Source organism: Mytilus trossulus, chromosome 14, assembly GCF_036588685.1.
Source record: "Mytilus trossulus isolate FHL-02 chromosome 14, PNRI_Mtr1.1.1.hap1, whole genome shotgun sequence".
Taxonomy (NCBI): Eukaryota; Metazoa; Mollusca; class Bivalvia; order Mytilida; family Mytilidae; genus Mytilus; species Mytilus trossulus.
In genome coordinates this window covers 41,966,631-42,110,809 of record NC_086386.1, presented here as the reverse complement: position 1 = coordinate 42,110,809, position 144,179 = coordinate 41,966,631, and the positions used below count along the sequence as shown (strand labels likewise).

At 31.8% G+C, this 144,179-nt stretch overlaps 4 protein-coding genes and 1 long non-coding RNA gene across 5 annotated transcripts in view; 1 reads left to right on the top strand and 4 right to left on the bottom strand.

Moving 5' to 3' along the window:
* Positions 1-11,818: 11,818 nt before the first annotated feature.
* LOC134697378 (uncharacterized) lies at positions 11,819-24,332 on the top strand. The gene is made up of 4 exons (XM_063559635.1): positions 11,819-12,373; positions 15,699-15,950; positions 20,893-21,077; positions 23,072-24,332. Exons 1-4 carry the CDS (start codon positions 12,227-12,229, stop codon positions 23,622-23,624), a joined length of 1,137 nt encoding a protein of 378 aa, XP_063415705.1. The 5' UTR covers positions 11,819-12,226; the 3' UTR covers positions 23,625-24,332.
* Positions 24,333-62,081: 37,749 nt separating this feature from the next.
* Positions 62,082-73,693, bottom strand: LOC134696519 (complement factor B-like). Its single transcript, XM_063558357.1, has 4 exons — positions 73,584-73,693; positions 65,063-65,236; positions 64,189-64,368; positions 62,082-62,572 (listed from the first exon to the last, which is right to left on the bottom strand). Exons 2-4 carry the CDS (start codon positions 65,214-65,216, stop codon positions 62,349-62,351), a joined length of 558 nt encoding a protein of 185 aa, XP_063414427.1. The 5' UTR covers positions 65,217-65,236; positions 73,584-73,693; the 3' UTR covers positions 62,082-62,348.
* Positions 73,694-78,600: 4,907 nt separating this feature from the next.
* LOC134696518 (uncharacterized) lies at positions 78,601-86,868 on the bottom strand. Its single transcript, XR_010102965.1, has 3 exons — positions 86,752-86,868; positions 85,872-85,985; positions 78,601-78,708 (listed from the first exon to the last, which is right to left on the bottom strand). It is a non-coding gene; the product is annotated as an uncharacterized LOC134696518 (long non-coding RNA).
* Positions 86,869-87,151: 283 nt separating this feature from the next.
* On the bottom strand, positions 87,152-116,201 carry LOC134697776 (uncharacterized). The gene is made up of 7 exons (XM_063560063.1): positions 115,993-116,201; positions 113,466-113,682; positions 96,017-96,120; positions 92,406-92,543; positions 91,443-91,511; positions 87,535-87,747; positions 87,152-87,207 (listed from the first exon to the last, which is right to left on the bottom strand). Exons 1-7 carry the CDS (start codon positions 116,060-116,062, stop codon positions 87,152-87,154), a joined length of 867 nt encoding a protein of 288 aa, XP_063416133.1. The 5' UTR covers positions 116,063-116,201.
* A 23,725-nt stretch (positions 116,202-139,926) lies between these two features.
* LOC134696961 (membrane-associated progesterone receptor component 1-like) overlaps positions 139,927-144,179 on the bottom strand; it is a 10,211-nt gene continuing 5,958 nt past the window's right edge. Inside the window, exons 2-3 of the mRNA XM_063558930.1 lie at positions 142,009-142,164; positions 139,927-140,487 (exon numbers count right to left, since the gene is read on the bottom strand). Of these exons, the coding sequence (XP_063415000.1) occupies positions 140,372-140,487; positions 142,009-142,164 (272 nt within the window). The 3' untranslated portion in view covers positions 139,927-140,371. The remainder of the gene's footprint in view (positions 140,488-142,008; positions 142,165-144,179) is intronic.

Sequence of the window (144,179 nt, the reverse complement as noted above, 5' to 3'; positions counted from 1 at the left end):
TAAAACTTTCAAGTTGTTACCTATTTCGAAATAATGAACCATCGATATGTTTAAAAATTAGTAAATGATACTTTTGTTTTTATTAAGGTTTACATAAAAACACAAATTAGACCCTTTGAACAATCTTATCATGTTGAAATACTTGATGGTTGCACAATCAGCTTTTTTATTACATCTTAAAAGTAATTGTCATTACAATCCATTCACAAATAAGCAGATAAAGAACGGCGCATGAAACACTTATATAAAGCTGATTCATTTCAAGTATAACTAGTAGAATGTGTTTTTGCAGTGGTCAGGTATTGTATGTCAATTGTATATGATATCGATGAAAATTATCATAAGTTTAGTCAGCTGTTTGTAAAGTATGACAAATTAGTCATGTGTGTTATTGGTTGTCAAATTGGAGTCTTTAAAACCTTCAATTTCCTAACACAGCTCTAAAAGGTTTTAGGCATATGCATTGTATCTGAACAAAATCTAATATACTTTGATATAACACGAGATACTTGAATTGTATATTTGAGGAATTCATATGTTACCCAGAGAACAAACTTACTTGGGGTTCGCGATCGTGTTGTTTATTCTTTAGTTTTCTAAGTTTCGCATGTGTACTATTGTTTTTCTGGTTTTCTGTTTGTCTTTTTCATTTTTAGCCAGATCGTTGTCAGTTTGTTTTAGATTTATGAGTTTGAATATCGTTTTGGTATCTTTCGTCCCTCTTTTACGCTGTATTTTAATTTTTCGGTGCCTTCCACTACAAAATTCCAAAAGTCTGAAAAGACCAGTTTTTGTCTCGATTTGCATGAACTTTTACTCGACATTCTCGTTTTGTATGAAATTTTTGTAAAAATTCTCGACAAAGTCTTAATTTGTCTGAAATATGTATTTATATTCTCGACATTGTTCTCGACTATCTGTATTGTTTCTCGATTTTTCTCGACACTTTCTCGACAGTCTAAAATGTGTCTTGATTTGTCTTGACCTATTCTCGACTGTCTTGAATTTGTCTCGATAAGTCTTGACATATTCTCGACATTCTTAATGATGTCTGAATATGTCTCGACGCATTCTCGACATTCTTAATGATGTCTGAATATGTCTCGACACATTCTCGACATTCTTAATGATGTCTGATTATGTCTCGACACAATCTCGACATTCTTAATGATGGCTTAATATGTCTAGACTCATTCTCAACTATAAATTTCATCTGAATTGTGTATCGACGCAGTCTTACAGTCATAAACACTTTTTTGAGCTGATTTGTTTTCATTTCTATTATGGCTTAACTAGACTTAAAGAATTAGAATACAATATCACAATGCAATTTATAAAAACAACAATTTGGTCAATAATTGTTTATTAGCCATATAAACATTGAATATTATGCATGTAAAATGAAATATGTCTACAGTATGAGTGATTTCAATCATTAAGCACTTATTTATCATATGTATAAATTAACATTTGTAACCCATATTTAAATAGGTTTATATTTAACCATACTCACATTTGTATTTGTAACATTTTCATACCAATATTAATTTTTGTTCTTATCAAAATATTTACATATAAACATTTTAATACAAAATATTTAATTGCCAAAATTTTGTTTCAGTAGTAATAATTTAAGTGTAACTTGAAAAAGAACAGTAAATTCTAGAAAGAGAAATAAAGCAGAATAAATATCCTGTACAATGTTTGTAATTTGAAAGCTCGGAACTTTTTTTTTTTCAATTACAGAAAAAAGAAGGATGTGAAATGTGTGTTTTGGTTTCCACATTTTGACACTACGTTTCTGAATTTTTATAGAAGTCGTTATCCTCATTGCTTTTTAAATTGATAATACTGACCGAAACCAAATCAGGACATAAAATTGAGTGTCCAAAAAATAAATCAAACATATGCAAATTTATATAAAAGATATGAAAAAACTGAATTCATCAAATATGGGTCCACTTTCTACATGATAACTTTTAAAAAGTACTCACAATGTTAAGGCAGATCATATGTAAGTTTCCTGAGATTCATTTTTTTTATACTTTGCTAAATTGAAGATTTTTATATGCTCTTTTAAAAAATATAATAGAAAGAATCGGCCTCTGTGCTATTTTTAAAACTATGAGTCATTGAAAAATTGTAGGATCATGCAAAAACACATTTTTGTGCAAAAAAAAAATCTATGAGATAGAACTTTCATTGAAAGAAATTGTGAGAAGATAGGTTTTATAATATGTATAAAGAAAAAAAAAGAAAAAGTGGTGTCACTGAACTGCTTTCTTGATACAAGTAAAATTAAAAAAAAACTCTCAATCAGACCAGTAACTTTTTTTTTACTAAAGGAGTTATCTCCCCTTAAATGGCTCAGTTGAAAAAAAATGTCTCTAAAACACAAAATGTATGGTATTTGTTTAAATATTTTGGATAATGCAATAATTATCTACCTATTGAAGGAACTCATTAATTACAAATTACTAAGAAATACTATAATAATATTAAGTCTTATATATTATTATTACCATTTTTTACAGGTGAAATACAGGTAAATGCGTTAAGGTGCAATGATTATTTTGGAAAAGTAATGCAAAAAATGTTGGAAACGTAATACACCCTTTGAAAGGAATATCTCATAGAAAATAGCAAAGTTGACTTCCATTTAAAAAATCTCTTTTTATCCACTTATTTTTTTCTTTTGAACAACTCGTTCTATATACATCAAGAAAATACATAACAATGTACCTTTCCAAGTATATAAACTATTTATCTACTTCATACAAAATACATGTACATGTATAAATGCATATCTAAACATTTAAAAACCATATTTTATTGTCTTCTGAAGCAAATACAACTGGATTGCTTATTTTATCAAAGCTAAATATATGTGTGTCAATCTTTCTGTCATCGGTGACCAAGAATAGTCCAGATTGTTCGGGAATGGGAAACATCTCCAATTTTACCCACATGGTAGCTTTATCTAGATGGTTGTGTTTGAAAATCTTAGAAATTGTGCCAAAGCGACGGTTTGTCCTATGCGAAACACTAACACAATAGTCATGTGAGCGTGATGCTGTCGTCTGATGCTCTGTTGTTGAGAAGAAAATTTGTCTTTTTAACTCGGCATCCTGTCTTTGGCTGAACTTAAGATATGTGACCACTGGGTCTATGTCAAATAACTCATAATTTTGGTCATATATATTATTGTAATTGTCTTTTAGAATTGATAGATCCTCACTTTGCAATATGAATCTTTTCGTAGATGCTCTAGATATATCTTGATGGTGAATGGAGTTTACTTTTTCTGCCAAGCGACACAGACTTGTTTGTCTGCTGTAATTTATAATTTCACCACTCAAAATATTGTGAGAGCTCCAATCGTATATCTGAAATATGAATTAAGGAAATTAATTTATGCATACTAGAGTAAGTGAATGAGATGTGATAAATTGTATCTTAACAAGGCTGTATTCCTTAACTCTTGAAAGCCAAATCAGCAAATTGTATATAGATAATGTTAAATGCTGAAAACCATCACACATAGGGTGCTCATGTGAACCCTCATATGCAGTATCTCAAGAAAAATGCGACAACCATATAAATCATGTCTGTCTTGTGTTAGACTAAATACATATGTGTTGACTTTTAAACCTGAAGCATTTGTTTACAACTGTCTTAAATAAGGTACCTGGTGTTCAGTTGTTGTCGTTTGTTGATGTGGTTCATTTTTCTTTTCATTTCTCGTTTTTTTATAAAAATTAGACTGTTATTTTCCTATTTTAATGGTTTTACACTAGTCATTTTTTGGGGCCCTTAGTAGAAGTTGTTTGGTATGAGCTAAGGATTTTTGTGGAAAACCGTTCTTTGGTCTTTAATGGTTTAATTTTAGTGATAATTATGAAAATGCAACACACAATATATCTTGCTAATATGAACCTTGATTCAAATTTCACCAAGCATTTTTAGCGTATTGTAAGGCAAAACATAGATCCCTACTTATAAAATTTCATTACACTGCAACAAAATGCTTTGACTATCACTTGTCAAGGTGTAAAGTACAAACAAATATCAAGTCAAAATCTTAAAGAAGATAAAAAAAAAAGGTAGAAAGTAATGATTTGAGTGAATTTTCAAAGTCCAAGGACCATAACTCTGCACATATTGTTTTCATAGAATTATTCATCTTTCGCAGTACATTTTTAATCCCAAAATGAAAATTTGATGCAACTCAAAACGCCTTCATTTTATAACCTATCATCTTTATATAAGATGTTGTGGTCTGCTCGTTGTGGCTCATTATTGAAGGTCATACAGTGATTTATAGTTTTTAATGTTTTCGTCTCTGGTGGACAGTTGTCTCATTGGCAATCATACCACATCTTCTTTTTTATGTTATTCAATTCTGTTTTAACTTACCCGGTATGTCTGCATCACTGTTGATTCTTCATGTCCATGTTGTAAAATTTGTCTGGTCACCCAACTGTTTGCTCGTTCCAAAGGATAAAGCCATCTATCATACAATGGTCCATAGTCTTCATAACCCTCTGGGATATGATGTAGCAGGTGTGTTGTGATATTCTACAAATAAAAATATATTAAACAAATGAAAAATTATAAATTCATACAGTATTATATAGTACTACATCTGAAAAGAAAATTATATAAACCTTAATTCTGACTACAGTACTGACACTGGTTTAGTGTCTGTCTGTTATGATGTTACTGATGAAACTTAACACATCAGCTATACACAACTCCAGGATGTGTGTGAAGGAAATTATTGCAAGGGAAATAATTGAATGTGCTTATTTTAATTGATATTGCAACAAGCATCATGTTTAATTATTAACATCAAAGTCAAGTGTATCCCAAACTCTGTCTGAACGACAAAATGGCAGATAAAAAATCATTCGGACAGACAGAAATTTTGAAATATTTTGTTTGAATATATGTACAAAAACCCAGATTTCTCTTTCGGTCAGACAAACCCTAAAACAGTTTGGCACAGACTGAAAGTCCATTAATTGGTCACTGAGAGAGTTGGCTTTTTGAAATTATGTGACATCTTCTTACGTTGCATTTTTATATCATTCCGCAATTTATCTGCCCTTTAATCGTTTTTTTTAAAATAATGTATACATTTATAAGGGTGCTATAAACAGTTTCATATAAACAACAGGGGTTATTCCCTGACTAAAAATAACCATGGAGGGAAACCCCTGTTTATTTACTAAATTAATGCTAAAGTATCATGTTTTTGTATTAAAAAAAGATAATTAGCTTTCAATTAAAAAAGGTTGAATATTGAAATAATTTTAAAAATTATATTAAATATACATGTTTTGAAGGCAGGCAACACTGTAAACATCCTGTTTTTAGGCAGTGAAAAATTAAAACATATTTGCAGCCACTGTAGCTGTTTTCGGAGCAGGAGACCGTACTTTTCAAATGCCTGGTTAAAACCTATAAATTTCATACAGTTTTGATTATATAAAATGTGCACGTCTGTATGGGTATGAACATAACCTGATTTCAGGTTTTTTATGTTCAAATTAGGCTTTTTTTTAATATGATAAAAGTACACTTTATATCAAGGTTATAAGAAGCTAGAGAACATTCTGATTCCAGTGATATCTAGTTTTATACAGGTATCTTTATAAATCAGTCCACCACTAAGGGTCACTTATGCATGGCCCCTCAAAATATGACATCATAGAAAAAACTGTTGATAGCACCCCAAGTACTTAAAATAAATAGTGCCTGATATTATTTGTTTAATTCAGCTCTCTAAGCATACTTTTGGAAAATTAGATCATAAAAATATACTAATTCTTATGAGGCAAAAATCTACAATCTGATTGAACAATTACAATTAAGGCTGTAAATAAAACTCCATATACCTTAGCAGCTAGTACATGTAGTAGTAAGCAATCTTTAATTATGTGCAGAATTTTTTTTTAAACTGTTAAATTAATTTAAATGGTTAAAACAATCATGCGTTTTTTAATCAATAAACAAAATATCTTGTTTCAATTCGTTGTTTTTTTATCATTTACATTTCCTAGGAGAGGCATCAACAAAATGTTTTGAAATCTTATAAGAATTAACTTTATTTTGGTTGATCAGGGGTGTACGGATATTAACTGTAAGCCTCCTGCTGTAAATTGTGTGAGATAATTAAAATGATAAAGTAGATTATTATTGTTTACTTGATTCTTTCAATTGCAAATAGGATGAATATAGAACTCATACATATAAGTAGATAAACTAACCTGCAAGGTCAAAGGAAAATCCCTTTCAAGTAACACCACTGCTGTACTTGTGTCTTCAATAAGTCCTTGAAGCTGCTCAGTTGTGTAGGATGGTTGTGTAAGTCTTTTGATCACTTCAAATAAATTGAATAAGGTTTCTTCTTGTGGCTTTGCTAGGAGGCCTCTGATACACCATGCTGCAATATTCTTGGTTACGAACTGAAATAAAGTATTTTTCTATATGAATATGTATAAAAGGAGAATATTCACTATTATTTGAGTTTGAATTAACAAATGTTCTAAAAAAAAATACTTATATCATACAAGTATCTGTCATGACTGAATTAACTGTACTCTAATAAACCCAATACAATATTTACACATTTGACTTTTATCAAAAGTTCAAAATAATTTTTTATCTTTAATGACATTTATAATTGTCATAATTGATATTTTCAATAATTCTCAGTTTAGGGAACTTGACATATTTGTAATTGGTTTCCTTTAAATTCTATCTTCAAGTTAATCATTTTTTTTAGATCACTTTATTGAATATTTCATAGCATTTGTGCATGGTAACTGCATTTTGTTAAAATACAAAGATTCAAAGCATTTGGATGAAATGATATATATTACTAGATATATAGGGCATACTTTCAGTATATATATATATATATATATTGTTTGACATTCACACGTATAAAAATTGCGGTTTTTATCCAACGCAGTCATAGGTTTGAACGTAGTTTTCAATTTAGACTCGTTTATATATATATATAAATATATCAGAAATAAACAAAAGTTATACTTTTTTCCAGCTTTCAAATAATTATAATATTATCTAAAATTATCATTAATTATGAGTTATTATTCCCTCCCCTGAATGGTTGCTTTGACAAACACTAATTTTGATCATTGAGAAGCTCAATATTCCTTTAACAACACAACACTCTAAAATGTTCGTCGATTTAAAAGAGTTATCTCCCTGTAGTGTAAGGTACCACCTTAACCTTGCATTTTGGAAATTTTGTATATATATGAATTAAACAGGATTTTTCTAAATATTGCTAAAATCTAAATTGCATTTTAGTCCCCAAAAAAAGGTGCAATAATAATTGCAAGCAATAATTTCTGAACTTACAGTATTCATATCTAATTCATTAAATAAAATATTTTTATAATAAATACCTGTTGTTTGCCATGCATTGTACGCAGTGTCCATGCTCTGGTAAAATGGTCAGCAGGAGTATAATCAAAGCCTTTAGGGTATTTAACACTCTTTGCTCTGTTGTCAGCTAATTTAACATCCTGTTTTGTTAGTAACCAAGGAGCTGCTGGTAAAGGAGGCGCTTGGTTCAGGAACAGCTGTATTTACAGATGATTTCTTTGCCTGTTTGGATGGTCTCTCACATTCGGTTGTTGATGATGATGGTCTTTTTGGCCAGGTTTCTTTAAATCGATTATAATCTTTTTCGCACTGGCGAACTTTAGGTCCATCAGATTTGCCTGTTATCAGATCAAGAATGTTGCTGATGACATCTGCTAATGTGTGCATGCCATCTGGTTGCATCTGATGCACCCTGTCAAAATATGGTAGGCGATGAAGTGGATGTATCCCTTTAAATCCAGTTTCTTTTTGTAGTTTACATTTTTGGTTATTGTTTTTTTTTTTGTCATATTCTTTTCTTATTTCCATTTCTTCTTCCCTTGAATATGCTTGTGGTTTGGGAGCAACCTCTTCAGTTTTCTTGGCAAATAATGTCTTGTCTTTCCGAAATGGCGAATCTGTGGGTAAAAACTCTCTGTTCGATATGTGCAATACTTTATTCACGGAACTGCTATGGACACCTGTATCTTTGCAGAAAAAACAAGCACGAATAGCTGCTTGACCAGAACAGTGTAAAAGTTTAGAAAAAGCTGGTATATCACATAAATACTGTAATAAAGCAATCTTTACATTTACTGGTGCATCTGTGTAGGCGTCATACAAGTTACATTCAATGTTTGATAAAAGTTCATCAACTAAAACGTTAATATAAGGGTCCAGTGATTTTGGTTCTTTTCTACCATAGCCTGGAACAATACCTGCCAACATCATTGGTCCTAAAATATATCGCATTTCTTGTGGGAGTGTTATCCAGGTGATGATGAGAGGCCATATTGACTTCTGGACTGTTTGGTTCTTATTTGGATTCACACCATGAGCAAAAAGAGCCAATGGCACACAGTTCTGCTGTTGCTGATCTTTGAAGACTCCATCTGTCATCTGTTGTCGAAATATATTGCCATCTGTGTAGCTGCTTAGCCGGCCAGTTGTGTTAAGCTTGTTGGCATAAAGAATCTTTGCCAGGTTCCTAGTTCCATACCAACTAACTATGCGTGGTACTATAGGCATATATTGGAATGTTTTTTTGTTCCTGTTGTTTGAAAACACCAAACTTTCATTACAGTCTGGACAGGCAAGAATGGTACTGCTGATGGGAAAAATTTTACAGTCATTTGTACAGCATTTAAATTTTTCTATTGGCATCAGGTATGGTTGAATAATAGTGACAGCTTCACAATAAGTGGATGGCAGGTTGTTTGGTTGTGGTAGAACACACTTTTCGTGGTGAAGATACTGTGACAAAGCTGTCTTTGACATTCCGTTATTAGATGAAAATATGAATAAATGTTCGGCTATGGCATCTTTTACAGTTCTATTAGTTCCTTCATGAAGTAACTGATTTAAAATTAAAGTTTTTTTTAAAAGTTCCTTAGACTCTCTTACAATCTCAGGTTGTTCACTATGAGTGTCTGATATTTCAGCATGGGTGTTATGGATTTTCTTTGAATGAGCTCGGAAAGTCTTAATGTTGACAAATTTTCCATTACACTTTGAACATGTGCATTGTCTCTTCAAGTTATCCATTAAGGTGATGGTATGGCTGTATACTTCATATGACAAAGATGTTGATGATGTCATCCTGCAATAGAGAGAAAAAATGACTGTAACTACTGCAGTGGTATATGGATCATGCAAATGACTTGAGAATAAAATAGAGAATTTAAATGGAAAATGTGTCCAGGTGACAACAACCCGATCAAAAATAACAATTTAGTCCAGTAAATCTAGCATAAATTTGACCCAAACCTGAAAGTAATTGCAACAGAAGATTCTAAAGTTTTAATCTTTAGTATTATACCCCAAATATAAACAGAAAAATTCCCATAAATTTTACTCAAGGAAGACTTAAAAAACTCTTACAAAAATGGTAGAAATATCAATAAAAATTGATACAAAATGATAATTTTTCCGCTTCTATTCATCAGAATGTATTGATTCTAGATTTTTTAGCGGTCTTTAGAGTATAACAAACAACTCTAAAGGTGTTTTCATATCTTTTATCAAGCTATTACATAGATTTTTGTAATTCATTTTTTTACCATTTATTGAATTTTTCAACATGTCAAGTGGTCCGAGTACACAGTTATTTCGTAGTGCATTTCTTTTAGATAATAAATGAAAATGAAAAAATCCCACCTGCGCTTTCTCAATAATATTTTACAGTGTGCTGTTCTACTTTTGGGACAAATTATATCAAAATTATAGAAAACTTCATCAGCTCTTACTCAAAATATGGACAATTTTATGTTAAGGGGGTCTTGAAATGTTTTGACAGCTTCTGAAGTGCTGATTTTTCACCTTTTTCAGCTGAACCTTATCACTACTTAACATTAATATTTATGACCCAATTTTTTTTACAGTGTCATTTCATCCCCCAACTTGCTATATAAGGCATAAAGCATGGAGAAATAAATTTGGAAGGGGTATAACAAAAATTGACAAGTAACACACTGTCCACAACAAGGACTACATTCGTGGACAACGAAAAATCAAAGGACGATAACTGTGTACTCGGACCTAAGTTAAAGATTCTCAAATTTAATAATAAGAATTAAGTATGTTGTCTTCTTTTTGTGGTTTAAAGTTTCTTTAGACAAGTAAGATGCTGAAAAAATATAATGTACAGATGTAAATAATACCAAATTTTCACATTATTTTGTCAAAATGGTCAAAGCTTCAAATTTGCAATTTCTTCAATGAAAAATGCACCAAAAATATAAAACTACCCATACCACTTTGGTTTTGTACATTTCATGAGCAGAAGATTATATAATTAGTCAAATATCAACTTATAACCCCATCAAAGTATCATACTTTACATAAATTTCAAGAAAATCAACCAAAAACTGACAAAAAAAAACTCATTTTTGCAGAGTTAATCCCTTTCTAATAAAAATGCTGATTTTGAGTTTTCCTCAAATTAGATTTTATAGGACTTTTTTCTGTGTATATTTGGGACATATAAAGATTAGAATTAAAAAAAATCTGTTGCAATTAGTTTGAGGTTAAAATTTAGTTTGACTGGACTAATTGAACTAAAATTATAAACTGAACTTTAACCATTAATTCCAGTGGATAGGATTCACGTGTTTATACAAGTTATAAACAAAGTTTATAAATTAAAAACACATTTGGATCAAGACCACAGTGTATCAGTTTTTAAACAATCTTAATCTTCTTGTCAATTATTTTAATTGAAAAACAAAAATTATATCAAAAGATTTTTTTGTTGATGCATGCAAGGATTTGTATAGTTAGTCTAACTATCAAATCCTTGATGCATGAGATCTGAGTGTTTCTAGAGAAGACAACTAGCCCATATTTTCCTGTTTTTCATTAAAAATGTGGAAAAATTTGTAATATGGCCTTAATCTAAATTTTTTTCAAACATTTACATATTTTTTCTTTAGTGGCTGTTATGTATACATACGGTTACCAATTAATGAGCTTTTAAATTTTAAGTTTATAATTTAAAAAACATTTGTGAAAAAAAATTGGAACTTTTTTGTAAATTATTAATTATGAAGGATTGAAGTGTTATATTTAATAATACATGTACTGGTTTGTTTAATATAGAGTAGAAACATAAACAAAAAAAAGTCACAAAACCTCAAGGAAAAAAAGTCATTTTGATAAGATATAAAAAAAAAAATTATGAAACAAAATTAAAAAAATCAACCTACGAAATTGCTATACTAGTTCTGGTGCTCTTGTCATGGTTATGTGCCATATGAATATAACAAGGTAAAAATCATGGAAATATGCTTTCTAAAGGTTAAGCTTAAATTTGATACTTTTTTAATTTTGTGTAGAATTTGAAAGTAAAATTTAAGTTATAATCTAGCTTTTCTTGGACATAATGAAATTAAGTGAATCTCATCATCCACAGACTGACTGTGGATTTTCATAGATTACCAAGTCTTTTGATTCTGTTGAATTAATTTTTATTTGACAAATTTTGCAAATAAATTGTTTCACATAATCATATATTAAAGAATATTACTGGTTAGGACTATAAACTTTAAATTTAATAGTACTATTTAAAAATGTAAACACAAAACCGCTTTACATATAATGCACAAGGATGCAGGAAAATAAATAATTTACATTTATATATTTATTCAAAAACACTTTAATTATAAATATAAATGTATTATAAACATAAAACTTCTGATTGTTATTAATGCATATCATTAACATTGCAAATATATTTGTACACAACATTTCAAATGTATTATACATAGTAAAATAATTTAAATGTTGTTTTGATAGCAATTAGGAAAAACAATCCAAACATTTAATGAATTTGCAAAAAAACTTTCATCATTTGAAGTTTCCTATCAGGATATATTCGAATGGCTTCACAAACCCAATCATAATATTAAAAACACAATAGAAATGGCATTTTCAATTTACAAGAGCCATATACATGTCAGCTTGGCATTGAAGCCATGTTCATCGTTATTATAACACCTGTAAAACTTCAAATAGAAAACACAAGTAGATGTTTAACCAATCAATTATCATCTTTTTAACCTTATATAAAAAGTAAAACTGAACACTTGCACATTATTGTTTGCTTGTCAACATGGAATATCAACGTCACTACCAGCCAACCTTTACACATCTTAACAATGTGAGAAGTAACAACCAGATAATGCATCAATACCAGCCAACTTATTCTCTGCCAACTAGTAGTAGATCAACAAGTCAGATGTCATACCAGCAAAATACGGTGAGTTGCAAATACACTATAGTAATTAGTTTAAATAATTAACATGTGAACAATTAATATAAGGCATCAAAATCTGTCTAGTAAAGTTATTTCGGTTTTTTATTTGGGAGGACAGATAGAAAAAGAGGGGAGGAGTGTTAATTACTCTGTATAAAATAATAATATTCAAACACAACCATTATAGACCCAATAAACCATTTCAACTCATTTAAGTTTCATTATTTTCTCACCTGTTTATGAATATGAACATGAATATTGCATTTTTAGAAGTAAAGTTATTTTTTTTTATCATATTTTCTAATAATCAGATAATGTTGCTTTGCTTTATATATCATATTTTATTTTTCTGAGCATAAGCAAGGCCCTATTTTGCAATTTGATGTTGTTAAGTATTTAAAATCTTGATATTTAACATAATTGTATAATATTTGATTTAAACAATGATTTGTATAGTCTAACTATGATCCATGATTAACATAAACATTAGTATCAAATTTGAGATACAATTTTTTTTAACAAAATTGTCTTCAATTATATTTAAGGATGTATGCTTGTCATATATATATGTTTTGGAAATTTTGTCAGCTTTTGAAATTCTCTGGTTTTATCCATTTGAATGCCTTAAAAAAATTTGACCATGAACCCCCATTTTTTCTTTGTATAAATCTTATACATGTATAATTATAAGCCATTTGTGAAAGTCTTATAAATCTTAATTATATTAAATAGTTTTTGAGAACTTTTAACTGGTCAATGGTAAAGCTAGAAAAGTCAAGAGAGAACATTTCTGGCCAAAATTCCAATGGCTAATATCTCAAAAACAATCACATTGACCCCTATATTCTTTTTGATTTTTTTAATCCTCAACTTAACCCCTATCAATACATACTAGTTTTTGGAAAGTTATTTATTTTGAATCTGAGCAGCAAACATCATTAACTGATGATATTCTGATGGTAGGTCATGTCAAAATGTTTTTGATACTTATATCATGCTGATAGACCAACAGATATTTATTAAATGAACACTCTCTGTGTAATTATAATTAATTTTTCAACATGTTTCTTGCATTCCATGAATATAGGTTGTAAATTATAAAATATCCTTTTTGATGTTTATAAAAAAAAATTCATCTCAGTATAGGTGTTGCTCATTGTTGAAGGCCATACAGTGACCTATAGTTGTTCATTTCTGTTTCATTTTGGTAGCTTTTGGAGAGTTGTCTCATTGGCAATCATATCACATCTGCTTCTTTTGGAAACATCTGTGCAAAAAATTATGATCTGATCTTCTAATGGTTTAACTTTGGACCCTTTTGGCCCCTTTTTCCTAAACTGTTTGGACCAAAACTCCCTAAATCAATCCCAACCTTCCTTTTACGGTCATAAACCTTGTGTTTAAATTTCATAGATTTCTATAAACTTATACTAAAGTTATGGTGCTAAAACCAAGAAAAATGCTTATTTGGACCCCTTTTTGGTCCCCAATTCCTAAACTGTTGGAACCAAAACTTCCAAAAACAATCCCAACCTTTCTTTTGTGGTCACAAACCTTATGTCAAAATTTCATATATTTCTATTTACTTAAACTAAAGTTATAAAACATATCATATGTGTACTTAAGTTTTTTTAAGCAGGGCAAGGACTTTTTTCCCATTAATTAAAGCCAAGCGAGAACTTTTTTTAATAATAAATATTGACAGGCATAATTTTCTTTATATTTGCTCCCAGCAAAATCACACTAGTGTTTCAAAAAGTAGTATCTACATTGTATTATCATATGGTGAAATTAAGTCGACAATTAAACATGAAATTCAGAAGTGGCATTATAGTAGACAAATATAGTGTTGCAAAATCTAGTACTTTTTATATCTTTTTAACAGAGATTATCCCATCTGTACCATCTCCCTTTTTCCAAAGATCTTTCTCAAAAGTCATAATTATTTATTAGCTTTCTCTTTTAACAATACATACATGTAAACATGTTGTGCTACTTTTTTCTTTCACAAATAATTTTTTTACTCTTTGGTCGGGTTGTTTTTCTGTGACATTCCTTGTTTCCATCTGTAATTTTATTGTTATTGACCTCATCCTATTTCTTTATATAAATCTGATTTTTTTAAATTTTCAAACAATGTATTATGATAATTTGTGTTGATAATTACTTAATACAAACAACTAACAAGAATGAAATTAAAACTCTGAGATGGGGAAATATGAACTTTTTGTTTAAAGAGTATATTTATATATATATAGTTAATTACCTAAATAAACATGATAAATAAACTTAAAACTATTTTGTCCAGGGTAAAACAGTTAAGATGGTTACACTAAAGACTGGTGTCTGTGTAAAAGGTGAGAGATGAGGGTCTATAGATATAGGAAGATGTGGTGTAAATGCCAATGAGACAACTCTCCATCCAAATAACAATTTGAAAATTAAACCATTATTGTAAAGTACGACCTTCAACACGGAGCCTTGGCTCACACCAAACAACAAGCTATAAAGGGCCCCAAAATTACTAGTGTAAAACCATTCAAACGGGAAAACCAACGGTCTAATCTATCATTGATATTAACCATTTATATCTAAAATTAATAAGGCATTTTGCAATAATATGTCATTATAAAAACAACCATTTTTTTTCAAGAAACCAGTCATGGTTACTTCTAGTACAGGGGTACTTCTAGTACAAGTTATTTGTGTCTACTTATAAGTAAATTTTGTTAGATTTAAATTTCATTGTCGATGAAATTAAACATACATGTTGAATAATGACATCTGTTAACATATGGTAAAGGACAGACACTCATGTTTGATAAAAAAATCTTAAAGAAATTAAGATAGTTTGAATTTTTTTACTTGTATAAGTTAAAAAATTTAATGTCTATGGTACATACATGTAACTAAATTAGCCAATAAAATAATATATTAGAAAAATTAAATAAAATACACTTGTATCAAAGTTGTATGTATATTTTTAAAAGTACACGTATCTTACTAATTAACTTCTTTAAATAAATAAAATAAAAGTAACTTGTACATGTATGTAGTACTCTTGACTGTGATATTTCTGTACATTTCCACATCTTTGGCAAATAACAATTTCTTAGTTAATTATTATTGTTCTATTACAAAGGCAAAATACTCAAATAATTGCTATGACTAAGATAATAAAATAGTCTATCAAAAAGGATGTCTATGCTCAAGTCTTAATTTACTGAATCTTTTAAGAGTTCACTGAAATTATTATCATGTTTCCATATTTTATTATGCATACAAAAGTGATTTAATTTACATTGCAAATTTCTTATTTAATTTTCAGATGCTAAATCCTTCCTCTCAAGACATAACTATGGCCACACTACAGAACTTTAATACACAATCTGACAGAGGAGATCAGCCACCAAAATGTGATCTAAGATGCAAGTGCTGTGCTGTACAAATGGCTTTTGGACTAGTGTGTGCCTGTAATCTGACCAAAGAAAGTGTTGGTACACAGACTGATATTTTAGTTCTCAACATGACTACTGAAGACTACTTCAAACCAAAGACAACTGCCTTTAAGCTATTACAGGTAAGACAATTATGTATTTTATATTTTACTAGACCTTTATTGAAGAGTATCAGTTGAACATAATAAAAGTAATATTGCATTCTTGTATAGACATGATAGATGTAGTAATACTATCATACTTAGAAAAAATATAAAAAATTAAGGGTCTGTTCTAAAAAAAAAGTACTTTTCTTTTCTAAACTAAATTCTAACCAATATCTTAAAAAGGAAATTTGTATTAAAGACATTTATAATCAAAAGAATGTTGGATTAGATATTGTCAGATGTGATCTTAATATTATTTATTTCTATTAGAAAGTAAAACAAGTCTTATCATATCAGAAATATCCTCTCATACATTTAGAAGTGATATTTTCAAACTAATGAGTTATCAGTATGATTGATAATGGTCTATGCATTCGTTATAGAGAGTGTTCAATGAAAGAAAGTAACATATTATTATACTGTATTAGTCTGGTGCTAATTTAGCATGATCAAAACTACCATTCAGAAGCATACTACAATTTGTACATTGTATATCAACAGAAACAACACATTTAAAGTTGAAAAGATGATGATCAGCCTGAATTAACCATAATCAGAAAATCTTAACATTCAGCAATTATAAATATATCAATTTATTAATGTTTTCCCCCCATTTTCTAGCATTTAAAAAAGTATAATTTAAGTTTTAAAGTTATCCAATAAGTGTCAAATTATAGATTAGCTTTAAACATTCAGTGGTATTTCAGATACATATTCAGGACAAGCCATGGTAATGAGAAATTTATCAATTAGAATTATTCTTATAGGGAAGGTAAATGTGACTGACATTGCCTAGCCTTCAACAATAATCAAATACTTCAATTTAGCATTAAGCCCCATTTACACAAATTAATATCTAAAAATGTTTTATTTGCTTATGTGTCAATATTTATTTTAATGACCTGCTAATTTTAAATACTTTTTGAATTGTAATTGAAGAAATTATAAGTTATTTAGGTAAAACAGGCAGTATGTATGACCTTTAAATATATATATATTTTCAGTTCTGATAGCAGAAGTCTATACCATGCACTTAAAACTTTGAATATTTAAATATTTTAAATCCATGAAATAAAACTGAATTGTACATGCTGTAACTTACACTTGTCATTTCGGGGCCTTTTATAGCCGTCTATGCAATTTTGGCCTAAATTTGCTTATTGTAGTAGACTGTACAGTGATTATTTAGTTAAGTGTCATTTGGTCTCTTGTGGAGAATTGTCACATTGGCAATAATGAATCATACCACATCTGCTTTTTAATATGAAAGAACTTAATTATTTAGAAGAAAAATTGCCAAAGTTTTATATTCATATTTTTACAAGTTTCTAATGATCATTATAATATATATAGCACAATGTTTTTTGTTCGAAAATGCATTTTGAGGGGAAGCGACTCTGAAAGAGTGCATTTTCTGAAGGAATCTACTTGTGTATCTTGCTGTTTGTATTATAGCCTTAACTGTCCCTATTTATTCTTTAGATATTTTAAAAGCCTTTTCAAAGGTATCTCACTAATTGTTAAATTTTTTAACCATAAATAAACATCAAAATCTATTTAGTTTTGTCTCTGCTGCCAGTGAATATAATAATCAGTATAATTATATTCAAGTATGAGTTAAAAAAAAATAAAGTCTACTCACCATATTTGAAAGGAACTGCAACAACCATAGTTTAATACAAGAAACAAGATTAACAACATTTATGCACTGACAGGATAATGAGATATGGATTTCAATTAAATAATTGAGGTTATATTTATATGGCATTACTTATGTTTGTGTTTAAGACTTTTTGATTGGCCAATGAGTTTTTAAACATAGGTAAAAGTAAAATTATGCTGTTTCATGATTGGATAAAAAACATCAATCAAAGGATTAAAAAAATATTTACCTTTGATCAGGTTGATGAAGTAATAAAATTTATTTTGCAAAAAGTTTTAACTATAGGTAATACACGAAAGGTGTGAAAAAATTTAAAGATCTAATACATTGTGCAATAAAGATGTCAAGGTTGTGGATGTAAATTAAGATCAAAATGATAAGATTAAACTCTTACCTTCATCAATTGTACACTGATCATTTAAAGGTGTGAAAATTACTAACGAGTGAATTAAAATGTAATTAAAGTAAAATAAAATGAATTGGAAAAATTATGATGGAATTATGAAAAAATAATAAAGCCTTTCTTTTAATGCATATTACACTTCTGGGACTATCATTATTATTATACTGATCCGGGTTCACTATTTTAAATGTTTTAAACACTTAATGATAGGGTACTTTGATATTTTGTATTTAAGTAGAAATTTTTCTTAGTTTTAAATAAATCTGTTTATTCTTTACATGCCATTAAGGTTTCACTTAATTTTGAATTATAACTTAATGAATGATATTTGAAATAAAATTGTTTGGCCAATGAATAAATTTTATTTCTTGAAAACTTAAAACAATACTAAGTTTTTTTATAAAGAAAATGGTTCAAATGGATAATGTATGCTTACGGCATGAAGATATGAAACTACAAATGTATTGGGTCAGAGAAAATTAATACACCTGAAATTTTCTTACCACATACAAAAAATAAAGCTTTTTTTCAGCTGAATCTTATACGCTATTTGTTAAGTATTGCACTCATTGATAAAAATTTACTCCTAGCTTTTGTTAATAATGAAGAATATGAATACATTTCATTATGATTATGAATAAATAAGTGTAATATACTGAGTAAGTTCCAGATACCTATTAAATCTTCTTATATTAATGATTAATATTTTTCAACAGTTTTTTTGGTAAAATTGTATGAGTATCTCCTAATAGTTAATTTGAAATAAAATTAAAAAGATTCAAAATAAGATTCAAAATTTATCAAGGAAACTCAAATGTTACTATGTGACTTTTAGGTAAGCAGGAGGCTAATGCAACGGTACAAAAAAATCTGCAAAAATTGAAACATTTGTTTTTTTCATTAAACATTTTATTTATTACATCTAAAATTAGTTGTTACTTTAAAACAGTTGTTTTGGCCCCAGATGACTTTTAAATTTTTTAGATGATTAAAAAAGCTCCCTCGTTGGTAAAAAACGCCATTATTTTGCATAGAAATTAAAATAATTTTTTTAACTCATTAGTGACCTATATTTTCTTAAACTAAACATTGTAAAATTTAAACCATTTCTGTAGTTTGGTTCTTTTTTTGTTTCAATTTTACCTTTTTTCTCCTATAAGTTCAATAGAAAAGTACTGTAAATTCAGAAATTATTGCGTGTGTATTATTGTGATTTTGTCATTTTAAACTTAAATGCGATTTTAATTTTTACAATTTTGAGAAAAGTCCTGCTTTATTCAGTTAGAATATTACAAAATGTGAATTTTTAATTATTGCGTTTACAATTCTGTCGCAATAATTGCAATAATAAAAAACTCACAATAATTTCTGAATTTACATTACCTAAAAAAATGCATGCTTTTTACAAAGGTAGATTGTGAGCTGAAATAAACAGTGACCCATATTTTTATTTATTTATTTCCATTAAGGATAGGATAATTTATTTTTGGAAAAATAGTGAAATCCTATGTTTGAAAAAAAATAATTATTTAGACTTGCAAGCCCCCTTAATAGAAAAAAGAAGGTGTGTGTGATTGCCAATGAGACAACTCTCAAAAGGACCAAATGACACAGAAATTAACATCTACAGTTCACTGTATGGCCTTCAACAATGGGCAAAGCCCACACACATAGTCCGCTATAAAAGGCCCAGACATATTTCTTGGTTTTGACCCCCCTGGGAGCAAAAAATAGCTGGATCTGCACCTGAATAGAGAGGGGAAAGGTACCAAAGGGATATCCAAACTCATATATGAAAAATAAACTGACAGCACAATGACTATATATATAACAGAAATAGGGATCAGGTCAGTGAACCATGAAATTGGAGTAAAAACTTTCATAAGTCATAATTACTCATTATAAGATTTAAATCTCATATTATACAAAACTGTTGTCTGCTCTATGGTTAGGTTGTTGTCGCTTCGACACATTCCCTGTTTTCTTTCTTAATTTTTAAACTGATATAAGAGTTTAAGTAATAATTCATAGAAAGTCTCATGAAGTTTTTTCAATTTATTGCAAGAAAATGATAAGATTGTCGCATATTTTTAATATTACAACATCACTTCTGACAATTTATCACTTATGGTCACATCTAAGAAAAAAAAAAATTGGATACAAACACTGAAAATTGCAAGATGAACCTGGGCATGTAATTATGGCCTTAAATGGACCTTTAAGGGCAAAATTGATAATTCTTGTTGTTTTAAAATAAATGTCAATTTTAATGTCCCATCTGCTATTTCTATGTTCTCTATTTTCCATGTTCCTAGATCTTTCTGTCAGTAAAGATTGTTGCATCATTTCTTGTTAAAGTTTCCGGTCAAGGTAGATTTCAATGACGTTTAAGTCACAGCTACTTTAAACTTTTAGAACATATGAAAAAGAAGATGTGGTATGATTGCCAATGAGACAACTATCCACAAAAGACCAAAATGATACACACATTAATAACTATAGGTCACTGTATGTCAAAGCCCATACCGCTTAGTCAGCTATAAAATGCCCGGATGAGACAATGTAAAACAATTCAAACAAGAAAACTAACGGCCTTATTTATGTAAAAAAAGGAACGAAAAATAAATATGTAACACATGAACAAACCACAACCACTGAATTACAGGCTCCTGATCCTTATTAGTTGTAAGTCAAATTAGTGTTCTGACCAAGTTTCATGGTTTATTGGACATTGAAAATATAGTGTGTCACACTAAGTGAATGTCAGTACATCAAAACTGTATTAGAACTTATTCCTTAATTTCTTTCTGTAATATTATCATTCATTTTATCATATTTATTCATCATTGTAGAACCAGATAACCAGTGTCCTCCATACAACCAAACTGAGCAGCACATCTGACAAAACTTTTGAGGACAGTGTTTCGGAAGTTATCAACTTCATTAATGATCTACCAGATACACCTAGAACCAGAGAAAAAGTTAGAACAAGGTTCAGAAAAAGAATGTACAACCAAAAGGGATATGAAAAAACCAAGTGAGTATAATTTTGTTTTAAGAAGTGTATGCATAATTCATGCTCCTGCCACCAGGTCAAAAGGGTGTTAAGTTTACCTTTGACCTTAAGAATGTCAGTACATCTTTGTCTGTAATGTGTTTAAAATATAATGGGGCGTAGCATACAACATTCTTGAGTTATATAAAATAGAAGATGTGGTATGATTGCCAATGAGACAACTATTCACAAAAGACCAAAATGACACAAACATTAACAACTATAGGTCATAGTACAGCTTTAACAATGAGCAAAGCCCATACCGCATAGTCAGCTATAAAAGGCCCAATAAGACAATGTAAAACAATTTAAACAAGAAGACTAACCGCCTTAGTTATGTAAAAAAATGAACGAAAAACAAATATGTAACACTCAAACAAACGACAACCACTGAATTACAGGCTCCTGAATTGGGACAAGCACATGTATACATAAATTCTTTAATGAGGCTTGAGGGTGTAAGATTTTCAGAAAAAATTTAAAAATTTATTTTTCATTACAAATTTTATTAATTATCCTTAGTAATTGGTACTTTATCACATGGTACAAAAATCATTCCAAAAAATATTTCTGTGTTGGCCCCAGGTGACATTTAAAATGTAAATATCATTGAAAAAGCTCTAAATTATCTCCCTTTGATGCAAAAATGCCATTTTTTGGCATTAAAATTGAAATATTTTTTTAAATCATCGGTGAACTATATTTTTATTGTTTTTTTTCAAATAAGCTGTTCATAAATTAAATAATTGTATAAGTTTAATTGATTTCTGTAAATTTTTTTTCTATTTTGATATTACTGTTTCTCTCATTATAAGTTTGACAGAAAAAAAGGACATTTACAAAAAATGTATGCTTTTTTTTTTGAAGATTGTGAGCCGAAATGAATGGTGACCAAATTTTTTTATTTATCTATTAAGAATAAGATAAAGTTCATTTATAAATAGAAAAATATAGCGAAATCCTATATCATATAAATAAAAATGTTTTAGACCCACGAGCCCCCTTAATCAGGTTATATATAAGCCAGGCTACATAGCAAGTTATAAGAAGACCAAGAGTAACACCTGCTTAACAATCCAATAAATGGTCTGAATAAATCTTAAAATTGAAAACAAATAACATGTATATAAATCACAGAATTGCATGCTATCGATTACTTTAGACAATTGAATAAGTGACATAGTTTACTCAGAGAGTTGATATGGAAATGTTAATAAAATTAACAGTTGTTGATAGATATATCTTCAGTGAACCTTTGACACTTCTGTTCTATACAAACAATTAAAGAAACAGGAAACAAATACTGGCAAATAAACTTACCTTACAGAATGAGATGATGATATCAGTTTCTTTTTACTTCTTAGAGGTCTTCTGAGATTTTTGTTCAGTTGTTACATTCCATGTTTCCGGTACTGGCTTTTTAAACTATCATGCAAACCGTGAATTAAAGGTGTACGCAATATATATGAGATATGGAAGTAAAAAAAAATCTTCCAGTTAATCAAAATAAGAATTCTGTTTATGAAATGTCAGTTCCTGATCCTAATAATAGAATGAAGAAGTCTGGAAGACTCGTGAACTTGCTTATTATTCCCAAAAAAAAAGAGACCCTTTCACCCTCTGATGTTAATATTTCCCCATTGTGGTTAACATAGGACACCAACTAAAAAATGGAGATAATTGAATCTTTTATGCAATATGATAACAGTTATTATTATTGTTATTTTAAACACCTTTGTTGTTGTTAACAATTCAATATTTTAAGTTATATACTAGTGAAAGATGTGTGTTATAATGCAGCATATTCTGAAATGTTGATGCATTAGTCATAACAGCTAAAACAAATAATAACATTTCAGGTGACGAGTTAACTATATAAAAAACAAATTACTTATAAAGAGAAAATCTGTATAAATATTTACAAACTTAGGTTTATAGAAGTACAGAGATACTAATTATTTATTTTTTTATTTCAGAGAGTTAGCCATAGCAACTGGCGGTAGTGTTAGAAAATTGCAGTGGAAGAAAGCCAGAGAGGCAGTAATACCACCAAAACAACCCAGGGCATCCTTCAAACAAAGGAATATTTCAATTGTGAGTTCCGCAACAACATCACCCATATCTTCCCCTGCTGTGTCTCCGGTATCTACTCCAGCAAATTCTCCACAAACTTCACCCACTCAACCTCCAATGATTTCTCCTGCTTCATCAGTCTCTTCTCATACAACAGAACAGCTTCCACAGACAAACAGTTTAGGAGTTTATTTTAAAGTAGGAGACAATGTCTGCATTGCAAGTGGCGGCAAGACGTATGACTTTGCAACTGTGGAAAAGATATGGACCTCAAGAGTCGACATAACCTACCTAAAAAAAGCTGGGCCTAAGCTTTCAACATGGAAGTTGGGTAGTGGTAAACTTTACAAAGACAGTATTCATAAGAACACTGTCTTTCATTGCTTGGGCAAAGTAGATCAAGTAGAGGGTCAGCTAATGCAGACAATAAAGAAAAAACTAAATAGTCTTTTTTAGTAGACAATTTTGTAAAAACATGTAAAGTTTGACTTTTGAAGTATGTTATCTTATTGTCATTTAAATTTTATTTTCAGATTTTATCAAAATTTACTAGTAATTTAAGGGCCCTTTATGAACCGAGGCTTCGTGTTGATGGCTTTTCATTGACTAATAATTGTTTACTTTTTTAAATTGTTATTTGGATGGAGAGTTGTCTCATTGACACTCACACCACATCTTCCTATATCTATAAGTTAACAGTTTTGATTATAGGTTAAGCTAGCTGATTGTTTTTTTGTATATATTTATGTAAATATTTCAGGTTTCAATTAAGATATATAATATAAAGTACTCATTGAATAAAAATATATTTAATTCATTTAAGACTGTTCTCTCCTCTTCTATCTTAAAACTTGCCAGTAATTGGGAATCCTATAGCTTTGTTTTAAGTTTATCCATGAACTACCATTTAAAAATTTTGCACACTAACTACGACTTTTTTCCCTTAAATGTATCACATAGAGTTAAAAATGATATGTTTACAAAACTATAGAAATTCTTGTTATATTTTCATGGTTTTTGAAAGAAAAAATGTGCCAATGTTAAGTGTAGGAAAAGTTGAGAACAATGTTTATTTTTTGACAAATTTTCAATGTATTTATCTTGAAAAAACGCACACAGACCAATTATTTGTTTTCTGCTTTTTCAGTCCCTTTATTTATATTAAATCAATTTGAAATAGTATTGTAAAAAGCTGGTTATTTTTACACAGAGTAGAAAATACCCTTTAACAAGTTAAATTAAGGAGATAAGAAACACAAAGAATACTTTGTTTATTGTTTAACTTAGTTGTCTTGTATTTTTATTGTTAACTGGCAAATATGTTTTGAATGTTGAATTGTCACTTTACTGTTTGTCATCTTGCCGGAAAAAATTAAATTTCTTTTTGTCGAGACTTTGGGTTTTCCCTGTGTTATTGTTATAGTATTTATAAGTTCAAAAATGGTTAGTGAGAGAAGTTGTATAATAGGTTCTTGTTTTGGGGAAAAGATATATATAGGTAAAATATGCAAAGACATACTTTGGCTGTTCAAAAGGTGGGGTTCAGTTATGTTATATTATTTTTTCACAGAATGTATGATTTACAATATCAAATATGACTTCAGTCCATTTAAATAATGTATTGGACATTTTGTATTTTGTTTTGTTTGAATATTGTTGTTATAATATATTTGTTTATTCATAATGTTTTAACATGATTAAAATTGCTAGCTAGAAAAGAGAAATGTTATTGCTAGCAACTAAACCTATACCTAGAGTTTTGTTTTATTTATTATACGAAGGATTAACAAATGCAGAAAAAATGTTTATATAGATTTACATACTACTATCTACACTTACACTTCCAAAGAAAAAATAATCTGCTTTAATTCATTAAGGGGAATAACTCTAACTTAACAATTGGAAAACTAGTTTGACCTAGTGTTAAGTACATTCAAGACAGATTTTAGCATGTCAAGAATATATCAAGAAAAATTAAGACACAATTCAAAATGTTAAGAATGTGTCGAGACATAATGAGGAAAAAAAAGAATGTCGAGAATCCGTCGAGACATAATGAGAAAAAAAAAGAATATCGAGAATCCGTCGAGACATAATGAGGAAAAAAAAGAATGTCGAGAATCTGTCGAGAAATTTTAAGACATTATTCAGAATGTCGAGAATATGTCGAGTAAATTTCATACTTATTTAATACAAGTCAGAATTTGTCAAGAAAAATTAAGACATAATTCATTCTTTTTGAGATTGTCGAGTAAAAGTTCATGCAAATCGAGACAAAAACTGGTCTTTTCAGACTTTTGGACTTTTGTAGTGTTCCCTACATAAACTCCACTTATCTACTCATTACGGTATAATTAAATTCAAGAAAAGAACTTCGGACGCATGCAATTTAAACTTGAAAGTTTTTGTTTAAGTCACTATGATCAATGTCTAAAGACCAAAAAAACAAACATTTTCTGATGCTAAACATAATGTTGAATTTCTAATCATATATAGTCAATATAATTGCATCGAAGGAAAAAACAAATCGCTTACATGTGACTCTGTTAATATTTCAATATTTACAGATCACTGAAGCATAAACATTCAAAAGTTTGAAAAGTCTGAATTCTTTGTCTGAATTTGCATTGATTTTTACTTGACAGTCTATTTTTGTCTGTTATTTGTAGTAAAAAACTGAACAACATCTGAATATTTCGTATATGAATTCCTTGATTCTAGAAATTGATCTAGACGTTTGAATGGTTTTACACTAGTAATTTTGGGGCCCTTTATAGCTTGTTGTTCGGTGTGAGTCAAGGCTCCGTGTTGAAGGCCGTACTTTAACCTATAATGGTTTAATTTTTAAATTGTTATTTGGATGGAGAGTTGTCTCATTGGCACTCACACCACATCTTCCTATATCTACCTTTATCTTTACTTGACTTTACTTGACATATGTCTTGAAATTGTTAACATTGCCTAAAAGTTTCCCCGACACCTTATCGACAGTATAAAAAGCATCTTGTTGAACTCCGTCTACCGCAATGTTTTTTTTTTTCAATTGTCCATGGCCTTATGATGACATACAAATACTGATATCCACGATCTTTGAAATCCGATGAAAAACCTTTCAAAAGCAATGTAACCATGTATCATATTTATATAACTTTTAAACTTTCTTTTAAAGGTTATCGGCATATTGATCACAAAGAATTCAATGTCTATAGACACGCAATTAATTGTTTTCTTTGTTGTGTTTTTGTGTTAGTAATTTCAAAAACTTATAATAATACCAAGTCATGAATCGTAATACATTTCAACTTACATAATACTGTTTTTGCATCATGTCAGGTTCTTATACATCATGATCCAATACAATGATTCTTTATGTTCTGTTTAACATTTATTTCTCAAATGGATAGATGGTAAGGGATTTTCGGAAGCATTTGAACAACTTCAGTTGAGTACTGCTTTTCCTTTGTATATTTGTTGTATGTGTAATGTAAAAGTTAATGCATTGCATTTTTTGATTTTAATGTTTCAAAGAAAGGTATTGTGAATAACTATTCTTGTTGCAGATCATGGAATAAATTACCTTTATAAGATTCCTTAATCCTTTGGTTATTTCTACTTCGAATTTAATCCGGCTTTGGATACCTTTTCATTGATATATTATCATTGGTAATGATAAGATGTGCATTTTACAGATAACAAAATACATGACGATGATAGTGTTATTGATACTACTGAAAGGTAAGTCAAACATAAAATATATGCTGGCCTAAAATTTCAGGTAATGTACCAATTCATCATGCTTCTCACAGTTACAAATTTAGAAGATAATGTAAAAGGGAATTATTGTGTTAAACGTTGAAATTTTTTTTAGACTGTCAAAATGACAATGACTTTGCTTTTGAAAATTATGTTGTTTAACAAATGAAAATATATTACATTTGATTATCAAAATATTATGCAATTTGATGTAACCAAACACTTGATATTTCATCTTTCAAAATATTTTTTTTTTAAATCTTTAGACATGTATCTGGTGCATCGTTGATTGCTATATTAACGTCTATACGATCATCTTATCAATCCTATTATAGTTGTATTCAAGTTTTATAACATATCATTTATATTATTTGCTTATTATTTAAGATAAAATTGTACCCAAATAATAATTTGCTTGTTTTAATAACTTAAAATCAACAGAAAACGATTTACAATGTCATGTTTTTGTTTCTTGCTTTGATATTGTTTGTGTTGCCTTGCTGTCTAATATTATTGTATATTACGTATTTCGAAATCCACGTCATAATCAAGGTTATGTTAACTAATAATTAATCGGGCATTATTAGACACACCCTAATACCTAAACCAGAAAATTTTGCTTATATCTAGGCAAATGGCTCTGATTGGACTTTTATAGTAGGCCTTTAGGGATACTTGTTAGCTTAATAGCTTGATTTATGCAACCAGTCCCTAATAATATGATCCATTTCATGATGCATAGGGACTGGTAAATTTGATCAAGGTTGAAAACATTAATGCATTGCTTTTGATTGAAACTATTTTTTCCGCTTTGGCCAAGCATTTTCGAAATATTTTCGTGGGTCAGTCATTGTCTTCCATTACAGTTCCATATGAAATTCCATAAAAAAATGAAAGTAATCGAAAAGGGGGTCATAGTTTTATGAGACTGACTACTTTTTTTACAAAAACAAAATTGGTAATTCTTAAATATCAAACAGACACAAAGTCAATTCATTGTATTCAAAGACAAAGAAACTATACTCTAAATGTTGGCATTGAAACACAAGTTATAAGTTTTGATAAAATGTGAATTGTCGTTGTTTTCACGATGCTACTACGACCATTGCGCTTCTACAACAATTCTGATATGATTATATTACGTTCTCACTTCGCTTATCCTGCAACCTCACTACGGGTATCCCGAGTTTTATTGAATATAATCGCCCCCATTTTGCCAAGCTATAACATCAACTGCTAGTGGACCTAATATAATAAAATTTTACTAAGTCATGTTTCAACTTTTTTTTACTTGAAGAAAATGCTGATATAAAAAGCTAAAGACATTGATTTTTTTTCTACCTTTAAACGAAGATTCCTTCAGATTTTAACTATTTTGTTTAATGCTGTTATAATCCTATTGAACTGTTTTGTTTAATGCTGCTGTAATCATATTAAACCATTGTAAAACCTTTGGCAATTCAAGCTCAACGTTAATGGATGGCCTTTGATACGCACTAACAGTAACAACATGAACAATGGTTGCTTGAATCAAAAGAATTTTTTGATTTAATGGTAAAACCATTTAAACTAGAATGAAAAAAAAATAACACGACTTTGCTGTATTCATATTTCATATATCTACAAGAGGGTAGAAAGATACCAAAGGAACAGTCAAACTCATAGATCTAAAACATACACTGGCAATGCCATGGCTAACACCTAAAAAAACAAAAAGACAAATGATAGTACAGAAGACATAACATAGAAAAAACTAAAGACCCAACACGAACCCTACCAAAATTGGGGGGATATCCTGTTCTCCGGAATTTAAGTAAGCAGATCCTACTCCACATGCGACATTCGTCGTCTTGCTCATGTCATTACAAACCCGGTAAATAGTCCAACTTGGTAGGTCACACTCGTGGTAAAAGGAAAGTGGTCTATAGTTACGACATAAGGAACATATCCGATATCATTACATTTTACGAAGGGATGATTTCAACTTCACCATGTAGAAATCTTGATGTGAAAGCTTTCTTGTGAGCAGCAACACTAAAATCAAGGAAATCATGATAGGAAATACAAGCCAAGGAATATCGTATCTGTTTGGATTCATTCTCCTTCTGTTTATTAGTGCAATTCAGGGAGACAGTTTTTCAACTGGGTAGGGGGAGGCTAAGATAATGTTTTTAATCTTTTTGGTCCTACATATTTTTTTATTGAATTATCTTGACTTTTTCACATAAATTGTCATGCTGCCTTTTTATACTCAAGACTCATTTAATCTTGCCCTTCCCCAAAACAAATCAATTGGTAGCTCCTCGTATACTCTCCCTCTATGGAATGTTCCCTGGTTGTCAGGAATAACATGATTATGTATATTCAACCAGCAGTTTAATGCAGAATATATAAAAGAGGTCCCGCAATTTGTTTAAAGTGCAATTGATGTCAAAAAATGAATAAACAACTTTTGCAATGCAAGAATCGGTACATTGCTAACCAGCCATTGGCAGTCTGGAAATAACATGTTTCGACGATGTAGGAAATTATTGCTTATAAAACATGAATACCTAATCTGTTTAATCAAAATAAAATAGTCAAGCCACGACATCTTAATAATCCATCGATTGTTTTCATCTTTGGATGATTCCATGAGCGATAGCAGTTTATGGTCATGTCATTCAGCATCAAAAAGTGAAAAAGTGAAAAACGTAATATTTACGAAAAATGAAAAAAATATATACTTTTTGTAACTTTGTATAAAATTTAACACAGTGAATGCAAAACATAGTATTGCATGTTTTAATGAACACTGTCTGAAATACCCCAAACTCCGGAACAGTGGTGACTTTGCTTCTCTAAACTATCATCACTGAAAGCAGCACTTCGCATCTCTCGGGTGTCTGTAATAGAAGACTTATGCAGTCAACGTAGCGTAGTAAAGAGGACGGAACCGCTGGTTTGGAGTTCGGCAATAACCTTACAAAGATTATATAAAAGATTAAGTTATCTATCATTTGCAGGAATTTTTTTTTTAATTGTGTGTTCTTCAAGTCCAATATCTAACTACAGAATGTTTATAGTTTAAATTGAAATCCTGTATATCACTATCACATGTCCGGAACAAATTTGAGTACATGCTACGAGAAAGTACAGTTTAGACTCAGATATGTCACTGTTTGTTAAGATACTTTTCTTGAGTAATTTGCAGAAATTATTTCGACTAGGAATTTTTGGGTGTATTCGTTTTTCTGTTGTTGTCCTGTTGTATGCTTCTTATAGATTGGTTTTCAAAAATGTAATATAAGGAATTAATCGGCATGTTATGCCATCAACCAAATTGAAATTGAACCTGAGATCACCCCAAGTTTTTGATGGGGTTCGTGTTGCTCAGTCTTTAATTTTCTTTGTTTTTCTTGTGTCCTTTAATTGTTTGTTTGTGTTTTTCATTTTTATCCATGGCATTGTCAGTTTATTTTCGACTTATGAGTTTGATTTTTCCTCTTGTATCTTTCCTCTCACCTTCGAGACGTATTGATCATGTTATTTAAACTTATATTTTGTAGGATGTGTTGTGTGCGCATATCTTACTGCCTATGGTATGTACATTATATATAGATTCCACAACTGCAACAAACGCGATACTATATTTCTCCAATCGAGACAGTTGCATTTTAATATTTAAAGCGCGATGCTTTGCAGAGCTTTTTGAATAGTTATAATTTTAACTGTCGTGAGTGGAAAAATATCATAATAAACGAGTTAAAGTGCTGGAATCTGTTGCCCTTATAATTTTCATCCTTACTTTTTTTTTAGCTGTGTACTACTTTTATGAGTCGTCATCAGCTATTGTCGTCTTTTTTCATGACGTCACAATAGGAAAACTCAGAAGCAACAAAGGCATTTTAACCTCACAATAAAATTTCGACCAATCATTTGCTGAGAACAAATTTTTCACTAGAGATTAGAAAGGTTTTCCTCACAATGTGTAGGATATGTGAAAATAGCATGAAAATTAGAGACATATTGTTTTCATACATACTAATCCCCAAAGAAACTGTAAAGGACATTGTATTTTCCTTATGTTATAAAAAAAATGAACTGTACCAAGGAAAATAATTTTTGAATGTACCTAGTATATATTTACAGTATAAAACATGTATCAACTATTAAGTTATGAGTTCGATTCTGTCATGTGGTACGACTTCAATCTAAAATGATTCATTTTATGTGCTTTCATGTTATATAGGTGAGTAACTCCGGGCACTTCCACTTTACCCATCAATTGCAACTGATCGCAACGAAATGGTGCAGTAGTTAACACAAATCGATCAATTAATTGGTATTAAAAATGTAAAAAGCATAGGATCTCATTGTGTTTAGAATAATACGTTTTTATAATGTGTTTGTCTGACTGGTTCTATATTGATAGACCTATTACACACATTACATGTATAAATATAAACTATTTAGTGGGAAACAACTCATAGTGGAGCGGCGGAGAAGGTTATTTTAGAAAGGAGTAGATTCAGTAAGACCCATTTTTGGCCCCAAAATATAGCAGTTTTATAAAATTGTGAACATGTAATCTTTAAGCTATTTATTGGAAAGTAGACTGCTTCTTCTAAATAAATATGGGATGTTTTTGACAATACAATGCACATATATCGGGTGCTAGCATCATTTAGTTATGCTAAATTACTGGAATCTTTAGATTTTTAGTTAAATTTTAGACGGATCCGTTTTAAATGAAAGTGGCCGCATTCGTGTTAATTCATGATATTGAAATGTAAGTTGTATTCGATGATAATAGATAATATATATAAAGGTTGAAGATGAACACGGATGCGGCCACTTTGATTTTTGACAAAAACCATCGGAAAAGTGACGTTTTTTGGCATGTTTGATAGATTTTTCATATTTAAGCTTGAATCGGAGCATTTTTAATGACTAAGTCAGTCAAAATCTTTCACACAAACTATAACTAATCGAGTCAATTAAAATAGACACTTAAGTGTTGAAAAAGTGTCCAAAAGCTTTCGTAAGAGAAAATTGAAATTTGAGGCCAAAATCGGCCCTTACTGTACCTAAATTACCTAAGTACACCATGGAGTATGCATGTCTTAAATTGTCTATCGATTATTAAGCTTCAGAAAAATGTTTGTCGTAAATTTCAAATCTAGTACACATGACGTTAAAAACGGTTAACGTGCGATAAATATCCGGACTTGATAAAAAGCATATATTTAGTCAAATATATGTCTTCTTCCGCATTAACTTTAAAAGGTAAATCGGGTCGATTGAAGTATAATACGGTGGCTTTCCAGTTGTACCTTTAAAACACATCTATACTGCACATGCAAATAATAACTACTAAAAAACGATGATTTTGCATGTTATTTTTAACTATTTTCAGATGAATACTACTTCACGTATACATGTAGAACTTTTCAAAAAATGCCCTTATAGTTTTTGAAGTTCAGGTATAACTGCATTTACAAATTTCGTTCACAAATTCTTTTTAGAAAGGATAGGTTATGAGATTTGTCTTCCAAATCTCATGGGGTATTTTTTATAAGCTGGATAACGTCGGTGTAGGCTGTTTTCATCGTCCTTTCTATTAAGCTGAATAATTGATAGACAATTTAAGACATTTAAATTGCATGATATATTACTTTTTATTAAAACTCGGTAACTTAGCGCCTTTTTCAACATTCGCCGGTCCACTATAAATGGTTTAGTAAGAAGCAAATTCACAAGAACTATTTTAAAGGCTAACATATTAACATCATAGCTAATCAAGGTAGATCATATGTATACATTGTACGTATATTTCTTGAGAAATAGTTTTCTGGTACTTTTTCAAAAATATAATAAAAATATCACTGTTCGAATTACAAGCTGTAAGTCGTTTAAAATTGCTTTAACTGATTAGATTGTTCATGAAAAAAACATATTTGTGTCCATAAAGAAAAATCTATGAGAATTTAAGAATAAATTGTCAGGAGATTGGTTTAATAACATGTTTTAAAAAACGAAAAGAAAAACATGTTGTCACCAAACTTTTTTTAAGCAAATATCTAAAATTTCCTTATCAGTCCAGTATAATTTTTTACTAAAAGAGTTATATTCCCTTAAGGCGGCCCGCGGGTCTTAATCATCTTTTTTTCCTGATATAGGATTTTGCTATTTTTTCTATGATCAAACTTTATCTTATACCAAATAGAAATATAAAATTAAAAAAATGGGGTCACCGTTCACTTAAGCTCACAATCTGCCTCGGAAAGAAGCATTCATTTTTTAGTAAATAAAATGTCATTTTTTTTTGTTGAACAAATAGGAGAAATATTGGTAATATCGAAATAAAAAAAAAACTAAATTACAGAAATCGCTTAAATTTTATCATTATTTAGTTTATGTATAGCTTGTTTGAAAATAATAATAAAAGATATAGGTCACCGATGAGTTAAAAAGATATTTCAACATAAACGTCAAGAAATTCAAATTCTTTATTACCTTGAACTTTACAGTTCATCGGTGTAAATACAAATTTTCATAGTAAACAAGTAAACAGACAGAGAATGTTCATGTAATATTGTCTCTGATTTTAAATGCATTAAAAATGTATTTTCCTAAATTGGTTAACTGTTTGATATTCTTTAAACTTAAAAGTTCAATAAATTTAAACACATTTGGTCTAGACCAGTAGTATTTCTTTATGAATTTTACTCTAAGTTCCTTATATTTCGGACACACTAAGATGAAATGGAATTCGTCTTCAATACACTGACGGCAAATTGTACATATAGGAAGTGACAACTCAATGTTTTGGTATCGTCCAGTTTCCACTGCCAAAGAATGAGAAGAAAGTCTTATTTTTGAAAGAGCTCTTCGGTACACAATAGGAATATATTTTGTCAATTAAAAAACTGTTAATCGAAACTGTTTAATGTATTTATAGATACGGCACTTGCTACTGTTATCAAGTAGCGAATACATCTCCTGTTTTTTAATATCTAAAAGTCGTTGTTTAATAAGAGGGAAGTCAATCTCAAATACGAGGTCTGATTGTTTAATGCACATATCTCCATGTCCAATGTTGTTTAGTTCTTCTCTGATTAACTTTGCCCAATTTACAAATTTTGAACTTTTTCTGTCAATATCGATACACATTTCTTTGTATACGGAGCTTAAAATACAGTTATTTGTTGACATAATTTTGAACCAATATTTAAAAATTTGTAGTTTCCTTTTAACGATCATTGGAAGTCTTCCTAGTTCCATGTATATCATTGCAGAATTTGTAGACTGTTTAACACCAAGTTGTCTTTTGCAAAAATGCAAATGGACTTTTTCGACATCATCACCTTTATAAAATCCCCAGACTTCGCATGCATAAGAAATTACACTACCTACGTACACATCAAATAGAGACAGTATAGTTTGAGTATTTAAATGGTAATTCCTTAACGTAGATAACATGGCAAACATTGATTTTCGACCTTGTTCTGCCAGCTTCTTCTGTGTAAATAGAAATTTTCCATTGAATTTTAAATTAAATCCTAAGTAACAGAAGTCATTGACCGTCTCTAAACTCGAATTATTATAGAACCATCTCTCATCATCCTTAATAACTCCTCCATTTCGAAACACAACTACCTTAGTTTTGTCAATGTTAACTGTTAAATCGTTTTTCACGGTATATAGTTTTAAAGAATCCAGCATTGACTGCAGACATTGAACGGTTTCCGAAAATAGCACCATATCGTCAGCATACATTAGAAGAAAAAGACTTAAGTCTCGCATCTCAAGCGGAATACATCCATCGATTAAAAAGGACATTTCACAGTCATTCACATGTAGAGAGAAGAATATCGGCGACAAAACCTCGCCTTGTGGTAAACCGATTTGACATTCGAAGATTTCAGAGTACGAACCGTTGAAACGAACACAAGACTTTGTTACTTCGTACATAGAGCGCACTACTGCCAATAACTTCCCACGTATTCCTACACGTGAAAGCTTCATCCAGAGTATGTAAAACCATTTGCGTAGCCTTCGCTATGGCGTCCATTAACAATTCGAAATCCGGTTGATTTGCACAAAGAAAGTAATTTTAAACCCCATGTGTTAGTTTTCAAGTCAGGATTTACTCTTAGAGAAAGTTGTGAATCGGCTGAATATGAAGTAAGGTCAACAAGAGAATCCGGCAAGTTGTCTTCTTTAATGAAATCGTCAAACGTGCTTGTCCGACTATTAGTGTCCCCACAAATAAAACTAATTCCTTTTGTTGAGTAATTTTCTAAGACGGATTCCAGGTCTTCAAATAAATCATTTACATCGTATTGTTTGTAGAAACCCGATTTATACGGCGGAATATATATGTTCATGACCATATGAGTATTTGGACCATACGCGTATGGTCATGACCATATGCGTATACTCATATGGTCCGACCATACGCGTATGGTCCGACCGTACGCGTATGGTCGGACCATATGAGTATAATACTCGTTTGGTTATTAACGGGCCGGACCATATGAGTATTTGGACCATATAGGTATATATATTTTTTCAAATTACATTATAAACGTTTCAATAATACAAAAACTTTATCTAAAAACAGTAATGGTTTAAAACATGACATTTTTTTTTATTTCATTATCCAAAAAAACTACGTAAAATTTAATATTGATGCCATAGTAAGTTTTCATCGCTAGTTACATTCGTGCATATAGGTTTGGATGACACTTACTTCCACACGGTATCATAGCTTTTTTTCACGATCTTTTTCATTTACACATTTTGTTTGGGAGTGAAAAACAAGCCTTTTTTGCAGCTGCGTACAGTAATACCGAGTCCTTTGGCAATTCAGATGTCTACGGTGTTTTTAAGAAGCTGTAGATCTCATATATCGTAAAATGACTGCAAAAGACCAACTTCACAACACAACTTAAATAAACTAATAGTATACTACTTTCCAGTGACTTCTTATGAAACAGTTCATTAAGAAATTTTTGGAATTTAATTTTTAGTCGACATATTGCCATTTACTCGAAATAACAAATCGGTAATGACCATCGGTATTAAATGTGTTTACTTTAAATTTGACAATTAAGTATAAAAAACTTTGTTAAACTTATTTTTATTTAGCTCATCTTTTTATTATAATATAATGATAAAATTACCTATATTATAGCGTATTTTGAATGAACTGTCATACCATATGAAGAGTTTAGAAGTATTAAAAGTTAACTATTTAAACAGAGTGTTAATTACCCCGACCATACGCGTATGGTTGGACCATATGAATATATACCCATATGGTCATGACCATACGCGTATGGTCCAAATACTCATATGGTCCGGAACATATACAAATACTAGGTATCTATCTTCATCATCTTTCAAAAAAATTGATCTGTCGATTTTTATAACTATTATAGAGTCTTTTATAATTTCACACACAGAGATTTTCTGTTCTAAATGTTTTTTTACAGGAAAACCATTCCCCCACCTTGAGTACTTTTCGAACGCATACGCGGTACAATGACTGGACAACAGAATTGGTCCATGGTAAAATTGAATTGTTTCTTCGCCCAACATTCACTTAAAAACACTAAATCATATGTATTCAAGAAGTTAACAAATTGTTCGTTTTTAAGTTTTTCACCTAGTCCACCGTTTATGTTCCAAGATAAGATTTTGGTGGAGGAAACAGTTTTGTCATTCTCTAGTCGTTCCTAGTTCCACACGCCTTTGACTTCAGTGTCGCCACTGTTGTCATTCACTGTTTCTTCCACAAAAAACTCTTTCCCCGTCTACGTAAAGTTTGTCATTAATAAGAATGGCTTTTTTTTTTGTAATTTCGCTTCCTTATACAACGGTACAAGGCGTTTCCGGCGGTCGTTTACGTCTTTTGGGTACTGTTGGCTAATTCAAACATTAGTATTTTTTAACTTGTAACTATTCGATCGAACTTGACTTCGAGCATTTGAGTCCTTAAATCGAACAATGATAGGTCTTGCCTGTCCCACTTTCTTTTGTCCAAGACGATGTGCTTTTGTAATTGTATGTTTAATATCATTTAGTTCTAGTTTGTCATCACAAATACTCGCTACAGTATCAATACAATTTTCGGACGTATCATCCTCGGTCTCAGGAATTCCGGGAAACTATAAGTTGTCAATGTATCCTCGACATCGAAGATCTGTAAATTGTGTCAAAAAGTTTTTTTATTTTCTATCTTTATTGCATCGTTTTCACGTTTCAAATCTTCTACTTTTGAATTTACCGTTTTAACATTTTCTACCGTATCTTTGGAGTAATTATCCTTCGAGTTTTCGAGCTTAGCTACACGTACAGATAGGCTTTTCACCTCGGTTGACATACCACTTAAAGAATTCGAGATATTGTTTAACATCATGAGGATTTGGTATACCCAAGGTGGCACTGGTGCTGCTGTTGGAAACCCGAGCATTTATTGGTTTAGTGGAGGCGGCGTCATTGATTGGTTCAAGAAAAAGGGGGGAGGCGGCATCGGTGGAGGTGATGCATCTTGTTGCATTGCTGTATTTTGGTTTTGATTGACTGTATTAATTTGTGTTATCTGTAAACTACTAGTTAGATCTAGGGGATCACAATGTTTATCTACAGAGTCATTTTGTTCATGTTGTTCACTGTTTTCATTGTTACTTATGTTACTACTGTCCGCCATATTATCCGGGTCAAAATATAGGCTTTCGCACAAATTAAAACTTGTATGTTCTAGTTTCTTTGGTGTACTGCTTTTACGTTTTCGTTTCTTACGTCTAGTAGGCATTGGTTATTATATGGTCATAAATTTTCACTTTTTGATGACAAGACGTATTTTGAAAGTTAATTAATTGACATTTTTCTGCACTGTACTAACCTCCGCTGTTTACATACGTTCGAATCTCTGACATTTTTGCACAAAAGGGAGATACTTTTGAGCTTTTTCAATGATATAAACATTTTTAAAGTAATCTGTGGCCAAATCAAATCGATTTGTTTGTGTTCTAAATACACATATTTTGATATTTTTTTAAATATTTTGAACAATACAATAAATCATTAAGTATATAAAGATCTGTTTGTAGTTCTCCGTTTACTTTGTCTACCAACACATCCAGACATTTTATTTTCGTATTTGAGTAACGCATTCCCTTTTTAAATTCGCGGGTGTAAATTATTGGACAATTCGTTAATTTTCAGTAGTATTAAGCAAATTTAAAGCAAGTTAGTGGAGCAGGATCTGCTTACCCTTCCGGAGCACCTGAGATCACCCCTAGTTTTTGGTGGGGTTCGTGTTGTTTATTCTTTAGTTTTCTATGTTGTGTCATGTGTACTATTGTTTTTCTGTTTGTCTTTTTCATTTTTAGCCATGGCGTTGTCAGTTTGTTTTAGATTTACGAGTTCGACTGTCCCTTTGGTGTCTTTCGTCCCTCTTTTAATAATTATCATAAAGTATCAATATGTAATAAAAAACCAAGTAATAGAAGATACACACAGTATAGAAATTTACTACTATAACTTGCTCTTGGAACATGTTTTACTTATGTATTACTTACAACAAATAATTTGTTTACTCATTTTAATAAATACCAAGCAATTTATTTTCTTGAATGAGGAGTGAATTCAAATATAATTAAAGCGAAGAAATTTCATGTGTGCTGGTGACAGTTAAATAGATAGTAATTGACAGCATAAGTAATGACACTAATTAAAAGAAATATTCTGACTTAGGCCTAATTCTGTACATGGAAACTTTTTTTGGATTCGAGCGTCACTGATAAGTCTTTTGTAGACGAAACGCGCGTCTGGCGTGTATATAAAATTTAGTCCTGGGATCTATTATGAGTTTATGTGACTTTATAATCAATCCATGCCAATTAAGGCATTCACCTTTAATTCATTTAGAGTTTTGATTTCAGGGCATTATGGTTCATACAACTTGAAAAGGAACTATGCTGTTATGCATAATGTGTCTTGGGCTCAAGCCTTTGATTGGTGTACACAAAATATTAAATCAGCCCAACTATTTAACAAACTGTCTCAGTTGGATACACATTTACAACATGACAGAAGTGTTCTTAGACAAAATAGGTGGTAGGTAAATGTATATGTACGTATCTATTGAATTTGAAAACAAAAGAATGTTATCATGAACTTAAATGGTATACTTTTATATTCTACACGACCCAGTTTAGGATATGTAATTAAACATTAAAATACTAGTCTTGTAGATGACTTAGAATGAGTTCTTATAAATACTCTAACTCTGTTTGTATGGGTTTTTTTTTTTGGGATACCAATCTACAAACAATGTATGTGTATTTAGAAAGAATTTAAGTGGTATGTGCCATTATGTAAATGCTTTTGTGTACCCTATTATATGATAGATGCGGGTAAAACGCTTATTCACATGAGGTGTAAGATAAGAAAGTTCAGTATATCATTAAAGTAGTAATTAGTTTTTACAAGTACTAGATAAATTTATAAAAAAACAAGATTTCAATTAAAAAAAATCTTTATAACAACAAATAAACTATACCTTATCTTAACATGACGAAAATTCAAACACGCGTCCCGAGTGGTAAACATACAATTTTTAACCCTTATTCTTCTTTAATTGTGTTGTTACTATCAAATATAATCCAATATAAAAGCAATACAAGTATGCATTAAATTGAGTTGAAACGTTTAAAATAAACCCATAATAAAACCCCATCGAAATGTATTTTAACATTTATATCCGAAATGCAACAAATACCACTCGATCACCAATAATCTAGATTTTCAACGCCTAAACAAATTCCAAACCTGGACATAGGATTAAGCTTGCATTGAAACGTAAGGTATATAATTCAGCAAAACGAACACCACACAACACGCGAGTACATAACTGTTATTGTTTTTCTTTTTAGGCAAGACATTGACATTTGGTTTGGAATTATGTCAAGTGACAATAGCACATGGTTGAGTGCCAAGCAGAATGGATGTGTAGATGATCTTACCGGAAGAGTAAAGGACAAGTTACCTCCCATAACTCCAGGATTTTCTCAGTGCATGCTGTTAAATATGTCTGGTTTACATGAAACCGATATTTACTATGCAGCATCGTGCGATGAGCTTCACCCATTTATTTGTCAATCGCAGGTTTATATAGGTACAACATAAATACATAATACAACAATAATTCAGTGCAAGTCAATAATCGTCCAGTAGCAATATTCATGAATTCAAGATAACAAATTAACAAAACATACAATAAGTAGATCTGTTGACAGCGTGACACTCTCTTACTCGTTCTTAGTACACGAAAAATCATTTTAATTGGTAATCAACGGTACAAGCCTTATTATCATAAATTAAAATAATGCATACAGTTTTTTTAGAGGTACTTGAGTCAACAAATGTAAAAAAAAAAACATATGGCGATTATTTATTTCCGATGTCCCAATTTACGAAAAGAGAAATTATTTTCAATTTACTCTACTTAAATTAATATTAATTTAAGGTTGGAGAAAATCTTCTTTTTTTAGATCGTATTTCATCAATGAGTTCAAGTTATACATTTTTTTTTAGTGTAACGGCAATGAGAAAACATTGCATGAAAACAAACACAAACAAAAATGAATCATTCACATTATCCTTTTATCTGCTCAGTTGACAGTGAAAATGGAGAAAAATCCAATTTGGCATTAACATATTAATGATCATGTCATAGGTAATATGTGTACTACGTTTCAAGTTGATTAGACTTCAATTTTATCAAAAACTACCTCGACCAAAATGTTTAACGTGAAGCGGGACAACCTAACGGACAAATGGACGAGCGGACAAACGAATAAACGGACGGACGGACGATCGCAAGATCATACGAACGGACGCATAAACCACAAAATATAATGCACATAAATGGGATATAGATGGGACATAAAAGTCCTAATTTTTGACGATACACAATCTGAAGCCTTGTCTTAGATATATCCTTTAGATATATCAATTCTTTCCGTTGAATTTAAATAAATACAATCATTCAGTAAAGTTGCTATAACGACAGTTCTATTGCTTCCCAAAACATTAATAATAATAATATTAGTTCATTGTTCATTATTGTGCATTATAAAGATAACTTTGCACAAAAATCATATATGACTTAACTCCTACTTGTTTAATCTTACATGCATGTTTTAAATCTTCTGTGGTTTATTTACCATGTATAGCGAACTATGTTTAAAAACTAAAACTTCAAACAACACAAAAGTATATAAATTAAATTCACTTGATCAGTTTGATATTTCACCGAAGGTAAAAGCAATCGGGCCGCACAATCTGGATGAATGTCAAGATCAGATGAGCAGATATCCTCGTGCTTTCGCCGGGGTTTATTATCCTGCAACCGGTGATTGCGAATTATTTTTACATAATCCACCCTTAATGTATCCTGTGCGAATACAAATGGAAAACCAAACAAATGTAATAAGCATCGTGAAATCAAAAGGTCATGAAGGTAAGTAGACAATGCTATAATGTCATTCTGTTTATGCGGGTGTCATTAATGATTCTTTTATAGACAGAACGAGCGTCTGGCGTAAATACAAACTTCCAATCCTGGAATATATGATGAGTTCATATACTAATGGATAAACGCACAACTAGTTCTTTACTTTGTAAAACATATATTTCTTTAAGAAGGATATTTTACTATCGGAAGCAATTCATATGCACGTGGAACATATCTTTGAAACCCTCATCTTCGGCAATATGACATATAGGATATATATGTAGTCTCCATCAGTTCAAAATAGAATAAACACATTTATATGTCAGTTGGTGTCTTTGCTGATTCACGTTTATACAAGCCACGTGAACATATTTCGTTTCATTTGGTATCTTTTATTCGATTTGGATTGCTTTCGACTTGTTTGAAATCTTGTAGTAAAGAATTTCCATTTGGAGAACAAATATGTAATTGATTGATATCATTTATACCCCAAGCAAAGTGTACTGTTATAGAGAGATTTAATTGTATAGTATCGACATATGATTTACAACGTTCAAAGAAGAATGTAGTTGAGTGTAAATATTGAATGCTTTATTTGTTTTATTTCAACAAAACATGATGTTAAAACAAATCAGTCAATTAAATTTTTGAAAAGCAATATAGAAAAGGAGGACTAAGAATAGAGTCAATTAGGTAGATCCTATTCAACAAGACGTTAATCATCATTCCATCGTTAATAATACTAGTATAGCTTTTTATCTTAGATGCTCATAAAAAATAACAAGATTGGTATTGGCAGGAAATGGCCACAGCATTTATTAACAGATATGATATATGTACTGTTATATGAAATGCAATTTGTGATATGATATATGTACTATTATATGAAATGCAATTTGTGATACATGTAGATATATGAACTAAAATTAACTGATAAAAATGCATATGTGTCTTTGAAAATGTTATATGATGATCGCCGAATATGTTTGAGGTGGCAGACCATATATGAAAAAGGGGAAGTTCAAGATAAGCTATTAACCCTGGAAATCAGAGGCTAATGCTAGCATACGATTACAATAAGCAAATATGTTATCTAAGCGCAGCGAAATCTGCCATAAATCAAGCGACTAACCCTGGATATCAGAAGTTATCGCTACCAACACAAAGATTTATAAAAATCAGAAAGAAAAAAAAAACCAACAAACTAATCAATTTCTTTCCAAGTTATCCATTCAATTTCTATATGCATGCACGTCCACTCCTCGTCCAGGATTAATCTTTTTTCTTGAATGACCGTCTCGTCAGTAGAACCTTTGTACATCTTTCCACATAGAGTGATGATTTAATTGATGTAGTCTAGACAATACAATTCTGAAATAAACAAACAAAACCAAACAGCAGTATCTTCCGTAGGAATTGCATTCTACTAATAAATTTAAGGGAGGGTGGGCGGGTTTTAGAAGATAAATCTATGGCTAAAAAATGCGTCTGCTTTTCCTAAATGTCGACGTCAAAAAGGAGGATTATGGGTAAATCAATCACTTGCAAAGATCGATAATCCAACTAGAAACCAAATACTATTACTTGACGATGTAGTATAACGACGGACAGTGGTATGTGCACTACCGATAACTGATTTAAATTTTAGATTTTAAATCCTATTATCTTAGATGCTCATAAAAAATAAGAAGATTGGTATTGGCAGGAAATGGCCACAGCATTTATTAACAGATATGATATATGTACTGTTATATGAAATGCAATTTGTGATATGATATATGTACTATTATATGCAATGCAATTTGTGATACATGTAGATATATAAACTAAAATTAACTGACAAAAATGCATATGTGTCTTTGAAAATGTTATATGATGATCGCCGAATATGTTTGAGGTGTCAGACCATATATGAAAAAGGGGAAGTTCAAGATAAGCTATTAACCCTGGAAATCAGAGGCTAATGCTATCATACGATTACAATAAGTCTGTAAACTGCAAATATGTTATCTAAGCGCAGCGAAATCTGCCAAATTGGCGGTGCTGCGACAATTTTAGCCTATAGTTAAAATTTTCACAGAACCGTCAACCACCAATAAAATTGGGGGGAGCTGCGCATAGCTGTGCCATTTCAAGCAAAATTTGATTAAAATAATTTTCTAATAAATGAATATGCCATTATATGATATGAATTGTAAATTAACAAGCAACTATTTGAATTAATATAAAACAGCCCAATAATGTCGATGTTTCGTTTAACTGTTCACTAAGAACATATATAGGCAACTAAAAACTGTCAAATAGATATAGGAAGATGTGATGTGAGTGCCAATGTGACAACTCTCCATCCGAGTAACAATTTGAAAAACGTAAACCATTATAGGTCAATGTAGGCCTTCAACTCGGAGCCTTGGCTCACACCGAACAACAAGCTATAAATTGCCCCAAAATTACTAGTGCAAAACCATTCAAACGGGAAAACCAACGGTCTAATCTATATATATATAATGCAATGTTTGAAGACCGTCATTGCAGTCTTGGCAATAAAACTCGAGACCAAATCAAGTTGTAACAGTCAAATCAATACATAACCTTGATATAAATTGAACTAGCTAATGATGAAAGTAACCTAGTTTGATATTTTAAATATATCATTTCACAATGTGCACTGTAATATAGCTGTGAGGATCTTCCAATCTTCGCATTAGAATATTCTTCACCTTAGAGATAGTTAAGCCATCGGTAAAAACAAACCTACCATAAAATTTTCACTTCCGACCTTTTCAAAGCCAAATTACCTCCTCCCGGTCGTTGTCTTGCTTCTTAAATCACATTCTTAATAATTGACGACCTAACAATCCAAACCCTTATAGGAGAATCGGCAATAAACACACAATTAACTGGGAATTCGTATATGTAACGCAAATATGCACCCGCTTTCAAATGACCTAAATATTTTATTGGATAATTCATCACAACACAAGTTCTCTCCATATATAGATATATGAAGATTTGGTATGAGTGCCAATGAGACAAATATCCATCCAAGTCACAATTTATAGAAGTAACCATTATAGGTCCATACCTATGTTGAAAGAGTTCGACGAACAACGAGAATGTTTAATACCTAAAACATGTAGAGATCATATTTTGAGTATTGTAGAAAATTGGTATTTAGTCAAACTAGCTAACCATCAAAAGACAAAATAGCGGTCCACCTACTACAAGTCTATCTGGCAAATAGCAAAGCAATAAAAGCCACTGGACAAACACATTTGTCTAATTGCTCAGGAAGAATGTGTATAGTTGTATATTATTTTGAACTGTTTTACCATCAGACAATCTGCGATCAACTGATAACGTGCCTTGCTATAATTTGCGTGTAAATTTGAACTATATTTATTTATTTAACTTTCAATAATGACACACAATGTACAGTGCATCATAAGCCTAATTGGCTGGCTGAAAATTACTTGTATATATGAATGTAATTGTTTGTTATAATTCAGGTTGCACTTTAATATTAAAATACTCTATTATATAGTTAACCCTCTACCAAACTGATCGGTCTTAGATGAAACAAAATGAGTTTCTACATATTTCTTGTAAATTTTGACATAAGTCTTGTTTAAAGCATGATTTGTAGACCATGTATTGCTCATATTTTGAACTGTCAACTCCCCAACCATACATAAAAAGACCACGACAAGCCAAGGAAAAAACAGCCTGGAATATCATAGCTTTGTATGCAGAACTTCATATACCTGAATATATTGACAAATTACGATCCAATATCTCTCTTAAAAAGTCAACCTACTGTCCATCTGAAGCAACCTTGAACGCTCCAAACCAACGCTTACTGTAGATTTTTAGTAAAGTCTTCAGAAACATTTAGCTTATTGTAAACGCTTAAGCCAGATCAAGCTGATCGATGTGTACGTATTGTTGAATTAGCAAATCCGAATTTAAAATATATGCAGTAAAAGCACAATGTCCTGCAAGGACATATATATATGAGCCATACATTGGCAAGACCGAAATCTTTCCCGAAACTGTTTAAAAAATGTAAAGCCCGTGTAAACTTTTCGTACTATCTACTACCGAATTGTGTATTTGAAAGTCTATTCCAGTTTCGAAATGACCATATGAAAGTTATGTGTGGTATAATAAATGCTTCCGGTCCTAATGTACGGGATCGGATCACCCGAAAACGAGACAGAGAATCTGCAGCTGCATTACTTGAGCCTGGAATATACAACGCTCAAATCTGAAAGTAATTACCATTAATAACAATACTAGAGGACGAATCAACATCCTTACTAACTTTGGTATTTGCTTGTTAATCATCAAATATAGTGCTTGGTTTTAATATACTCTTAATAAATAATAATAAAAAAAAATTGCTGCTAAATTGAGAGGTTAGAATTATCTTTTAACAAAAAATTTTAATAAGATTAAAAGTATCTGATCCCAGTATCGCTCTTGATTGATTTTACATGATAGTAATACGAATTTACGTTAAATTTATTTGCGGTAGTTTAATTTTTTATTTATTCCCCGCTTTTATATGATAACCTTAAGCCAAAAGTAAACCCCTCAGTCGGAGCTAGGAAGCTAGACTTTTGTATAACCCCAAGGTTACATTCTTTAATAATACTAGTATAGTTTTTTATATTACTAAATTTCAAATGAATAATCAGACTCAATGATGCAAATTTGCAAAATCACGCTTTTTCACAAAACTAGTTATGTGAATTTAATAATGCACACCATGTACAGGATGTATTGGATAAATTGAAGTTGTCGGTTTTACTCAGTAGGATATACCACAATGTTATCTATCCAGAGCTAATGCATATTACTATTTTCCGAAGAAGATTTTATATTTTGTTTGGTAAACATTTTCTCATTGATTGTGTTGAAATCCGTAGATATTTGTATGCTTCATAGAAATACTCAATGTAAAAAGCCAATTATCATCTCTATCTTAAAATTGTAATTCCGGAGAAAACTCAAATACTTTATTTTAAAATTCAATGAAATAATTGAAAATCATAGACTTCACAGATTCATTTGAAATCTTAAAAGTATATTAGAAGTTAGCAGAATGTCTTCACTATTCATTTATTTCCAAAGAATGAACAGTTGAACAATATTGCCTGTTATCAAAATATATATGTCATCCATTTCTCGACAAGTTCATCCTTATCAGTGGAGACCGTTTATTGCAAAATGTTCTTTCTCATGAGTCTATTCAGATCTGTAGCATACAAGTTCTCTGTCACGTTTCTAAGTTGTTAAGACAAATCACCAACCTACTAGGTTTCAGTTAAATATAAAAAGAAGATGTGGTATGATTGCCAATGAGACAACTATCCACAAAAGACCAAAATGAAACACACATTAAACAGTTTTCATATACTTGACAGTTTAGATAGGACACTCTGTGTGTCATTACATATACACAAATCAGTTCATTCCTAAAATTATGTGTTAATAGTCGGTGTAGGTGTAATACCACCATTGATTCTTCCCTATTTGTCTTTGTTAAATTGGTACTTTTAAAAAAAATGTGCAGAATTTACCTTTATTTCAACCAAAGAAATGCTTTGCATAAATAAAGTTTAATCCTTTCCAGTGCTAAAGTGAAAATTTCACACTACATTTCATTGCACATAAGAAAGTAACCTGCACCGGAAGTAAACAATCACATTTTTACCAGGTTATTTACTGGTTACCAGCTTTGGCAACTATGTAACCTTAACTTTCCAAAATATTTTATAAGACCATCAAATAAAAAAAGAATGATGCTTTCAGACACCCAACATACATGTTTATGACTCAGAAAAATTTAAGTGCATTGAAATGCAGGGTTAATTTTCTACAACTGTCAAATTCAAGGGAATATTTTTTTAGACCTACTTTCGTATGCAACCGGATGTGGCGTATCATGATTTGGTGGTATTACACCTGTAGTGAATGATGGTATGGAAGTGAACTTGTAGTGAAAAGTATGTGTTTACCTTAAAAAGTTTACAAGTCATTATTGTTTAAAGTTTAAAGTTTCAATTTTACATGATCCAAAGGATAGAATAGAGAAGCCTATGTTATTGAAACATATGTATGTTATCTTTTGTTGATATTGCACTATGTTTGTATGGTATATTTTGATACTTACAGTTTTATTGACAATATATCGGTTGAATTTAGTGAGTTGAAACAAACGAACTCCTAGCACAATTCTAATTTTAAAAGTCCCTTAGCAAAACGTCATAATCAAAACGGCAAACACATCAAACAAATGGATAACAGCTGTCAAATTTCTGAATTGGTACATTGGTACATGTATTTTCTTATGTAGAAAATGATGGGTTAAAATTGGTTTTAAAGCTAGCGTAACTTTGGACTTGACATGTGAACAAACAAGTTATACTAATTGTCTAAAGTACTGACCGCATTGTATTTGTTTTCATATAAAACATGATTTCGCCAAAACAAATAAAACCTTATTTGTTTGGTGTATTAAGTATGTCCTATAATTCAATGAACTTAATTTAAATACGATCTTCAGATTATTGTTGTCATGACTGTTATTTCACATTTACTCCAATGTGTTTGGTTTTAACCTTGAATTGTATATCATAAATGAATTTAAGAGAGAAAACACTGGTTTACTATAGTGTTTAATTGTATAGGGTTTACAGTCCTCAGAAAGCAGGATAAGAGGTATAAAATGTTTTCTTAGGACTAAATATTTATATTGAAGTTCTGATAAATCGCTACGCAACTAGAAACATACTTTAAACACATTATGAAAAGTGCTTTGGAATAGCTTTGTTATTTCGTAAGATCACTTTCAATAAAATCAAATGAAATAATTTCTACTCTAACATACTTTGTGTATAGGAAGCACGACATTTTGAAAGAAAATAAATGTATTGGCGAAATAAGAACAATCTGCTGTCGATTATCAACCCTTTAACAAAGGGTATTTCAATTTGACTAAAGTTAATTTAATTAAATTATAAACGGAAACCAAATGCTAGAACAAACACACTGAAAATTTAACAAAAAATTAAAACTAATTAGATGAAAGATTAAATAATAAACATTCCAAACTATAATAATTCTAAAATATTATTAAATTATGAAATAATAGTTATCAAAGGTACAAGAGTTATAATTTAATACGCAAGACGTGCGTTTCGTCTACATAAGACTTATCAGAGTCGCTCATAACAAAATATGTATTACGCCAAACAAGTACAAATTTGTAGAGCAATTATTAATATATGAAATTAATTTTAAATTTAACTTAATTTTATTGTGTCTATAGAAAACATTAAAATCGTGTAATTAATAATAAATTGTACTGTTTCTATGATTGCGTTGGAAATGCTATCACGAAATGATTAGACAATCTATAGTTCTTATTTCAATACGGTTATATTGTTTTCATGCTTTCAGACTAATTTCATCCTGCAATATATATTTATAAATAGAAAAAGGAATAATGTTAAAGTTTTGCAGTCCATCACAATAATTAGTAAAAAACATCTTATACATTTTTTTAAGAGTTATAGTAATATTTAAGCACAATAGACAAGGAAACATAAGATAAGAGAGAACATTGTGTACCTAAAGCTAACTGTATAAATGAAGATACCACAACCATATTAACATGATTAAGGTAAACATCTTTGTAGATCATTTACGTTGTAGTATGAGCATGATGAGGTATGTATTCTTTCTTAACTCCTTTATGAATATCTAATGTTGTTTGTTCACATAATGAATATATTTATTCATATTTAACTGAATTCCAATATATTTTAACGGCCATAAAATATGTGTTTATGCACTCGCATTTGTCTTTTTGATTTGAATGAACAAATATAAAAAGAAATCAAGCGAAAAGAAGTAAAAGTCGGTAAGACATTCCTGCTATCCAATGTAAAACTTACATGGTTTTCATAACAAATATGGGATTTGTAGTTGTAGCAATTTCTGGAGGAAACAACTCAGATGATGACATTCTGGTAATGAACTCACAGAAATGTAAGTAAATGATTAACCAGATATAGTTTATTTTTTTCTCAAATACAACTTTGAATAAAACAAAAATTGAGACTTTGATACTAAACCCTATACTGGAGGGATTGTGCTTGATTTTGATATGATGAAGACCTAACCTTTAAATCGGTCTAATTGAGGTATGAAGCTGAAATTTCAGTAACTGCTAGTATTATTTGATTTATTGTCCTTGAATGGACAGAGTTTAAACGGTTCGCTCATCATGGATTAGTACATCTATAGATAGGTGCTGTAGAATAAACTCAGCAATGCAATAGATATAGGAAGATGTGATGTGAGTGCAAATGAGACAAATCTCAATCCAAATAACAATTTTAAAAAAGTAAACCATTATATGTCAATGTACGGCCTTTGACACGGTGCCTTGGCTCACAAAGAACAATAAGCTGTAAAGGGCCCCAACAGTACAGTGCTAAACCATCCAAACGGCAAAAGCAACGGTGAAATCTATAAAATATTTTTTTTTTTAAATGTCCAGTTAAGGTAATTATCCGATAAAAGTAGATAAACACTATGTGCAAGATGATTTGTGTTAAAAAATTAAGCAATGAGACACAGACGTTCAATTGATTGTAAAATGAAGTTTAAAACATGTTACAATTGTCGCATTTTGGACATTGGGGACATGAAAATATAAAAATGACGACGACAGATGCAAAATATGCATATATCGTATAACGTTTTGATATACCTTTTTCCCTTCCTTTTATTCCGAGTGAATGTTTTTTATTTGGCGGGATGGGGGCAGTGGGATCATCTACAGATGGTTCTAAAACCATATCGATTTCCTTTATTCTACAAGAAAAAAGAATTGTCTTTATAGATTTCCCTTACAGATAAACGCGATGTGTATTTAAACCTGTTAAATGTTACAAAAGGAAATTGAAATGTTTAGGTAACCACTGCAAAACAAACACCACAAGAATTACAAGAAAAACTTCCGTTCTAACCCATTAATGTATATATTGTCAAACATTCCTCCGTTACAATGTATCATTCTTGTCTGTATTTTACTGTGACTATTAGATAGCCGATACCTTAATTTACTAAGCCATAGCACATATAAAGATTTTTTTTAATTATTCTATACGATCCATATCACTAAATGTTTTGTAAATATATTTGGTGACACTGATAGGTGATTAGAAATCAAGTATAATCATACGGACAATCATCCGTATCACAAACATCTTCGAAAAGAATGTTCTTAATATGTAAGTAAAAACGTAAGCGACGCCGGATCAGAGGAAACATCGTTGGTAACAGTTCTTTGTTAATTTACGTATCATTGTCATTTTGCATACTTACTTTTGTTACCTCTTCTGACATCGGACTCGGATTTCCATTAAACTGAGTTTTACTGTGCGTCTATCATGTATAATTGTGTGTTTCTTTGTTCTACAACGGCAACGGAACAAAACAAACGACATTCACTAAATTTCAGGCTCCTGACTTGGGACAGGCACATGCATACAGAATTTTTAGGGCTTAAACATGTTAGTGGGATCCCTACCTCCCGTAATCCCAAACCTACCTAAACTTGGACCGAGTTGTAACAAAACAATATTTCATTTATATGATTTTGAGTGTAGTATAACGTCCATTTTCACTTAACCTTTACACGTTTTTATTCCGGGGGCCAGTTTAGGTCCACCTCCGAGTACGACATTTGCTCACTGCGTTTAAGACCGATTGATAGACATCGACTGTTATCGTGCTCTGCGTACGAGTAATTTCCCTTGGACATATTCACCATTTTCGTTCGCAATTATATATATGTTCAATTCCCCATTAGCCCTCCCTCCACCTATGAAATCGAGAAACACCGCAAAAAAAAAGAAATAATATTTTTTTTAAAATCGCATTTCCCAAATAATCTTTTGAATCTAACGACAAATTATTAGTAACTTATGTTCCGTTAAACCTAATTTTAGTAGTAATAAAATACCTTATATCATGTTATGTTCACAGGTTTTAATTATGGACTTTCATCGCAACCTGCAAGTACACAAGGGAATGACAACGTTTCTGGCGGTTCTTATACAAATTCAACGAAAACGACAACTCCTCAAGATGTATCATCAACTTCAAATGATGACCACACTCTTCCAACTACTGAACTTGTAACGACGGAAAATGCAGGTAAGTCTGTAAAACAAAAATACCCAATCTATAAATTAACTTACATAAAATCTCTACATCTCATAATGTTGAGTATTTGATAAATGATAACCAATATAAGAACACATTCCTTAGAGATAAAATTCAGCAAGCATTTCCAGTCCCCAATAAATTTCAACAATAAACAAAAACTACCAAAATATGTGCAACAAGAAAAAGAATTGATAAAACAAAGTTGCATAACATTGCTTAAAAATTTATCATATTAAAAGCCCCATTAACCGATATGACGGAAGACCCCAGAGTACCCAAAAGTACCAACAACGTTCGGCTTGACCCTTTTAATAAACATCGTAATGAAACACAATTCTGAAAGAAGGAAGTCAGAGTTGGCAGGCAATTGATAACTAGTAAGACCACTCGAACTAAAATCCTGTTTAATATTATACATGTAGTGATGTAACATTATTATTTCTGATAAAGTGCAGTTTTGTGCCTTTTGAAACGTTTGAACCAACTGCATCTGTTGAACGACAAATTAATGTGACGTATAAAATTTTCTGACGACAGAGACTCAAATCAATGAATGTGTTCGTAGATAGTAGATGTTTTTGTATTCTGTTAAATTGTTCCTTTTAAAATTGTTATACGATGATGACTAATTTACCCATATTTTGTCTATTTTATTTATTGTGTCTGTTTATTTAACGCATCAATGTTAATATAACAGAATTTGATGAGACTGTCATTAAAGTGAGAGGGTTAGCGATATAAAACTAGGTTTAATCCACCATTTTCTACATTTGAAAATGCCTGTACCCAGTCAGGAATATGACAGTTCTTGTACATTCGTTTTTGATGAGTTATGTTATTTGATTTTGCCATGTGATTATGGACTTTCCGAATTGACTTTGCTCTAAGTTAAGTATTTTGGGGATTTTACTTTTTGCACCTGTCCTAAGTACATTTACCTACAATAGTTAACTTTTTAAAATTGTGATTTTGATAGAGTTGTCTCATTGGCACTCAATTCACATATTTTTTTATTAACGTAAAACTATTTTGAATCCTTTTAGGAACTGTGAATGCTTTATTAAATTGTGTGTGCGTATGTGAAAGTTCGACTGTAAGTCATGGAGTACCTATAGCTTTACCTGATCTACGAATCGACAAAACCACCTTGTCATCTTATCGACGACGTTATATCTCAGTTCGAGACTATAGATTTTCTGCTACGGTAATTGGTTGGTCAGGCGCTACAATTTTGATATGTTTTACCCTTGCAATTATTTTACCAGATTTTGTTCTTATTGCTAAACAAATAAGGCATCGTTATAACAATGGTAAATACTATACAAATACTGCATAACTTGTATTCTTCTTTTTATCTCCTTTGGTCAAATATTTAGCCGAAATTTGTTTTTTGAAAAACAATTTTGAAATTTTATTTAGCTGAGCATTTTGATGAAAGAGTACTTTTGTTTTGTTATACTTTGTATCTATATTTATAATATTATACTTTGTTATAAAAAGTATTGAAATATTTATTTACAAAGCAAGTTCCAATTTTTGATTAACTTAATACTGTACTTATTTAAGATAATGTCTACTAATTTATTCATGCATTGTGAAATCTCTCCAACATGTCCATTGACCACGAAAACAATTCAGAAGATATTCACGAGTAAGAAGTTTAGCTAGCCATAGCACTATGTTTAATCTTCCATTTCTAGATGACAAAAATGCCTTCATCATATTAGGAATATGACAATGGTTACCCATTTGTTAAATATGTTTTAGTTTTTCAATTTGCCATTTAATTAGGAACTTTCCGTTTTGATTTTTCCTCGGAGTTCTGTATGTTTGTGATTTTACTTTTTACACGTTCTTAAATTGTTGATATACATGTATCCAACGGTCATCTCATTACTGGTGCTTTATAACATTATTAACATTTTTGGTGCATTATGCGTTTGTCTTTTAACATGCAGGACTGGTCTTAAGCTTATATCGATCAACTAATCACACGAATTATGTTCCAGTATTGTGTAGAGTGTTTGTATAGTCCTTTCCAGAAATGTGATAGACAAGAGAACATTACTTAAAGAAAATGATGATGAAGGACAACAGGAGTATATTGCTGTTCAAAAGTCATAATAAAAAGATTGAGAGAAAAACAATCCGAGTTACAAAACAAACCCGAGGGAAACACATCAACTATACGATTAAAACAATGAATCAACAGACACTGAAGTTCAACAAAAACACACGACAATGCAAAATACATAGAAACAAACCATTAGTAATCAAGTGCAATCAAACATATATATATGTAAGTCTGTCTTATATCGGGATTAACATCTTGAAATTAACAATAAGCTAAAAATCATTTTATCAATGTAACAGGTTTTCTGCTCTTAAGTTTAAAAGACGCTTTTAAACCAAGAGTTTGAAAAAATCATTCCTTTGAAATATTACGCATGCCATTACGAGATGCTTAACCGTTATAAAATGTTTGGTTTATAGACGTTCCCACGTCCTTTTTTGTCAATTGTAGTATGTGGCAAATTAGTATTAAATACACCCCCCCCCCCCCCCCCCCCCCCCCCCCGGCGTTTTTGTCTTTTTTTCAAAATACATATTTTTAATTGTGACTATCTTTAGTTCCGAATCTTTCTATCATTCTTATTAATTTAGTTTAAATGAAAATTAGAAACTTGGAATTAAAACACTGTTGAAGAGAAACTACATATTCGGGTTAAATTCACTTTAGTTTGTTAATTCAAGTTTGACATCTAACATCTTAATCCGTAATCCACATTTACCTGACAACCTTGTTTATTGTATTTGATCAATCGAATATCCTCAAACAGGAGACTGAGACAAATATGTTATTTGTATTGGTATTTATCAAAACTAAAATGATTGAAAATATCTTTGTAGAATATGAATTTGCCTAATAAGCGAATAATTATAATACATAGATTTTAACATCTTCAATAGAGAGATTACTGATAACAGAGACATATGTCTCTGCTGATAAGATGTCCAAAATATATACATGTACATGTATATTGCGATTAGTGCTATATAGTATGTCAATGATATTGAATGCCCACTGAGTGTAAAACATTTGTCAGCTTAAAAAAATATTTTTGACACTGCTGGTTTTAATTTTCTGACTCAAGTATAAATTTAAGAAAAGTTTATAGTTTCTGAATATTTTTAGATTCAATATTTCATCATTATTAGTATTCTAAAGTCTCACCACATACAAGCATAAAATGAGAATCACAAAACTAAACAAAACATTTAAACATCTGCATTGTATGCATCAATCTTTAAAAAGATAAATGAGAGCCGTATAAGACACAAGATATAAATATAAACAAATTTGTACTCATTTACACTCAAAATTTACAGTGTCCGTATACTAAATGAAATGAAACATCTTTTTCTTTAAGAACAAGTGAAATAAAATGCCGTTTCTTTTCAATATAATATTGTTGATGTTTTTGGCACCTATTGCAGCAACATTGTCGTTATTGAATAAATATATATACATTTTTCGCTCTATTTGATATTTATAAATTAAAATGTTAAGCTTGATGTAGCATGCTATGTCTATAATGGGCATATTAAAAGGACAGGAATATAAAAAAGAAGATGTGGTATGATTTCCAATTAGACAACAGTCCACAAGAGACCAAAATGACAGAGATATTAACAAATATAGGTCACCGTACGACCTTCAACAATGAGCAAGGCCCCGGTATGACAATGTAAAGCAATTCAAATAAGAAAACAAACCGCCTTATTTATAAATTAAACAAAAAAAAAAAGAACGAAAAATAAATATGTAACACATAAACAAACGACAACTACTTAATTGCAGGCTCCTGACTAGGAACAGGCACATACATAAATAATGTGGCGGGGTTAAAATTGTTAGCGGGCTCCCTACCCTCACCTAGTCTCAGTCAGTGATATAACAGTACATGTACAACATAATAACTAACTATAAGAATCAGTTTAAATCAAGGACTTAATATATACGTTACTGGTTTAAATAGGCTTTACTCATCACATGGACAAAAAGATGGAGGGGTAGAGTGTAACATTTGTAACTGGGCGTTAAGCAACCATGAATCATTTATTCTATTCTTTATATTCTCATCTCTTTATTCTGTTATTTAAAGTGCTTATCCCATTATTATCTTTATTTCTGTAAACTCCATTTATTTACTTTCATAGTCTCATATATGATCATGTACATGGTATTTTAAACAGGAACACTATATCGTCGTATATAACAAACAATGGGAATGGAAATGGGGAATGTGTAAAGGAGACAAAAATCCGACTAAAGCGCAGACAACAGAGGAAAGCCTCTATTACGGGTCTTCAATGTAGCGTATACATGTACATACATGTATTGGACTAATAGATGCATATCTATACTTGTACAAGTCCAAGATTGTGTTATAAAGTATTTCTTATAAAAATACAGGAACATTTTGATGCTAATCAAAACGCACAGGTGTCAATATTTGCAAATCTACCGGTAATTATAAGTTGTCATTTAAAAAAAGTGAAATTATAGTGTATATTAACCCAAAAATTTTTTTATGGATGAATAGATAAATTTATTTTAAATAATTCCAATCCCTTAAAAACGAGGCACCATCATGTATACTTATAAAACAGCTCAAATTCTATTTTGTTAACTTGGAGTAGAAAATTACAATATAGTTTATCTTATTGAAACATGAACGCGGACCCCATTGAGAACACCTTGGATTGAAAGATTGCAAATTTACTAACCAATGAAATGCTTTGGATTTAGAACGCGGACCTCAACGAGAACACCTAGATCGATAACACACTACAATCTGTATAGTTATCAATAAGTTCATTTTCAAAATCATTTATTTATTTAGGCTTGATGACGATCTTTATCAAATAACGAATGAATATAAGAAGATGTGGTATGCTTGTCAATAATTTAATTCACCGTTCATGTAGAATATCGTATGGTAGTTTTTTGGTCTAAAAAAGAATATATCTACTACATGTCTTTGATTTAACAAATGATAACAGATCTGGCATAAACTCGTCATTCTCAAAATAATCTAAAAATTGAGGAGAAAGCCAGACTAAGACAGTTATACAATTTAAAGAATACCAATCTTGAAGTTTTATCACTTAGAGGTATACTGTCCCCCTTCTTTTAACCTACAAGAAAACTTCACGAGAGCCGATGATTAAATATCCACCTTGTTTTTCCGTATATATATAATAAATAACTGAAGAAGCAATTCAAATTACTAAGAATATTCAATTTGTTTCAATATTGCCAAATCTGAGGCTACTTTAACTTTTATACATGTAGTAGTCTCAGCCGAAAACAATACATAATATTGATAGTATAAGCAAATGTGACAAACCAATCAAAAATTTGTTGTTTGGGATTATTCATGGTTCACTAGTATTCCTTTCACGGATTTGGCCATACTTTTTGGACCTTTTAGATTATAGCTCTTTTGATCGTCTTTTATATTAGTTTTGATTTCATATATTTTGGCCTCCAGCATCATTTGAAGAGACATGTATTTTCGAAATGCGCATCTGGTGCAAGAAAATTGGTACCGTTAATTTTATTCTATATTAACCAGTAACACGTGTCCTAATTATAAAGAAAAGGGACAGAAAAAGTATGAAACAAAAATAACCGGTTTTTCAAAATGCACTGCATAATTCAAACCGCTATAAAGTGTTTCATTTCATTTTATGTTTTCAAAAGTTGCGTATACGAAAAAATGATAGCAAGTTAAACTTCAATGTTCATGACTTACAAGTATTATATTTCTTGTAAAATTGATAGATGAGCGGTTTTCACAAATACCGAACATAAGAATATAGCGTAAACGTCAACTTAAGGACAAGCAACCCAACGAGAAAAATATAATTTCAGAGGCATTTACATGTACATGTATAACTAATTTTGAGTTAGAGAAATCATTCAACATGTTCAATGCCATATGATTCTATTCAGATTTGTGCGTTTTTTCGATTTAGGAATAAGTCAATAAGATACATAAAAGTAATTGAAGCAAAAAGAAAAAAGATACATGAAATAACGAATTAACATATTAAGTTTACAAATACATATCTAGGTGCATTTACTAAAACATCATTTTTTTTCATATTATTGTAATTTTATGTTTATGTACCCGATATGGAGTTCTTCTGATATTAAAAAATCACTTGAATGGGTATTTCTGGTGTATATACATGTATCACGCGTGCTATCTACATGCACAATATACGGAAATAACACGGCTGGGTATTGTAAAGTTACTGAAGGTGGATTACTGGCAGGTGTATATCCCCGGGCGAAGAATTTACTGAAAACGGTTAGGTGTAATTTGTCATATTGTAAAGGTTTGAATAGCGCTTATCTCTTCTTTTTTATAATATTAATTGCGACAATAAATGGAACTTGACACATTCCCCATTTCCAATCTCAATTTTCTTATTTTTGTCATATTTACCTCGAAACTATTAACCTATTTACACGTACATGTAACATTAGAATACTTACTTCAACTGTAATAACTTTATAATTACTAAAATTAGAAATTATGTACTTCTCCTTCCGTATGCCATATTTTTGTGTTTATTCTATCTCTCCATCAGGTCCATAGTGCACTTTTTTGTCAGTCTAAGTGCACTAAGGAGGCCCTTTCAGTTTGCGATTTCTGAACCAACGTGTAAATACCGAAAAGGACCTCCTCAGTGCACTAAGAAGAAACATTTTAAAAACATGTCTATAATATTTGCGCAATTAAATGATTGTTTTATTGGCGCAAATGAATGTTGCAGTTTTTATGATAAAGGGATGCAAAAAATGAATTCGCGTAATTAACTTGTGGCGCAAATTATTATTTTTTTAGCCAAACTGGATAAAGGCCTTCAAAACATTGTGTATACACAAACAAAGCAATATTTATCTTTTACGCAGTCTAGCCGGAGAATAAAAGTTTCTGCAATTTGTGTAGAATTTTAATTTTAGAATGTAATGAACAAGTAAGAAGATCGCTAGAAACCTAAGTGAATCGGAAATTAGCTATGCACGATGAAAGGGAAAAGTTTGGTGCGTCGATAAAAATTTCATGGATGCATGTGATAATTGTAAAATTTCAAGTCTTTAAATAACATCCATTTGTAGACCTGATTATTTCGATCCTTCAAATATGTGAATAATAATAATAAAAAAATATATTATTAAGTCTCTTTCATATAAATACTGTAGATTTGTATTTGATCATCGATTGTAAACATAACGTTCAGTGAGAAATATTTCATGTATTCCTACAGAGAACAAATCAAATTCTTTCAGAATACAATCGATTGATTATTGAAGTAAATGATTTGCGACAGAATAAGTGAAACTTGGCCAGAAGCTTACCTCTAAAATAAAGAAATATTAAAAAGGAAGAGTTATTTTTTTATATCTGTATTTTACTAATAATGGACTTAAGCACTTTTTACAGTCAAGACCGAAAATATGAAATACATCGATTTAAATTATGTTCGCAATAAATAATTTCTGTGTAGTTTTCCGTGTCTACATTTAAATACGAGGAAAATATAGTAAACTGTATCCTCTGTGTATGTATTTGTTCCTATGAACTGTATATTTTCTTACGGAATAAAGAATTAATATAGTAAAACAGAAAAAAGAGAAACGGTAAATATATAGGAATACATAAAGTTTCGTAAATAATTGCAAAGGACCACACGTAACTTACATGCCACGAGTTTTCATAGAACTTGGCAATTTTTGAAACGCATGTATATATGCGAAAAAGAACTTGTGCATTTGAGCAAATTAAAATCATGTCATATATCTATTTATTTTATTTTCAACAGATTCACAAGTTTTGCATTTTTAAACCGCGTGTGCATATATATTTTAATGTTTTTATATTAATACCTTATATATGAACATGTCACGTGTATTATTCATTCGTTTGTTTAAATTGTGAAGCATGTGACTTTACTAAGACTGTACGCATTTAAAGTTTGAAACAAAAAACGATAGATACATCGAGGTCGTTTTGCTTGAGTGGTTTACCTGTAAAAAGGCCGGGTCTCATCTATGTTTAAAACGAATTAATGCATGTTTGAAATAGTTTAACGGGGGCGTGGCCTATAAGTTTAACGTAACTAACCAGCAACTTGATTTCAATTGATTCACCGCAGAGAAATCTATTTGACTGGCGTTAAAATGAATTGATATGAATTGAAATGAATTAAATATAATTTTTAATTTTTGTCAATCTGTATCAAATAACGATCAATCTCATTTAAATAGCGTTAACACGTTTTTGTCCGATCAAGTTAAATTCGGTTTACTAGTGTTGGTAACATTTGTGAAAAGGAAACGGGGTTGATTGTGATTATGACAAGAGTAATACATCTGATATCGTCTACGAAACGGGTATTCCATATTGATCAACCAACTCGTGATGGCGTCCATAAAACCTACATAGGGATGAATTTTTACATAAACGAAATGGGCTTTTACTTTTATTAATCGTGACCTGGATAGAGAGTTATCTCATTGGCACTCATACCATATCGTCGTATATTTATTTTTATATCTTTATCTTATAATTTGAATTTAAAACCATCATTCTTTTCTTTTTTTTGGAAATGACGTTAAATGCGATTATGATGAAATGTGTTAATCTTGATTTCAATAGCATTTTAATAGCATTTAGCATTTAATAGTTTCTTTTTTTGTATTTCAAATGGATTATTAATATGTTTCCAGTGATCAATAAAAGGGTGCCGATAAAAAAATCTCTAAAATCGATTGATAATCAAATATCACAAAGCTTGAATATAAAATGAAAGTTTTGTATATTGAAAACGATATTTATTACTGCACATTTTATTAAGTAATGTTTGTTGTGGTAGACATTTTCATTATTCGGAGCCCCCTGTTAAAGGATAAAGATCCTGGGAGTTTATGGGCATAGAAAAGATTGCTATTATTAATATTGAAAAAGACCACCGATCAACTTGCTATTTTTTGTAACAGAAAAAATGAGGTTATCTCTTTGGGAATTTTTAAACCCTCCGTATTTTGTATGTGTCTGTCTCAAAGCATTTGGTGTTTGTTGTTACATAGAGTTCATTTCTGTTTGTTTTTGTTTTGTTTTTTGTTTGTAAAATGTTTACAATAGTCAAACAATGGGTGTTCTCTCAAATTATTATTCATATTTGAAACGACTGCTCTTTTTTGTGGACTATTATACGGTACATGTCTTGAGTATCAATGCCTGATATTTTTTTCGCGTATAAGTGTCTGTGTTTTGTCAAGAAAAACTCAAGCATACTGATATTTTTTCCCTCTGTATAGCATATTTGACTTTGTGATAACTATTTACACAAAACTACGAATTCGTATTAATGGTAAAGCGTATGCTACCATATTTGTGTGAGAAGAACGTGGAGTATTTCTTTTGTTGAAATGTGGTGAAGTCTTGAAAATCAAAACTTTTAATATATTTAATTTCAGATAATGATTGAAATTGAAAATTATCTAAATTTGTTAAATTGTCTATGTGCAATGGTTTTCATGCAACCGTATGACACAATAGGAACAGACTGGTTTTGAAAATACAGTGGAATTTTAAATGATATTTTCTTATGAAATACAACATATTTAATGTTAACTGACCTAAATCATCCGTTGGTAAACCGAAAAGGAAGGAATTTACTTTTTTCATTATGTAAAATTCTGATCTAATTACTGGCTTAAAAGACCGGAACAGAGCTTCATTACAAATCATACGGACTCGCCGTGGAAAACAATTGCATTCTTTGTTTATGCAAGGAAAAAAAAAATAGGAAAAGTAACCGGCAGGGAAAATAAATAGTTCTAATGCAATTTAACCATATCAAGGGATGACGATATAATAGATATCATCAAAACTCCCAAAGTGCAATCTGGTTGAAAGACTTTTTTATTTAGGTCGATCGAAAAGTGTTTGTCTATGACTACCCTGTTGTAATCGTTTTTACCTGTTTGAAAATATATTTAATTCAAATATTAAAAGAAGATGTGGTATGATTGCCAATGGGACAACTCTTCACAAGAGACCATAAGACACAGAAATTAAAACTATAGGTCATCGTACGGCCTTCAATAATAAACAAAGCCCATACCGCATAGTCAGCTATTAAAGACTTCAAAATGACTCAAACGAGAAAACTAACGGCCTTATTTATATAAAAAAAAATATGCCTTTTTGTTAAGGAAGATGCAAACTGTGATATTACTGTTTGTTTTCGGTGTTGGTAAATATTTATATAAGAAAACCATAAGTTATACCTGAAATTTAAAACAAAAACAATAGTCAACCCGTTCAACATGATATTAATTTATTGATAGATAAACATGTTTTTATAACCACTACAATTCAGTTGGTACACTTCGTGAGAAATTTAGACAATGTAAAAAGTATCATAATCTACAGGTATATATTTTTTAATGTACATCAATGTAAACCAATGAAGAATAATATATTAGGGTGTTGTCGTAATTCTTTTTTCAATCGTAAAGCTTTTGAATAGTAACAAGTAAGTAAGTTATACACAAAATTGGGTTCGACAGGAGCTGAGCCTTATGACAGTAGGCATGTTTCTGCTATCAAAGCTTCGAGTGCTTTATAGTAACCACATCTTCTTCCTTTCTTCCAATTTCCTTTCCATTTGCCATTGGCTTTACCTTTTCCCCGGGTATCAATCTCAGAGCTTTCATCAGGATTTTCGGCCGATCTCTCCTTGGATTTTCCTTTGCTTTCCAATGTTTCCAAAAGAGCCTCACAAAAATAGTCTACGGTCATTTCTGTGAATAAATGAAAACAAATCTTAAGGTATAAAACCAAGACTTAATAGCGCTATTGCTTTCTATGTTAAATTATGCAATTTCAATCATTACTAGCTACTTTATCTTAAGTTAGAAAAAAGAAGCAGTTATTTAATGCCAAAACTGTACCTTATCCTGACTTGTGCTGAACATATCAACATATCTTTAATTGCATATTAAGCGTACTAATTCCAGTAAGTTTGATAGTACAAGAACAGAAAAATCAAATCTGAACAACAGGCTAGATGTGCCCTTATATCATAATTTCATTAACTTTTTTATTTTTCAAATATATCTTTCAACAAGCGTTCTACAGTTATCCCAAGTCCCCAAGCTTTCATTTGACACAAAAACTACCCAAATATATCCACTATTGACACAGATAATGCTATGCCATGTATGCGTAGGAGATATTTTGTTAAAAAATATGTACTTCTTTCGTGTATGTTCTTTCCGGCCGGGATGGTCTTGTGGTTCTATACCCTAATTGTATACGTTCATGAAAGTAAAAACGGCAAAGAAAAATGAAAGAAAGACACACAGATTTCCATCACCGGATTTGATAAAGGTACACGATTGCAAAGATGGTAATGCATGGATCAACAGTTTTATCTGACTGTAAGTGTTCGCAAAATACTAAACATTCTCATCATAGGAAATGTAAGAAATGCATATTACAAAATACAATGCGTCTTAACTTAAGGATTAGTATTGATTTAAAGAAGAAACACTTTTGTGATGTTTTTTGATACATGTTGTAATGTTTTTTTTTATGTAGATTACGTTGTCTGATTTTTTTTGTAAAATAATTGGAAATCGATAATTGCACAAATGTTAATTCGTTAACCGATTCGCATCAATTATATTTTTTTATAAACTCGAATAAAAGAATAATACACAACATTACACAATGAGCATTAATTTTTGAATCAGGACAATTATATGGATTTGTAGAAGAAAACATGTTCATCTTGTTTCGGATACAGTTTTTTTTCATAATATAAGTTTGCTGATATTTGATGGCAAATGCTGGAAAGGGTACATTTCGATTAATATCAACATAACAACTTGAGTTTTAATCTTAACAAGTTACCTCAAAATCACACAGCATATTTAGTTCAAGTTGTATCATCCACGAAATATTTTCCCCAAATTGTTATTTATTTGTAAGTACTGTTACATGTTTAAACTCTGCTGGTAGGTGTCGTTTGATGTACTCTAGTATGTTATTATTGTTATTTCGTCAACCATTGTGTGAAAACGCATGTTGAATTATGCAAATTGATTATAAAAAAGAATGGATACCAATGGTGTTCTCAAAAATGCTATGTATCAAGTTTTCAAATGTTCTCATTTACGTTAAACAACCTAAAATTGAGAATGAAAATGAGGGAGGTGTCAAGGAGACAAAATCCGACCATAGAGCAGACAACAGCCGAAGGCCACCAATGGGTCTTCAATGCAGCGAGAAATTCCCAGAAACAAACTGTCTACATTTATTCATTTGTGTTTTCTATTCATCGATGCCTTTATTGAATGAGGATCAATAAAATGATAAAATAATTGTATAATCAAAGTCTCTATATGCTACTTACTACACACTGGAGCATTTCCACTCCATGTTCCATCAGCTTGGCATGAACGTTCGAGATCACCAGACTGTACTTCATATCCAAATATACAAGAGTATGTTACCGTATCCGGAAAGCTATAGCCAGATGACGTTTGTTCTTCTGTAAACTGCCCATTTTCTGGGTCTTGACACTTAACCCCCACTGCAATAAATTAATCACACATTTAACTAAATCTGAATGAGTTGCAGTTCGTCATACATAACTTCAATTCATGCGCAAAACGCTATATCGCGGTTATTATTTTTTTTTAAAGTAATAACTTAAAAACATATATTAAAGAATGTGACCACGAGTAAAGCTAAGGCAGTCGATTGGTCTTTCGCGTGATATAACAATGGCGGTAACATAGTGACACAAATAATCATAAGTTTTATCACATTGTTAACAAATTCAATGCTGGAGGTTTTTAAATTTACTATACAAAAGTGTGTTTGACTTACTGGACAAGGACTAATGGTGACCTATAGTTTCAAACATCTATTTTAATTCTGCTTTTTGTCTCATTGACAATTATTTTTACTTTTACTGCAATGTTTGCATTAGCTGAATAAATCCCTGTGTGAATTTCTTTTTTGTCATTAATTTTGAGTCATTGTCATGCATCGTTTTGTTCATAAAATGATCTAACGCATACAACATGAACACTATTTATAACTCTGCCAGTCCTTACATATATAGTTACTTACAACGAAGCCATTTCTTACATTGCTTTATCTTTCGAGATATATTTTATCCAACGTCAAATGATATTTCGTATTAAAAGTCAGTCAATTTAGAAATGCAACTTGATATTCAAAGTAAACTCAAATTATTTGAACTGAAAGCAAAAACATACCACAAACCGGAGTACTTCCGCTCCATGTTCCGTCAGCTTGACATGAACGTTCCAGGTTTCCAGATTGAACTTCATATCCACGGTTACAAGAGTAAATTATATTATCCATGTGATTGTAGCTTCCGTCGGTAGGTCCTGTTGCAAACGGCACCATTCCAGAAACTGTACAAAGAACTGGAGACAAAAGATGATAACAATAATGAAAGTGCAAGATAGACGAATTTTCATCAGTTTTTCATGTTTCCGAATCCCTGTATTTATATTGTTTAATTATATTTCGTGTACTTTATGAAATAAAATATTGTTTAAACTAATAATGAAATTCAAGCTATTACTTTATAGTTGATAGTTGGCAGCTGATCAACATACTGCTTTAATTAACTCAATTTATGAGCATTTATTTTGGTTAAAAATTAGTTCTTCCGCTAAGTACTTTGTTACAAAATGTACACATTTATTAAACATAACATTTTTGGTATTTATAATTTTGTATTTGTATTGTAATTCCGGAAAATAAACAATTAATCGACTGATTAATATCGCTTAAAATCTGTGTACAATTACACACTCACTCATGCAAATCTTTGTAGATTTTTTTTTCTTGCGCTAACATATTTGCTTCTGCAACCTTAGTATCTTTAAATATGTTTTTACATTTTTACCCAGTAACAAGACTACAATTTTTTTTATCAAAGTTTTTCATTTTTTTTTCATAGCCTAAATGGATTAGGATCTGCTTTCTCCTTTGGGGCGCTTGAGATCATCCCGAGGTTTTGGCTGGGTTCATACGTGTGTTGCTTAATCTTTAGTGTTTTTTTGTTGTGTATTGTGTTCTTTTATTTGTCTTTTTGTCTTTTTCTTTTTCAGATATGCCGTTGTATTTTCAATCTATGGGTTTGAATGTCACTCTAGTATCTGTTGTCCCGCTTTTGTATTACATTATTATCGCTTTTTAAAAACGTTGGCATCACTATTTCGTTGTTTTCTAGCAATGTGCAGTTTATTATTGATATCCAGGGTATTTAAGTCGCCATTTTGAATTGCATACCCAACTTTGAATAAATTATAATGATGAATAACCAAATTTCCCGACGAAAGCAACGGTTTTTTTAAATTGACAAATAAACAGGAAATACGAAAAAGGATTAGAAAATCATTGATGAACATGTTTTTAATCCGCTAACAGAGTCTTAGTGGTTCCCACACAAAATGTGTTATTCGGTATATGGTTCAGTCTGATAACTTAAATTTTATCTTATTGATATAGATTGATGGTTTCACACACACACACATACACATACACACAACGTGCAAATACAAGTAAAATTGTATTACTCATGTTATTATACAAAATAAAACAATACTTTACATTTATTTCCGATCGATACTATTCATAGGTAAAACTAAAGGATCGTTAGAAGTGTATCGTAACAATTCATAAACTAGATACTCTAGGAACATTCATTAGAGTTTGAATATATTTTACCCAGTAGTTTCAGAGGAGAAGATTCTTGAAATAGCTTACGACGACGACAGACAACGATAGACGACGGCCGAGAACGGAAACAAAGTGATAGCAAAAGCTCAAATAGAGATTTCTGGCTCTGGTGAGCTAAAAATTATAAACTTTGTCATTTAAGGGTTTTGCATCCTATGAGATCTAAAAGCCGTCTGACAGTTGTGACGTACGAGAACAATTGGTCTCAACATTCTGAACATTTCTAACTTGTCGGATTTTCAAACATATATAATGTTAAACGATATTCCCGTGCTTGCATTTCCTATCATGATTTTCTTGATAGAGGGTTACTGCTCACAAGGAAGCTATTTAATCAAGAGTTCCAAATGGTGAAGTTGAAATCATCCCTTCGTAAATTTTACGGACGCCATCACGAGTTGGTTGACCGTTATGTAATAACCATTTCACAAATGATATCGGATATGTTCCTCACGTCGTAACTACAATCCCCTTCCCTTTCATGAATTTGACCTACCGAATTAGACTATTTACCGGATTTGTAATCACATATTAGAGAATTCTCGATATATGACTTTACTAACGTCATACATAAAGTATACGTAAGAAATCACAATTAAGACTATATTTGAGATTGAATTGTCTCCCTTTTTTCTAAAATGCATTCAGTCATAATTTCGCATTTATCTTCATATGTTTCCTTAATCGAATTATGATACTAGTATTTGAATTAAGACAACATTAGTGGAAAACGTTTATTTTCAGTTAGGGAATCATGAATATATTGGTCAATTAAACAATCTTTTGTTGGTTGATACTGTACGTGTAAGTCTTTTTTGTTTGATAGAAACAAACCGATCAAAAAACAGATACAGCCCAATGCCATTAATCGGCTGATTTCTGCTTTATGGTCTGGTGTGGTCTTTTGGAAATGTTTTTGTCTTTCATTTTGTTTTATACTTCGTCATCCCGGGCTTTAATATCTCAGATCGTTAATCTATGTCCTAGCTAAGACTATTTCTTACGAGTTATCTATTGTGAATTGTTGCAACTGTCTTTATAAACTGATTTTTACCGACTGCTGTTGCATCGCTTTCTAAACTTAGGAGAGAATTTTTGAGTCGTTAAACATGTTTTTCCACCGCCATAATTTATGCTCGGTCATGTGCTACTAGTATCAGTGCTTGACTTTGTTGCTGCTTATAATATTTATGTTAGGTTCGCACATGATTGCTTTCTCGTTTTAATTCCCTTTCCAAAAAAAGAGATTTCGTCAGTGCACAATTAGTCGATCTTTAAGCTAACATGCACGTCTTACACTTGAAAAAGCAGTTTTGACTTTTTTAGTATTAAGTGATTCTGATAACTTAAAATTATTGACCATAAAAACGCAAGAAAAATAATCGTAATTAATGGAAGCAAAGGAAGATATAAAGAGCTGATATCCAGTATAGGTTTCAATAACTGGAGACACTGCTATACATCTGTTATACTTTGTTTAAAATGCCAAGGGTTAATAAAATAAGTCAAAGCATATTATTATTATAATATTAAAATTAAAATAAAAAAATTCAAAATACAAATATCATCTCACTTTGTTGACCGTCTATCCACGATATTCACACCAAAATAGGTTGTATCTCTAATTTAAAGTTGTGTTTGACATAAAGTTGTGTTTGACGTATAGTTATCATAACTAGTAATTTGAAGGGTTTATTTCCACGAAAAAAAAAACCTTCAGATATACATTATAGTTAAGTCAGAATTAACATGTGTGGAATTATAAAAAAAAATCTAAAGATAAATATTTATGGTTGATACAAAAGTTCACGCAAACATATAAATGTGTCGTATATCTTATATCAAGATAGTTCTTATAAAAAAGAAGGTGTGGTATGATTGCCAATGAGACAACTATCCACAAAAGACCAAAATGACACAAACATTATCAATTATAGGTCACCGTACGGCCTTCAACAATGAGCAAAGCCCATACCGCATATAGTCAGCTTGTTTGTTTATTGTCGTCAGTTCATAATTAAGGCAAACTGAAATTGAGCCCTGGGTCTGGACTAAAGCTCAATAATGAAGGTCATACGGTAACCAACAGCTGCTTAAAATCAACATTACCCCCCTCCCCCCCCCCCCCAATTGTTAATATTGATAAATATCGACCATTCATCTTTTGTGGTTAAACAGAAGGATTTTTAAAAAGTTTTATTCTTTATTGCTTCATATATAATACTTCATTAAATTGTCTGTTCGAAATAAAATGCCCCTCCGCACCAAATTTTTAAACAAATAAAAAGATTGTTCGTTCCTTCTATGATGTTAACATTAGAAAGAAAATTAACGGAACATCTGAGTGGCTATCTCCTGGTCATAGTGTACCCCAAACATCTCTTTAAACGAGTATCCACAGAAAAGCTGAACACTTAAGTAACGAAGTTTATTTTTTGGGAAGAACTTCTTGCAAATACGTTTATGAAATATCGAATGAAACAAGTGTGGACACAGGCTAGTGTTGATAGTATCCAGCACATAAAGAACTACACGGCCAAGCTCATAAGACCCAAACAAATCCGAACTTGGTCTGGATTTAATCATAGATATTGCCAGCCAGACAATACCACCAGAAAGACAGATATACAGACAAATAAGACTATCAGACCGACAAGATCATCAGAGAGACAGACCGACAGGCAATACCACAGACAGTCACACAAAACACCAGACAGACACATAAAAAACACCACCAGACAAACACACAAACAAGACCACCAAACAGACACAGACAGACAGCCAGCCAGACAGACAAGATAACATGACAGACAGCTAGCCAGACCAGACCAACATATAGACAGAAAATACCACTAAACAGACAGACAGACAGACAGACAGACAGACAGACAGACAGACAGACAAAAACACCAGACAGACAGACACACCAGATAAACAGACAGACGGATAAGAACACCAGATAAACTGACAGATAGACAAGATCACCAGACAGACAGACATACAAGACCACCAGACAGACAAGACAACCAGACCACCAGACAGTGAAACAGACAGACAGACAAGACCACCCGACAGACAGACAAACACATATAATAAAGTCTCCTACAGCTCCACTTCACAGGTCAGGAACTTGTATAACCAGTTAACTCTAGATGAGTAACGATCTATATCAATCAACAAAATGTTTTTAGCTAATTAAGCACAAGTCCCACACAAATCAATTTAGTTTAATTAACCCAAGTTAAACTTAATTAGCATATCTTTGTGTCTTGGCTTTAAACGCCATATATAAATATGTAACATAACGTTGCTATGAAATAAAGAGAATAGCAAATATATTTGCGGGTTCCTAAAAGGTACATGAAATACTGTGGATATCGAATATCTACAGATAAGCCTTTCAAATGATTTTTACATTGCGTTCTTATATTGTACTATAACACCCCTGTTCCAAGTTAGGGGGAGGGTTGGAACTCAACTAACATGTTGAACCCCGTTTTACGTACATACGTGCCTGTCCCCAAGTCTAGAGCCTGTAATTCCGTGGTTGTCGTTTGTTGCCGTGTTTCATATTTGTTTTTCGTTCATTTTTTTGTACATTAATTAGGATTTTATTGTTAATCTTTTAAAGATGAGTCTTTCAAAATTATTGGTCTCTTCAAAACTGAGTCGATCCAGAGCTTTACATTTTATGTAGAAAATGCATGGAGAGTTGTCTCATTGGCACTCACACCACATCTTCCTATATCTATAATACTATATTGCGGATAAAAGGCATACACTACAATTCATTGACGGTTCATGTAATTGTTGTCGTAAAGTCACTTTAACTTATATAGCTACGACTGGCTTACGAACTTGACAGATAAGAATTAATTGGAAACTAGTTATACGAAGCAAGAATGTTATTTGTGTTTAAACAACAATTTCCTATAAGAAATAGTTTTCTGTGATCTATATGTTTTATTTTATATCCCCCTTTTGATGCTTTTATCCATGGACATCGATGTTCCCCCCTCGTTGACACCATGTAAACGGATATTATCTATGAGATTAAAACATTTGTTTCATCATTACATTTTTTTAGATATGGTTGTACAAGTTCCTGTTGGATGAAATTTAAAAAAAAAAAAAAGGCAGGACAGAAATTTTGATTTAAAAAATACAGGAGTTTCGATTAAAAATAAAGGCAGGATGAGCAACTGGGCAAAAAAAACCCAGACCAAATAAAGTGAAAAATATAAATGCAGGACAGAAATTACAACCTTAAAAAAAATGCAGGACACAATTTTTTTTATCGTAGACCCCCCCCCTCCCTTAAAATCAAATGGTAGCTTCCTGAAATATCAGATGTATGACATTAAGTTATATGAATATACCCCTTACATTGTGGTGCGGCAACTGGTCTACCATGATAGGAATACTAACCGCATCATTTAATTTCAAAAGGTTTTTCGAGAAATCATGCATTGAATTTGCGCTTCAGAATTGTGCAACATTTAGCGAAACTAAATGGAATCTGTAGGAAAAAAAGACTTCATCTTATCTGTGAGAAGATATATTCAAACTTCAATGTTGGATTACGTTATACAGCCGAGGATAGTTTCTTTATCGTCACTGGAGTGCCGATTGAGAGTACCAACATCTTTCTGCCTTTTTGGTTCTGAATTTCTCGGATGGGTAGATTTGTATAGAAATAGTTCTAGGTGGTCTTTTTTATCTAGGGTTACAATGCAAAATCACTGGCAGTTCCAGCTCAGACCAACTCTTCGCTAAAAGATTGAGTAAATTAAAGTAGTTCCGGAACAGAATCGACCAATGAGTCTTGTTATAACGGTACAACTACGAGACAGGGCTTTACGGGTTGGGGTGCTTTCTATAAGGTCCGCGTTCTCAAATTCATATATTGACTTGACTAGGATGTAGAATTTTCTCAATGGCACTCACACCACATCTTTTTATTTATATTGATAGGTTAAAATTCAAATTTGGGTGCTTTTTGTGACGTTTTCGAGTTGTGTTATTAAATAACGGCCTAGTGTAGTAAATGCTCATTTCACACTTTAAAGTATTGTTGCTGCTGTTGCTTCATGTTGAGTCATATACAAGGTGTTTCCATGTAATGCTTCAACTTCCTCTACAGCTCTTCTGCTCACTACCTTCATGTGTGTGTTTTGTTTGTGTCATTTTGGTCTTTTGTGGATAGTTGTCTCATTGGCAATCATACAACATCTTCTTTTTTATATTTGCTGCTGTCGCTACTTGAGGATAGAGTGTTGTTGTTGGTGCTGCTGCTAAAAATACTCATAATATGATTTTTTTAATAAACTGTTTTCAATGCTCCTGCAACTTTTGTCGTTCTCATTTCACTTCTTAGTGGTCATGCTGCTGCTGCTGTTGCTTAAGGGAAGAACGAACAGAGGGGATTTTTCTTTAAATTCATAAACATATAAATATAGAAAAAAAAATCATGCAATGAGTTTGAATTTGATTTCCTTTATTTGATTCTTAAAATCAGCAACAGCAACATCATAATTATCCCTAAGCAACAGCAAAATACAATGAGCATAAAAGCAACCTATACAGAGCCCCAAAATTACCATTGTATCAGAATTCAAACAGGAAAACCAACGGTCTAATCTATTTTACAAAACGAGAAACATTTATCAAACATACCAACAAACGACAAGCACTGTTCCTGACTTAAATTCTTGACTGAGGACAGGTGCATATAATATATGCAGCGGATTTGAACGTTTTAACAGGCGCCAACCTTCACCCTAAACCTGATACAGCAGTATATTAATATTACAAACAGAAAAAAACGCACTATAAAATATTAATTGAAAACGGCTTTACTCAGACTAAAAAAAAATGAAAGTAATATGAAATCGTGTGTAGCAGTGTATGACTGAAATTTCTTCAAATTTACTTTTCATATCGTGTAATGGATCTTGCTCTTTCTGCATGAAAGAGGTTACACTTTCAGAGAGCAAAAAAGAAATAATTTTTTTTTGCAGCCATCATTTTCATTTCTTTTTATCTGTTTTGACTCCTTATAATTTTAAAATCTTGATTTATTTCCTTGCATAAACTTCAAAGTTTGTTCGATTTCCTGTAGTATGCGCTGCAACGCATTTAAAAAATTAAAATTGATGAATGGGGGCTCTACAAAGATCTTCTAGTAATCTAAATAAGTGTTCATCGGTTGATAAATATCATTGCACATTAACATAACAACTGTAAAGATACAAAATTAATGTCGTCTTCACCAAAAACTTAAATAAATCAATTTGGAAAAAAGGTATCAAATATGTCAACTTCAAAAAAAAGATACTGATATATCTCATTTTATCTATAAAAATCGTATTTTTTTAGCTTACTGTCAAAAAAATATAAATCTGTAAAAACAATCACCGACTTACCATTTTACGTATGCAAATACATACGTTTTCTCTGTTTAACGGTCTAATAATGATTTTGGGAAAAGAAAGACAATCCAAATTAATAATTTTCACTTTCATATGTATAATGTATGTTGAAATGACGCTTGGAAGGTATAAATAACATGAAGTTGACGCTTCCTACGTACAAATACCATTGTTAAGTAACATTTAACGTATAAAGTAGATACTTATGTCGCTTGTGTTGTTTTCTCTATTAAGCAACACGATGATTGCCGCATGTGGAGAAGGATCTGCTTACCCTTCCGGAGCACCTGAGATCACCCCTAGTTTTTGGTGGGGTTCGTGTTGTTTATTCTCTAGTTTTCTATGTTGTGTCATGTGCACTATTGTTTTTCTGTTTGTCTTTTTCATTTTTAGCCATGGCGTTGTCAGTTTGTTTTAGATTTATGAGTTTGACTGTCCCTTTGGTATCTTAAGACACATCTTCATGCTATTTTGATACTATCATAAGTCTTCAAAATACAAAATTGATCTTTATTCAATATTTTGATTTACAGCCAATAATAGGCAAATGATTGTCGGATCTGTTCAATCAAAACTGTTAAAGATATCTTACTTTGACTACAGGTATCCCCTTCATATCCTGCAGCACAAGAACAAGTGAAAGAGTTTACACCGTCTAAGCATTCACCACCATTTAAACAAGGAGTCGGGGCACAGTCGTCGGTGTCTGAATAAATGAAAAGTATGTGAGCTGTTTATGAACTCTTATGAACAATCTTTTTTTCTAATGCAACCAGTTTTTTTCTAACTGTTCGACAGTAAGTAGTGCTTCCAATAAGCCCCAACTTGCAAATGTATCAACTGTCTGATTGGTGTCATTATACATTTTGAACATATAACGAAACCGCAAACAATGTTCAATGAACAATATTGAAAGGGAGAAAAGGAAACTTAAACGCGTTATTTTTATCTTTTCAATAAACATTTAGATTTAAGTAATATGTATTCAAAATCATAATGTATCAAAGTTCACATAAGTTCACAGGTAGACAATAATATGTACATAAATTTAATTTTAATTTTTTAATAAAGCCTGTTCAATTTAGAGAAAAAAACAAAACGGGATTGTAACTGGCGTTTATATGTTTCCACAAGCCATTGCAACCTAAGATATTATTAGATGGTGCATCTCAATTCATAGAATATATATCCTTAAAGAATGATATCTAGCCAAGACATCTGTTCAATTGTTATGATAATGGTGCATCACACTGCATATAAAACACCCTTGCTAGGAAACACCATGAATCGTTTTTTTATAATAAATGTTAACAGCTTGTATACATAAAATCTTGCATTTGTTTTTGTCTTTAGTATCTCTAAATATGTTTTTATAATTTTACCCAGTAACAAGACTACAATTTTGTTTATAAATGTTTTTAATTTTTTTTCATATTTTTTGGAGCGCTTGAGATCATCCCGAGGTTTTGGCGGGGTTCATACGTGTGTTGCTTAATCTTTAGTGTTTTTTGTTGTGTATTGTGTTCTTTTATTTGTCTTTTTGTCTTTTTCTTTTTCAGATATGCCGTTGTAAGTTTATTTTCAATCTATGGGTTTGAATGTCACTCCATTATCTGTTCTCCCTCTTTTGTATTACATTATTATCGCTTTTTAAAAACGTTGGCATCACTATTTTGTTGTTTTCTAGCAATGTGCAGTTTATTATTGATATCCAGGGTATTTAGGTCGCCAATTTGAATTGAATACCCTTCTGTGAATAAATTATTATGATGAATAGTCAAATTTCCCGACGAAAGCAACGTTATTGGAAACATGTCGTTTTTTTTAAACTGACAAATAAACAGGAAATACGAAAAAGGATTAGAAAATCATTGATCAACGTTTTATTAATCCGCTTACAGAGTCTTAGTGGTTTCCACACATAACGTGTTATTCGGTATATGGTTCCGTCTGATAACTTAAATTTTATCTTAATGATATGGATTGATGGTTTAACACACACACACACATACACACAACGTGCAAATACAAGTAAAATTGTATTACTCATGTTATTATACAAAATAAAACAATACTTTACATTTATTTCCGATCGATACTATTCATAGGTAAAACTAAAGGATCGTTAGAAGTGTATCGTAACAATTCATAAACTAGATACTCTAGGAACATTCATTAGAGTTTGAATATATTTTACCCAGTAGTTTCAGAGGAGAAGATTCTTGAAATAGCTTACGACGACGACAGACAACGATAGACGACGGCCGAGAACGGAAACAAAGTGATAGCAAAAGCTCAAATAGAGATTTCTGGCTCTGGTGAGCTAAAAATTATAAACTTTGTCATTTAAGGGTTTTGCATCCTATGAGATCTAAAAGCCGTCTGACAGTTGTGACGTACGAGAACAATTGGTCTCAACATTCTGAACATTTCTAACTTGTCAGATTTTCAAACATATATAATGTTAAACGATATTCCCGTGCTTGCATTTCCTATCATGATTTTCTTGATAGAGGGTTACTGCTCACAAGGAAGCTATTTAATCAAGAGTTCCAAATGGTGAAGTTGAAATCATCCCTTCGTAAATTTTACGGACGCCATCACGAGTTGGTTGACCGTTATGTAATAACCATTTCACAAATGATATCGGATATGTTCCTCACGTCGTAACTACAATCCCCTTCCCTTTCATGAATTTGACCTACCGAATTAGACTATTTACCGGATTTTTAATCACATATTAAGCAACACGATGAGTGCCGCATGTGGAGCAGGATCTGCTTACCCTTCCGGAGCACCTGAGATCACCCCTAGTTTTTGGTGGGGTTCGTGTTGTTTATTCTCTACTTTTCTATGTTGTGTCATGTGCACTATTGTTTTTCTGTTTGTCTTTTTCATTTTTAGCCATGGCGTTGTCAGTTTGTTTTAGATTTATGAGTTTGACTGTCCCTTTGGTATCTTAAGACACATCTTCATGCTATTTTGATACTATCATAAGTCTTCAAAATACAAAATTGATCTTTATTCAATATTTTGATTTACAGCCAATAATAGGCAAATGATTGTCGGATCTGTTCAATCAAAACTGTTAAAGATATCTTACTTTGACTACAGGTATCCCCTTCATATCCTGCAGCACAAGAACAAGTGAAAGAGTTTACACCGTCTAAGCATTCACCACCATTTAAACAAGGAGTCGGGGCACAGTCGTCGGTGTCTGAATAAATGAAAAGTATGTGAGCTGTTTATGAACTCTTATGAACAATCTTTTTTTCTAATGCAACCAGTTTTTTTCTAACTGTTCGACAGTAAGTAGTGCTTCCAATAAGCCCCAACTTGCAAATTTATCAACTGTCTGATTGGTGTCATTATACATGTTGAACATATAACGAAACCGCAAACAATGTTCAATGAACAATATTGAAAGGAAGAAAAGGAAACTTAAACGCGTTATTTTTATCTTTTCAATAAAAATTTAGATTTAAGTAATATGTATTCAAAATCATAATGTATCAAAGTTCACATAAGTTCACAGGTAGACAATAATATGTACATAAATTTAATTTTAATTTTTTAATAAAGCCTGTTCAATTTAGAGAAAAAAACAAAACTGGCGTTTATATGTTTCCACAAGCCATTGCAACCTAAGATATTATTAGATGGTGCATCTCAATTCATAGAATATATATCCTTAAAGAATGATATCTAGCCAAGACATCTGTTCAATTGTTATGATAATGGTGCATCACACTGCATATAAAACACCCTTGCTAGGAAACACCATGAATCGTTTTTTTATAATAAATGTTAACAGCTTGTATACATAAAATCTTGCATTTGTTTTTGTCTTTAGTATCTCTAAATATGTTTTTATAATTTTACCCAGTAACAAGACTACAATTTTGTTTATAAATGTTTTTAATTTTTTTTCATATTTTTTGGAGCGCTTGAGATCATCCCGAGGTTTTGGCGGGGTTCATACGTGTGTTGCTTAATCTTTAGTGTTTTTTGTTGTGTATTGTTTTCTTTTATTTGTCTTTTTGTCTTTTTCTTTTTCAGATATGCCGTTGTAAGTTTATTTTCAATCTATGGGTTTGAATGACACTCCATTATCTGTTCTCCCTCTTTTGTAATACATTATTATCGCTTTTTAAAAACGTTGGCATCACTATTTTGTTGTTTTCTAGCAATGTGCAGTTTATTATTGATATCCAGGGTATTTAGGTCGCCAATTTGAATTGAATACCCTTCTGTGAATAAATTATTATGATGAATAGTCAAATTTCCCGACGAAAGCAACGTTATTGGAAACATGTCGTTTTTTTTAAACTGACAAATAAACAGGAAATACGAAAAAGGATTAGAAAATCATTGATCAACGTTTTATTAATCCGCTTACAGAGTCTTAGTGGTTTCCACACATAACGTGTTATTCGGTATATGGTTCCGTCTGATAACTTAAATTTTATCTTAATGATATGGATTGATGGTTTAACACACACACACACATACACACAACGTGCAAATACAAGTAAAATTGTATTACTCATGTTATTATACAAAATAAAACAATACTTTACATTTATTTCCGATCGATACTATTCATAGGTAAAACTAAAGGATCGTTAGAAGTGTATCGTAACAATTCATAAACTAGATACTCTAGGAACATTCATTAGAGTTTGAATATATTTTACCCAGTAGTTTCAGAGGAGAAGATTCTTGAAATAGCTTACGACGACGACAGACAACGATAGACGACGGCCGAGAACGGAAACAAAGTGATAGCAAAAGCTCAAATAGAGATTTCTGGCTCTGGTGAGCTAAAAATTATAAACTTTGTCATTTAAGGGTTTTGCATCCTATGAGATCTAAAAGCCGTCTGACAGTTGTGACGTACGAGAACAATTGGTCTCAACATTCTGAACATTTCTAACTTGTCAGATTTTCAAACATATATAATGTTAAACGATATTCCCGTGTTTGCATTTCCTATCATGATTTTCTTGATAGAGGGTTACTGCTCACAAGGAAGCTATTTAATCAAGAGTTCCAAATGGTGAAGTTGAAATCATCCCTTCGTAAATTTTACGGACGCCATCACGAGTTGGTTGACCGTTATGGAATAACCATTTCACAAATGATATCGGATATGTTCCTCACGTCGTAACTACAATCCCCTTCCCTTTCATGAATTTGACCTACCGAATTAGACTATTTAACGGATTTGTAATCACATATTAAGCAACACGATGAGTGCCGCATGTGGAGAAGGATCTGCTTACCCTTCCGGAGCACCTGAGATCACCCCTAGTTTTTGGTGGGGTTCGTGTTGTTTATTCTCTAGTTTTCTATGTTGTGTCATGTGCACTATTGTTTTTCTGTTTGTCTTTTTCATTTTTAGCCATGGCGTTGTCAGTTTGTTTTAGATTTATGAGTTTGACTGTCCCTTTGGTATCTTAAGACACATCTTCATGCTATTTTGATACTATCATAAGTCTTCAAAATACAAAATTGATCTTTATTCAATATTTTGATTTACAGCCAATAATAGGCAAATGATTGTCGGATCTGTTCAATCAAAACTGTTAAAGATATCTTTCTTTGACTACAGGTATCCCCTTCATATCCTGCAGCACAAGAACAAGTGAAAGAGTTTACAGCGTCTAAGCATTCACCACCATTTAAACAAGGAGTCGGGGCACAGTCGTCGGTGTCTGAATAAATGAAAAGTATGTGAGCTGTTTATGAACTCTTATGAACAATCTTTTTTTCTAATGCAACCAGTTTTTTTTCTAACTGTTCGACAGTAAGTAGTGCTTCCAATAAGCCCCAACTTGCAAATTTATCAACTGTCTGATTGGTGTCATTATACATTTTGAACATATAACGAAACCGCAAACAATGATCAATGAACAATATTGAAAGGGAGAAAAGGAAACTTAAACGCGTTATTTTTATCTTTTCAATAAACATTTAGATTTAAGTAATATGTATTCAAAATCATAATGTATCAAAGTTCACATAAGTTCACAGGTAGACAATAATATGTACATAAATTTAATTTAAATTTTTTAATAAAGCCTGTTCAATTTAGAGAAAAAAACAAAACGGGATTGTAACTGGCGTTTATATGTTTCCACAAGCCATTGCAACCTAAGATATTATTAGATGGTGCATCTCAATTCATAGAATATATATCCTTAAAGAATGATATCTAGCCAAGACATCTGTTCAATTGTTATGATAATGGTGCATCACACTGCATATAAAACACCCTTGCTAGGAAACACCATGAATCGTTTTTTTGTAATAAATGTTAACAGCTTGTATACATAAAATCTTGCATTTGTTTTTGTCTTTAGTATCTCTAAATATGTTTTTATAATTTTACCCAGTAACAAGACTACAATTTTGTTTATAAATGTTTTTAATTTTTTTTCATATTTTTTTGAGCGCTTGAGATCATCCCGAGGTTTTGGCGGGGTTCATACGTGTGTTGCTTAATCTTTAGTGTTTTTTGTTGTGTATTGTGTTCTTTTATTTGTCTTTTTGTCTTTTTCTTTTTCAGATATGCCGTTGTAAGTTTATTTTCAATCTATGGGTTTGAATGTCACTCCATTATCTGTTCTCCCTCTTTTGTATTACATTATTATCGCTTTTTAAAAACGTTGGCATCACTATTTTGTTGTTTTCTAGCAATGTGCAGTTTATTATTGATATCCAGGGTATTTAGGTCGCCAATTTGAATTGAATACCCTTCTGTGAATAAATTATTATGATGAATAGTCAAATTTCCCGACGAAAGCAACGTTATTGGAAACATGTCGTTTTTTTTAAACTGACAAATAAACAGGAAATACGAAAAAGGATTAGAAAATCATTGATCAACGTTTTATTAATCCGCTTACAGAGTCTTAGTGGTTTCCACACATAACGTGTTATTCGGTATATGGTTCCGTCTGATAACTTAAATTTTATCTTAATGATATGGATTGATGGTTTAACACACACACACACATACACACAACGTGCAAATACAAGTAAAATTGTATTACTCATGTTATTATACAAAATAAAACAATACTTTACATTTATTTCCGATCGATACTATTCATAGGTAAAACTAAAGGATCGTTAGAAGTGTATCGTAACAATTCATAAACTAGATACTCTAGGAACATTCATTAGAGTTTGAATATATTTTACCCAGTAGTTTCAGAGGAGAAGATTCTTGAAATAGCTTACGACGACGACAGACAACGATAGACGACGGCCGAGAACGGAAACAAAGTGATAGCAAAAGCTCAAATAGAGACTTCTGGCTCTGGTGAGCTAAAAATTATAAACTTTGTCATTTAAGGGTTTTGCATCCTATGAGATCTAAAAGCCGTCTGACAGTTGTGACGTACGAGAACAATTGGTCTCAACATTCTGAACATGTCTAACTTGTCAGATTGTCAAACATATATAATGTTAAACAAATTTCAAAATAATAGAAGAAACTTTCATTTAATCCTTGTGCTCGTTTTTAACAATATTAACCATCTTAGTTAACAGACAGTGTCATCGAACATTTATTTTTTAACTGTATTTCTTCCAATAGTTTGAAAGGAGAAGATTTTACAGACGATTTTGACGACGACGGACGCAAAGCGATTACAAAATTTCACATGGCCCTTCAGAAAATTTCTGTATTTGTCAAAACAGTGATTTTTCAGTGGGAAGTCAATTTGAAATACCTATTACTTTAAATCGCGATTGCAAAAAAAACGTAATTATTCAAAATTAATTTGTTCTGTGCCTTAAACACTAAAAGCACATTCTTATTAAATAACAGTATTTGTTGGGACGAAGACTCTTCTACATATGTCAGTCACAACTTCATAACGTCCGCAGTTCATAACATTTAAATGACATGTAACAATGTAACTAGCATTTGCTGCCAATTTAGTCATGGTCTTGAATGTTTTTGGTACATCGATAATTTGATAAAAGCAATCAAAAAGATTTGTTAAAAAAACCTCTGAATTCTTAAGTATTGTTGTTCATTTTTTTTATTAAATCAATATATTTTATTTTCTTACTATTAAGTCTTTAAAAGAAAAAACGGATCTTTGATGAACGATTTTCTTGCAGGCCATTATATGCAAATAAAAAACTTTTGTTTACATTTTCTACGAAATATTAGCATCGCCTTTGAGGGAGATCCTGTACCTTATGTCAATCAAGATCACTTACATCAACAATGTATAATGCTATATGGTTGGGTTGTTGTTGTTTTGAGACATTCCCCATTTCTTTTCTCAATTTGATTATAAATTTAATCACATTTGACAATGTCCAAAGCACTAATTAATCACTAATTAATCTAGATATAAACCTTTGACATTTTTATCCATACACAATAAAAGATATTACTGTAACTGCAAGAGGAAAGCCACACATGCATTGTTACCAATCGATAACGGTGTATGACAAATACAAGACATGATGTAAGTATTTTATAGAACTAACTTAGTTTATGGAAAAGGGGAGGGCTTTTTTTCCATTCTTTTCGTATGTAATGACATTTCTACCGCGGAAAAGTGGTAACTTTTTCAACAATTTTAATTGAATCGATTGAGATATTCAGAAAGATTGTCTTTCAATGGCAATACATATTTTTAAAAGATAATCAGGATATATTTATATAACCTCTCTTATCGGCCCTTTTGTGAGTTACGTGAATGTTATACTTTTATTAGTTGATCCTTTGATAGAGAAAAAGGTATACACAAATTAAAAAAAAAGTTATGAAGTGGCATGATGACGAATATAAATACATGTAGGTCACAGTATGATTTCCTATTTAGTGTGTTTCGTTCTGAACATGCGTTAAATATTTGCCACTGAACGTTAAACAACGGACAATCAATTAACCTATTCAGTGTGAATCAATAAGATTTCCAAAATCTTACACACAAATCTGGCTTATATTTGATGAAAGTCTACATTACAAATCATTTCACATAATATATATGATTATGTCCCTGTATTGTAGTTTTAAATTAACAAAACTACACGTTAGGCCACACCAATTTGATTGATAGTTCTTTGGATTTTCCCGCTCCTGTTTTTGAGAAATCAAGTTTTCAACAACAAACAAAACTACCGCAAATGTACCGCTTCCGTATTTTTTTTGTCTGCATACCGCTCCAAAATTAGTCTTGCCTTCATTTTTTTTTTCTCATTTACGCTTTCTTTTTGCATATAATCAGATCTGGGTTCAAACGCACGTGTGATCAATCAATAAAAAGTAAAAGGAAATATAAAAACCAAACTGTCAAGCCATCAGTTTGTTGTGGTTTCGGCTCAATGCCGAGGACAGGCAATCATTGAACAAACGGCTATCCGGTTATCATTTACATTCGAATCTATCTTTTATGAATCCAAACGGGTAAAGTCTGTCAATATATCGTTTGATGATATTAAACACATACAAATTCGACAACAGCCGTCGCGTCGGCATCACCTAATATAGTATGAGATTATTCTGACATCAAACGGCTGTTTTGCCAGACAAGCTGGGGCCTTGGGCGTGTCTGGAAAAACAGCCATTGGACGTCAGAGTTATTTCGGACTACACCTATCAATGTTGGCACTGACATGGATATTTCTGTGTTGGGAGAGTTAAACTGTAAATTTGTGAATTGTGAAATAGATAGAAAGCCCTTCGATACAAACAAAAATTCCCCACAATAATTCAAATGAATTATCAACAGGTCCTCCTAAAAATGTGTTTGCAGTGTTTATGAAAAAACAATAGAATCTCCTAAATAAACCAAAAACCGTGTGAACAGGGCAAGAAGAAAATGATAGGCCCAGAGAAACTGCTGTGTGTCCTTATTGACCTGGCTAATACTATAGAGTGTGGGTGATCTTTTCAGATACTTTAGAATCAGGGACAATTGTGCAGATTAAACTTTTAAATGCTTTGTGGTATATAGACCACATCCATAAAAGACTGCAATTTACTGTGAAATATGACAAAATCCTACTATCAAAATAAAATCTATCCAATAGTAAAACAAAAATCATTCCTAGAGTGCATCTTACAATTCACAGTAGTAGCTAGTTTTAATGAGAACACATATTCTCTGTTTGTCTTTAATTTCAAAGCACAGCTATGTATATAACAATAAGGAGATGTGGTTAATTGCCAATAAGACAAATATCCACCAAAATTCAAATGAAGTAGATGTGAGCAATTATAGACAACCAAAAACTCGTCAACCATGAGAAAATCACATGTTTTGTTTTGAGCCCCTTCCAGAATTGTGTGAGGGAAGGAAGGTACCTGTATTAAAATTTGATGGATGGTAGGTATTTAAGAAAGATTACTTGAACATTTAAATGAAATACTGTAAACAGGAAAATTTTCGCGGTAGTTTTATTTTCGCTATTTTCGCGGTAAGAAGAGAAACGCGACAATAAAACGACCGCGAAAATATCAAGGAAAAACTCTTTTAATTGCATTTTCTTTTACAAATTGTGACTTGGATCGAAAGTTGCCTCATTGGCACTCATACCACATCTGCTTATATCTATGTGTATGAATAGAATATTGACAGGACTACTGTAAAATACTGATTTCAAAGACGACACATATATAATTTAATTTATATGTATCTCTTAATGAAAAGCAATGTTAAAAGTCATGTCTTTAACTCAAATCAGTTATTTCACTGAAGCGAACATAACGGATATTGTTATGTAAACAACACTCATTAAAATTGTGTTAATGACACATGTCAGTCAGTAATAAAGGTATCACCTCGTTGTATCTACAACAAAGATTGGTCAGATCTAAAGATCGAATAATTAGTATTAATCCTGACAGCATTTTCTTTTAATTTATTCCTAATTAGGTTTACTTTTTTATCATTGTGTATGTGTTTTTACGAGAATTGAAACATGCCAAACTTTTAATCTATTTTAACATTAATGAACCGAAAACAAAAGATTTCTGATTGATTTTATCATATGATTTACTTTTTTACTTTCCAAATCATTTATAAAAATATTTATCTAGGGCACTGGGAAATCGCGAATTCCAAACGGCGCGAATTAGTATCGTGTAAATAAATCGCGAAATAAAGACGGCGCGAACATTTCCCGGTTTACAGTATCCAATTAGAAATGTATGCATGGTGGGGTGAAATAAAAAGTGCCTTCCTTCCTTCCTCCCCCAATACATTTATTTTTGGAACAGCCCTTAATGGAATCCAATTAAACCTTAAAATTGTCAAAAAAGGCTATTCACCAAAATGTTTCAAACTGAAAGTATCAATTTAATAATTGTCAAGTGTTTTGCATGCTCTTTAGATTGTGAAGGTTATTTGTATTGCAATTAATTTAGGAGGTTTTTTTTTCAAATGTTTGCTGCTGCAAGGTGAACGAGTCTGCAGTTGTTGGCTTAGAGTCAGAATAATGTATTCAAATGGGAAACAGGCCTTATGCATCAAACCATCAGTGCTTTTCCTTCTTATTCTGTTTGAAAAACCGAGTATGTAAACCTCTAAAATAAAAAGGTTTTGTTCGCTCCTGTTACATACTTCTCGCCTATTAAAAACTAATTTTCAAGAACTTTTTAAAACAAAAAAAAATCGCTTGCTCGCCCCATTTTATTTAGAGCAATTGTCCGAGAATTATTTATCAAATTTGTGTGGGGTTACATATGTTTCTAAAATTGAAATACAGACAATTGACACAGGCCATTATTTTATGCCTTGTAGCATATTTCATTGAAACATGGTATCATCCGTGTTGATTCTGAAAAAGAACGACATATGGTCCTGAAAGAAAAAAAACTCCATATATGAATGTTCAGGACCATATGAGTATTTGGACCATACGCGTATAATCATGACCATATGCGTATACTCATATGGTCCGACCATACGCATATGGTCAGACCGTACGCGTATGGTCGGACCATATGAGTATGGTCGGACCATATGAGTATTATACTCATTTGGTTATCAACGGGCCGGACCATATGAGTATTTGGACCATATAGGTATTTTTTTCAAATATACAATAGAATTAAAACGTATTAATTTTACATTTCAAAAGCTACATAAACATTAAACATTGATGCCACAGCCAGTTGATCTTAGTTTTCATCGCTAATTGTATTCTTGTATGCTTTTGTATACTTGGAATGTCATTCACACGGTACCATACATGTAGCTTTTCTGCGATTGCTTGTTTTGGCTGCGAGCAGTGATATTGACTAGGACAATTCCGATGTGTCTACGGTGTTTTTTTTAGAAACTCTAGATCTCAAATATCGTAAAATTAATATCACAGATCAAATTAAATAATGGCAGTAGCTATTTCATGGCTCTTAACTGCTATTTTGCCGGTCTTATAATTGAGATTAAAATAGAAGTATAGAAATAAAGAATAGTAAGAAATAAAAAAAACATACCCTTTTAATATATTTAACTTATCAAAAATGTCTTAAAAAATATCATGATCCTTGCCGACATTAAACAATAAAATAAATTCATAAACTACCATTTGAATGTAACAATGTAACTATCATTTGATTTAATTTGCAAATTTAGTCATGATATTGACTGTTTTAGATACATAGATAACAGCATTTAAAATGATTTCATTAAGAGACATGGACACTTAAGTATTATTGTTCTTTATGAGTTCAGTATTTTTGTTATGTTTTCTTTTTTGTTTTGAATGAAATCAATATATCATTTTGTGCAATTATAAGTCTTTAAAAGAAGAAATGGATCTTTGATCAAGATTTTTAACAGTCAATATTAGGCAAATGATTGTCGAATCGTTTCTATCAAAACTGTAAAAGGTATCTTACCTATATCGCATTTTTGTCCTTGATATCCTGCAGCACACTTACAAGTGTAACTGTTCAATTGGTCAGAGCATTCCCCATCATTTAAACAAGGATTCGGGTCACAGTCGTCGACATCTGAATTAATCAAAAGTACGTGAGTTGTGTATGAACTATTATGAACAAACTTCTTTTTCTAATGCAACCAGTTTCTTTATTATCTGTTTGACAGTTAGTTGTGCTTTTAACTTGCTCCAAATTGCACATTTCTTAACTGTCTATTTGGTGTCATTATACACTGTAAACATAACAAAAACTGAACGATTTTAAAGAGGATATTTAAAGAGAGAAACAAAAATTCACAAACGCCTTCTTTGTATCTTTTCATTAAACATATATAGATTTAACGAAACATATATTCAAAATCGGACGGTATTAAAGTTCATAAAAGTTTACAGAAAGATAATGTTGTGTACATAAATACGACTTAGTAAAAGCCTGGAGAGAGAACAGAACGGGATTGGTATTTGGCGTTAATCTGTTTCCAATGGCAATTGAAACCTTAGATATATAGATTCCTACACTGCAACAAGAGTATTACGATATTTCTCCACTCGAGACAGTTAGATTTTATCATTTTAAGCCCAAGGCTTGCCGAGCTTTTTAAATATTTAAAATTTAACTATCGAGAGTGGAGAAATATCATAAGAGACGGGTTAAAGTGTCAGAATATGTTTCTCTGATGATTTTTATCATTCGTTTTCAAAGATTTTTTACAAACCTGTGTTCATTATATGCGACGTCATCAGGAATTAAAATTTAAATTATTATAAAATCAATTCGGTATGTTAAGGGCGAAAACTTGTCATTTCTGATTAATCATAAATGTTTAATTTTTTCTTACTTTGATCACAGTTCGTCCCTTCATATCCTGTATCACAAGAACAAGTGTAACTGGCAACACCGTCAAAGCATTGACCATTTACACAAGGTTCGGTGGCACATTCATCAGTCACGATATCTGAATAAATAAAAGTATGTGAGCTGTGTATTAACTATTATGAAGAAAAAAATGTATGCAACAATATTTTTTGTTACTGTTAGTTTGAATGTACTTGTACATTTTAAACGCTCCAAATTGCATTTTTTCACAATTGTCCGTTAGATATCATTGTATGTATGTTTTTAGGTGTATGCATATATATATATAATGTTTACAATTTTGAATGATGGAGCCCATTTTTAAGCTTACTATACAATGTGTGTTTGGCTTATTGGACAAGGTTTAACGGTGATCTATAGCGTCATGCATCCATGTTCGTTCTGTTATTTGTCTCATTGACGATTATTTTTACATTTTCTGCAATGTATGCATTGACTAAATTACTCCCTGTGTGCATATTTTTCTCCATTAATTTTGAGTCAGTGTCGTGCATCGTTATGAGCACATAAAAGTTCTAACGCGTCAAACATGTACAATATTTACAACACTGTTAGTCCTTACTTACAACGACGACATTTATAGGTTATTTGACATTGGTGTATCTTTTCTCCTTCGTCCAATGATATTTCGTACTAAGAGTCAGATAATTAAGAAATTAAATTTGAATAAACTCAACATAACAATCAAGTGTTGACTTAAATTGAAGGTAAACTTAAATTATTTGTATTGAAAGCAAAAACATACCACAAACCGGTGTTTCTCCACTCCATGTTCCGTCAGCATCACAAAAACGTACAACGTTGCCAGATTGAATTTCATAACCAGTTATACAATCGTAGGTAATTGACTCCATGTACCCGTAGCTTCTGATGGCAGGCACTTTTGCAAACGGCACTTCGTTCCCCGTAATTATACAATCAACTAGCGTTATCGATGACTGGATTGATGGCAGCTTATCTGTATAATGTTTTAATCAACTCAAATTATGTATATTTATTTGTTATAAATGAGTTTTTCCGCTAAGATCGTTGTAACACATGTTTAAGAAAAGAAATGTATGGTATTTAAAATGCTGTATTTGTATTGTTTTTCTGGAAACAAAATTATTAATCAACTGTATGTATTTCTCGCTCAAAATCTATTTTTTAATGACCAATTATAGACCTTCTCGAAATAATTACCGTATTGTTGTTTTATTGTGTTTGTTTGTATACTCACTGTGTACAATTATACACTCCCCATGCAGATCTTTGTATGTATAGCCAATCAAGGTCGTTAAAAACTTCCATGAAATGTTGATTGTAGATTTTTTTTTCTTGTGCTTAAATTTGTGTTTTCGAAACGTAAGTACCTCTACATTTTTTTGTACATGTGTTAATACGTTTTTATCAAAGGGACTCTAAAAGTAGACTACAATCTGTTTCTTAATGTTTTTCAAATCTTTTTCGTATTTCCTGTCTATGTGGATTAGAATCTGCTTACCCTTCCGGAGCACCTGAGATCACCCCAGGTTTGGTACGGTTCGTTTGGCTTAATCTTTAGGTTTTTTTTTGTTTGGTCTTGTATTCTATTATTTGTCTATTTATCAATGTTGGCATAAATATTTCGTTTTCTAGCAATGTTCAGTGTACTATCGATATCCGTATACTGAAAAGGGATCTGAGTCGCCATTTTGTTTTTACACACAAACAACGTGCAGACACAAGTAAAACGATATTAGTTATGTTATTTTACAAAATAAAAGAAAATCATGCAAATTTCAATGTAATTCCAATCGGAACTACTCCTACGAAAAGCTAGAGGTTCTAAAGAGCTGTGCCGCTCACCTTGTTCTATATCAAAATTGAACAAAGGACCCTCTCAATCATTGTATCTTGTATTGCTGGTAATGAATTTTGTTTCATTTTTTTTTATCGTCCTAAGTTTTTGCTCAAATCAAATCCTTATATAAAGAGTGACAGTCTTTTAAATTTATTGTCAAAATTGTACTCGTTAATTCATTTGGCGTTGCTGGTAATTTTGTGTATTTTAAAAAGTGTCTGTCTATCTATCAAAAAATTGGTCAAAACTTTTAATGACTCTACGGATTTGTAAGACGATTACATCCATTCATTCTTTGTCAGCTTTGTCCTGTCTGCTTATTTCAGTAAAAACAAAAAAAAATAGTAAAAAAAATAGATTTATACTTCAAGGTTTTTTTAGTGATCTAAAAGTAAGGAATTCACTATTCAGTGAAATTAAAATCCTAAAAACTATATCTGAATTCAAAAACTCTTACAAGTAATTATATACTTCAAAGAATGAAATTTTTAGGTAAAGTCACAATGTATACTGTCTTTATCAATTGTCACTATAATGTCGTAATGCATTGTGAACATATAACGAAATCGCAAACGATGTTCAGAACAATATTGAAAGAGAGAAAAAGAACTACAAAAAAAAGCGCGTTGAACATGTTGAACTTCATTTTTTCCTTTTCTATAAAATATAGTTTTTAGAAACAGGTATTTAAAACAGGGCGATATTAAAGTTTATATAATTTTCAGGAAGCCAATGTTGTGAACATACATATATTATTGTAAAAGCCTGTCGAGCTTGGAAAGAGAACAAAACGGGATTGTAATTGGCGTAAATATGTTTGCAATGGACATTGCAACCTAGGTAAATGGTTCATCTCATTGTATAGATGCTCAGTAACGGCTGCAATCCATGAACTATTAATTGCATTAAACAATGTTACTAGCATTTGTTTTAATTCGTGAATTTTCATGAAATTGATTACGGTCTTGATTATTTTTTTATATATCATTTAATCCTACAATTCATATTTCTTAGTTGAAAAGTAGTTTGATTGATAATACGAAGATGCATTAATATAATTGTTTGTTTTGCATTGAATAAAAATGTTGTTTTACTGTAATATAATTATGTTTTTACTGAAATATTTCCTTTGTTATCTTTTAAAAGGTCTAAAGGTGTTTTTTTTTCATTTGTTGTATCAAAAATGTTTAACATCAAGTATTGATATTCTCGGGCACCAGAATATGACAGTACAATATGGAGGAGGTATTACAAAATCAATGCACGAAATCACGTGTTTAAGATTATACAAATCTATTACAGACAAACATGGATTTTAGTTAGGGTGAAGATTGTGTATCGGACACTTTTTAAAGTGCCTTGTACAGTTTATTTGTTCTTAATTACGGGTGATAGTTAAAAAAAAGCATGTTATTACTAGTTTCCACTGTATTAAGAAGTACAATATATGGCTTTTACGGGTAATGTTCATTTCATAATATGTGTTGTAGGAAAATAGAGGGACGAAAGATACCAAAGGGACAGTCAAACTCATTAATCTAAAACAAACTGACAACGCCAAGGCTAAAAATGAAAAAGAAAAACGGAAATACAATAGTACACACGACACAACATAGAAAACTAAAGAATAAACAACACGAACCCCACCAAAAACTAGGGGTGATCTCAGGTGCTCCGGAATGGTAAGCAGATCCTGCCCCACATGTGGCACCTGTCGTGTTGCTTATTTGATTACAGATCCGGTAAATAGTCTAATTCGGTAGGTCACATTCATGAAAGGGAAGGGGACTGTAGTTACGACGTAAGGAACATATCCGATATCATTTTTGAAACGGTTATTCCATAACGGTCAACCAACTCGTGATGGCGTCCGTAAAATTTACGAAGGGATGATTTCAACTTCACCATTTGGAACTCTTGGTTTAATAGCTTCCTTGTGAGCAGTTACCCTCTATCAAGAAAATCATGATAGGAAATGCAAGCACGGGAATATCGTATCAATTGGGAGATATATACCCCGTATGCAGGTGCTGCTGGAATGTTGCTACATAGAAATGGAAAGTTCACAATTGGAAAGCTGAAATCATCTCTTTTGTCGTAAAGTTTTGTTTTCAACCGACCCTCATTGTCAATTTCTAGATGTAAGTCAAGATATTCAGCCGACTTAACTGAAACGATTCAAAATAAACAATATACTTGAACGAAATCTAATACTTGATTACATTAAAAGAAGACGAAGGTTCACGTAGGAATAAAATTGGCTTAAAATTGATGATGGTGTTTAAATCAGTTCAAACATGAACTAATTTCATATATAAATAGTTGTTATAATGCTGTTAACAAAAAGAAAATAATACTGGTAGATCAAATCAAAATTGTCGAAGCAGTGACTTCTAAAGTATGCACTATTTGTGTTGTAACATTTGGTTAAATTTTCAATAATACTTTACAGTGTTTTGCGTAATTTACTTTGGCCACCACCAACGATCCAGAAAGTGTTTGTGTCTAGGTATTCCATATCATCATTGGTAACTTTTGAATTCAGAACACTTTTGATATTGGGTTGCAGACAAGGAATTTCTCAAACTTTTAGGTTAAAAAATGCACGCAGTCACCGAACAGCAAGCTAAGATGGTCCCAAAAATGACTAGTGTAAAACCATTTTAACTGGAAAACCAACGGTGTAATCTATGAATAAACGAGCAACGATAAACACTTATGAAACACATCCGCAAACGACAACTCCTAAACATCCGGTACGTGACTTAGGACAGGTGCATACAAATGCAGCAGGTTTAAACGTTTTGAAAGATAACAGTCTTCATCCTTACCCGAGGCAATACAGGAATCGCCACAATTTTCACACAGATCTGCATCAACTGGTAACGTATCAGCGGTGTCTGAAAATTAAAAAAATTGTATTATTTTTTTCTCTCAGTAATTTACTGTTATTTCCAACCAAGAAATACATCCGATTTATTCTGCAACTAATTGTGTTTATTTCCTAAATATAGCAACACAGCTATATGTAATGCAATGTTAATGTCATCATTCATCACTGTGTTTACACTCTGAGGTTCATTAAATGATGAAAACAAGTTTAAAATTTGTGTTCACATTAAAATATCAATAAATGTTTTATTTTAAGTTGCAGTATAAAACAATAAAAGGTCAATGTCATAAAACAACTTTTTTTTTTACTTGGCACAAAACTGGGGAAGGGCAGGGTAGAACCTAATATAGAAGACATTGACCCAATATTGTCTATTCATTAGACATGAGTGAAGTTAAATCGACCATCATCATCTACTATCGCAAGTCAACTTTCTATATTATATTCTCTTCTTTCATTACGTTTTATGTATATTGTTTTGAAATGTACATGTAACTTTAATAATTAAATCTGTAATATCTCATCTTCAGAGAAAGGCCAAGTACTTTAAACCAACTTATTTTTGTGAGCGATTTTTTTTTTTCGCGACTTCGGGTGTATAAAAATAAAGCGAATATATAAAACTTGGATCTTTTTTTTTTATTTACATCAAGTAAACTATAAAATTGTGAAATCTAATCGCCGCAAAGTGGACTAGAAAGAGTAACTACCGCAAAATAAGTATCGCGAAAATGAGTTGGTTTACAGTAGGTTTGTTTTCAATACATATTTATAATATGCAACTTTGGCGTCTCAGTATTGGAGTTCTCCTTTTAAAAAACACCCGGAAACTCATTTTTTTTTTACATACTTGCAATGAACTTGCATAAAAGATAACCATATGATGGTAAGTAATATCTACCTAGTTTGCGAAGAGTTCGAATCATTGGCTTTGGATCTCCGTAAGAACAGAACGTACTACATACATCAGCATTTGCATCCGGTTCTGGTAAGGGAGGACTGAATACCCTTTCCTTTGGTGTTACTAAGCTATTTTTGTCTAAAAAAAAAACACATATGTTATGTTGTTGTTATTTTTTCATAACGTGTGAAATGATGTTATACATATTAAGGTATATTCATTGTACAACGCCATCATGGATTCTACAATCTTTCTAGTCATGTGCCTAAGTCTTTAAATTTTGAGACAGACTTGCAATTTATATGTAAGACTCTTATTTGTATAAAGCGTAATAGGGGATTCATTATCCTTAATGTTTAAACAAAATGTTTGTTATGTCTTTTGTACCAGCTTCGTGCCCATTGTTTAATAATATCAAATTTGGTATGCTTTTTTTGTACCTTTTCAGGCAGATGTGGAAATACGGTGACCTATATTTATTAATTTCTGTGTCATTTTTGGTCTCGTGTAAAGAGTTGCATCCTTGGCAATGATACCAGATCTTCTTTCTTATATTATGTTGTTTTGACTCTTTAATTGGATTTTTGACTTTTTGACACACTCCCCGTTTCCATCATAGCCAGAAATTAGTAGTGGTTTTGCTAATTAATATTCATAATATGTAAATGGGAATTGTACCACGTGATAGTAGTTAGAACTGGACTGGCTTGATAGGCTTGATATCATTAAAATCTTTAAAACACGGATATTGTAAGTTACCCGTCACAGAGTCCTTATTTACAATCACTTTGATATTTCCGTAAAGTTGTCAGGCGGTCAAAATCAAAACAATGAACGCAAATTTAGTGAATTTTTTACTGGAATTTTTCGTGCTTTCGTGAGTTTATACTTTGGACTTGCTTATTCTTTGGACATTCAAGTTTCAAATTTCACCCCGGCGACCTGTTTTTGTAATGACCTTGTAAGCCAATTTTCAACACGAAGTTTGCAAATTTGACGTTTCAACCATTTTACACTGCAATGTTAAAAGCCTCTCGCTTCGATTTTTAAAAAAGCTCAGGAACCTGTATTTTTGCAACAACAGTCATTATGTTTCGTTTAAATGGTGTATATTGTTGTGTATATTCATTTTCTGTCCCGGCAACCTGTCTATCACTTAAATTAAAATTAAAACAGACATTTTTTTCAAAATTCCCTATCATTTAAATGTAATTTCCGTGACCCGTATCCGATTTCTTTAGTATAATATTCAAATAAGCAAAGTGGCGTTGATTTCTGGATATGGAGTTGTCTATTCTGTATATTTTATGTGTGTCTTTTAAGTAATGACCCATTTATATGAAAAAGATACGTTGAGTTAATGCACATCGGTTGAACAATGATAAAGACAAATAAGACATATAAACACAAGTCATCATTACAATGTAGGTCATCAACAATCGACTATGGTCAAACAATAAGTCATGTTTAACACATAGTTGGGAGGATGTTAGAGCAGATTGCTTCCCTTGAAAAAACATTAGCAATCTTGTATTCGCCTAGTTTGACAAGTTTCTATGGGTAACAATCTACTCTATCACTCTCTCAGCTATATGTTACTTATATACAATTCCCCATTGTGAATTAACCTTGGAGTTATGTATTCTAATGAAATTTTTTGACCGAATAGTTCGGGACTATAAAATCAGTAAGTGGAAGTTTGACAAACAAAAAAGTTACAAAACGAGTATTTTATAGTCCACAACACAGAACAATAAGAATAAGTCGGTAAACAATTCATCTACAAATCCTGAAAATCCTCCTGAAAGAACTCTGATCTTCATAAATAACAATATTATTCTCCTAATAAATTGTTGACAATATACATACATACAGTTAGGAGCCTCTGGCCTTTGTTAGCTTTGTATTATTTTAATTTTAGTTTCTTGTGTACAATTTGGAAATTAGTATGGCGTTCATTATCACTGAAATAGTATATATTTGTTTAGGGGCCAGCTGAAGGACGCCTCCGGGTGCGGGAATTTCTCGCTACATTGAAGAACTGTTGGTGACCTTCTGCTGTTGTTTTTTTCTATGGTCGGATTGTTGTCTCTTTGACACATTCCCAATTTCCATTCTCAATTTTATTCTTGTGGAAGATTGTGCTTGGTTAAATACCATAGGGAAGGTAGGAAGGGAAATAAATTTGACATTCCCTTTTCATCAACTTATCTATTAGTTTGACCCTACCAGTCCTTCACCAGGCTAAAGCTATCGAACAATAATTAGCGAACAATAAGCCAGCGATACATAAAAACCAAAAAATTCAAACAAAAAGCACTGGCCGTTATACAAAAAATATTCAAAAAGGCAGCTTTTCCGTCGATAAATTGCAATTTTAACTCTATCATGAAGTAGTATTTATCACATTTATTGATAAAACATGACACCAGCCTTTTTCAGGCTAAAATTCAGTACCACAGATAATAATCTGCACCTGTTAACAGATAAGTTGTACAAACAAATGTATGTGTTAGACCACCTATGCACTCACATCACTTTAGAATGTAAAAGAAGTTCGTCCCTGCAAAAATAGCACCATTTATGTCTGTGATTAAATTACCTAAAACAATTGGGAGGATTGCCTATTCAATGGATTCTAGAGAAAAATAATTAGGGGTGTCACAGGATATGGCTATATAGGTCTTGTAGAGGAGAAACAGGCACATCGTCTGCTCAAGGTTTCAATGTTCAAAAATCTGAAAATAGGGTTCGAAATTTGAAACAAATGAGAAAAAACAGCACGGTTGGCCTATTCAATGGATTCTAGAGAAAAATAATGAGGGGCAACCTATATAGCAATATCCCGGGACATCAGTCTTTATTAATATCTAGAATCCATTGAATAGGCAAACCTCCCAATTGTTTAGTTTATTATCCTAAAATGTATATACGTTCTAACCTCCTTTACATTTCTGGGAATATGACTGGTTAAAAGCGTCCGCGTGGGAACCGTGTATATGTCATATTAGGGTAGTAGGGAGGCGGGACTTATTTCATATACGGTAAGTAGAGGTGTTACGTCCCTTTATTATCCATTTTATATACTTCAGTATTGAAGACTAACTCATTTTGATAGGTCACTAGTCTATTTCACACGTTAAGATATTCGGTAATATAAATTCGTTACATAGTGTGCAAGGGACGTAATACGGTATATATGGGGTCAGTAAATTCCATACGGGGATTCGAACTTTCACCCTATATAAAATTTACTGACCCATACATACCGTTTTAGGTCACTTGGACACTATGTAAGAAATAATACAAGACAAAACAATTAATAAACATAAACTAAGCTCAATAACAACCAGTGAGGACATGATGCGCTGTGGTTACAACTATGGATATTTTAAGATTAGTAGCATATAATGATAGTAATCGGTTAATTTATTCAAATCAGTCTTTCATTAAAATATACTATTCAAGCTTTTTATTAAGTTAAGACAAATTGAATACTTGCTGTGATGTTTTAAATGCAAATGATAATAGATACCTACTCGACCTCAGATGAAAATAAAATATGTCATACCTACCCGGCATCAGATGAAAATGAAATAGGTCATACCTACCCGACATCAGATGAAAATAAAATAGATTATCTGTAACTTTTGTGAATCTCATACAAAGATATAACCGTCTGCCAAAATCCGGGAACATATCGAAAGTGTTACTTCTACAACAAATACAATACTGAATTGTAAATATATTATAAGACACTTAGGGAAAGACAATTTAACTTCTAACGTGATTATTTTGTTTAAGGTGGTACCTAAGACAACAGGGAGATAACTCTGTAAAATCAGCTAAACGTTTTAATTACGTTGCGTTGTTAAGGGAATATTAAGCTTCTCAATGATCAAAATTAGTGTTTGTCAAACTGAAATATAACAAGTGTATTTTTTCTGATAAAATGGTTGGTTGAAATTTTTTGATTTTTTTATATTTTTTCAAAGGGTCAAAGTAAATACTATGTCAAAATTTTATGGAAATTAAAAGAGCCAAATTAATTAATGTGAAGGTGTTGGGTACCACCTTAATATAAAGTATGTGCTCTAAAAGTTGTTGTCATTTGTTGCTTTCTGACATATTCGGCATTAATTTTTTTCGTTCATTTTTGTGAACACAAATTATGTAATTTGCTTTCTCGTTTGCAGACTATGCGGTATGGGATTTGCTCATTGTTGTAGGCCATGGTGACCATAGTTGCTAATTTCGGTGTTGTGTGGTCTCTTGTGTCTCAATGACAATCATGCCACATCTTCTTAATACATATTCCTTTATATTTACGAAAAACATTGACTGAGATGTAAATTATTATAAAAAGTTGTAAGGGCATACGATATGTACATAACAGGCTATGTTATGACGTTGCTGACGTAAATTGTTATTGTCACGACGTCAAACAGTGATTTATTGCAAAAAAGATGCAGTTTTCGACTGATTGAAAGTTTTATCCTCCAAACTGATATAACTTGAAAACGATCTCATTGGTCCTTTTTTTAAATGGCATTTGGTTTAACTACGTATAAAGAGTGTGTTTACCAATTTTCATGAAAAAGTCAATAGTGCATTTTTTAAATATTTGATATATAAACCAAAAAACTAAGTCTTTTTCTACATTGATGATCATTTGATAAATATGAGTTATTTGTAGAAATAAAATGTAAAAATTTATAGAACATTGATTATGTTGATATAAAAATGAAATTACACATGTTCTAACAAAAATCAACTTGTGTTTATCTATTTGTTTCGAAAGGAAATTTACGTCCACAGATGTGAATTGTGAGGATATACATTCAACCTTAGTTTACTCACAAGTAAAACATGATGGTATATTGCTTATAACATATTTGATTCAATAAAGTAAATAATATTATAGCCTATTAGCAAATGTTCATCAAAATTGAAATACGGGATCTAAACTGTTGATGCAGTCTCTATCATAATTTATAATGGTTTTATAGTAGAACTGTAGAAGTTAACTTTAATTTTTCAATATTGTTATAGATTGTTGGTTTTTTTTTCTTCTCTTAGGGAACCTTCCGGTTTATTAGATGTTTGTACAATGTACGACTGTGCTTTTTAAAACGAATGCCTTGATTAGAGGGTATTATTTGAAGGCTAATCTGTATACAGATTAGAGGGTATTATTTGAAGGCTAATCTGTATACGTCATATTCGTATATGCATAAGGTGTTAATGACAACGATTTTAAATAAAGGGCAGTTATGAAGAGTGAAAATTGTTAACTTGAATTTCTTTTTCCACGATACATTACTTCGAATCCTCATATCTTTTAAATAATTGTAAAACTTATTATGTCGTACACATCGCTCATGATACGTACATATAGACGTCACGCACAGTGTTCGGTTTAGTAATGGTAACGTTAGTCGACGTAATTTTCAGTACAAAACGTTCAAGCTTTGCACTATTTTTAATATACATATGGCTTTTTGATGTTTGATTACTTATTTAAAAAAAAAATATAGACTGTGAACCTGACTGATTATATATTTTTGACAAATAATCTTTCCATTCTCGATTTTATTTATTTCCTCATAATCTTAACTTATTGAAATAATTTTAGGGTCTTTCTATCCGTACTATACTACCAACAGTTACATTCCAAATATGAGTCTTTCGAGAAGATTATAATGAAAAATAATTCTCGTTCGAGACGATGGCAATATGAATCCTCTGTTAGCTTCATCTATAATTTCAATTTCATTCTCAGCTTTTGGAAAGAAAACAGCAATTTAAAATTTCCCATTTTATTAAGATTAAAAAGTGATCTAAAGTCCTTGAATTAGGATCAGTATTTTTCACATGCGTCAGTTTGTCGTATGCGTGGAAATAACTGTTAGTGTATGCAACAAACATTCGTACTAGTAGAAACATATCTTTTATTAAAGGTCCCAAAGTCGAAAGGTTCGGTATTATAGAAAACTTTTCATTCATCAAAAACTTCGACGCCTTAAAGATCAGCACATGGTTTACAAAACACTGATGGAAGTCAAAGTTCTTGTTGATTTATTACATTTTAGAATAAATATTTGAAAACTCTCTCCCAAAAATATATCATTCAACAGAACGTGTCAAATGCTTAAGACTCAAAAATGCTTAACTTTTAGTCTATGGAAAATTAATTATATATACGTAACATTTACGTTCCTTGCAAAAAACGTTCAATTTGAACGTGGTAACATTTTGGGGAGACAAGGACAACTTGATGGAAATTGATGAAAAATTTAGCGTTTGTTTAACATTGAAACCAATCTTTAAAAAAAATACATTTCAGTAGTAACATTTGTTTTCATAGTTCATTTGTCTGTCACAAATTTAAAATATCCTTAATTAGCATTGTACTGAAGAATCTTAAACAATGGCTCTATGGTAACATTTAAGGGAAACACGGGAAAACCTGAACAAAAATAAAATGAGAGAAGCTATATTAGAAATGAATATGTGTTCGAAAAATTCAATAAAATTACATTTGCATGCAGAGGTAGCGAACCTTTTCTATGACGTATGTGAAGATATTGTTATATCGAAGTGCTTGCTTTCATTTTTGTATACTCGAATTTTCAAATCTTACAGCTGTATGGAATTTCGAAAATGGCCACTAGAATGCGAACGATCATGATATTTATCGTAACCGTTTCACACCATGCATATGATGATATTATATCCCAACGGTTTGAATTTCATCGTAATCCATTCAGTAGTTTTTGATTTTTTTTTCGTTAATATTTGTATGGTAAGTTATTGTTGTTAGGTCTTACACGGCAAAAATGGCATTATGAACACGGGACTTATTGCTTGATTATGTAACAATACATAAAATTAAATATTTTAAAATTAGGTTTTATTTAATATTGATAAAACTGATGCACCAAGACAAGTAGTTATTTGATAATACGCATAATTGATTTGTTTCTGACCTACTTATGCATCAAGAAACGGTCTAATGCAAAAAATACCGAATATCGTGCGTAACGTCATATATATAGGAAGATGTGGTTTGAGTGCCAATGAAACAACTCTTCATCCAAACAACAATTTAAAAAAGTAAACCATGTATGTTAAAACACAAATTTACAATTTACCACCGTGTCGTCTTCCGCGGGGAAATATTTTCCGCGCAGCGACATCAGTTAATCTCTTGTATTTGATGCGTTTCTCTCAGTTTTGGTTTGTAAACATTTGAGTGTCGTTGTTCTCTTATATTTGATGCGTTTCCCTCAGTTTTGGTTTGTTATCCAGATTTGTTTTTTATGAGTTTTGAACAGCGATATATACTACTGTGGCCTTTATTTAACTCTAGGATTGGATAATAAATCCAGGGTTGTAAAGGAAAAATCAAGGATTTGCTGTCTGGCTAACGATATTTCTTTACGCGAGAGAGTTAGATTTTTAATACTTAATCTTAAACTGTAGATAGTGGAGAAATAACGTGCGTTTTGTCAACGCCCCAGCCACACAAGACCACGATCGCACCACGCTCATCGAGATCTAAAATAAATTCAGATTGCGGTGAGGTCGCGGCATGAGCGGCATAGAAGTATAGATTTTCGTTGTTATCACGATGCTACTACATACTCATTAAGCCCCAGTCCCACTAGACCACGATCGCGCCACGGCCACTGCGATCTTAAAAGATCGTGGTGAGGTCGCGGTATGAGCAGCATGCAAATTTTAATTTTCGTTGTTTTTACCTTGATACTACGTCCTGATTACGCTTTTACAACGATCCTGCTTCGATTATACCACGTTCTCATCACGTTTTTTCTACGATTTTCATGATCTTACTTTACGTTCATCACGTTGGCACTACGAACATTCCACGAGAATTTCGATTGCAGCACGATCTTACCACACTTCTACTGCGATAAGAGCACGTTCTTGTCACGATTAAACTACGTTCATACCGCGATCTTACATGAACTACGCTATCAGCAATAACGTCAACATCGTGTTCCATATCAATACTGTTCTATTGCTTTAGTACGTAGATTTCTCTGAAACTACACAGTCATGCCAACAAAATCTACCAGAACATGTGGGCGTGGTGGTAGGGATAGATGTAGAGGCAGAAGTTCTGATTGTAACGAATCCTGATCTAGCTGAGATGTCGGACCGACAATTCCAACCTGAATCACAACCTTATGTTAGTCCATCAAACTCAAAATTACGATGTTTCAATGATCGATAAAAGGAACGACACAGATGTGTCAATCATGGTTGAGCCGTTAGATAAAATTGACAAGAAGTCAAAATTACATACAGAAAAAAATATATTTTGCGTGAAAATGTCAATGAGCATGATGGTCTTAGTATGAACGTAGACAGGTCGTAAGAAGAGCGTGATGAGAACGGAATGGGCGTGATAGAATCGTACTATGTTCTTGAACAGCGAGGTGGAAAACGTGGTATAGACGTAGTTGAAGCGAATATGGCCGTGGTTAGAACGTGAGGGTCGTAGTGAGGTCGTAATATCGTTGCTGTGAGATCGTAGCGAAGTCTCTACGAATAGAATCACGCTTTCGCTACGCTCTCGCTACGATGGAACAGCGACCTTTGCGATCTTATTACGACCTCACTGCGCTCTCACTACGCTTCCACTGCGACTTGATTTCGCCACGACCGCACCACGATTGTTTTGAACATGTTTAAAATGTTCCATGCTCATCGCGATCATATAGACCTCATTATGACCGTATGAAAACCTTACTGCAATCTACACGATCGAATTAAAATCGTCAACATTTGTATTTTTCCACAGATCGTAGTGCGATCGCGGATTAGTGTGACTGGCTGTTGTTTAACGTTTTAGACTTTGCGTTATAAGTGTTCAGTTTTATTAACTTCTGAGTTATAATTTCCATTTGGTAATTAATTTGTAGCTTTTATTTTGCATGATATTTCAAAGTGGTATTTTTTTCTGTTTTGGTTTCCAGACAAGAGTCTATGCTGCTTAATCTTATCCTTCTTTTTAAAATGATTATCAAAACAGGGCTTTATGGTCTTTTTATGTGACGTTGTCGCTCTGGCATGGTCCTTGTTTGTGAATGATATTATATAGATTCTACCACTATAATGTGACATGACATTTCTCTATTCGAGACGGATTAGAATACAAAGACGCAGGGATACGAGACATATTCCACTGGATCATCCCTACCTCTCTGTACAAAGTAAGCCCCCTCTCAGTCGAATGTTTTACTCGTTGAAAGTAAACTGTAGAGTACCATTTCTGGCGCATATCCGTTTTGTTCATACATGTAGTATGTAACACTACTATTGTTTGTTCTTCCAAAAAATTAATATAGTAATAATTTGTTCAATGCTTGTTGAAAATATCTTGATCAGAAAAATCAACAACACATACTCTGAAACGTAACAATTTTACCATGACATTTAAAGGAGGAGTTTTTGTTTTTCTAATATGCAACTATGAAAGCAGTTTTAAAAACATTAAAAAATTTAACAAATGTAAACACGATATACATGTAGGTATTTGTTTTAGATTTCAGTAAGATGACGACACTGTTGTATGGCAAGCCGTTTTACTATCTATTCGAATTTTAAGACATCTCATATACTGTATAACTTGAATATCTTATACATGTATAATTATTTATTTTATAAGATATCTTACTTATTTTAAAAATCATATTATTTTAAAAATCATATTAATAGCATATAAGATATCTTATATATTATAAAAGATATTTCATATTGTTAAAATATCTTCTAAAACTTCAGATATATTATATCTCTTTAAGAATATGAGATATAGATTATTTTTTTTTATATCTTATAAACCATATATTCTATATAGTTTAAAGGATATCTAAATATATTTTATAATGCATATCATATCGTTTTTAAGATATCTGATAGATTTTATGAGATATCTTATAAAGAAAATTGTTTAAGATATCTTATAGATTATGTTATCTTTTAAACTATATAATATATCTATAGCTTTTTCATATAATTTATAAGATATTTGTTAATGTTTACAAGATACCTCATATAGTTTATTATATAGCTTATTATTTATAATATATCTTTTTTAATTTATAAGATATCTTTTAAAACAAATAATATGAGATATCTTACAAACTTAATAAGGAATCTTATAAACTTAATAAGGTAGTTGATAAACTATATCTGATATATATAATTATAAACTTTGTGAGATGTCTCATAAACTTTATACGCTATCTAATAAGTTAATGTATATAAGATATCTAATATACTATAAAGGATATCTAATATAATAATTCCTTTATCTTATAATACAGATAAAATATCTAATATCATATATAAGATGTCTAATTTAATCTGTATTAATAAGATATCGTATAATATATATATATTAGTCATTTAATAGTTTATATATATATATATATATATATATATACAACTCGTCTAAACATCAACCCAACAATGTTAGATCTGTAAATTTGCTTTCGCAAATTTTTGGTTCTTCCCTCGCCGGGATTCGAACCCATGCTACTGTGATATCGTGACACCAAATCGCCTGCACTGCAGCCGTCCCGCTAGACCACACGACCACCTGGGCTCTCAAAAAAAGAGCTTTCGGTGGCCATATGTTACCTTTCCACGTCAGTTTTAATCTAGCGGCGTACTACAGTACATGATATATAAGGCATGAAGATGTATATATATATATATATATATATATAAGATGCACACGTATAAAAAATTGCGGTTTTTATCCAACGCAGTCATAGGTTTGAACGTAGTTTTCAATTTAGACTCGTTTATATTTTTTGTTTGGGCATGTATCATATTTTCCCTCCGGTTTATATGATCCGTTCATCCTATATATTGACTCTTAAAATTCAAGAGTTAATCTAAAAATGAGGGTACTTTCTCTAAAAATGAGGGTGCTTTTTATATGGCCTTCCAAATACCGTTTCGATCCCTAACATCACTGAAGAGACATTTATTGTTGAAATCCGGATATGGTGTACTAAAGAAATATTGACACCGAATGTTTGTGGCACAACATCCTGTCCACAAGTTAACAATTTTTTTTTTTTCTGTGACGTATTAAATTTATAATAAGATCCATTTTGTTACAACCTGTGATCAATTTTATTTGGCAATCGCCAATGGCAGTCAGCAGGGTTAAAGAACATCAGTTGTTCGACCTGTTAGTCAAATGCGTTTTGTTTAAATATACTTTTTCACTGTTTTGGTCTTTTGGAAAATGTTGTTTGTGCTGTTTTTAGACCCTTCTACAACGAAATTTGTTTGACATGCACACGTATAAAAATTGCGGTTTTTATCCAACGCAGTCATAGGTTTGAACGTAGTTTTCAATTTAGACTCGTTTATATTTTTTGTTTGGGCATGTATCATATTTTCCCTCCGGTTTATATGATCCGTTCATCCTATATATTGACTCTTAAAATTCAAGAGTTAATCTAAAAATGAGGGTACTTTCTCTAAAAATGAGGGTGCTTTTTATATGGCCTTCCAAATACCGTTTCGATCCCTAACATCACTGAAGAGACATTTATTGTTGAAATCCGGATATGGTGTACTAAAGAAATATTGACACCGAATGTTTGTGGCACAACATCCTGTCCACAAGTTAACAATTTTTTTTTTCTGTGACGTATTAAATTTATAATAAGATCCATTTTGTTACAACCTGTGATCAATTTTATTTGGCAATCGCCAATGGCAGTCAGCAGGGTTAAAGAACATCAGTTGTTCGACCTGTTAGTCAAATGCGTTTTGTTTAAATATACTTTTTCACTGTTTTGGTCTTTTGGAAAATGTTGTTTGTGCTGTTTTTAGACCCTTCTACAACGAAATTTGTTTGACATGCACACGTATAAAAATTGCGGTTTTTATCCAACGCAGTCATAGGTTTGAACGTAGTTTTCAATTTAGACTCGTTTATATTTTTTGTTTGGGCATGTATCATATTTTCCCTCCGGTTTATATGATCCGTTCATCCTATATATTGACTCTTAAAATTCTAGAGTTAATCTAAAAATGAGGGTACTTTCTCTAAAAATGAGGGTGCTTTTTATATGGCCTTCCAAATACCGTTTCGATCCCTAACATCACTGAAGAGACATTTATTGTTGAAATCCGGATATGGTGTACTAAAGAAATATTGACACCGAATGTTTGTGGCACAACATCCTGTCCACAAGTTAACAATTTTTTTTTTCTGTGACGTATTAAATTTATAATAAGATCCATTTTGTTACAACCTGTGATCAATTTTATTTGGCAATCGCCAACGGCAGTCAGCAGGGTTAAAGAACATCAGTTGTTCGACCTGTTAGTCAAATGCGTTTTGTTTAAATATACTTTTTCACTGTTTTGGTCTTTTGGAAAATGTTGTTTGTGCTGTTTTTAGACCCTTCTACAACGAAATTTGTTTGACATGCACACGTATAAAAATTGCGGTTTTTATCCAACGCAGTCATAGGTTTGAACGTAGTTTTCAATTTAGACTCGTTTATATATATATATATATATACAACTCGTCTTAACATCAACCCAACAATGTTAGATCTGTAAGTTTGCTTTCGCAAATTTTTGGTACTTCCCTTGCCGGGATTCGAACCCATACTACTGTGATATCGTGACACCAAATCGCCTGCACTGCAGCCGTCCCGCTAGACCACACGACCACCTGGGCTCTCAAAAAAAGAGCTTTCGGTGGCCATATGTTACCTTTCCACGTCAGTTTTAATCTAGCGGCGTACTACAGTACATGATATATAAGGCATGAAGATGTTATTGTTACAGATCAGCTAAATTATCTATAGTAAAGGATCCTACAAATTAATGTGAGATACAGTCACAGAAAATAATTATATTCATAAGTACGTCTGAGTCAGTGACAACCCTACAACAGATGTATAACCAAACATTTGCGAAAGCAAACTTACAGATCTAACATTGTTGGGTTGATGTTTAGACGAGTTGTATATACATTATGTACACAGCCATGTATCACCATCATTGATGGCGATCCGATGGATACATCTGTTGTAGGGTTGTCACTGACTCAGACGTACTTATATATATATATATATATATATATAAACGAGTCTAAATTGAAAACTACGTTCAAACCTATGACTGCGTTGGATAAAAACCGCAACTTTTATACGTGTGCATGTCAAACAAATTTCGATGTAGAAGGGTCTAAAAACAGCACAAACAACATTTTCCAAAAGACCAAAAGAGTGAAAAAGTATATTTAAACAAAACACATTTGACTAACAGGTCGAACAACTGATGTTCTTTAACCCTGCTGACTGCCATTGGCGATTGCCAAATAAAATTGATCACAGGTTGTAACAAAATGGATCTTATTATAAATTTAATACGTCACAGAAAAAAAAACAAAAAACAAAAAACATCAGTTGTTCGACCTGTTAGTCAAATGTGTTTTGTTTAAATATACTTTTTCACTCTTTTGGTCTTTTGGAAAATGTTGTTTGTGCTGTTTTTAGACCTTTCTACAACGAAATTTGTTTGACATGCACACGTATAAAAGTTGCGGTTTTTATCCAACGCAGTCATAGGTTTGAACGTAGTTTTCAATTTAGACTCGTTTATATTTTTTGTTTGGGCATGTATCATATTTTCCCTCCGGTTTATATGATCCGTTCATCCTATATATATTGACTCTTAAAATTCAAGAGTTAATCTAAAAATGAGGGTACTTTCTCTAAAAATGAGGGTGCTTTTTATATGGCCTTCCAAATACCGTTTCGATCCCTAACATCACTGAAGAGACATTTATTGTCGAAATCCGGATATGGTGTACTAAAGAAATATTGACATCGAATGTTTGTGGCACAACATCCTGTCCACAAGTTAACAATTTTTTTTTTTTCTGTGACGTATTAAATTTATAATAAGATCCATTTTGTTACAACCTGTGATCAATTTTATTTGGCAATCGCCAATGGCAGTCAGCAGGGTTAAAGAACATCAGTTGTTCGACCTGTTAGTCAAATGTGTTTTGTTTAAATATACTTTTTCACTCTTTTGGTCTTTTGGAAAATGTTGTTTGTGCTGTTTTTAGACCTTTCTACAACGAAATTTGTTTGACATGCACACGTATAAAAGTTGCGGTTTTTATCCAACGCAGTCATAGGTTTGAACGTAGTTTTCAATTTAGACTCGTTTATATTTTTTGTTTGGGCATGTATCATATTTCCCTCCGGTTTATATGATCCGTTCATCCTATATATATTGACTCTTAAAATTCAAGAGTTAATCTAAAAATTCTTAAGGGTTCCGCGGAACCCAGTGTCTCGCCTACTTATGCTCTTAATCGCAGGCTCAACAAAACTGAGGAAAAAAATCAATAAAAATGTTCCTCTTGATACTATCTTATGATTCGAAGAAGCTTCTGTCCAAGTTTGGTAAAAATACAGTATGTTTTTAAAACTTTAACTGCACTGTCTGTAATGTAAACTGGAAGATTTATAACCATTTATAAGTAAAATACAGATACACAGGTACAAAATTTTAACAAAATTTTCTTATTGATACTAGCTTTTGATCATAAACAAGCTTCTGTCCAAGTTTGGTACAGGTCCAAAATAGTATAAGAAAGTTATTAGAATTTTAAAAACTTTAACCACAGAGTGCATGCGTTGTTTCCTGGCAGAAAATCTAAGTCCATTTAAAAGTAAAATGCAGAAAAAAATGGATTTATTTGTTAACAAAATTTACTTCTGGATACCATGTTATGATCATAAACAAGCTATTGTCTAAGTTTGGTACAAACCCAGGATAGTTTAAGAAAGTTATTAAAATTTCAAAAACTTTAACCACAGAGTGAATGTTATGTTTCCTGGCAGAAAAACTAAGTCCATTTTTAAGTAAAATGTGGAAAAAATTGAATTTTATTTTCCAAAATTTCCTTCTGGATACTATCTTATGATCAGAAAAAAGCTTCTGTATAAGTTTGATACAAATACAGTATAGTTTAAGAAAGTTATTAAAATTTCAAAAACTTTAACCACAGAGTGAATGTTATGTTTCCTGGCAGAAAAACTAAGTCCATTTATAAGTAAAATACGGAAAAAATGGAATTTTATTTTTTACAAAATTTACTTCTGCATACTATCTTATGAACATAACCTAGCTTCTGTCCAAGTTTGGTAGCAATCCAGTTTAGTTTAAGAAAGTTATTAAAATTTCAAAAACTTTAACCACAGAGTGAATATTTGTTGACGCCGCCGACGACGCCGACGGAATGTAGGATCGCTATGTCTCGCTTTTTCGACTAAAGTCGAAGGCTCGACAAAAATGAGGGTACTTTCTCTAAAAATGAGGGTGCTTTTTATATGGCCTTCCAAATACCGTTTCGATCCCTAACATCACTGAAGAGACATTTATTGTCGAAATCCGGATATGGTGTACTAAAGAAATATTGACATCGAATGTTTGTGGCACAACATCCTGTCCACAAGTTAACAAATATTTTTTTCTGTGACGTATTAAATTTATAATAAGATCCATTTTGTTACAACCTGTGATCAATTTTATTTGGCAATCGCCAATGGCAGTCAGCAGGGTTAAAGAACATCAGTTGTTCGACCTGTTAGTCAAATGTGTTTTGTTTAAATATACTTTTTCACTCTTTTGGTCTTTTGGAAAATGTTGTTTGTGCTGTTTTTAGACCCTTCTACAACGAAATTTGTTTGACATGCACACGTATAAAAGTTGCGGTTTTTATCCAACGCAGTCATAGGTTTGAACGTAGTTTTCAATTTAGACTCGTTTATATTTTTTGTTTGGGCATGTATCATATTTTCCCTCCGGTTTATATGATCCGTTCATCCTATATATTGACTCTTAAAATTCAAGAGTTATTCTAAAAATGAGGGTACTTTCTCTAAAAATGAGGGTGCTTTTTATATGGCCTTCCAAATACCGTTTCGATCCCTAACATCACTGAAGAGACATTTATTGTCGAAATCCGGATATGGTGTACTAAAGAAATATTGACATCGAATGTTTGTGGCACAACATCCTGTCCACAAGTTAACAATTTTTTTTTCTGTGACGTATTAAATTTATAATAAGATCCATTTTGTTACAACCTGTGATCAATTTTATTAGACGTATATATATATATAAACTATTAAATGACTGAATAAATAGTCAACGATCAATCTTACATGGCGATGGATCATGTAATATGATTCTGTACACTACAAAATATAATATATAACAAGTCAAAAAGGGTACAACATCACCATAAAATAACCATAAAATATACAAATATTAGATATTTCGGATAACAGATATCCTTCTTCAATAATAGCACGATGTCAAAAGAATCGTGTCAATTCAAATTGAGACTCTATCAAAATCTTGATTTATTCAATTTAAGCGAACGCTGGAACAATTTTAAAATTTCCAAACACACCGCAAAGACTACAGAAATATGCCAAAAATAAAAATAGTTATTTACGATGTGAAATGGCACAACTTTAGATTTCCAAAGGATGTGACAGTTGAGATGTAATAACTGCATTGAGTGCAGTCCTCAAACAAAAAAAATCAAAATAATCATAAATGTCCTTACCGATCCAGGATGTCATAAATTAGACAACGGTAGGGCAATTACAACGGAAACTACATATTAAAGCCTTCCAAACGAATAGCAGTCTAATAGTGATTGAAAAAATAAGTTTTGTATATTGAGCTTAAATAATTGAACGTGGCAACGTACTTATACATCATCCCGAATCAATGAAAACCTGTATTTTAAACGGTAATTTTAAAACTAATTTCGAACTGTAAAGCCAATACTAAATCCGGCGTTGTTTGAAACAGGTGGTCACAGGAAAATGAGGGACTCGTTCTATGTTTTTTTTCATTTGTGCCCTCTGGGGAGACTGTCCGTAACTTTCTTATCCAAAATCTTTCCCGAGCGACTCTGTCGACCTTCGACCAACACTCGTTGTGGTCTATGATCGTGATGGTAAGGTTTTTGAGATCAGCTTGTGTGTGTCCAGGTGATCTCAAATGACGACTTACGGGTAGGTCGGGCTTGCAAGTGTAGTCACTTCGATGACCATTCATGCGTTTGTTAAATGGCTGCTCTAGATCTGTCTCGCCAATATACTGCATGCCACATCGACACTGAAGGAGGTATACAACATTCTGCGTTTTGCAAGTTACATTGCAATATATAGTGTACACAGACCCAGTCTAGTGGCAAGTGAATGTTTGAGTATTCAGTATTTGTTGACAAGTCAGGCAACGTCTGTTATCACATGACTTGCTCCATCCTGCAGTTGAACAGCTTTTATTTGAGGAAACGTCAGCTCTAACAAATAAGTCTTTCAGACTTGCTGGTCTCCGAAAAGCTAAGACAGGAGGATTGGGAAAGATCTTGGATAATTTAGGGTGTTTGGCAATAGTTTGCCAATTGGCACGGATCAAACGTGAAAGGTTATTAAAGGCTGGATTGTATGTAAGAACAAACGGGACTATTTTGCTGCGCCTCTTCCGTTTGTACTGTAAGAGGTCATTGCGGCTGTTATTGTTAGCGCGCAAACCCCTTAACTATGTCCAATTTCTTATAACCTCGTTTTGTCAAAAATCCGCGAAGTTCCAGTAACCGTTTCGTGACAGCCTCCTCAGATGAGCAAATCCGCTTGACTCTGAGAGCTTGACTGTACGGAATACTTTTTGTACAGTGTTTTGGGTGACAGCTTTGGGGAGAAAGGTATTGATGTTTATCTGTGGGTTTACAGTAGAGGTCTGTTGATATGACACCGTCCTTTATAGATGTGGTTGTGTCTAAGAAAGATATCTTCGAGTCGGAAATTTCATACGTAAATTTAATTGAATGGTGGGCGTTGTTTGCATGTCTGATGAAATCATCCAGTTTTTGTTGAGATTCAATCCATTTCATGTCAACATCATCAATGAAACGGAACCAAGACAAAGGTTTGGATAAAGATGTTGCATTAATTTGTTTTTCTAATTTGCCCATGAAAATATTGGCGTAAGACGGTGCCATTTTCGTCCCCATCGCTGTCCCGTTAATTTGAAGGTAATGCTCACCATAAAAGGTGAAATTGTTGCATTTCAGGACCAGAGTAAGCAGCTGGACTAAACATTCAGTAGGTGGTTCTAAAATGTTGCGCGAGTCCCATATTTCCCTACAAGATTGTATGCCGTCATCATGAGGTATGTTGGTATACAACAAGGTGACATCTAAAGTGACAAGCAGGGTTTCCGGAGGAAGAGGGTTCATGGATTCCATTTTACGAAGATAATCTGTAGTGTCTTGAATGTGGGAAGGAAGATTTTCTACATGAGATCTTAAATGAAAATTGACGAATTCCGAGATTTTCTCAGTCGGGTGGCCGTTTGCGGATACAATGTGTCTACCAGGGTTGTTAACCTTATGTATTTTGGGAAGAAGATACAATCGACCAGGCTTGGCATTATCTGGCTTTAAATAACCAATTGTATCCTCATCTATGTGACCGTCATTGTACATGGTTTGTAACGCAGTGATAATTTTGGAGCTAAACTCGGAAGTAGGGTCATAGTCTAGCTTCTTATAAAATCTCTCATCAGAGAGCTGACGAACTGCTTCCGCGATGTAGTTAGCTTTGTCCATTATCACAACGGCACTGCCCTTGTCTGCTGGTTTTATCACAATATCATCTCGGTTTCTCAGCGATTGTATGGCTTTTTTCTCGTCAGGAGGGGTGTTGTAAAATGACGAGTACTTGTTGCTAGCTAGATGAACAACATCCGATTTGATTTTGTCGATAACATCTTCCAGTGTAGCAGATTAACTAGGTTTTGGAATCCATGAACTCTTCTTTTTAAAATGCGGAATTATGATTTCTTCCTCCGAGTCAGACGTGTCTGTGTCCTCTTCATTATCCACCTCTTTATCCTTGTTACCAAAATATTCTTTGATTCTGAGGGTTCTAGCAAAGTTATCAAGGTCATCTCCCAATTTCATATCATCTATGTTATTGGGAGTAGGGCAAAAATTCAAACCCTTGGACAATACTTTAGTTTCGTCTTCAAATAAAGAGACTGAGGATAAATTGACAACCGTGTTGTTGGGATCCATCGGGACTCGAATTTTTCTTTTAAATCTACGATTTCGAGGTTTTTTCTTAGATTTTGTAGAGGGTCTAATTGAAGGGGTGTTAATTTGCAAACCATCACGTTTAAATTTGTTGATCTGTTTGACGTGGAGCTTATGTGATTCAATATGGTTGATATCACCAAGACGTACTTGAATTTCGTCAAGTTCAGGATCAGACAAATGTTCACGGGATCGGCAGTGCAAATTATCACGTAGTTTATAAATATAATTAACTTGATGAATTGCTTCTTGGCGTAAGAGATCCATCAGACAAAAAGAACTGTTGTATAAAATGTTGTTCCATCTGTGAAAAAATCTGTTCGACTTTTCTCCTGTTGTGAGTGGGGAGGCCTTTAAAATAAGTCCTTTCGGAATAATTCCTTGATTAATGTAGGTTTCTAAATTAGAAATGTGATGTTCTGTTTTGATAATTTTGATAGTAGAAGATCTTAATTTCTTAAAATAAAATTGAAAATGCATGATGGAATAAGCAGTAAGAAAATCGGATCGGGTGAACACACTCGATGCAGACTACCAAAAAGGTAAAAATATTAAATGACTGCATAAATAGTCAACGATCAATCTTACAGGGCTATGTATCATGTGATATGATTCTGTACACTACAAAATATAATATATAACAAGTCAAAAAGGGTACAACATCACCATAAAATAACCATAAAATATACAAATATTAGATATTTCGGATAACAGATATCCTTCTTCAATAATAGCACGATGTCAAAAGAATCGTGTCAATTCAAATTGAGACTCTATCAAAATCTTGATTTATATATAAACTATATATACATGTACGATATCTAATAAACTATATAAGATATTTCATAAACTATATAAGATATCTCATGAAGTATATACGCTATATCATAAAGTATATACGATATCTCATAAAGTATATGCGATATCTCATAAAGTATATATCTAGATATCTCTTAGAGCATATAGGATATCTCATATAGCATAAAATATATCTCATAGAGCATCACATATATCTCATAGAGCATATAAGATATCTCATAGAGCATATAAGATATCTCATAGAGCATATAAGATATCTCATAGAGCATATAAGATATCTCATAGAGCATATAAAATATCTCATAAATTTCATAGAATATCTTATCTTTAAGTTACAATAAATAGTAAAACGACTTGCCATACACGTGTGTTGACTTGACAAAAATGATCACCCCCAACAGCTCCTATTTTCCTTCTTTTTTAGTCTGATTTCTATATATTCTTGTTATCCTGGGTTATTGTATCTTTGTTATCTCAAGTAACTATATCCTTAATTTGTTATCTCAGTGCACACCGAATAACGCGCGTAGCAGGTTATTTAACAGTGTGCACCACATTTTGAATGTAATTTCGAATGGACAGAAACAATATTACAGTCATTTCTTATAATTTAATTCTAAATTTCATTTTAAACCGTAGAAAATTATAAAAAAAACGTTACTGACGTCACGGTCATATGACTACATTATGTAAATGGGCTGATAACAAAATAACGTTAGCCAATCAGAAGACGCGTTACCTCCTAAATTAAATTATTTAATGAATTGAGAAAAGTTTATGAATAAAGAAAGGAAGATCCCACAACCCAGATCCTCATTAGTACTCACTTAGATACAGCAATGGAATACCCCACAACCCAGATCCTCATTAGTACTCACTTAAATACAGCAATGGAATACCCCACAACCCAGATCCTCATTAGTACTCACTTAAATACAGCAATGGAATACCCCACAACCCAGATCTTCATTAGTACTGACTTAAATACAGCAATGGAAGACCCCACAAGCCAGATCCTCATTAGTACTCACTTGAATACAGCAATTGATTCAGTATCAGAGATAGTTAAATCAGATAGGCATGTCCACGAGTTTAGTTCTGATCCCTCAACATGTAAAGAGATGCCTTGTTCTATGGTTGTAGAGCCAAAACTTAAGGTTTTTGTCATGGATTCTCCGGTCGACACATCTGTGTATTTGTATTCCCAATCTTTGTCCTGAAGCTCTGGTGGTACCTCACAGGCAGCATCTTAAAACAAATGGAATGTAAAATATCAATTTTAAGAGTATATGAAAATTCAAAATAACTCTTTATTTTATTATTGGTGAAAAGGTAGACTTGTAGATTCTATTTTGCTGACAGTCTTTGTTAACTCAGTATGAATATATCAAGTTTACAATTCATTAGATTAAAAGCTATATGGATGTGAAGTTAGAAGCCGGTTCGTTATTCGTTATTCGATATTCAAATTTATTTGATAATCATGTAAAAATATAATATTATACAATTACTGTCTTTTGGTGAGATAAATATGTAGTTTTATTGACTTTTTAAAAACTGATATTCACTGAGGCCAAAGTCAATTAAACTACATATTTACCGAAACAAAAGACAGTAATTGTTTTATTCCATATTCCGAGAGAAATGTATGTAATGGCAATTATTTACCAAAACCTATTGTACATCAAACGTTTTTTCACCAACATTATGCGCGTTAAAGCACGCGGCGTTTCGCGCGGTGAATATCCTTTTCCGCAGGTGAATATGCTTATTTATTCAAAATCCAATTCATATAGAAAAACCTATTAATATTTTATCAATATGGAATAATTGATAACATTAAAAGCATGATTTTCTCGTTTGAATTGTTTTACATTGTCTTATCGAGGCCTTTTATAACTGACTATGCGGTATGGGCGTTGCTCATAGTTGAAGGGTACGGTGACCTATAGTTGTTAATGTTTGTGTCATTTTGGTCTTTTGTAGATAGTTGTCTCATTGGCAATCATACCGCATCTTCTTTTTTTCTATATTTGTCAGTATATTTGAAAGTAGTAAAAAGATACATGAGACAGTATCTGAAAAAGTCTAATTTCCATTCACCAGCAATTATTTTTTTTATTCAACCACTTTTTTTTTAAATTTTAAGTGTCAGTATAAACTAAAATATTTAATGCACCAACTCCTGTCAATTAAACACTCATTTTTATAGTTCTTCCAATAATTTTTTTTAATTTAAATGTTACCCCCCCCCCCCCCCTAAAATCATATTGTGCCCTTTATTTTTTTAAACTTAATCATTGAAATAATATCCAAATAAATTAAACAGGCGTCCGATTCTCACATATATGATATATCATATAATAAACTTGCCCTTAGTTTGTCTTTTTATATTATAACTAAAGCATGTAATAAAATTGCAAATTTAAGAGAAAAAAGTTGTCAAAATTTCAAGACAAAGGGCACAGGGCAATGACGAGAGCTACCTGATCTATCAACCTTTCTATCATTGTGCTGACATTTAGATAATAGGTAGATACAAACGTGTCTAAAAGTAATTTGGGAACACTTCACACCGGCATGTTTTCTATGTTTACGGAGCACCCAAAGTGCCAGTTGGATATTCAAATTATATAGTGAAAATCTACATGAGACCGCTTGAATGAGGGTGAGACCCACATGGTCTTTCAAAGTCCATAAAATTCAACTATATCATAGACTCTGTATATATAAAGAGTGTTTCAAAAGGATTTTCAAGAATAATGTCATCTACGCAGGGTATGGTTTGTAAAGAAAATTGAGAGATCAGAGGGCTCTGGTCATATTTTTTTTTTCTTTTTGCATTTTTTTAAATTTCAAAAACACACTTTTTTTTTACCAAAAATTGAAAGAAAAAAAAATCTTTCCATTAATTATTTGAATATAACTTGATTAGCATATTGAATATTTTTAAACAAATTCTAAAATTCATTTAGTATTTAGAAAATTGTGTGTCGACTTTTTTTTCAACTTTCTGCAAAAACAATTTGCACCCTATGATCGTTTGTACACGGAATTCTGCTCCTTTCCGACAGGTTTTGATTTTCATTATCATATGTCCATACATTGCAAATAAAATATTTTCAAAATAGTGTATCCTATTTTGTTTTATATTTGATACTTTTTGATAGATATAATTCCAAAATCGTGTGTAGTTTCTTTTGTTGACTAGTATAGAATCAACGAGCCTACCTTTTATTAACTCGATGAAATTTATGAATAAATTTAGCAGACACAATTTTAAATCTACGCCTGCTCCATCACAAAATTATCCAAATAACAGAAAAACATTTCGAAAAACTATTTGAATGTTAATTGCGCATCGATAGTTTATTATAATAATCAATTGTATCTTTATTCAAATCTTTAATAATTTATAAGAAATTGTTACTAAATTTGTATCTTTTTTTCAAATCTTTAATTTAAAGAAATTGTTACTAAATAAGTACAAAACAGCTGAAATAATAATAGCTGTAAGTTGCAATGACTAATTATTAAACATTATAAAAGTTAATTTACCTGTATCTGTTGAAAATATCAAGATTTGAGCAGTCACTGCTAGTACTATTAGTACTTTGTTAGTCAACATCTTGGGTCACTTCAATGTTTATCAAGTTAAGAATCGTTGTGCAACCTGAAGCATTTTATATCATCTTCACACATCAGTTCAGGTTAATTTTGGTGTATTTCCAACTTTTAAAATGTTTCAATAACTTTGCGCGAAAACAAACAAAACACCTAGCTACAGACAGACGAACCAAAACGTTCGTTAAATTTTTTTTATTTTTTTTTTGAAATTATTTCTAATTTGTTAGTTTTATTAAGCTTCAATGACAGAGTTTGTTGCACATCATTTAAAATGTGTTCTATATGTTAATTTCATGATTTAATTTTCGTTCTAAGTCGATGGGCACTTTCTAATACATACATGTACCTATACCTCCCGCTTTGTAAGTATACAAATTCCAATATATGTCATTACAATCTTATATATGGCCTTGTGCAGCAATGATGTTTACTTATTCGATTACTATTTCTCAGTTAAAATGTCTGTCCCTCATCATTTTCAGTATATTAAGTACATGTAATTATCACTTTGACAGTCACTGTAAACATAATAATGACTCGTTAATTAATGCTTTACTTTCAGTGGCAAATACATCGTCAGTACAATAACAAAGATTTAAACCAAATTTCAAATTCTGCTAAACGGATAGACCAGTTGACGGGATGGCAATATGAACTGCAAATTTTAATGGTCGGGTGCCTTTTTTGCAATGTCATATATAAACAATCGAACGACAGTCTGGATCCAGTTTGAGTTTAAATCTTCATTTTTTTGTCTTCAAATTAACCTCGTATATATATATATGTAGATTATTTGATAGTGATAAAAGTGATATTGATACGTTTGTTCGGCAGTCAGTAAAAGGATAATTTATTTGAAGTGCAATAATATATTGGAGTATTCAACATATGTCTGCACCCTGTTCATCTCTATAAGTGTAGTAAGCTCTTGGTCTCACATACAATGAACACAAGAATGTTGAGTTTGCAACTAATTAAGGCATGCATTTCTCCGTTCCGTGTTTCGTATAGTTATAGTAATTCAGTTTCTTTTCTGTAATTCGATATGGCCATAGTAGTACTTACATAACAATACCCCCCGCTTTCAAAAAAGGGGGGTTTACTGTTTTACCTCTGTCTGTCCTTCCGACAGTCCGTCAGTCCGTCAGTCAGTCCGTCCGTCCCATGAATATTTTTCGTCGCATTTTTCTCAGGAACTACAATACAAGGATTTCTGAAATTTGGTTTCAGGGTTTATCTAGGTCAGCTTTACCGTGTGATGCGTTTTCAGATCGATCACTTGACAACTTCCTGTTTACCGAACACTTGTATGATTTTGCACATGATAGCCAAGTTGAATATTTTCGTCACATTGTTCTCAAGGACTACAATACAAGGATTTCTGAAATTTGGTTTCAGAATTTATATATTAAGTCAACTATACCGTGTGATGCGTTTTCAGATTCATCACTCGACAACTTCCTGTTTACCGAACACTTGCATATTTTTACTCTATAAATATTATACACTTGCGGCAGGGGTATCATCAGTGAGAAGTAGCTCGCAGTTTCACTTGTTGATTTTACATTACCGTCTCCCAATTCAAATACGATGGTGCGGGTGTTTCATATTCAGTTTGAAATATATACGATGATGTAAGTACACAAAAGTGATTCCTGTCCATGAGCGTCTGTGCATCCATGATTTAAATAAGCAAACAGTTAGAGTCAGAGGGTTTAAAGCACTGGTCACAACGAACCCACGACACGACATGAAAACTAGTCGCATCGTGGGTCATTTGTGATCATCGTACGACAGTCGCACGATATTTTGAGCATCGTGGTGATGTTGTGTGTCGTGGGACGAAAATATGACATGCACCTTTTTTGCTCTACGATTTTTTGTCGTGTCACTGTCTGGTGGCTGTCGTGAAAGTGCCTTGCCACAGTCGTGCTTCTGTCGTCCGATAAACACATTGTCGTGGGTACTAACATAAACCATTTAATAAAGAAAAATCGTACGACTGTTGCACGACTATCGTACGATAATCCTACGACTTTCACAAGACACTCGTGATACAGTCGCACGATTGTCTCATATATACCAAATTTCGTACGATGCTCGCACAACATTGATTGTCTGTCGCACGACAGTGGTACGTTCGTCGTACAACATATTTTTGTTTTATTTAGAATATTAAATTCGCCGAGATGAATGTTTGGAAAGACATACCGTCTATCGTTTGAAGAGGATGGCTATTCCACCAGAACGAATTACGCTTGGGCCTGCTGAATAGGACTCCAGAAAGTGCAAAATATGGTCCTGCTAGTGTTGATTCGAGCCCGTGAACAGTATAGGAACAAGCGAAACGCCCGACGTTGGTGGGTCAGACCATGGATCGAGCGGCGCCAGATGTTTGAGCAGTATAGTATTCACTGATGCAAGAGTTGGAGCGGGAATCTGCCGGTGAATTCGTTGGATTCATGCGGATGGAGCCTAACATGTTCAAATTATTCTCGTGGTGTTTTGTCTGTTGCTTGGTCCGTTTCTGTGTGTTGCGTTTCGGTGTTGTGTCGTTGTTCTCCTCTTATATTTAATGCGTTTCCCTCGGTTTTAGATTGTTACCCCGATTTTGTTTTTTGTCCATGGATTTATGAGTTTTGAACAGCGGTATACTACTGTTGCCTTTATTTATTCAAGACAGTGGCACGATAGTAAGACGCGCATCCTATGACATGAAAACCTAAAAGAAAAAAAAGAAAAAAAATGCCCCAAACAACTCACAATTGTCGTACGACTGTCGCACGACCGACTTGCGACTTACCTACGACAGTAAATTACAATTCCTTTTTCTTTGTCGTGTACGCATCTCGGAACCATCGTATTTTTTTTTCATTTTGCAGGACAGTGCCACGACAACTGTTTTTTTCATATCTTACACGACAAAAAAAATCGTACGATCTGTAGTGACCGGGTCTTACGATCTATGAGGAATAGCTATCCTCTTTTAACGGCAGACGGTATGCTTTCCAAACATTCATTCCCGCCTAATTGTATTCTTCTAAATAAAACGAAAATATGTTGCACGACGAACGTACATGTACCACTGTTGTACGACAGACAATCAATGTTGTGCGAGCATCGTACGAAATCTCATGTTCGTGAGACAATTGTGCGACTGTATCACCAATGTATAGCATCATTTTCTTCTTAAAATAGTTTATGTTGGTACCCACGACAGTGTGTTTATCGCACGACAGTCGCACGAGTGTGGCAAGGCACTATCATAACAGCCACCAGACAGTGACACGACAAAAAATCGTAGAGCAAAAAAGGTGCATGTCCACGACACACGAATGCTCTAAATATCCCCGCGATTTGACCCTTGGCGTGGCACTGCATAGATGTGATGTGGGTTCGTTGTGACAAAGGCTTTCACAGCTAGCCTTTGTCGTAAAAAAAACATAATTAAGTCAGTCAAAAGCAGATCTCAGTGAGGTATTGATATTCAATTACATATTTATATATATATATTTAATCTTGATTTACATTAGCATTTTTATAGAAATTGAAATTACAATCAGGTCATCTTTTTCATCGGATTCTTTGGTCTAGCGTTTAACACTGTCTGTGCAGGTAGACACTATAGAAAAGCGTACTATACTTAATGATAAAAATTTAATTTCGAGAGGTTACCGTTGTACTTATAATATTTGTTTAAATGTCAAATCGATCGACATCAAACATGGATTTAAAGATGTTGTTTTGTATGACTGTTTTATTATACATGTTCATTCAAAATTATCTTCTTGTTAAAAATAAAGTTGGCAAAGTAGCAAAATAATAAGCGTCAGTGACATTATGTACTAAGTATACAAGCGGGTCCATACAAGCGTGTGAAAATGTGTTAAAGTAAAAAAAGGTATACAACAACGTATAATTTTAGGTTTATATAAACAAGTTCACCAAAATTATTTTTTTCTGAGCAAATCCAATACATGTATATATGCTACAAACAAAACTCTGTAACGTAACTTGTTTTTGCAAACAAGATTTTAATATCTATTGCTTTAATAAATCCGTAGTTTCGCAATACAATCTGCACTTCAAGATATTGAATATCTGTACATAGTCAAAGTCTCTCCGAGGGTTGCTGTCCGTCATAATTTTTGTTTATTATATTTGTAGAAAAAACTTGGTCATTACTTTTTTCTTATGGATTGTTCCATTAGGTTTACTCTAGGTATCAGTAAAATATCATAAATTCGGTCCCGGTAAGCAAGGACTTTCTATACTAGAACTATACACTTTAAAAAACAAACTGCAAAGTCCTTCGTGTATTGAATATACGTTGTTTTTTTTATTTGGTCGGGTTGTTGTCTCTTTGACACATTCCCCATTTCCATTCTCAATTTTATATATATATGCAAGAACTTTTTGCTACTGGCCGTTAAGCAAACTGTTAATCTGAGACACATCACTACATCAAATGTAAACAAGAAGATGTGATATGATAGATAATGAGACAACTCTTCAAAAGAGACCGAACTGACACAGAAATAGCACCGTCACCGTGTATATTTAGGTCACATACATGCAACAGTTCCGATCAGAAGGCAGCCGTTAAACTTAACATTTCTCATTGGTTTGATATGAAGTTCATAATAATGCACATTTAATCCAAGTTCGCAATTATTTGCATCTTCAAACGTGTACGGATGGACAATTGTTTAGGACGGTCTTTTTAAACTAGTGTGTGGCCCACCTTGTTTTATGTGAATATAAACATAGGACAGAGATTTATTCATGACAAAATTGTGTTTTGGTGAAGGTGATGTGTTTGTAGATCTTACTTTACTGAACATTCTTGGAACTTTACAATTTTCTCTTATGTATAATAAACTTGGGCCTTTTGATACAGAGGAAAACATTTTGTAAAAGTTTACAAAAATTTACCAAATTAATAGTGAAAATTGATAAAAATTGACTATAATGGGCAATAATTCTTAAGGGGTCAACTGACCATTTTGTTAATGTTGACTTATCTTTTGATCTTACTTTACTGAACATTATTATTGCTGGTTACAGTTTATCTCTATTTATAATAGTATTCAAGATAATAACCAACGAGAGTCTGTCACAAGTTAACGACAGCAAACCGGATTTATTAACATTTATTTTGTGTCCTGGCAATATCACAAGAACCATTACTGATGAATGGTGAAAGTAAAAATCGTAAATTTCAAATCTGACCTCCATTTTGTCATCAGTATCAACATATTAAAATTTGAAAAGCTTAAGATTGAATGGTTCATGAGTAAATGTAACAACGTGAATGGAAACGCCATTTTACGATCTTTCAAGAACCATAACTCCTGAATGGTAAAAGTCAAAATCGTCATTATTAAACTTGACCTCTATTTTGTCATCAGTAACAACATATTAAAATTTGAAAAGCTTTGGTTAGATGGTTCATGAGAAAATGCACGGACAAGACTAGAAACCCCATTTTTCGATCTTTCAAGAACCATAACTCCTGAACGGTAACAGTCAAAATCGTCATTATTAAACTTAACCTCCATTTTGTCACCAGTAACAACATGTTAAAATTTGGGAAGCTTTGGTAGAACAGTTCATGCGTAAAAGCATGGACACGACATTATTGAACTTGATCCTCATTTAGTTGTCAGTAACAACATATTAAAATTTTAAAAGCTTTGGTTGAACGGTTCATGAGTTAATGCACAGACAACATTTGATTGTCGCCCGCCCAACCACCGAGCATCCCCAAATCAATAACCGACATTTTGTCACAAAAATTCAAGGGCAGCAGCCCAACAACCGGTTGTCTTATTCATTTGAAAATTTCCAGGGCAGATAGATATTGACCTGATAAACAATTATCCCCTTTGTCAGATTTGCTCTAAATGCTTTGGTTTCAGAGTTATAAGCCAAATCTACATTTTACCACTCTGTTCTATTTTTAGCCATGGCGGCCATCTTGGTTGTTTGGCCGGGTAACCGACACTTTTTTAAACTTAATACCCTAGTGATGATTGTGGCCAAGTTTAATTAAATTTGGCCAGGTGAGCTAAAATAACTTTGGGTCGAGATCTAACAAACATGTTTCACTCCACCATTTTCTATCTGTACGTGTCCAAAGTTTGGAGCCGGACACTGAGTTAATCAGTGATTGTTGTTGGATCTTATTGGTTGTTGTCATATTTGTTATATCAGTTAAATTCTAATTGAGGTCTGAAGCTTTCATATATAAGTAACAGCTAGTAGTCCTTCGTTAATTTATTTATCATTGTCATATTGCATAGTTTCTTTTGGTACCTTTTCTGAAATAGAACTTGAACTTCTTTAAATCTGAGTCTTACTTTGCGTATTGATATGCGTTTTTTTCTCATTAGCTAGATATAAAGAGGAAGGGTTGAGATCTCACAACACGTTTAACTCCTGCTGCACATTTGGGCCTGTCCCAAGTCAGGAGCCTGGACTTTTTTAGTCTGGTAAGTGTTAGTCTGGTAAGATTTTCAATTTTAGTTCATTTATATATTTTGGAGTTTAGTATGATGTCCATTACCACTGATCTAGTACACATTTTTGTTCAGGGACAAGCTGAAGCACAGCTCCAGATGCAATATTTTTTGACTGTGTTGGAGACTTATTGGTGGTCTTCGGCTAATCTTTGCTCTTTGGTCGGATTGTTGTCTTTTTTGAAACATTCCCTATTTCCATTTTTAATTTTATTCAGTAATTAGAAGTAGTACATACACAGATTTCAACTGTACACTTTGCCTTTAATTTGATTTAAATAATCATTAATCAATAGGACAAATTAAATAACAATCAGTGTATATATATATAGAACTTTTATACCAAAATCTACAATTACTCATTGGCAAATAAATATAATTAGTTAAAAGTTGAGCATAACTGAAGCAAAAAGTTTGGTTAAAAATATACCTCCGTTATCAAAACAATCATTTAAAATATATATTTGAATGATCTAAACCAAAGAAATTGACTGTTTCATGAACTAAGTCATGCCTTTAATTCAACTGTCCAGGTCAGGGCTTCCAAACTTATTTTTAGCCAGCCGAACATTTTAAATATTATCCCAATTTTAATCCCTTAAGACTAAATATACGAAAGGCAATTATGGTAATCAGTTGACCTCAAGGTTAATTAACTAACAGGTCAGTCTCATGAACTTGAGCATGCCTTAAATTCGACAGGCAGGGGTTGCAAACAGTTTCTTCCAGTTATTTTTCAATAGCATCTTTTGAAAGCTAAAGGGAAACAAAGGCAGTTTCCATTGAGTTTTTCAAGGGACAACACTTAATGAAACCTTGTATTAGTTTCATCCCAAATTTGTTGTTAGTTTTTCTTAAATGAGAAATCTGTGAATCAATGTTTATTTAGATGACAGATCTTTGTAAATTCTTCAAGACAATGATCGTTGAAACTGTTCTAAATCATGTGAGTGAAAATACTTCAAAACAATTTTCAGAAAGGTGTTAGAAATTTGAAATAAAAGGTAAATTTGTCAAATATATAAACACAAATTAGTTATTTTAAAATAAGAATTTGTACAAATAGAAGTAAAACCAGATATTAAAAAAATATTTTCAATATTGTTCAATGCACTGAAATAAAATACATGTACATCAAATACAACTTTGAGCTCATTTATTTCTCAGCAGATGTTTCAGTAAAGATTATGCAAACTTAAAGAGTAGCATTTTAGACATGGAATTTAGAGAGGGGGTAGGAGGGGTCCTGATCCCAAAATCCTGGGCTTTAAAACACCAGATCCCAAAATCCCAGGCTTAAAAACACCAGATCCTGAAATCCTGGGCTTAAAAACATGAAAGCCTAAGGTCAAAAAATTCAAAAAAGGATTCCTCGATCCTGAAAGGGTCAATCCCGAAATCCCTAAGTGACATTTTTTTTTTCAATAACGTTAAAAATAAACGTTTAATTCCATTAAAAATCAACTGCTTAAAAAAACAATGTATGGAACAATTATACATCTTTGTTTTTATATTTGATATTAACAGAAGCAAAAAGTTAGTGTGTGACCCTCTCCTCATATTATATACATATGAAAGCTGTCAAAATGATCCTAATTAAAAAGAGTTTTCTCCCTTTTTCATATTTCCCCTGTAATTTAAATAGAATTGTACAATAATAAATATATGGGATTCTGTCAATATTGCAACAGTACTATTGGCTAAGGTAATACTGTCAAAAATTCTTTTTTGAAGAATAAATAAATGCAAATACTTAAAAACAATCAACACTAAAATCATATTGCTTAAGTGTATTGTACTCATAATCAGATATTTATATTACATAAAATTCAGAAATCCATGCAATATTTGAGCAACAATAACTTGTGTAAAATCATGCACATGCCTTTAATGTACCAATACTTTTGAAGTAAATCAAAGAGCAGAATGCTCTGAGGGATACGATTGCCATAGTTTTCATTGACACATGTATAGCAGTTCTGCCAAATTTTCATTAAACAAATGCAGGAGATTTGGCCAAAATTGAAAAGATCAAAGAGGAAAAAAATAGATCCAAGAATACTGCCGCAAAAAAGCATGAACATGCGTGAGTCTCAAGCATTTTTGGCTGGTAACCCTGGTACAGCTGGATAGTATTATTCTCTAAACTAATTCAACTGCACATGCAAAATGTAACAATCTGAATAGTCACTCAACTTAAAGAATAGCCAATCCCCGTTACAAGTGTATGAGCCATGTACTTATTGTGTTTTATCAAATTATAGTTATCCTGTACCATTGTAAACTCGTACCACTAAACAAAAATTGTACCAATGCAAACTCGTACCATTGCTCACTCGTACCAACTTATTTAAATGCATTCAAATGATGTTAAATGATGAATATACATGATATACGTTACTTTCACCCAATACCTCTTAAGTCTGTAAAATGTATATAATTTGAAAGTACAATGACCAATTTGTAGCTAATGTTCCTTGTATATTGGATAGAAAATACTGTGGCAGATGTAGATAATTAAAGTATAAACAGTTTCACCCGAAGAAAATTTTTCATGAATGATTCAGTCTTAGCAGTTAGTCCAAATGATTGCCAAAATTATTTTTACTGTCTATAAATAAATGTAACAATGAAATGTAAGTGATTCCTGTTAAGGGGGTCCGCATTTTCCCCCGCAAAAAAAGCACATGGCTTTCAACAATTGTAAACATAGCATTCAATTTGTGATCATGGATTACAGCTTTAATTAACTTAAATTGGATATATATATATTCAACATGTTCAATTTGAATAAGGTACAGTTAAAGCAATGTTTTAACTTTCCTCTGGATTAAGTTCTACAGTGGCGGATCCAGAACTTTTCCTAAGGGGGAGCCTGCTGACTAACCTAAGAGGGGACCCGCTCCAGTCATGCTTCAATGATTCCCTTTATAATCAACCAAATTTTTTCAACGAAAAAAGGGGGGGGGCCTGGATCCGCCTATGTTCTAGTTTGAAAGATCAGTTAAAACATTAATGCTTTAAAACATTCTTTATTTTTGTCTAAGTTTTCATTTAACTCCTGTGTAAAATTCAAGTAATTCAACTTTATTTCTATTAAGTTTACAAACTGAAACCCATAAAACATCATATTTTTTAATATATTTTTCTGAATGGTACGACTTCCCAGTAGTACAAGTTAACTTTTTTGGTTCCAATGCCGTGGTACGAGTTAACTTGCTTCCATATCTTATCACCGTAATTCTAGGAGGAACCCTAAACTGGACCCCTGTTGTGTTCACGTATCGCTACACTCACCTTTGGTGCGAAGCTATATATAGAACGGCGGCCAGTTTAGGAGGAACCCCATTTCTTACTCTTTAATTATTGAAGTTCCTTTGGGTCAGAGGGCATGACTCCTTTCCGTACACACTCCTCTGTTTACATTGAGATCGTTCTTAATATATTACGACGTTTATCGGCATTTACGAGTTAATTCTTCTTGACGAATACTTCGAAAAGGGAGACAACTCCAAACGATAATATGGAAGATTCCATTTCTGCTGAAGGGGTGTTATAGGTAATTTTTACGATGAAACATTTATTTTAATTTAAATTATGCATATGATTTAAAATTATGCAACAACAATAGCCCTCCATACGCAGACAGACATAGAAAGAATCTCATGAGTTTCAAATTAATCAATGAAGCGGGGAAACACTCAATCTGATACCCCTTGAAATCAGGAAAACTACACGCGCATGTGGGGTCTCACTAATTAGCGACAAAAAGCGTCAAGAAGCGACAAGAAGAAAAATAATATAAGTGACAAAAAGCAACAAGAAGCTATTTAGCGACAAGAATACATTTTGTCATCACATACATCAAAATATTTTTTTAGGATTACATTGAAAGATGAAGAAATAAAAATTATGACTTCCTCTTGTTTGATTTCAGTTCTTAATTTGTATTTCACAATTTGTGTATGTATTTTCTGGACAATTATGCACAAATAATGCATTTTGCAAGTTAAGTATATATTGTACAAAAATAGTTTTAAAAACAAATAAAAAGACAAAATATATTATTGTTCTAAAACACAAGTAAAAGTAATACCATAAAACGACAGGGTAAAGGTAATACTTCCTGTGATACCTTATAAAATATCATGTAAATAAATGTAGCAACTGAATTTCATTTTTTCCCCTATCAAAATTAACTTTCCTGTCGTTGAAATTGTTTTCTTTTGCATATTTTTTTAATATTTATTTCGAATAAGTAATATAAATAAAAAAATGTTTTCTTGTCGCTAAATAGTTTCTTGTTGCTAATATTATTCTTCTTGTCGCTTCTTGACGCTTTTTGTCTCTACAATTCTTTTTGTCTCTAATTGGTGAGACCACGCATGGGCATTAATACATAAACAATCAGCGACTTACGATTTGGAACAAGTACGTTTATTAAATGATATGATGAATGGTTCTGCATTTCTTTATGAGAGTACAGTATCAAATATCAGTTTCATAACGGTAAAATATAGAATTATCGATCGGCTTTCAGAGAACTCTCGCAAGTTATCAAAATTTGGGAATTCCCTCTGACGTGTTTCTAAATTTATAAAAACACTAAATATAAATACTGTTTAATTCTGATTTTCCGTATTGTTACAAACACGCATATAAGTCAAGGAAAATATCACACATGAAGGTTATGAGTAAAACATTACAGGAAAGTTGTTTATGTTCAATTGTTTTGCTTGTTTTTACCTTTTAAAGCAAGACAATCATAAGAATCTGAGATGTTGCTGAATGTTTAGAATAAAACGAATGACGTGAGGGAGTGTATCATAGGGTCAACGGTAAAAGTCTACAGATTGCTTGACAGCAATCGTATCCCAAAAATAGCAATAAAAAGTAAAATTGATGAAGTTTCCATTATAGTATTATTACATAAAAGGCAATTCAACATAATTCAAAAATGGGTTTTCTAAGATTAATCTTTAAGCATTCAGTGTTTAAAATAGTAAATTTTCATTATCTCGTTCTTTTTAAATTTGCAGTTGACTTTTCTGCAGATTTTCCCATTTTTTTATTCAACATGGCTGTGATGGGTTTTTTCAATTAAGTAAAAGATAATGCAATGACATCAGGATCTAAATGAAGTGATTAACAGACTATCTATGTACTTTAAAACTCAAAAATGTTTCTTAGCTACATCTAAGGACTATTGCCCTACAATGACATCTTATCTCCAGATTATTGCCCTACTATGAGGTCTCATCTCCAGACTGTTGCCTTACAATGACATCTCATATCAGGAATAATGCCCTACAATGACAACTCATCTCAACAATATTGCCCTACAATGAGATCTCATCCCCAGACTGTTGTCTTACAATGAGATCTCATCTCCAGACTATTGCCCTCAAATGAGATCCCATCTTCCGACTGTTGCCTTACAATGTCATCTCATCTCCAGACTATTGCCTTACAATGACATCTCATCTCCAGACTATTGCCCCTCCAATGACATCTCATCTCCAGACTATTGCCTTCCAATGAGATCTCATCTCCCCACTGTTGCCTTACAATGACATATCATCTCCAGACTATTGCCTTACAATGACATCTCATCTCCAGACTATTGCCCCTCCAATGAGATCTCATCTCCAGACTATTGCCCTTCAATGGATCTCATTTCCAGACTGTTGCCCAAGAATGACATCACATCTCCAGACTATTGTCCTTCTATATAATCTCATCTCCAGACTATTGCCCTACAATGAAATTTCATCTCCAGACTATTGCCCTACAATGAGATCCCATCTAAGGACTTTTGCCATACAATAAGATCTTATCTTAGGACTATTGCCCTTCAATGACATATCATCTTAGGACTATTGCCCTACAATGAGATCCCATCTAAGGACTATTGCCCTTCAATGACATATCATCTTAGTACTATTGCCTTATATTGAGATAGTTACTTAGAAAATCTCTTGTGTTTCCAAAAAAAAACCATAGACAATCTATAATCCAAAATTGTTTATATAGAATTCTTATTCAAATTTACATATATTACCCAATCTTTGTTCAACATTTGGAATCACATATTTTATTGAATATTATAAAATAGAATATTTCATACCTCACTAACAATAAAAACATCTCAACCGTACACAATACATTGTAACTCCACACAGACTAGAACAAATAAATTGTCTTTCAAAAAATTGTCAATTCTCATTTTTATATTCACCCAAACATTCACATGTAAGCAACAAATGGGTTCTTGACAGGTATCTTACATAACAAGTATATACATGATATCACCAAACTAAATGGGACTATCTCTAATTTTAAAGTTCTGCTAATGAGAACGACTATGCATATCATTCACAGGTCAAATAAAATATTTTCCATCATTACACATCATAAACAAGAAGATGTGGTATGATAGCCAATGACACAACTTTTCATAAGATACCGAATTGACACAGAAAATAACAACTATATGTCACCGTACCGTGTATATTTAGGTCACATAACAGTTCCGAACGGAAGGCAGACGTTAACCTTGACCTTTCTCATTGGTTTGAAATGAAGTTCAAAGTTATTTATTTCTGAAAGAGGGCTGCTACACTCCTATTAATGCACATTTAATCCAAGATTCGCAAATTTGAGCTAGTTTGCATCTTCAAACGTTTAGGGATGGACACCTGTTTAAAACAGTATCTTTAAACTAGAGGCTCTAAAGATCCTGTGTCGCTCACCTTGGTCTATGTGTATATTAAACATAGGAAGCATGCAGAATTGTGTTTTGGTGATGGTGATGTGTTTGTACATCTTACTTTACTAAACAGTCTTGCTGCTTACAACTATTTCTATCTAAATGAACTTGGCCCAGTAGTTTCAGTGTAAAATGTTAATAAAAATTTACAAATTTTATGAAAATTGTTAAAAATTGACCATAAAGGACAATAACTCTTTAAGGGGTCAACAGACCATTTTGGACCTGTTGACTTATTTGTAGATCTTACTTTGCTGAACATTTTGCTGTTTACAGTTTTTCTCTATCTATAATAACATTCAAAATAATAACCAAAAACTGCAAAATTTCCTTAAAATTACTAATTCAGGGGCAGCAACCCAACAAGGGGTTGGTTGATTCATCTCAAAATTTCAGGGCAGATAGATGTTGACCTGATTAACAAATTTCCCCATGTCAGATTTGCTTTAAATTATTTGGTTTTTGAGTTATAAGCCAAAAACTGCGTTTTACCCCTATGTTCTATTTTGTCATTTTTAAACTAGATACCCTAATGATGATTTTGGTCATGATTGGTTAAATTTGACCCAGCAGTTTCAGAGGAGAAGATTTTTGTAAAAGTTAACGAAGATGGACGCCAAGTGATGGGAAAAGCTCACTTGGCCCTTCGGTCCACGTTAGCTAAAAAGCGTTGGGTTAAGCTCTAACAAATAAGTTTCACTCCATCGTTTTCTGTGTGTACTACATGTCCTAATGTTGGGGGCAGTAACTCATCCCAAGTTAGGAGACAGTAACTCAGTTATTCAGTGATTGTTGTTGGATCGTAATAGTTGCTGTTATTTTTGTTATATCAGTAACTTCAATTGAGGTCTCGAGCTGACATTTCAGTAAATGCTAGTAGTCCTTTGTCAATTTATTCATCATAATCATTTTGCTTAGTTTCTTTTGTTACCTATTCTGAAATCGGACTTTAACTTCTTTAAAACTGAGTTTTACTAAGCGTATTGATATGCGGTTTTTTTTCTTCATTAGCTAGATGTAAAGGGGAAGGGTTTAGATCTCACAAAACAGTTCAACCCCTGCTGCACTTTTGAGCCTGTCCCAAGTCAGGAGCCTAGACTTTGTTAGTCTAGTAATTTTCAATTTTAGTTCATTTATATATTTCGTAATTGTATGATGTCCATTACCACTGATCTAGTACACATTTTTGTTCAGGGGTCAACTGAAGCACGCCTCCTGGTGCAATTTTTTTTTCTGACTGTTAAAGACTTATTGGTGGTCTTCGGCTAATCTTTGCTCTTTGACCAGGCTGTTGTCTTTTTTGAAACATTCCCCATTTCCATTCTTAATTTTATTTAGTAAGAAGTAGTACATACAAAAATTTCAACTGTACACTTTGCCTTTAATTTGATTTAAATAATCATTATACAATAGGACAAATTAAATAACAATCAGTGTATATATATACAGAACTTTTATACCAAAATCTACAATTACTCATTGGCAAATAAATATAATTAGTTAAAAGTTTTGAGAATAACTGAAGCAAAAAGTCTGGTTAAAAAGATACCTCCGTTAGCAAAACAATCATTTAAAATATATATTTGAATGATCTAAACCAAAGAAATTGTCTGTTTCATGAACTAAGTCATGCCTTAAATTCAACTGTCCAGGTCAGGGCTTCCAAAATTATTTTTAGCCAGCCGAACATTTAAAATATTATCCCAATTTTAATACCTTAAGACTAAATAGACAAAGTCAATTATGGTAATCAGTTGACCTCAAGGTTAATTAACTTAAAAGTCTGTCTCATGAACTTTCCAATCGAGCTTTTCAAGGGACAACACTTAATGGAACCTTGCATTAGTTTTATTCCTTTGTAGTCAGTTTTTCTAAGCAACAGTGAATCAAAGTTTAATTAAATGACAGATCTTTTTAAATTCTTCAAGACAATGATGGATGAAACTTCTTAATCATGTGTGAAAATACTTCAAAACAATTTTCAGAAAGGTGTTGAAATATAAATTTAAGCAATTTTGAGTCAGTTCACATGGAAAAAAGCTTGGTTTATAAAATAAAAACTCTAATACTGATGAAAAATTGAAATTAAAGATAAACTTGTCAAATATATAAAACCCAAATTAGTTATTTTAAAATGAAAATCTGTACAAATAGAAGTAAAACAAGTTATTATAAAAAATATTTTCAATATTGTTCAATGCACTGAAATAAAATACATGTACATCAAATACAAGTTTGCAGTGGCGGATACAGAAATTTTCATAAGTGGGGGTCCATTGACTGCCTAAGGGGGGCCGCTCCAGTCACACTTAAGGGATTCCCTATATAAGCAAAAAAGGGGAGGGGGGATCCCCCCTAAATCTTCCTCTTGTTTGAGATCACTTCTCAGCAGATGTTCTAGTAAGGATTATGCAAACTTAAAGAGTAGCCTTTGCATTTTAGACATGGAATGTACTACTAATTATCAATTTACAAACACCATTTCTCACTGTTAATCTCAGAGGATTTTTATGGGGTACCCTAAATGACATTTTTTCTTATAAATAACGTTAAAAATAAACATTTAATTACATTTGTTAAAATCAGCTGCTTAAAAAAACAATGTGCGGAACAATTATATATCTTTGTTTTTATATTTGATATTAACCGAAGCAAAAAGTTGGTTTGTGACCCTCTACTGATATATATATATATGAAAGCTGTTAAATTATCAAAATCAAAAAGGGTTACCTTCCTTTTTTCATATTTTCCTTGTAATTTCAATAGAACTATACATTCATAAATATGTATAACTCTGTCAATATTGCATCAGTACTAGGCTAAGGTAATACTGTCAAAAAATCATCTTTTAAGGAAAAATTAAATGCAAATACTTAAAAACATTTTAACAATTAACACTAAAATCATATTGCTAAAAGTGTACTGTACTCATTATCAGATATTTATATATACATAAAATTCAGAAATCCATGCAATATTTGAGCAACAATATCTTGTGTAAAATCATGCACATGCCTTAAATGTACCAATACTTTTGAAGTAAAAACTATCAATAATAAGTAAAATAGATGAAGTTTCCATATAGTACTATAAAATAAAAGGCAATTCAACATAATTTGAAAATTAGTTTTCTAAGATTAATCTTTAAGCATGTAGTGTTTAAAATAGTAAATTTTCATAAAAGAAACGTGTAATAAAAAGTTATTCAAAGTTTGAATTCAAAATATGCTGAAAGTTGTTTTTTAATGTATCACATCTTTTAACACATTTTCATTATCTCGTTCTTTTTAAATTTGCAGTTGACCTTTCTGTAGATTTCCTCATTTTTTCATTCAACTTGGCTGTAATGGGTTTTTATCAGTTATGTTCAAGATAATGCAATGACATCAGGATCTAAATGAATAGTAATAATGATTAACAGACTATCTATGTACTTTAAAACTCAAAAACGTATCTTCTCTACATCCAAGGACTATTGGCCTATAACAACATTTGCTTTTAGAACTATTGCCCTACAATGACAACTCATATTAGGAGTATTGCCCTACGATGACCACTCATCTCAAGAATATTGCCTACAATGAGATCTCATTCCCATGCTGTTGCCCTACAATAGCATCTCATCTTAGGTCTATTGCCCTACAATGACATCTCATCTCAAGACTATTGCCCTACTATGAGATTTCATCTCCAGATTTTCACCTTACAATGACATCTCATCTCCAGACTATTGTCCCACAATGAGATCGCATCACCAGACTATTGCCTTACTATGAGATCTCATCTCCAAACTATTGCCCTACAATGAGATCTCATCTCCAGACTATTGCCCTTCTATGAGATTTCATCTCCAGACTGTCACCTTACAATGACATCTCATCTCCAGACTGTTGCACAACAATAGCATCTCATCTTATGTCTATTGCCCTACAATGACATCTCATCTCCACACTATTGCCCTACAATGACCACTCATCTCAAGAATATTGCCCTACAATGAGATCATATCTCCAGACTATTGCCCTACAATGCGATCTCATCTCCAGACTGTTGCCCTAGAATGACATCTCTAGACTATTGTCCTTCAATATAATCTCATCTCTAGACCATTGCCCTACAATGAGATCCCATTTAAGCAGGGTTGACAAAGTATTACCCGCCCGGGAATTCTTTTTTTTTAGCTTATTTTAACACAAAATAGTAAAGTCTTGGTGTAGTTTCATAGTATTACAGCTGAATATATACTTTTTATACAGATAACCATTGACAGTCATTTCTAAAAGAATGAAAAATTCAATTTCATTCCCTTCTATGTAGACAGAACACAAGATTTGCACATTTAAGGAAACCTTGTTTATTACCAAGCATTGTGTCACAAATCCATACTTTGAAAAAAAATATTTATTGCAATGTTTAAGTGAATTGTTAATTTCAAATGTTATATATGTTTTATTTAAAAAAATGTTTTTGCTTTATATTTATAGTTTTATCAATCCAGACAAACAAACAAGAGGCTCTCAAGAGCCTGAATCGCTCACCTGAATTTTTTTGGTTTAATCTCTCATCAATGATTATTTTGGCTTTTCAATTTATTTAAATGTTCTTTAAATCGTCCTATTCTCTTCAAAAGCCAAAAAAAATCGTTTTCTTCTATGTTCTATTTTAGCCATAGGAGCTATGTTTCTTGACATACAAGGAAATGAAATATAAAATTTATACTAGATACTCTGAAACTCATTTAGCCTAAGTTTGGCTGAAATTGATACAGCAGTTTCAAAGGAGAAGATTTTTTAAAGTAAGTCAACATGATGAACAAATTGTGAAAAAAGTCTTTAAAGGGCAATAACTCCTTAGAAGGTCAATTGACAATTTTGGTCAAATTGACTTATTTGTAGATCTTACTTTGCTGATCATTTTTGCTGTTTACAGTTTATCTTTATCTATAATAATATTCAAGATAATGACCAAAAACTGTAAAATTTCCTTAAAATTACCAATTAAGTGGCAGCAACCCAACAATGGTTTGTTTGATTCATCTGAAAATTTCAGGGCTGATGGATCTTGACCTAATGAACATTTTTACCCTATGTCAGATTTGCTCTAAATGCTTTCGTTTTTGATATATAAGCCAAAAACTGCATTTGACCCCTATGTTCTATTTTAAGTAACGGCGGCCATTTCTTTTGACGGATCACAAATCTAAGCACACACTTTGTGCAGGATATTCTAAGGAACAATCATGCTAAGTTTCATTCAAATCCATTCAGTAGTTTCAGAGAAGAAGATTTTTTAAAGTTAGCGAATATGATGAACAAATTGTGAAAAATTGCAATTAAAGGACAATAACCCCTTAAGGTAGATCATAAGTAAATCTTTTTTGAGACAGAATTTTCTTATACTTAGCCAAAATGAAGATTTTAGTATGATTTTTTCAGAAATGTAATAAAAAGTATGGGTCACCGTGCTATTTTTCAAGCTATGTGTCGTTGAAAATTGCCTAAATTTGGTTAGATTGTTAATGGAAAAACACATTTGTGTGTATAAAAAAAAATCTATGAGATAGAATTTTTAAATAAATTGTGAAAAGATAGGTTTTGTACTATAGTTTAAGAAAATAAAAAGAAAAAATGGTGTCACCGAACTTGTTTTCTTGCTACAAGTAAAATGAAAAAATTTCCCTATAAGTCTAGTATAAATTTTTTACTAAAAGAGTTATCTTCCCTTACATGACTCATTTGAAAGAAATGATTCTAAAAGAAAAAACAAATATATTTGTTTAAATATTTTGAATTATAAAATAAATTACCAACTTTTCTTTATATTATCAAACAGTCTAACCTTTAAATTGCAAATCTGTCTCCAAATTTGCAGATTTAGTCAAATAACTAGACCGATTTTTTACTGCAATTATACAATCCAAGATGGCGGCATATGCGGGTATACCATGCATCTACCTTAAGGGGTCAATTGACAATTTTGGTCATATTAACTTATTTGTAGATCTTACTTTGCTGATCATTTTTGCTGTTTACAGTTTATCTTTATCTATAATAATATTCAAGATAATGACCAAAAACCGTAAAATTTCCTTAAAATTACCAATTAAGTGGCAGCAACCCAACAATGGTTTGTTTGATTCATCTGAAAATTTCAGGGCTGATAGATCTTGACCTAGTGAACATTTTTACCCCCTGTCAGATTTGCTCTAAATGCTTTCGTTTTTGAGATATAAGCCAAAAACTGCATTTGACCCCTATGTTCTATTTTAAGTAAGGGCGGCCATGTTTTTTGACGGATCAAAAATCAAAGCGCACACTTTGTGCAGGATTCTCTAAGGAACAATCATGCTAAGTTTCATTCAAATCCATTCAGTAGTTTCAGAGGAGAAGATGTTTGAAAAATTGTTAACGACGACAGACGACGATGACGACGACGACGTCGACAAAGACGACGACGGACGCCAAGTGATAAGAAAAGCTCACATGGCCTTTTAGTCCAGGTGAGCTAAAAAGGTTATACATATTTTAAATGCATAACATTTGTGTTTAATCACTGAATCCTCTATAAAATTTAGAACAGTATTTTATATTACCCAGTATTGCCCACAAAAACCCAGTAAAACCCGGGTTTTCCCAGTATTTCCCACTTGGCTGGGCAATACTCATAAAACCCGGGTTTTTGCCAACCCTGCATTTAAGGACTTTTGCCATACAATAAGATCTCATCTTAGGACTATTGCTTCAATGACATATGATTTTAGGACTATTGCCCTTCAATGACACATCATCTTAGAACTATTGGCCTTCAATGACATATCATCTTAGTACTATTGCCCTTCAATGAAATCTCATCTTAAGACTATTGTCTTACAATGAGATCGCATCTCTAGACTATTGCCTTACAATCACATCTCATCTTAAGAATATTGCACTACAATAAAATCTGATCTTAGGACTATTGCCCTACAATGAGATCCTATTTTAAGACTATTACCCTAAAATGAGATCATAACTAAGAAGCTCTCTAATGACTTGTGTTTCAATAAAAAAAAACATAGACAATCTATAATTCAAAAGTGTTTTTATATACAATTCTTATTCAAATTTACATAAATTACCCAACCTTTGTTCAACATGAGAGTCACATATTTTATTGAATATTATAAAATAAAATATTGCATACCTCGTTAACAATATATACATTTCAACCATACACAATTCTTACAATTCTCAGTGCAACTCCACACAGACTAGAACAATAAAATTGTCTTTCAAACAATTGTCAATTCTCATTTTTATATTCACCCAAACATTCATATGTAAGCAGCAAATGTGTTCTTGACAGGTTTCTCACATAACAAATATATAAACATGATATAACCAAACCAAATGGGACTATCTCTAATTTTAAAGTTCTGCTAATGAGAACGACTATGCATATCATTCACAGGTCAATATTTTGGTAAAGATTTTTTTGAGACTGCAAAAATCATATGAATTGTACTAGCTGAATTAGAATTACGCTAAAGATATTTGGTTTTTAGATATATTATGCTAATTTTTTGTCTCAGTTAGTTTTAGATATACTATCTGATTATCTGAAAATAAAGACTGCACATCAGTATTCTCACAATGGCCATATCGCGATAGTACCAGAATTCACATACTCATACATGTATACTAGTACAGTATATTCAAAAATATGCAATGTTTTTATTATTGTAAAAATTGTTACTGTTTGGGTGTTGCCAACAAAAAAAAACATTTCAAATTCTTATCATGCTTTAAATATTGCATAATTTGCATGTGGCATTATAAACCAAAATTACAATAATTAATCTGGCTTTTTGTTCATTCTTCAAAAATCACAACAATAAATGCATGCATTATTTCTGAACTTGCAGTATAGAGTAAGACTATAGTAAGTTAAGTTTGTCTGTATTAGCTTGATAGTCCTTAACAATATAAACTTCAATAGTATTTATGGGCATTCAATTTTATTTTAACATTACTTTCCTTGGGTGGTTAATCCCTTTTTCCTCAATTAAAATCTAAAATCTAAAACATAAAAAAAGATATGGCACATCCTATGATCAAATTTGGTCTCAATCTCAAATATCCATTTGAGTGCACAAGATATCCTGATCGAAAATCCTTTACAAACCTATATTATAGATCTATCATTTATTGCCCACAAGTCATACCGATTCTAGTGCAATATATAACACATTAGTACATGAGGGGTTAAAACTTACATCAAATACTTATTTTCAAACCACTCATTTACAGAAATATACAAAAACTTTATGGAATGTCACAAAATAAAATAATATAGAAAAGAGATCTTTCAATGAAGAAAAAAACGAGAGAATCAAAACTCAAGCAAACAAAATGAAAATAACAAAGCTCTGAAAAATAATTGTTCTACTTTTACAGACTATAATCCCATTCCATCTTCTACTTAAATATTGACATTTCACATAATTATGCTTCAACGTACCTTGGACCTTAAGGTGGTACCTAACACTTTAACTAAAATTAATTTGGCTCGTTTAATTTTCTTAAAATTTTTATAAAGTATTTACTTTGACCATTGGACAAAAATATAAAAATTTCAAAAAATTTGAACCCACCGTTATATCAGAAAAATTACACTGGTTATATAGCAGTTTGACAAACACTTATTTTGATCATTGGGAAGCTTAATATTTACTTCTAAGTCATTAAAACATTCTGCTGATTTTACAGAGTTATCTCCCTGAAGTGTTAGGTACCACCTTAAATAGTGAAAAATTGAAAAATACCTGCACCTGTGAAATATTATGCTTTATAATCCTACAACAGCAAATTCAATGTCAGCTTCTAAATAAAATGGTTGTCTCTGATATGGTTATTTTAGACTAATGTTGCTTTTTGAACATATATGTATTTTTTAAACAGATGGTAAAGATGGTAGATTAAATTGCATGGAAACAAAATTATTGTTATTGACATTTTTAATTGGTTTTATATAAAGGGAAGTAATTCAAAAGATTTTACCATAGATTTACCTCAAACAGCATGACTCATTCTGTTCTTAATTTAAAATCATTTTTGTATTAAATTAAGTGGCTTTTGTCTACATAATTTACAAAACTGACTCAAACATTAGCTTAGACGCATTCTAAAAAAGTATTATGATCTAATATATACTTTGTGAATTTACAGCAAAAGCTCCATCATTCAAAAATTTTAGTAATCATCAATTTTAAAGCAATCTCTATATATTTCCCACACTATAGCATTAGACAACACACTTAATTTGAAAAAAATAAAGCACTGCATATATCAAACTATAAACTCACATAATTGTAGCTTTGAATAACACAATAAATTACTTTGTAGTGTTTCCATAATTGCTCTTGTTTGTGTTTAAAACTAGTTATTCTATCTCATTTGAGATAAACAGTACAAGTAAAACTTGGAATAAATCAATGAATTAAAAAAATATATAACAATATACATGTAGCACATATAGAAATGACAACCTTTCAGCATGCATTTCAAATTAAATTTTCTGCAGCAGTGCATAAAAAGATTTTATAAACTTTAGAAAAAAATACTTTCAATGCAAGCTTTTCACATTAAGCAACATGGATATTTAAAGCTAATTTTCAATTTAAATAATGCTTAGAAATGTATCAGCCAATAACATAATAATGCACAAAGGGATTCAAGAGTAGAGTTCATACATCTACCTACTTATATAAAAATAAAGAGATGTGATATGATTTCCAATAAGACAACTTTACACCAAAGTTCAAATGAAGTGAGCAAAGGAATTTTAGGCAACTGTATGGCCTTTAACAATGAGAAGTCAAATCATAAACAAAGCCTTCCTTTGTTCATCTAGTAAAAGCAAGCAATAGGACATTATTCGAGAAACAGGATTTGGTCTTTATTTTAACAGGAATTCAAGATTTCATCTTTATTGTCATCAGAATTCAGGATTTTCACCTTTTGGGACTGAGGAATTAATAAATAATTCAGGGATCTAGGAGAGAACGGTTAATTTTTTTTGGGGATGACACCTTCTTGTACCGCCCCTCAAGAATAGAGATCAGGCACTTATATTCATACTGATAAGGTTCTTTCTATTTTCCTTCTACTGAGCATTTACAAGATATATGATAAGGTATAATCATGATTTAAGATTTAGGTACCAGACATTTCAAAGTCTTTGGGGACAAATATGAAGAAAAGATAGTGAAATAATACTTAAATTGGTTGTTGGAAGTATTGTTGGTCCCTCTCCATTCTAGAATGATTCGATTAACCAGTGCACACAAAGTACACTTTATTTCTTTTTCGTAAAAGGTTTTGCAATTTGCTATTTTGGATATTACTTTTTAAATATTTATGTTATTTCAGACATAAATATTCAGTTTGAAGTATGTATGAAAAATATATATAAGGTAACCTGTAAGAATTTTTACTACTAGTATATATTATACTCATGAAATTGAAGCAAGATATAGCAAATTAAACCAGTGACATCATTGCACAATTTGATCCCCCAAAATAGATAAAAATAACATACATGTAATACTCATTTAATATAAATAGCATATACAATTTTACAATATGAAAAAGTAAAAAAAAATTTAAAATAAGACTAAAAGCAGTTTGACAATCGTGTACAAGATTTTAAATAAATACTTTTTCTTTCATTTAAGCTGCAACAACTGACCACAAAAACCATGTATGTAAATCCTTGATATGGTCAAGATATCTATAATATGAATCATTGTTAATCTTACGCTTTAGCGTCAACATGTGTTAATCACACTACTATAAAGAACTGTATGTCTTGGACATAACATATCAACAACATTTTTGGATTTAATACGTGCTAATGATTCAGGACTACTACAAAGGGAGAGCACTCTTATGGATTTATAACATGTCAATGTGGTCCAGACAGATAAGTTGGCAGCTTCAACATGGCAGATAGCACCATTCAACAACTTAACAAAAACAATCTAGTCTTTCTTCTTCTCTTCTGTGCTCTTGTCTTCTGAATGTTCATCTTCTGTATCTGAATATTCCCTGGGCGTCTCTCCAGGTTTTAATAACCGTCCAACATAATCATATTTCTCTGCAAAATATTTGTATGAATAATTCAATTTTTGTTTTTTCAGGTTAATGTCATTGTACAGTCAGGGGTGCTACTAAAACAAGTGATTTTTTTATATTCAGTTATCACCTATTTAAGTGATTTTGGTGTTTTCTTTGATCTTCAAATGCTAATTTCATTGATTTTCCATATTTTCACAAACTTTTCTATAATTTTCCTACATAAATCAATTATCCCTTTATCTTTGGATATCAATTTCACCAGTACCACACCCGACTGTTGTATACTTAAATGTTAAAAGAACTGATCTATTGAAGTAGAAGTTATTTTTTAAAGATGGAAACAAATGAGCTAACATATAAAACATGTACCCTTTTTTCAATTTTTTTTTTTCTTTTTTTATTACATCAAATGAATGATTTACTATCAAAACTTGAAGCTTACAGGATGTTTTTTTTTTATTAAAAGATTCAGCTGCTCACAATTTCTTCCAGTATTTTATAGTTTTAAAATATTAAATTGGAAATTGGCAAATGCATGACACATTGTTGATAGTTCATCACAATATTTATGCATATGAAAGGTAATTGATTATTCAAGAGGCTTTTTAGATGTACACAAATCATTCATGTATTTACATGATTTAAATGTACATGTATAAAGCTCTTTTTTGAGAGCCCAGGTGGTCGTGGGGTCTAGCGGGACGGCTGCAATGCAGGAGATTTGGTGTCACGATATCACAGTAGCATGGGTTCGAATCCCGGCGAGGGAAGAACCAAATTGCGAAAGCAAATTTACAGATCTAACATTGTTGGGTTGATGTTTAGACGAGTTGTATATCATACATCTTGTACATTTGTACATGATACATGCCATATGAACAAAATACCTTTAAAGACAAAATTATAATCAAGTAAACATATTTAAAAAAAAATGTTGTACATATCATCATGTGTAAGTTTAATATTGCAATGCATGATTTTTTTTTATTGGTGTGTCTTTAAATCCCCTTTAAAGGTATATTTTCAGTACAAATGCCTGAAATGGCAGTCATCATTGAATACGATAACAGCTTAGGTGGCTTCCATTAAGTGCTTTAAATTGAACTACTAGTAAGCAGACAACAAAAAATGCATATTCATTTATCATGTTTAGAGATCTAGCCCTATCAAAGGCTGGACTCATTTACCATGATTATAAATGATATATACAGTTAGCGTTGTCATAATTATAGTGTTTCATGTTTTGCTTTGTAATGTTTTTGTTGGTGTACAAACATATAGATATTATATGGAGAAGATTTTTTGAGGAATTGTGAAAAAAAATTACTTATACAAGTAAATTTTTAAGAAAAATAAGGGGAGATTAATCAAACATTATAATTAACTTATATAAGTATACTAATCGTGTTATTATTTACCTCTTCAAGAAAATAAAAATTGCTTGTACAAGTTGCACTCCTGACAACAGTCAACATAAAACAATTTCAATTTTATATTTGGTCCAACGTCTTGCGACATCCGTTTTTTTTTTTTAAATTACCTGTAAATTGCATCTCCCATTCTTTGACTCTTTCCATCTGTTCCATATTAAGATCTGAAAGATCATCATATTCATCCTTCAGAGCATCCTCATTGAGTGAGAAAGTACCAAGACCTCTTGATGCATCTCTGCCTGCAAATACTCCATAGGCACCATCTGAAATACAAGAAGTTTGATTTAGACTATTACATGTACTAATGTAACAACAACTTGAACAAAGGGGAACAACCATTAGGAAATGTAGTTTTTTATCTGTAGTCTCGAAAATAATGATACAACCATAATATATCATGATATCTAGACTTTTTAATAGGTTTTACTCAGCACTCTCAGAATTGCAAATTACACTGCTTTTTTTTAATGTAGCTGTGGCTTTATTATTATTCATGTTCATGACCTTAGTTGGATGCCAATTCAAACACTAGATTTCATGGGTGGAAGTAAATCCAAATTCAATAATGCCTTTTGTTATTCTTTGATTCATATGACAAGGCTCTGTTCTTATACATGTACATCCTGTGATTGTACTATATAGATATAAGAAGATGTGGTATGAGTGCCAATGAGACGGCTAGCAGTCATTTGTTAATATATGTATCATTGTCATTTTATTTAGTTTCTTTTGTTACTAATTCTGACATCTGACTCAGACTTCTTTTACTGTTCCTATAACTTTGTGTTTGTTTGGTCATCATTGTCTAGACTTGCTAAAGGTATTGGGTAGGAATGAGATCTCAAAAACATGTTTAACTCTGCCGTACATGTATGTTTGCTCCTGTTCAAAGTCTTGAGCCTCTGGCATTTGTTCGTCTATATGTAGTATGATTTATAATTTTAGTTCATTTATATATTTCAGAGTTCAGAACGACATCTTTTATCACTGATGTGGAACAAATTTTAGTGTAGGGGCTAGTAGAAGCGCCTTTGGATGAAGGATTTTCTCACTGTGTTGAAGACCCATTGGTGGCCTTCAGCTGATTTCTACTACATGTACATGAATTTAGTCGATTTGTTGTCTGACTTATTCCCATTTCTGTTCTCAATTTCAAAGTTTGTAGAGTTAAAAAGATATTTACAACATCTTCAGTAAATCAATATATATACTAACCCCTCCTTCGTCTAAAAAAGACATTACAACAAACAAACAAATAATATGATTGTTATTGAACTTTTTGATCAGATATATATACAAATGTATTGATACAGATCTTTATAAAGATAGTGTCAATAAGTGTTCATCTAACATGGCAACAAAATGTAACATGGTGTATATACATTTGTACATTTATTTCGCCACCTCTTTCGCCAAAACAATATATTTTTCACCACTTTATTATTTTTTTCACCAAGTAACATAACTATACTTTTTGTTTAAAATTTAACTTTTTTTCTACCCCCACCCCCCTTTTCCCTTAAATAAGGTGATTTTGACCCATTGTGTCTATAATTATTCTCTCAAACTTATTTTAGAGTCCACATTTAATGAAAAAACACTAAACATTTACTTTAAAACAACAGATTTTGTTTTTAACTTAAAAAGGGAAAAATATTCATTGTATTTTAAACAACTTTTCTAAATAAGGGGCCCCTATACTTTTGATAATAATAAAGATATAAGTCCTGGAATCAACAAAATTAATGGCCGTGTTTTGATTATATAATACCAGTATAGATGGTAGGGAAAAATACTGATGTGTCGAGGGGTTGTTCCAAACCTTTGGGGTAGATTTATTCATAATGACAGTTTTCTTTTCTTGACCATCGAAATGAAAAAGTTGAGACGTAAAACTATGCTTGAAACACGCGTGTCACTCAAACGACTTTAAAGTAGCCTCCCTAATCAATTACCTATATTAAAGTCAAAGGATAACTACAGTTTTAAATCGGAGATTTTTTTCGCTTTCCGACATTTTACGTCACAACAACAGCTTTCTTTTCAAATTATCTTCATAGGAAATGGAGACGTCAAAAGTTTGCTTCAAACACGTGTGTTGCAAAGTGGTAAATAAATTTCTGTATGTGACATTTAGCAGAAGCCATTTAACCATATCATTATGTCAAACAATTCAATCAACACCTTTATAAATTAGTCCTTTGTTTTCGATAGCTATAAAATGCAATCAGCTGATTATTGATTTTCTTAATGAGGTCAAGGTCAATTACGCATATTG

Excerpts from the sequence above, each read along its gene's own strand:
- LOC134697378 (XM_063559635.1), top strand. The coding sequence starts at position 12,227 with ATGGAATATCAACGTCACTACCAGCCAACCTTTACACATCTTAACAAT. Across the intron at positions 15,951-20,892 it reads CTGCCTTTAAGCTATTACAG|AACCAGATAACCAGTGTCCT; the intron begins GTAAGACAATTA and ends TCATCATTGTAG. Across the intron at positions 21,078-23,071 it reads AAGGGATATGAAAAAACCAA|AGAGTTAGCCATAGCAACTG; the intron begins GTGAGTATAATT and ends TTTTTATTTCAG.
- LOC134696519 (XM_063558357.1), bottom strand. The coding sequence starts at position 65,216 with ATGGTGCCGTTTGCAACAGGACCTACCGACGGAAGCTACAATCACATG. Across the intron at positions 64,369-65,062 it reads CGGAAGTACTCCGGTTTGTG|TGGGGGTTAAGTGTCAAGAC; the intron begins GTATGTTTTTGC and ends AATTTATTGCAG. Across the intron at positions 62,573-64,188 it reads TGGAAATGCTCCAGTGTGTA|AAATGACCGTAGACTATTTT; the intron begins GTAAGTAGCATA and ends ATTTATTCACAG.
- LOC134697776 (XM_063560063.1), bottom strand. The coding sequence starts at position 116,062 with ATGTTGACTAACAAAGTACTAATAGTACTAGCAGTGACTGCTCAAATC. Across the intron at positions 96,121-113,465 it reads GAATCAATTGCTGTATTCAA|AAGTAACACTTTCGATATGT; the intron begins GTGAGTACTAAT and ends TATTTGTTGTAG. Across the intron at positions 92,544-96,016 it reads TTATTTTCATCTGATGTCGG|ACAAAAATAGCTTAGTAACA; the intron begins GTAGGTATGACC and ends TTTTTTTTTTAG.